At 46.0% G+C, this 144,179-nt stretch overlaps 2 protein-coding genes across 3 annotated transcripts; both read right to left on the reverse strand.

Moving 5' to 3' along the window:
• Positions 1-13,020: 13,020 nt before the first annotated feature.
• LOC148513678 (uncharacterized) lies at positions 13,021-27,305 on the reverse strand. Its single transcript, XM_088481513.1, has 3 exons — positions 27,195-27,305; positions 22,294-22,398; positions 13,021-13,715 (listed from the first exon to the last, which is right to left on the reverse strand). The coding sequence occupies exons 1-3, from the start codon at positions 27,244-27,246 to the stop codon at positions 13,513-13,515; spliced, it is 360 nt and encodes a 119-aa protein (XP_088337639.1). The 5' UTR covers positions 27,247-27,305; the 3' UTR covers positions 13,021-13,512.
• A 31,576-nt stretch (positions 27,306-58,881) lies between these two features.
• LOC148513679 (uncharacterized) lies at positions 58,882-114,597 on the reverse strand. Of its 2 annotated transcripts, XR_015880149.1 has the most exons (6): positions 114,424-114,597; positions 114,281-114,340; positions 114,134-114,176; positions 113,781-113,948; positions 62,171-62,275; positions 58,882-59,571 (listed from the first exon to the last, which is right to left on the reverse strand). XR_015880149.1 is itself a non-coding variant. In XM_088481555.1 (5 exons), exons 3-5 carry the CDS (start codon positions 114,162-114,164, stop codon positions 59,369-59,371), a joined length of 339 nt encoding a protein of 112 aa, XP_088337681.1. In that variant the 5' UTR covers positions 114,165-114,176; positions 114,281-114,340; positions 114,424-114,590; the 3' UTR covers positions 58,882-59,368. The 2 variants fall into 2 exon arrangements, 1 of the variants encoding a protein (XP_088337681.1); XM_088481555.1 differs by lacking the exon at positions 113,781-113,948 and having other exon boundaries at positions 114,424-114,590.
• Positions 114,598-144,179: the final 29,582 nt, after the last annotated feature.

Raw genomic sequence — 144,179 nt, forward strand, 5'->3', positions numbered from 1 at the left:
GTGAATTGTGTGGGCTGTAGCTGCACCTGCATCCTCAAAGCAGCAGCGACAAGCGTGCGTCTGTCTGTTAAAGGGTGGTGTAACCCTCAAAGTGCGCTCCACAAACAATAAAAAAATTCTTCTTTTTTTTTCTGTCTTTGTGAATTGTGTGGGCTGTAGCCGCACTTGCATCCTCAAAGCAGCAGCAACAAGCGTGCATCTGTCTGTTAAAGGGTGGTGTAACCCTCAAAGTGCTCCAAAAAATAAAAAACATTTTTTTTATGTGTTTGTGACTTGTGTGCGATGTAGCCGCACGTGCATCAACACAGTAGCAGCAACAAGCATGCGCCTGTGTCATAAGTCAAGGGCCGGTTTGGACATCTGGTCCGGACTGAAGGATGTGCCAACAATTTCTGACAAGTCTACTGTCACTGCATATGATACTGTCCTCAAAGCAGCAGCGACAAGCGTGCGTCTGTCTGTTAAAGGGTGGTGTAACCCTCAAAGTGCGCTCCACAAACAATAAAAAAATTCTTCTTTTTTTTGTCTTTGTGAATTGTGTGGGCTGTAGCCGCACTTGCATCCTCAAAGCAGCAGCGACAAGCGTGCGTCTGTCTGTTAAAGGGTGGTGTAACCCTCAAAGTGCGCTCCACAAACAATAAAAAATTCTTTTTTTTCTCTTTGTGAAATGTGTGGGCTGTAGCCGCACCTGCATCCTTAAAGCAGCAACGACAAGCGTGCGTCTGTCTGTTAAAGGGTGGTGTAACCCTCAAAGTGCGCTCCACAAACAATAAAAAAATTCTTCTTTTTTTTCTGTCTTTGTGAAATGTGTGGGCTGTAGCCGCACCTGCATCCTTAAAGCAGCAGCGACAAGCGTGCGTCTGTCTGTTAAAGGTGACAGCATCCAAGTAGGCATGTCAGACAGTCCGTACCTGTACTGGCAGGAAAAAGAAGCAATTTGCAGGTCCCTGTACAAACTGGCTCTATTTTACCTGAGTTGCCCCCCCTCCAGTGTGTACTCCGAAAGAGTGTTTAGTGCAGCCGGGAACCTTGTCAGCGAAAGGCGTAGGAGGTTGCTTCCACAAAATGTGGAGAAGATGATGTTCATAAAATGAATTATCAACTCTTCCAGGGAGACCAGCCTCCAGAACGTACAGAGGGACCTGTGGTTGTGGATTCCAGCGGGGACAAATTAATACTCTGTGAGGATGAGGATGTACACAACACTGAAGAGGGTGAGGAATCGGTGGATGAGGAGGATGAGGACGACATCTTGCCTCCGTAGAGCCAGTTTGTGCAGGGACAGATTAATTGCCAGCTTGTTTTGTGGGGGCCCAAACGAACCAATCATTTCAGCCACAGTCGTGTGGCAGACCCTGGCACTGAAATGTTTGGTTTGTTAAAGTGTGCATGTCCTGTTTATACAACATAAGGGTGGGTGGGAGGGCCCAAGGACAAGGACAATTCCATCTTGCACCTCTTTTTTTTCTTTGAATTATGTACTGTTTGGGGCCTAGTTTTTCAAACTGCCATCCTGTTTGCCACTGCAGTGTCACTCCTAGATGGACCACGTGTTTGTGCCGCCCACTCGTATCTCTTAGCATAGTCATCCAGCTACCTCGGTGCAACCTTTTGGATATAAAAACACTATTGTGAGGTGTGAGGTGTTCAGAATAGACTGGAAATGAGTGGAAATTAAGGTTATTGAGGTTAATAATAGCATAGGAGCAGAAAAACACACAAATTCTGTGATTTTAGCTGTTTTTATGCTTTTTTAAAAAAAAATTCCGATCCAAAACACAAAACCCAGAACCCAAAACACGGAAGGGTGGTTTTGGCAAAACCAATCCAGATCCAAAACACGAAGAAAGATCCAGATCCAAAACCAAAACACAAAACACGAAAAGTGGCCGGTGCACACCCCTAATCACAACCAACATCACTTCTTTCCCTGCTCTTACTGGAGGTTGTTCTTCAGGTGATCAGGAGGCTGGTTCTCCAGACCTCAGCCTATTGGCTTTCCATGGTTTCTTAGGCTCTCTCTCTCTTGTGTGCTGGTGATAGCTAGTGTTGAACCTATGCGCTGTACCTACATATGTTCATTGTCTCTCTCTGTTGTGACCAGGTCTGTGTCCTGGATATTAAGAACAAGAAACACAATAATATTGGTGCTCCTAAGATTTTAAAGCCTCCTACAGTCAACTCGTATCTTTCAATGAAAAGACATATCTCAAACAGTTTTTTCCTAATGATGGTTGGTCACAAATTGCACTTATTATGCAATGGCAACATAAAAATAAGAAATATGTAATGTAGAATTTCTTAACTAGACGGGTATGTTCCGCCTTCTGTATGGTTCTGAACCTCCAATGTGTGTGATTGGAGCAGAGTGGGAAGAGAAAAGAAACAAAAATCCAATCTGGTGCATAAACCTTAAACAATATATTGTGTTAAAACTTCCTACTCACATCACTCAAAAGAAACAAACAGCATATAATACAATAGCGCTGTTTTAGGGTGAGCCAGGTACCCCCACTGGATTGGTGTGTATACTGCCACATACTGTATAAAGTTCTTACTTGCTGAGTCCTGGGAAGCTCCACATTCTTCAAATCTGGATGTGGGGTATTGTCACCTGTAGAGTTCAATCACCGACGCATTTCTTCTTAGTAGTCTTCATCCAGGCTATAGCCAGAATCTCTATTTATAGTAGTAGTGACCAATTATAATCATTGGCATTTATACATACTGTAATTAAAAATACAATTTCTAATGAACAATCAATGTTTTTAAAAATACTATTCTGGGCGGTTAGGCTTGAATGTACAGTACATACACTGACTATTTAGCAGTGATGCTAAATAGCCCTTCTTGGAGCACCAAGTCCCGTGCGACTCGGTTTGCGCCGAGCATATTTTTTTTCTCAAATGTTCTCCGTCGTCCGGGTCCCGCAGTGCACTATGGGAGTGACGTCATGGGGGCTCACTACTGGGGGCAACTACAGGGGGCTCACTACTGGGGGCAACTACAAGGGGCTCACTACTGGGGGCTCACTACTGGGGGCAACTACTGGGGGCTCACTACTGGGGGTAACTACTGGGTGCAACTACAGAGGGCTCACTACAGGGGGCAACTACAGGGGGCAACTACAGGGGGCTCACTACTGGGGGCAACTACAGGGGGCTCACTACAGGGGGCAACTACAGGTGGTAACTACAGGGGGCTCACTACTGGGGGCAACTACAGGGGGCTCACTACTGGGGGCAACTACTGGGGGCAACTACAGGGGGCTCACTACAGGGGGCAACTACAGGGGGCTCACTACAGGGGGTAACTACAGGGGGCTCACTACTGGGGGCAACTACCGGGGTCTCACTACTGGAGGTACTGCATAGGGGGACCATTACTGGGGGGCACTACATAGGCGGGCACTGCATAGGGGGACCACTACTGGGGGCATTGTGTAAAAGGAACTGCATAGGGAGGGCAGCGGCAGCTGGGGCTGGCATAGGTGCTGGGGGGGGTGATACATTTTTATTTTTTTTGGGGGGCGCACCAACATTTATCTTGCCTCCGGGCACCTGGGATGAAGTTACGCCACAGCATTCAGATTCCAGAAAGCAACTACTTCTTATCAAAATCTTAATGCATAGACTTTAGATTACCAGACTTGCCAGTAACAGAAAATCCATAGGTCAGGAAGATGGTTTGCAGAAGCAGATGATAGTGGGGAAGATAGAACAAAGATTGTACAGTTTTTGAAGAAAAGTCGAAACTTTCAGGAATACATTGATACACATGGGTGAATACATTTTGAGGTAGGGCACAAACATTTTGGCCGCCATATTGGAAAAATGGTCGCCATCTTTAAAAACAATGGTGATTTATTTGAATTATAAAAAGTCTAGTTATTTGTTGAAAGCACAAAGGAAACTCTAAAGTGTCCAGCTAATAAGAACTGGAGAAGGCTATAAAACCTTGGCATTGTACTAGATTCAAGTTGCTGAACGTTTGCATGGTGAAATAGCTTTCAATGGGCCTGCTTCAGTGTTGTACGCTAATGCGAACACATTTGCGACTTTTGCCACTTAGCAATTGCTAAAATATGTTAATGCATCAGCCGGCGGAATTTGTATTGAGACGCCCACCGGTGCCCTTGCAGCTGCCCACACCTGTGTACACAAAAGCAGCATTGGACGCCGGTCCTGAAAACATCGACTCCACCAGTGAGTCTATGATCACTCAGTATGGCCGGGATAACTGAGAAGCTGTTCTCTGAGTGCGCGATCGCAGATGCTGGCTAGTACATGCCCAGGAAATGGTACCGACATGCCCGCGTTTTGGCCAGAACTCCCCGTAACCACCCACAAAATGGTCTCTTCCTATTAATCGATTCCGAGTGAATGCTCACAGAGAGCTCGCTCACTAATTATTTGCTGTGCGTGCACAATGCGGCTGTGACGCATGCCCGGACCACCGATAATCGCTCAACTGCGTGAACATGAGAATAGTGTTCAACTCTAAATCAGGCCCAATGTTCTCAGTGAAGGTCCATTACTAGACAAACTTACAGAAAACTTTCCAAAGTTTCATAAGAAGTGCCTGGCAACATGTACAGCTTATAAACTGATTTGGCTTCTTGAGGCTAGAAGCCGGCAAATATATAATGAACAAGCATGAGCAGCTGACCATTTTACTGGGTCTACTAGGTCTTCAAACTATAAAAAAAACAATGCTTCTTGTGTGAAGGTGAAAAAGGTAAACGTAATGCAGCTGCTACTAAGACTTCAAGTGACAAGATTGCATCATTTGTTACTGCTCTACAAGATCAGCAAATTATGGGCAAATGAGTGAAGATGACCTAGTTGCAATTGAAGCACAATACCATAAGGAATGTTTGACTAGGTTCCATAATAGAAAGCACTCTTTCCAAAGAGCACAAGCAAATCAATCTAACAGTGACAAAGACATGTTTGCTATTGCATTAGCTGAACTGACATCATTTGTTCAGGATACAATTATTAACAGCGAGGTGACTCCAGTTTGAAATCAGACACCAGACTGTTCAGAGGTGCTAGCCAGGGGCGTAACTAGAACTAGCTAAAGTTTTAAGGGCCCCTCCCCAAACTAATGTCCTGCATTGTGCTGTCTGTCTCCCCATCTGTATGTCCTGTGTTGTGCTGTCAGTCTCCCCATCTGTTTGTCCTGCATTGTGCTGTCAGTCTCCCCATCTGTATGTCCTGTATTGTGCTGGGGGACACTGCACGCTGCAAAGGAGACAATGTCCTCCTCAGCAACTGACCAAGGCACCTGCCAGGCCACTTCAAGAAGCCCAAGAGTGGGTCAAAAGTCTATACCAGAGTTTCCCAAACTCTAATAACCAGGTTTTAAGGATATTAAAACTTGATTCCAGATGGTTAAATCAAATTGACTAAGTCACCTGTGCTCAAGAATTGATGCCTATTGATCACTTCCTTCCACTCCTGCCTCCAACACCTCGCCCGTGCTGCTCCCTTTCTCTGGAACTCTCTACCTCTCCGACGCTCCACCTCTCTACAAATCCTCAAACAGGGTCTCAAGACTCACTACTTCAAATCCTTCCAGCTCTCATCCTAACCTGCTGCTTACATGCTTCTTCCTCACTGTCTACCCTATCTGTGTCACCCATGTCTGTATCTCCCCTTATAGAATGGAAGCTCTCACGAGCAAGTCCCTCTTCCCTTATGTGCTTTTCCTACCCTCACTCATACTATCATCTACTCAAAACTCTCCACAAGGGCACTTAACACTTGGTAGCTGACGCCCTGCTGCTTTTTTGAGTGTTATGATCGCTGCAACAATGCTTATAAACTATGTTCTTATTCTGTATTGTCTTGTACTGTAAGTCATTGTTTTACGAGTTTGCTCATTTGTTAATGTACTTTGTGAGGTGCTGCGGAACCCTTGTGGTGCCATATAAATAAAGTATAATAATAATAATAATAATCTTTAAAACCTGAACTAAAATGGAGGAGTTTGGGGAAACTATGGACTAGTGTGTATTAAATAAAAATACACCTTACCTACTGTATATGGTGAGTTCTCTGCCACGGGGAACCTCTGAAGAAATCGTCCCTACCTGAGCAGTCGGTGAATTCAGTTAGTATTCACTATTCATGTAGGAGATCCCATGGCCTGGAAGATGCCTGTTCATGTAGGAATATACCCATTGTCATTATCATATGGCAGAGGTTCAACCAGACTTGCTCCTTCTGTGTCCCATCCAGCCTCCTGCGCCTGTCTCTCCAGCCTCTTGCTCTCTATCTTTCAATCCTCTTGCCCTGTGTCTCTCCATCCTCCTGCACCATGTCTCTCCAGTCTCCTGTCCTTTGTGTCTCTCCAGCTCCCTGTCATTCAGCCTTCTGCCCTTTGTGTCTCCGCATAAGGTGAAAACTTTTTAGTCACACACCAGTTCCAAGAGGGGGGGAGGGGCGCGCCAATGCTCTTTCTGGCACAGGGCACCAAAAAGCCTAGTTACGGTTCTGCCAGCAGTGCTGGAGTCCTGGCCAGCAGCAGGCAGTAGGCGGCAATTCCCTAGTGCCCGCTGCTGGTGTCCTCTCTCCCGACTCCCTCCTTTCAGCAGCGTGCAGGCGCCCACGGCTCCCACTGGGAGGCGAACGCCGCTCTGTGCTTAATTTAAAGGGACAGGCGCTAATCAGGGGCCACATTCGGAGTCAGATCTATGGCTCCTCCCTATATATAGGAGACTCTGAGAACTGGACAGTGCCAGAGAATCTTGCTGCTCATTCCTGATCTTGGCTTGTCCGTGACCTGATTCCGTCTCCTCCCTGGTACTGCACTTGGTATTCCGGTTCTGAGCATAGCTTTGTGCCTGATCCTGATATTGTCTGATTCCTGGTACCATCTTGTCCAATTTTTTCTGACCCGGCTTGTCAACTATGTCTGTACGTTTTCATCATACACCACTGTATTCCAGATTACATCACCACCTGTTTTAGGGAACCGCGACCTGCATGTCAGACACTCCTTGAGGGGGTCCCTGGTGAATACCGCTGGCACATTAGAATCCGCTCCTCAATACTATGTTTTGCCAATCCTGAAGTACGGGCTAGCATTCACTTCCTTCCCAAGAGTTGCGACAGCGATGCTGCCACTAGAAGTCTGGACTGGAGGAGCCGGCTCCTGAAACATAGCGCTGCAGAATGTTAGGTCAGAGGAGTACACTGGAGGTGGAGCAGACACAGATGAGGAATGGAGGAGCACAGCACGAGACAAGAGGACCATCTGAGGTAAGTGAACAAGTGGATAGAAAACCGGGGGGGAGCAGGGGCAGCAGAGTGAAGCTTTGCCTAGGGTGCTTGCAAACCTAGCACTGGCCCTGGGCTGCTTGTATGGGAGTGCTGGGCTAGGGAAACCTGGGCAGGAAACACAGGTAGGAACAATCACATACACCATCAGAAAACACAATTCTGTCAACACGGGACCTTAGTAAATTTCCAAATTTTAGAAAACCACCCCCCGTGTATGATCATCAATGGGCATTTTGCAGACATTCCCCATACGGCCATATTTAAATTACTAAATTATGTGCAAAAAAGGCATTTTGTCTTTGTTTTGCAGAGGTTATGAGGATATGCAAAAATATGTCTCCTATCTCTTCCCAATTGATCCAGGCAGGTGGGAAATTTGCATGGCTTCTCCTGTTTACTGTTGGCAAGGAGTGAGATCCAGCACAGTTTCCTGTCTGCTCCTTTGCTCCTTTACTGAAGCAGCCCAGCACCCTTTACCAAAATGGCTCCCAAGGGTGTTACTGTGCATGCGCGGATGTGCCATCTTTACTGTGCTGAGCAGCTCTGGGTTTGAGTACCTACAAATTCCTGTCATTATCGCTGTATTACATGGTCCCACATTCTGCCACTTCTCTCTGCTGTTGTGTTGTTACCGCCAGTACTGTCTGTACTTCTGTGTCACTGTAAAGAAATAATGTTTTGGTCTAAACTCCATACTCACATTCCGCTGGTGCCTATCGTTGACCTCCTATGGTACCTCCCCAATTCCACTTATCAACAAGATTATCGTATCTTTATTGTATTAAAGAGGTTATATTTTATGAAGCTTTTTTTAGTAACAACAGCAGACGTGGAACAAGGTTTTTTTTAAACATTGATTCTTCATTTAAAGTGTATATTTATGTATGTAGAGTATGAGTAAATGCAAATGATTGCTGCACAAGCAGCAAAGATGCAAGAGGACACATCTGTACACACTGTATGGTGTGAATTCGAAGTCTTGTTTTATATCACACTATGGGCTCGATCCAATTACTCACACCCGATAAGTTCTGCAAAATGTACCCTATAAGCTACATTGGCTAAGTGGGGTTGAGCTGCTGGGGCCAAACTCCAGAATTCTTAGCAGCTCTGAAACCTATGGAGGCTACTGTTGCTTTGGAAATGGTGGTACTATGCTGTGGTCTCTCCTTCATACTTTTGGGGGATCCTTAATATTTGTGGATATCCCCCAAAAAACGGTGAATATAAAAAACTGTTCATTTTAAAGTCATAGCTCAGTTGGCACACAAAGTACAGTGCAACCAAGAATTGGGAAAGATATATAAAACAATAAAGAGTGATTTGCTAACTGGCTAATAATTGTTTAGTTCGGCCAACAATTATATTAAGGAAGCATGTAGGTGCCTGTCAGACATCAGTACATTTGACATATGTTTTGCATCAAATGCTTTATAAAAAAGGAGCTTTCAGTGTAGCAAATCACTGTTTATTATTTTTATAATATAGCAATGCCAGCAAATGCTATGTGGATATATACAAGGTGTGACAATAAAAACTCTATTCAGAGCTGGGATCGTCTGTGACTGAGATCACATGGTCAAATACCAGCACACAAGATCGGTGTGCTGAACCCCTGCTATATACAAGTTCTATGCTGAATGAATAGTGCTAAATGATATGCAATATAAAATAAGTGAGATAACCTAAAATAATTACCCTTAGGAGGATACTCACTATTAATCTGCAAAAATTTAAATTTATATAGGGACACAGATTATTTACAGCCTCTGTGATTTTAGCAGCATCCAGAGAACAAGATCTTATTCAGGATACGTAATGTAATTATCTGCGTAATATTGGTGACCATTTGACCACCTTGAACTATTATGCAATTGCTGGCTGAGGTAAATAGTTAGTGGGTAATCAGCAAATTATTGTTTATTAACTGTATAAAACAATAATGATTGCATATGCTGTACATGAAGATTGAAAAATCACACTGAACCCTTATAAATTTATGATAGTTGAAGCCGGTGATTGAGGCTTCATGTTTAAAGATTGATAATTATAATATAACATAAGATCTGGTATTTAAAAAATACTGTGAATAATGGGATAATGCTGTTGTATGAACCTTAAACAGAATTAGAGCTGGAAACAATAATTGATTTGACCTTTGCAGTGAGCAAGCTACTAAACCCATTTGAAATTTTAACCAGTGAAGTGAGTTCAGACACTGTCAGCCAGAGTCAGGTCATACCCTTAATTAAACTACTGAAAAAGCAGCTAGAGAATCTGAAGGAGGAGATGAAATGAAGTGATTCTGCTAACTATTTTGGATAAAGATCTTTTTGAGCTTTGCCAGGAACAGAAGGTTTGCAACATCTTGCAATTGGATCACTACACTTAGGCACCCAAAATGTACTGCTTGATCCTACTGTAGGTTTAAGTTAAATATGTTTTTTTTCCTACTGACATTTTATGAGATGCAAAGAGCTCCTTGTGAGCAAGTTGTCAGCTAAGTGGCACCTGACACAACAACATCTATTGCTTTAGTTTCTCCTGCAAATACTGCTGCCAGGAAAAACTGACCTTGTGATGGTGATGAGTCAACTCAGCACACTAAAGTGAAACATTATGACATCTGGGAAGGCTTGAAATAATGGCCCACAATTATTGACACCTGTACCATTGCTCAATCTGATACGGTAAGCATCCACAGTATGGTGGAGGATTATTTTAATGATAATGTACAAATTAGTATGTTACACAGGACCTCATTCAGAGTCGGTCGTAAGTGTCCGCTCGGTCGTACCCAGCGATGTTCGCTAAACTGCACATGCATAAGATTTGCAATGCGCATGCGCATACTAGCTGTTGCGATCGGAAATTTCTCTCTCCTTGAACACAGCCAGGTCATTAGTTTGAGTGACGGAATGAGGCGTTTGTGGGTGGTAACAGGGGAAGGTGCTTGTGAATGGAGGCGTGGTGTTTTCTGAATGAAGGCATGCCTGACTATGCTAATGGAGTTTAATGGGAGTGCATAATTAACAAAGTAGTGTCATGGCACACGTGACATGGGTGGTTTTTACACTGACTAGATCGTAGTGCTTAAGAGAGGGTATGGTCAGCCTTAAGCTCTGCAATCAGCCCGATGGGTCCCGATGGTCTCGATTAATCCTTATAACCCCGGAGATGACGTGTGTTGCGATCAAGAAGGGGGCGTGCTTTTAGTCTTACGGCCGCTTCTTACCCTCGCGCGTTCATCTAACGATCTCATCTTAGGGCCACAACTTGTGATCGCTTAATTTGCATATCCAGCCCCTTTCCCCTACGACCGAGCGGCCGCTTAAGACCGACTCTGAATGAGGTCCTCAGTCCCTTTGAATACTGAGAGGAAAAAAGGCAATTTGAAGCCACTTGTACAAACTAGCTTTGGTTTACTTAAACTTCCCACCTTCCAGTGTATACTCAGAAAATGTGTTTAGCACAGCTGGAAACCTTGTGAGTGATCGGCGCAGGAGGCTACTTTAAAAAATATAGAAAGACTGATGTTCATAAAAATAAACTACAAATTCTATGAGGAAGAACTTTGTCACCAATTACTACAAAGTACAGAGATTTCTGAAATGGTGGATTCCAGTGGGGTTTATCTACCATTGTGTGAAGATGATATTAAGAAGCGTGATGAGGGTGATGATGAGGGTAATAATGACATCTTCCAAATTTGATGATGCTTAATATCACTGTTAGCCTGCTTAAGCTCATTGGTACTGTAGCTTGGTTTGTGGAGACCCAAACAAACCAAGCACTTCAACCACAAATATGGTAGTGTTTGTCACTGAAGTGCTTGGTCTGTTAAACTGTGCATGTCCATTTTAATATACAACAAAAGGGTTGGTGAGAGGGCCCAAAGATAATTCCATTATGCACCACTCTTCATTAAGGGCTTTGCCAAGATTGGGTGTGTTTGACAAGCAGCCTATATTACTTTACTTTACTGGGGTATTCATGTTCTTTTGTATCTTTCAAGGCCAACTATCACCAATTTCTCATCCGGACATTGGGTCTGGTTCAGAGTTGAAAATAGAGTAAGAAAGTAACTGTGCATCTTAGGCAAAACCATGCTGCCCTGCAGGTGGGGCAGATGTAAAATGTGCAGAGAGATTTAGATTTGGGAGGGGTGTGTCCAAACTGAAATTTAAATTGCAGTGTAAAAATAAAGCTTTGCAGCATATGTGGGCTGCATGCAGCAGCAGCCAGAATTGACCCCCACATGCAAAAAAAATTGTATGTATTTTTTCCCCCTGCATTGCAACACGGTTTGTCCAGATACATAGTCACTTGTTCTATCTTACTCTATTCCCAGCTCTGAATCAGGCCCATATATAACCCATTTCATGCTGCTTCTCCACAGATACATAGTAGTATCATCAAATCATATAATTAATAATTATCAACTTTGAATAGGCTGTTACTCTGCCTTTAATCTCTTGTATTGTCCTGAGGCCTGTGATTTACTGTTTGGATTCAGTTTCCCCTCTAAAAATCTCATTGGGATTTTGGAAGCTTGTTTTTCAATAGTTTTTTCTAAGTCTCCAATTTGTATCATAGATTTTTTTTTATATTCTTTTAAACTTCCCCGATGTGATTGTGCCGCTGCTCTATCGCTTAGTTTAGCCAGTCAGCTCACTGCAGCCCTTAGCCAATATTGGTGTAAACAATATTGTGAGCTATGAGGTGGTCAAAATTGACTGGAAATGACTGGAAATGAATGTAATTGATGTTAATAATACTGTAGCAACAAAAACAGGTCTAAATGAAATGACTTTTACTTTTTATAATCAATTTTAAAGAAATCTAAAACACACGAGGGTGGTTATGCCAAAACATAAAAACCAAAACAAGATGTAGAACCAAAGCATGGGGGTCCACTCATATCTATATTAATTATCCCTTGGATGTACTGTATGTACGTGGGACCTCTGCTGATATCGAAGATACCTGCTGCGGTTCCACATTTTCGATTGCAACCATAGGTTTCTATGGTGGCTGCTTCAGTGCCAATTTACCAAACTCCATTTTGCAAGCTGGATGGAATTAGCCATTGGAGTTTATTTGTGAAGCATCGGGTTGTAAACCCTGGCTCTTTTGATCATATTTATATCTAATATTTAAAAGGGAAATGCTGTCATGAGCAAGACACCGCAAGTAAAAGCATTGTAATTTTAAATATCGGGATTTAACTCAAAAAGCGCAAGGTTTTACAACCTTATGCTTCATTAATAGACTTCATTGCAGCCTATAGGCTGCACTCTACAACATTTACCAGAAGAGGGATCTGTAGGATCCCTCCCGGCAATGAGTGCTTGTGCATTTGCAGTCAGACTGCAGATGCTCAATAACGCTGCCTGCTCCCGAAGAACAAGTGATCGCATAAGCAATCTCTTCACTTCTAGCCCGTCTCAGGGACATGCTCTTATTGGAGCCAAGAGAGTGTTTGTCAAGAGCCGTGGCTTACAGAGGGAACTGACCTGCACTACCAGGCCTCAGCCAAATTGTTACAATGAAGTTAATGCAAACTTTTTGGTAAACGTACCGGTTCACGAACCACTTGGAAACAATTTTGAACATCTCTATTGATTACCCTGTGTAATCCCCTTCATGCCAAATGAGGTTTAGAAGTGTCACTGTGCCATACCACATATTGATGTTCTTTAAATTCAACTCCAGAAACTATTTTCTAAAATATAATCAAATTCAAATGATTTATTCCAGAAATAAAACAAATGCATCAAATTCTGCAAAATGAATTCCAACACATAATATAGAATTATTGGTATTCCTTATTACAGGACAATATAACATTCCAAATGAACAGAGAGATTATAACCCCTAATATATATATATATATATATATATATATATATATATATATATAATAATTTTTTTATTAAGGAACTGCAGGTGAATGACCAGGGTTACTCAGGACAAATGCATTCTACTCATTAGCTGGTAAACACTAAATTATACCTGTCACAGCAGCCATTTTGTAGGCTGAACCAAGATTCATCCTATCAGTTCCCAAAGATTCCTGAGATATGAGACGCAAAGTTTAAAACATTGATAGGCCACATAATTTAATAAAATATTGCCGAGCACATAAAATGGCTGCCCTAACTAGGGGTATGTTTAAGTAGAGATATAAATGCATAAAAGAAGGATCAAATGTTTTGTCAGGTCAGAAGAGCCTGGCCACCCACAATGAAAGTAGGACAGCGATGCCCGTTACAATTGATGCGGAGGGCATGGCAGCTGAATTGCAGAGGTCAGTAGAACAGCAGGATGGAGTTTCTGTCACGGTCACTCCCAGATATGTGCTTTCAGTTGTCCCTACACAATTTGTGGCGGATGAACACGACTTCTTCTTTATCGCCAATGAGCCTGCAACAAAGACACAACATGTATCAAGTTATATTGTTTCTATTTAGATGCACATCAGTGTATTACAGGCTTTGTGTAGGCTGTGGTAAAGACTGAAAGGAAACTATTATTTTTCCACAAAAACACAGACTTCCTCTAAGGTATCCTTATACGTGGCCGATATCACTGTGTGTGTGTGATCATTTCCTGTCATGTCCGAAATTGTGGCAGCAGGTGTCCACTTTAGGCCTTTGTACACATACCACTGGCGTAACTATAGAGGGTGCAAGGGGTGCACTTGCTATGGGGCCCAGCAGCTTAGGGGGACCGCCAACCCACTGCACCGTGCAGACATTTTTACATTTATTTTTAAAATTTTCTCTGTTATCCTTTTTTAAAACTTAACGACTTCCGGGCAGCAGAGGGTGGGCTTGATATGGGTGTGTGTGTGTGTGGGGGGTCACCGGGACTATGTCGTCACTTATTGATTACTCTGCTTCCGCCAGCTGAACCACTGAAGAATTACTGACTGTTCTTGCGAGTTGATGACATCATCATCTCGCGAGTCTCTCTCATCACTGGGCTCCGGGCGGGGACTGGGAGGGATGTGCTGTAGTGCAGCAGCAGACAGGGGCAATGCTTAAGTCGTCCTCATATGTCTTCCTGAGGACGGAGCATGTTGGGCTCCAAACGTTGAAGTAAATACAATATATCATTAACAATACTGCAGTGCATATATATATATATATATATATATACATACACACACAGGGCTGGTTCTAGATATTGTGGAGCTCAGGGGTGAAAGTTCCCAGTTGTGGGCCCACCCCCCAAAATAAAGAAATAACTTTTTTAGACGCCGTTCCTCTGCACGCACCTGAAAGCGCGCACTTCCGGAGAGGGGAGGTGTCCTTGCAGAACACCCCCAATTCGTCACACTGTGGGGCATGCCCAGCACTTACGGAGGTGCTGTGCTTCCTCCAAGCTCTCCCCTCATGGCGAATAATTGCCATGTGCAGTAAAGCACCTTACACAGTATATCTTACACAGTAATGCCCCTTACAACACATTATGCCACATGCAGTAATACCCTTTATAACACATTATGCGACACACAGTAATGGCCTTTATAACACATTATGCGACACACAGTAATGGCCTTTATAACACATTATGCGACACACAGTAATGCCCTTTATAACACATTATGCCACATGCAGTAATGCCCTTTATAACACATTATGCCACATGCAGTAATGCCCTTTATAACACATTATGCAACACACAGTAATGGCCTTTATAACACATTATGCCACATGCAGTAATGCCCTTTATAACACATTATGCGACACACAGTAATATCCTTTATAACACATTATGCGACACACAGTAATGGCCTTTATAACACATTATGCGACACACAGTAATGGCCTGTGAAGGTCTGGGTTTGTTGTGGACCCGGGGTGGTGACAGGAGCAGACACAGAAGCAGATTTAAATAAAAAGGTGGAGTTTTTAATAAGTGATTTAGCAGACATGGGAATGGCAAAAGAAAAAGTCCAGGTTTAGCACTAAAGTGCACTTGATAACTGTGGTGAAACAAATGGGAGAATGTACAGATAGTGACAGGCAGGAAGTGTCCAGTATGCAGGTTTGGTGAGCTGTAACAAAGTGCAGGCAGAGGTAATGAAGTCCAGCTGGGAGTTAGAGTGTGAGGCAAGGTGCAGGGAAACGGGATTGGTATGAAATACCGCCGGCCGCCTGGCCGGCGGTTCGATTCCCATCAACTGCAGCCCGACAGGAGCTGAGTGCGACGCAGCAGAAGCCCGACAGCGCTGGAAATCCTGATCGTGGAGAGGTGAGTATTTACTAACCTAACCTAACCCCCCTAACCCTAATCCTCCTTAGGGGTGCCTAACCCTAAATTCCCCCCCAAGTGCCTAACCCTAATCCTCCCTCTAAGTGCCTAACCCTAACCACCCCCTTCCCCGCTGCCTAAACCTAAGTCCCCCGGGGGGGTGCCTAACCCTAAGTCCCCCCCGGGGGTGCCTAACCCTAACCCTCCCTCCCCCTAGCCTAACCCTAACCCTCCCGGGGGGGTGCCTAACCCTAAGTCCCCCCCGGGAGCCCTAATCCTAACCCTCCCCCCCTGCGGCTGTCCGCTGGCGGCGCCCGGCATCACTACGATCGTGATGCCGGGCGCTGGTCTCCCGGCATCGGGGAAATGCGGGCGTCTATATCTAGACGCCCGGCATTTCACCCTTGCCGGGATAAGACAGTCGGGAAGCCGGCTGCCGGTATATAGGCAGTCGGCTTCCCGATTGCCACCCAGGGAAACAGCAGGTTCAGGTACTCAGGCAGGTAAAAGGTAAATGGAGGATGCAGGGTGAGTCCAGCAGGTTTGGAGCAGGCAAGGTAACAGGCTAGTAGCGCTTCCAGGCAGACAGGTAAGGCACAGGTACTCTCTCTCAGCCGCAGCTGAGAAACACGTTACACTGGCAATGAATGAAGGCTCTGTACCTTCCTAAATACCAGGTGCCGCGCTGTGACTGGCTGGAAAGAGCACATGACCCACCAGGATTGGACAGCTTGAATCACATGACCTGAGGCAAGATGTCAAACGGAACGGAAACACCACCAGGCCTCACTAGGCCTCAGTGACAATGTGCCGCACAGAACCACGTGCAGCCAATGCCCCTCACCAAACACCAGCACCGCTGCCAGAGACCCCTCACCACAATGACCTCACAGGTAATACCCGGTGACCACCATGCCGAGAAACCCTGGCCGTGACATGGCCTTTATAACACATTATGCGACACACAGTAATGGCCTTTATAATACATTATGCGACACACAGTAATGCCCTGTATAACACATTATGCCACACACAGTAATGCCCTGTATAATACATTATCTCCAATTCAAATTCCAGTAGCCACACAGAAGTCCCTTATTCATGTTATGACACACAGTGGTGCCCCTTTTACACAATGCCCAAATTAGTGCCCCTTATACAGAAGGCCCACAGTAGTAGTGCCTCTAATACAATGCCCACAGTAGTAGTGCCTCTAATACAATGCCCACAGTAGTAGTGCCCCTTATACAATGCCCACAGCAGTGGTGCCCCTTATACAATGGCCCCGGTAGTGGTGCCCCCCATGCAGTGCCCCCATTAGTAGTGCCCGCAGTGGTAATGCCCCCATTGGTAATGCCCACAGTAGTAGTGAACCCAGCAGTAGTGCCCCCAGTGGTAATGTCCCCTATAGTAGTGCCCCCCATTGGTAATGACCAAAGTGGTAATGACCCCAGTGTTAATGCCCCCTATAGTAATCCCCCCAGTAGTAATGCCCCTTATAGTAGTGATGCCCCCAGTAGTAGTGCCCCCATTGGTAATGCTCCCTTTAGTAGTGCCCCCAGTGGTAATGCCTCCTATAGTAGTGCCCACAGTAGTAATGCCCCCTATAGTAGTGCCCCAGTAGTAATGCCCCCTATAGTAGTGCCCCCAGTAGTAATGCCCCCTATAGTAATCAACCCAGTAGTAATGCCCCCTATAGTCATGCCCCCAGTAATAATGCCCCCTATAGTCATGCCCCCTATAGTTGTGCCTCCAGTGCTAGGGCTTCTAAAAAAAATACAATTAAAATACAAACACAATACTTACCATAAGCCCCGCTCCTGCATCCGCTGTCATCCGGTCCGACCACTCCTATGTCATGGCGTCGCTCCCATAGTGCTCTCTGCAGGAGCTGAGCTCAGGAGTGAGCTCCGGCTCCTCGGATCTATGGGAGAGACGTCATGATGTCCCTCCCACAGTGCTCTCTACGGGATCCGGAAGCCGGAACTCAGAAGTGAGCTCCAGCTTTAGGCTGCTGCTGCGGGGAAGGACCCGAGTACGTGGGGTATGAGGACCGCCGTAGCTTTTTTTTTTTTCTTCAGACTCAATGGCGCCCCCTAGAGGCCAGTGCTCTGGGCGACAGCCCTGTTAGCCCACCCCTAAATAGTATATATATATATCTATCATCTCCAGCTGTGTGACCCAGCAGCTTTGAAACCTAAAAGCGAGTCATTTCATTCGATCTATCATGCTCATTGAACCTAACTAGTATTTTGATGCCCAGCAAATACATTGTTAGGTGACCTAATGTGTCTGTAACCAATATAATAAATAGCTTGTATGCAATCACTATAGTATAGGAAAACACTCCACCCAAAATGTTGTTTTCCCTTATTCTATCCGCAATTACCGGTAAAACCAGACTGTGTCCCTCTTCCAAGACCATTTTCTTGTATGTATTGCCTCCAGGGCCAGGAACAAATAGGACTAGACTCCTGGGTTGTCATGTCAGCTAAAAGGATCCAAAGTTGGTGGCTCATTCTCTGGCTTTTTTGTGGTTCAGCTCCCACACCCTGGGCCACCTGTCATTGGCACCACTTCTATAATCCCTGTAGTTACACCTGTAGTATTGAGTAGTCTCAGTAAAGAAGCCCCATTGCTGTCCAGAAGACCCATAACTATCTTGTTTTATTTCACCATATTTGGCTGAAGACCCGGATAAAGCTCATTAGGATTCTGAAAATAGTTTATAACAAAAGAGAAACCACATTTTTTTACGCACTTACACTTCATACCTTATAGATATAAAATACCTAGTAACTGTACGTGTTTATTTAGGGTGACTGACAATGGGAAAAGACGGGGCCTTTGGGCATGGCCTTGTGTTTTCCTTTTATGCAGTCTGTGAAGCAGAAGTTTTTCAGCCATCAGTTATTTTCCATTCTGCATTAATCCTGACAAAGGAGAAACACTTCCAGTGATTCCACATTGCTAATGTTGTTAAACGTGTGCAATGATCTGCGCACCCCTGAAAGGAGGGGTTACCTAGTACGGCCATTCTGGGACATTTGCCCCTACATGCCTGCTTTTGAAAAAGCATTTCAGGGCAATTGTGAAAGCAACACTAGAGAGACTAAACTAGACAAGAGTGTCATAAACTTGTCTGATAAATGAGCCCCAAAATCAGATACCTTGGGGTAAATTTACTAAAGTGAGAGTTTCTAGAAGTGAGTTTTAAAAGTGATGTTGCCCATAGCAACCAATCAGATTCTAGCTATTATTTTCTAGAAGGTGCTAGTTAAATGTTAAGTAGAATCTGATTGGTTGCTATGGGCAATATTACTTCTAAAACTCACTTCTAAAAATTCTCACTTTAGTAAATTTACCCCCTAGTGTATACACTAGTATTCTGGACCATTCGCAGGGTCGCTCGCTGTTTTGTTTGAGGTTATTTCTGTCTCTTTTTCTCTGTTTCTCTTCCCCTCTTTGCCCATCCCTCTGTCTCCGCTTCTTTCCAATTCTCTCTTTAACCCCTCTCTTTTCCCTCTCTGCCTTCCTGTTGTGCTGTCAATCATCTAGTGATGTTCTGCATGCTTTAACATACCTCCCAACATGACCCTCTCCAGGAGGGACAATGCTCTGGTCCTGGACTTCCCTGGTAAGAGACGGGGCTGCAGCGCAGTTCAAAAGTCAAATAGGGGAGTCACACCAACTGTCATTTCACACGCTGCCAAACATCACTGGCTGGGACTCACTGGCAGTTGGTGTGACTCCCCTATTTGAATTTTGGACTGTACTGCAGCCCCACCTCTGGAGCCTCCACCAATCATACATTACCTGGGAAGTCCAGGACCAGAGCATTGTGTCCCCCCTGGAGAGGGTCATGTTGGGAGGTATGCTTTAAACATCACCCCTCATATACAATATGCACTAAATCTATTATTATTTATTTTGCTTATTCACACCTCCTTTCCTACAGAACCATGCTTCTTTAAACACCTTTATACTACTTTCTTTCTCAACACCCCTTTCATATGGATACAAAATAAATGGTACAGTAGTACCATTACTACTAGTAAATAGTAGATAAAACTAGTAAAAAATAGTACAGTTAGATGTTTAAATACAACAAGGTGTACTGGGAAGGACACTGAAGGGTTTACATTGTAAGTATTGTCAATATTGGATAACTCTGTAAACTAATCCAGGAATAATAGATAACCCTGTAAACTAATCCAGGTAGTAATTGTAAATTATAGTATTATTGCTTATGCCTATAACTGAAGCGACACTGCCCCCTACTGTCTATTAATATTCATGTGCATTTTATAGTTGCACTTTGTAACTTTGAAAATGCTTATTCAGGAGTTATTCCAGAGAGCAGGGTGTAGATCACTGCAAATAACAGCAACCTTGTCCAGGACTGACTGCAGAAGATGCCTATACAATATAGATTCCAGCTCCAGAGACGGGGGCTCCTGGAATAGCAGCTTGACCATTCACCCGGCTGTTACCATCTATACGAAGCTAAGTGCAGTGTTATTATATTCTTCAAATACTTTGGTGTATTTGTTTGTGTGTTTTGATTAACTCTGTGTATCCAAAATATACCTGGTTCCACCGGGAACAACCCCCTTTCCTACAGTACCTTTACCTGTATGCTATATTAATTTTTATTCTTTATTTGATTATTTACAACACCTTTCCTAGGCCACCTTAATGCTTCACACTACCTGTCCTCCAGTAGCTATCCTGACTGTCTCCTTCAGCCCACCACTTCTCTAGCACCTATCACTACCTTTCCTCCAACTCCTACTCTAACCATCTTTTTTACACTTGCTTTCTGTGGCATATCGCACTACCTTTCCTCCAGCACCTACACCAACTGTCTCCTTTATACCCCTTCTTCTGTAGAACCTCACTACCTTTCCTCCAGCACCTAGGCTACACCAACTGTCTCCTTTATACCCCTTCATCTGTAGAACCTCACTACTTTTCCTCCAGCACCTAGGCTACACCAACTGTCTCCTTTATACCCCTTCTTCTGTAGAACCTCACTACCTTTCCTCCAGCACCTAGGCTACACCAACTATCTCCTTTATACCCCTTCTTCTGTAGAACCTCACTACCTTCCTCCAGCACCTAGGCTACACCAACTGTCTCCTTTATACCCCTTCTTCTGTAGAAATTCACTACCTTTCCTCCAGCACCTACACCAACTGTCTCCTTTATACCCCTTCTTCTGTAGAACCTCACTACCTTTCCTCCAGCACCTAGGCTACACCAACTGTCTCCTTTATACCCCTTCTTCTGTAGAACCTCACTACCTTTCCTCCAGCACCTACACCAACTGTCTCCTTTATACCCCTTCTTCTGTAGAACCTCACTACCTTTCCTCCAGCACCTAGGCTACACCAACTGTCTCCTTTATACCCCTTCTTCTGTAGAACCTCACTACCTTTCCTCCAGCACCTAGGCTACACCAACTGTCTCCTTTATACCCCTTCTTCTGTAGAACCTCACTACCTTTCCTCCAGCACCTAGGCTACACCAACTGTCTCCTTTATACCCCTTCTGCTGTAGAACCTCACTACCTTTCCTCCAGCACCTAGACTACACCAACTGTCTCCTTTATACCCCTTCCTCTGTAGAACCTCACTACCTTTCCTCCAGCACCTAGGCTACACCAACTGTCTCCTTTACACCCCTTCTTCTGTAGAACCTCACTACCTTTCCTCCAGCACCTAGGCTACACCAACTGTCTCCTTTACACCCCTTCTTCTGTAGAACCTCACTACCTTTCCTCCAGCACCTAGGCTACACCAACTGTCTCCTTTACACCCCTTCTTCTGTAGAACCTCACTACCTTTCCTCCAGCACCTGCTGTACACCAACCACACATCACACTATCTTTCCTCCAGCACCTACACTGACTGTCTCCATCACACCCCATTTCTGTAGCACCTCACACTACCCTCCAGCACCTACATCAACTGTCTCCATTACCCCCCACTTCTGTAGCACCTTACAACTACATCAACTGTCTCCATCACCGTCGGTTGCATCAAGCACCTCCGCTGAGTATATTGAATGTGTTACTTTCACAGCCGGGAGTAGTGGAACAGAATCTCTATGTTGTGTTGGTCTCATGGATCAACTGCACTGCGGCAACATCAGCAATGTTAAATTTGAAGTGGTAAACCAATGTGCATACATATCATCAGCGCCACTAGTGAGCGCCACAAAAGCATAAAAAGTTTCCAGCCAAACCTGTGAATAGGTTATGGATATAAGCTGTGTTGGAATGTGTTCATGTGCTGTAGGAAAGTACAGTAGGCCATTCCTTTTACTGGTACTGTATGTCGTCACCGGTGCTGGTAAGAGTCTTGGGGAAGGAAGGTATTTCTCACTGTGCTTGAAAAGGTTATATGCCATGTATACATTCCTTTGCCAAGCACAATGCTATTACATGAGGAGATGGTCATGACATTGGGCAGGGGAGGTGGGTGTGTGGTGCACTGCCAGGTCCCATACAGAGCTAAGAAAAAAATTGAAAGCTAATTTGGGCTGGAGCTGATACACAGCATTGCACATTATGTTGGTCATACAGGTACAAGATGCTCCGATACCATGGACTCTAAACATAGCAAGCTGTCCCTATTATTGAACACTCGGGGTATCAGCGGACTCATTGTCACTGATTCAAGATATACAACATAAGATTAGGGATTTTGTATAGTAGATGGGAGCCAGTGTTACCTACCTGAATTAATTGTCTGTGTTAGGCATACTTCCAATAATCCACAGGATGTGGTGGAGGGAAAAGAACAGGTACCATAACCACATGTGTAGCAATTCAGTGCATGACCTGTAAATAGTGATTAAAAATACAGTGTGAGAGACAGCTGAAATGAAAACACAGTATAGACATCAGCAGTGCCGATTTTCTCTCTCAGGCATTACCTTACCATGACATATTGTATATACACAGCACAGGTACAGTACACACAGCAGCTATGCCGATTCTCCCTCTCAGGCATTACCTTACCATGACATACTGTATATACACAGCACAGGTACAGTACACACAGCAGCAGTGCAGATTCTCCCTCTCAGGCATTACCTTACCATGACATACTGTATATACACAGAGCACAGGTACAGTACAGACATCAGCAGTGCAGATTCTCCCTCTCAGGCATTACCTTACCATGACATACTGTATATACACAGCACAGGTACAGTACAGACATCAGCAGTGCCGATTCTCCCTCTCAGGCATTACCTTACCATGACATATACACAGCACAGGTACAGTACAGACATCAGCAGTGCTGATTGTGCCTCTCAGGCATTACCTTACCATGACATACTGTATATACACAGCACAGGTACAGTACAGACATCAGCAATGCAGATTCTCCCTCTCAGGCATTACCTTACCGTGACATACTGTATATACACAGAACAGGTACAGTACAGACATCAACAGTGCCGATTTTCCCTCTCAGGCATTACCTTACCACAGGCTTGCCGACTTTCTGGCTGCCCCTTCTGGGAGGGAAAGCTGCCCAGGGAATGCTGGCAAGTATGTACTACACCATAAAATGAATACACAGCACAGGTATAGTCATAGTTACCTACTTTCAACAATCTCTTCCCGGGAGAAGCCCGGGTAAGAGAAGCAGCAAGGGGCCGATGGGGGCGGTGCCTAATGAGTCGCGTCATTAAGCCCCGCCCCTCACGGCAAGACTGCCGCGATTGGGTACAATTTACATAGGGGGTGGGGCCTAATGCTGTGATTCATGCAGAATCACATCCTAAGCCCCGCCCCCTTCACGGAGACCCGCGATCACTGCGGTTACTCTCCTCATTTTGCACACTTCACTAGGAAGTGGGCAGAATGCGGGAGAAATGCCTACCCTTCCGGGGGTGCGGGGGGTTACCCGAAAAATCGGGAGCCTCCCGCGAAAACCAGGAGGGTAGGCATGTATGGGTATAGTACAGACAGAAGTAGTATCAGAATGCTCCTACGCAGTGGTGTAAGTTCATGCCAGATGCCCGGAGACAGCCGCTGACACTGTAATGTAGCAGATCGCATGAAGACAGGCTATAGATAGATGAAGGCAACAGCTGATGGTCTGACATGGAGCTCTCCACTAGTGTATGGTGGCTTCTCAGGTGCCGGGAAGGGGAACCATGAATTGGGCGGCCGTGACTGTACACTCCAGGTACATACTGTAGTTACAGCCCTAAGTGGGGTTAATATGTTGTTGACAATGGAGGAGGTGCCCCTTCAGAGCTGGAGCCCGGTGGCAGCCGCCTCCATTGTCTCCCATAGTTCTGCCCCTGCTCCTACATAACACACTACTAATCCATAAAATGTATACAAAGCAGAGAACAGTACTGACTGCAGCAGTGCTTCTAACATACTACTAAACCGTGATACATATACAAGCACAGGTACAGTACAGACAGCAGCAGTGCCAGTCTCCTCCTCACACACTACTACACCATGACATGTATACACAGCGCAGGTACAGTACAGACAGCAGCAGTGCCAGTCTCCTCCTCACACAATACTACACCATGACATGTATACACAGCGCAGGTACAGTACAGACAGCAGCAGTGCCAGTCTCCTCCTCACACACTACTACACCATGACATGTATACACAGCGCAGGTACAGTACAGACAGCAGCAGTGCCAGTCTCCTCCTCACACAATACTACACCATGATATGTATACCCAGCGCAGGTACAGTACAGACAGCAGCAGTGCCAGTCTCCTCTCACACACTACTACACCATGACATGTATACACAGCATAGGTACAGTACAGACAGCAGCAGTGCCAGTCTCCTCCTCACACACTACTACACCATGACATGTATACACAGCACAGGTACAGTACAGACAGCAGCAGTGCCAGTCTCCTCCTCACACACTACTACACCATGACATGTATACACAGCACAGGTACAGTACAGACAGCAGCAGTGCCAGTCTCCCCCTCACACACTACTACACCATGACATGTATACACAGCGCAGGTACAGTACAGACAGCAGCAGTGCCAGTCTCCCCCTCACAGACTACTACACCATGACATGTATACACAGCGCAGGTACAGTACAGACAGCAGCAGTGCCAGTCTCCTCCTCACAGACTACTACACCATGACATGTATACACAGCGCAGGTACAGTACAGACAGCAGCAGTGCCAGTCTCCTCCTCACAGACTACTACACCATGACATGTATACACAGCGCAGGTACAGTACAGACAGCAGCAGTGCCAGTCTCCTCCTCACAGACTACTACACCATGACATGTATACACAGCGCAGGTACAGTACAGACAGCAGCAGTGCCAGTCTCTTCCTCACACACTACTACACCATGACATGTATACACAGCACAGGTACAGTACAGACAGCAGCAGCGCCAGTCTCCTCCTCACACACTACTACACCATGACATGTATACACAGCACAGGTACAGTACAGACAGCAGCAGCGCCAGTCTCCCCCTCACACACTACTACACCATGACATGTATACACAGCACAGGTACAGTACAGACAGCAGCAGCGCCAGTCTCCCCCTCACACACTACTACACCATGACATGTATACACAGCACAGGTACAGTACAGACAGCAGCAGCGCCAGTCTCCCCCTCACACACTACTACACCATGACATGTATACACAGCACAGGTACAGTACAGACAGCAGCAGCGCCAGTCTCCTCACACACTACTACACCATGACATGTATACACAGCACAGGTACAGTACAGACAGCAGCAGCGCCAGTCTCCTCCTCACACACTACTACACCATGACATGTATACACAGCACAGGTACAGTACACACAGCAGCAGCGCCAGTCTCCCCCTCACACACTACTACACCATGACATGTATACACAGCACAGGTACAGTACAGACAGCAGCAGCGCCAGTCTCCCCCTCACACACTACTACACCATGACATGTATACACAGCACAGGTACAGTACACACAGCAGCAGTGCCAGTCTCCCCCTCACACACTACTACACCATGACATGTATACACAGCACAGGTACAGTACACACAGCAGCAGTGCCAGTCTCCCCCTCACACACTACTACACCATGACATGTATACACAGCACAGGTACAGTACAGACAGCAGCAGTGCCAGTCTCCCCCTCACACAATACTACACCATGACATGTATACACAGCACAGGTACAGTACAGACAGCAGCAGTGCCAGTCTCTTCCTCACACACTACTACACCATGACATGTATACACAGCACAGGTACAGTACAGACAGCAGCAGTGCCAGTCTCCTCCTCACACACTACTACACCATGACATGTATACACAGCACAGGTACAGTACAGACAGCAGCAGTGCCAGTCTCCTCCTCACACACTACTACACCATGACATGTATACACAGCACAGGTACAGTACAGACAGCAGCAGTGCCAGTCTCCTCCTCACACACTACTACACCATGACATGTATACACAGCACAGGTACAGTACAGACAGCAGCAGCGCCAGTCTCCTCCTCACACACTACTACACCATGACATGTATACACAGCACAGGTACAGTACAGACAGCAGCAGCGCCAGTCTCCTCACACACTACTACACCATGACATGTATACACAGCACAGGTACAGTACAGACAGCAGCAGCGCCAGTCTCCTCACACACTACTACACCATGACATGTATACACAGCACAGGTACAGTACAGACAGCAGCAGCGCCAGTCTCCTCACACACTACTACACCATGACATGTATACACAGCACAGGTACAGTACAGACAGCAGCAGCGCCAGTCTCCTCCTCACACACTACTACACCATGACATGTATACACAGCACAGGTACAGTACAGACAGCAGCAGCGCCAGTCTCCTCCTCACAGACTACTACACCATGACATGTATACACAGCACAGGTACAGTACAGACAGCAGCAGTGCCAGTCTCTTCCTCACACACTACTACACCATGACATGTATACACAGCACAGGTACAGTACAGACAGCAGCAGTGCCAGTCTCCTCCTCACACACTACTACACCATGACATGTATACACAGCACAGGTACAGTACAATACAGACAGCAGCTGTGACAGTCTCCTCCTCACACACCGATACACCATGATGTATAGTATATTGGAGCAAAGTACTGATGTAAAAAGTAACAGTTCAATTAAGAAACACTTAAAATAAAGTAGTTGTTAGTTACAAACCTGCATGACACCCACCCATCCCTGACACCCATCCCTGACACCCATCCCTGACATCCATCCCTGACATCCATCCCTGACACCCATCCCTGACACCCATCCCTGAATACACACAAAATCACATTTTCCAAAAAGAACACGACACCCCTGAATAGAAGGTTTCTACTTTTGTAACATTATTAGAATGAAAATGCTTCAATGGAATTTAAATCAAACATTTTTTACAGTGTTTTCCACCATTCCCAAATATATTATTCATCAATTCAGGTATCTACATCTCATTGGATCTTACTAATTGTTACCCACACGCATTTTGATTTTCCTACATTTGAAGCAAAAACAATCAGATCTTTTTTTAATCGTACATGACCAACTTCACAGTCATACATTCCATGCTAACTTACCCATATGGCATGTCAGAAGGGCACAGAGGGCACCTACAATCCACTTGTTCATTCTCTGGCTGTCCCTGTATCACTATCAGACTCCTGGCTGCTGTGTTCTCTCTCCCTCTCCTGTGCTGGCTCTTATAAACTAAAGGCTGGGAAAGGAAGGACTCCGCCCAGATGGTGCTCACCCAAAGCATCATATATTTTCCATGTCTGTAATACCACATTGTATCACAGGGACTCCAATTTAACCCAGGGGTGGTAAATTGAGAGTGGAAGATAATGCTTTATATATAACAAAGTCATAAGAACAGTGATTGAATAAGAGTGCAATGGGTTAAATCTCCCCAAGTGTGGGGTTTGGTTTCTGATACATCATGTGATTAGTTGGTCCTATTGTTTTTAGAGTTGTGTTCTTTTTGTGCTTTGGATTTAAGGCTTTGTGGGTTGATGCAAAGCCTCTTTGCTCCTGTCTTCCCTCTATCCACCTTCACTCCCCATGTTTGTTGTTGTTTTTTTCGAGTTTATGTCGTTTGATGTTTTTTACGGCAGGAGAGAACGGCAGGTCGCTGCTCTGGGTGCAAATTTGGCTGAATTGTTTAGTTATTTTAGTATTTGGGTTCACTCACCTTTGTTGACTTGTTAGTTCACTAGATCACCCTGACAGGTGCATTGGTATCACCCTACTGGGTGGGAGTAGTCACGTTAGAAGGTTGAGTGGATACCTTTTGTTCGTAGCTGTGATCTTTTTGTTTGTATACACCTATGGTGGTATCTGCCGGCAATGATGTTATTAGTTGTTTAGTGCATTGTTGGATTGGGCTGATTCTGGCCGTCCTTTCTTCGCCACCATACTTTACTTCATTTACATATATTTGCATATATTTGAATATTCTACTGTGTTAAGCCTTGGAGTGAAATAAAGTGGATGGAGATAAAGTACCAACCAATCTGCTTCTAATTGTCACTTCACAGGCTGTGTTTGAAAAATTGCAGGAGCTGATTAGTTGGTACTTTATGTCCATCCACTTTATCTCTCTTCAAGGCTTAGTACATCTCCCACTAAGTCATTATTTAGATTTTTGTTTATTATGATTATGCTAATTATATGTTGATTAAACGGGACACCCCGCAGATGATTGAAGGTTTATATCAGACTTATAATATAGCTACTGTAACAGCGGGATGCAGTTAGATTACTGGAATCCCGACAATAGAAGCCCCGACCTGGGACTAAAGATAGGCGTCGAAATCCCAACGCCTATCTTTAGCCCCACACCAAAATTCCGACACCCGGCATTCCGTAAAAAGGTAAGTGGGGACAGGTTAGCATTAGCCATGGGGGGTGGGGAGGGTTAGGTTAAGGCACCCCTGGTGGGACTTATGGTTAGGTACCCCCCCCCCCCGGGAGTGTTACGGTTAGGCTGTGGGGAGGGGAGGTTAGGTTTAGGCACCCCAATGGGGACTTAGGGATAGGCACCACCCCGGGAGTTTTAGGGTTAGGCACCACCAAGGGAGGGCTAGGGGGGGGACAGGGGAGGTTAAGGTTCTTACCAGCCCCAGTCAGGATTGTAGCTGATCAGTCTTTTAGCGTCGGTATGAGAACCGCCGGCTATTCAGCCATCGATATCTCATACCGATTCCGTAACAGCAACAAGTTGCAATGTAGATGGAGTAACTGGGAAGCTTTTCTGTGCTGGAAGACTAAGAAAAGCCCTTTTATCTTTCAGCAAATGTGTGTTTTCTCCAGTCAGTGGTCAATGGTAATTACAACAGAGAGCAGCAAGTATTTGCATTACCAGTATTACGGCTGCGGAGTCTAATGCACTGGTGGTTTTTAACAGGGACCACAGTATGCAGCTCATGGACCCCTGTACTGGTGGTTACTAGTGTGAAGGAGATGGTAGCAATCACTAAGAGATGTCAGCGAGCCAGGATCTATTACACTTGAAGTCTCTACTACAGGGGTAGGAAGACAAGTCTAGAACTAACTGGAGTCAGTACACCGGGAAAGACACAGGGATTAAGCAAAGAGGAGTCATGAACAAAGTTAAGGTCAGAATGCCACGATGTCATGTACAGGTCACAGGGATTATGCAGAGGAAAGTTAGAAACAAGCCAAGTCATAGACATAGACAGTCCCAATAAACTTGAGCTACTGTAGGTTGTGAGCCCAATACTCTGGCAACCGTCTGCAGCCAGAACAGCTTTAATAAATAAGCAAACCTGACCCCTGTATGATGACAGCAATCACATAATGAATTGATCTATCCAGGGGATTGCCCTGTGCCCGCACCCATTACACAGTTGACTGGCGCCAGACATCCAAGTCAACATGAAGCATGCCAAAGCCATGTGAGGAGCTGCTGCATACAGAACATGTGCAGTACAGTAAGCACCAGGATTACACAACATTGTGTTATTATTCTGGTTATAACAATGCTTGTTAAACATCAATAGTCACTAAGGACATTAAACCTTTTTCTACCAAAGAACAACACTTCATACATGACAATGAAGGCAGAGCAACAGCTATAAGCAGGGATGAACTGGGGCTGTATATAGGTCCTGGCAGTCCGCCCTGTACTTCCGTGTAGAGGAGGGCATGGTAAATGCAAGAGGGCATGCCGCGAGTCACGGGGGGCTGGCCTCGCGGCACGCCCCTCTCTCTTTTCGGCCCAGCACAGCCGCCGCCGGCCCATACACGCCTCCACCCCTTCCGGCTCCGTGAAATCTTAATAATTTCGGAGCCGTTGGGTGGAGGGTGGGGGTCTTTTCCTTCACCACTCCTCGAGCCGGTCCTTAGGCCATCGGCCCTTCTGGCATATGCCAGAAGTGCCCGATGGCCAGTCTGGCCCTGGCTATAAGGCCCATAAGTGAGGCAGTGTACAGCAATGCAAAGTCACACTGCATAGAAGCCCCCCTCTGGCCTTAGAAGAGCCCTTTCTGAGCATGTGCAGATATCGTGAATGCATTGTGATGCTTAACTGCACATGCTCAGTAGAGGGCAAGGAGGGTGGAGTGGCATCATCAAGCCCTCCCAAATTAATTCAAAGGGTTTCTGTGATCCGACACTGATTCCCAGTGTAATCCCATTGGGAAAAGGGTTAAGGAAATAGTCCTCTCCAGTGGCGGCTCCAGAGGTGTGGCTGCAGCACAGTCCACAAGTCAAATAGGGGAGTCACACCAACTGCCAGTGACATACCTCCCAACATGACCCTCTCCAGGAGGGACACAATGCTCTGGTCCTGGACTTCCCTGGTAAGAGGTGGGGCTGCAGCACAGTCCAAAAGTCAAATAGGGGAGTCGCACCAACTGCCAGTGAGTCCCAGCCATCTATGTTTGGCAGCGTGTGAAATGACAGTTGGTGTGGCTCCCTTATTTGAATATGGAGTGCGCTGGAGCCGCCACTGGTCCTCTCTGATTGTCTGATTGTAAGAGATTTTTATAAAAATTGTCAATATTCTGATACTAGAATATAGAGAGATGATTCAGAGTCCAGAATGCAACTATTAAATCTTAATGCAGAGACTTTAGTTTATCAGACTTGCCAGTAACAGAAAATCCTCAGGTCACGGAGATGGTGTGCGGAAGCAGATGATAGTGGGGACGTTAGTACAGCAATTGAGCACTTTTGGAAGAAAAGTTTAAACTTTCAGGGATACATTGATACACATGGGTGAACACATTTTGGGGTAGGGCCCAAACATTTTGACCGCCATATTAGAAAATTGGTGCCATCTTTAAAAACATGGTGATTGATTTAAATTTTAAAAAGTCTAGTCATTTGTTCAACTTTGTTTTTTTTAACAGTGACAAAAGAAATGTTTGCTATTGCATTAGCTGAACTGACGTAATTTGTCAAGGATAGAAATATTGACAGTGAGGTGACTCTAGTTGGAAATCAGAGACCAGAATGTTCAGAGGTGCTGGCATAAGGCGAAAAGTTTCTAGTAACTCACCGGTTCCATGACACTAGAATAATGTTCTGTGTGTGATACCCCTGGAGTGTTTACTGTCCAGTTCATAATTATATATCTGCATGTTTGATTTGGGGCCAATTTATGTACTGTATGTACACTGCATTGGATGGTTGAAGAAATTCTAGTTAAAATATATACACAGTCATTAACACTGTCAGTTCATTGCTATGTGTTAACCCCCCCTCATGGAGGGAACATTGGAGCATGCTGCTCTTGGTGGACAGTTGGAACAAATGGGCGCACTGCAAGGGAAAGGTTAAAACCACCGCCGCAGAGGGGAGAAACTGCTCCACAGAAGTCAGGGGAGCGTGACAGTAGTGCGGCGTGTGTGGACGGTGGGAAGAGGACCTGCACGCGACCGCTGGTTATAAAAGGTGTAACCCGCGGGGGCCGCAGGGAGAGAGCTGCCTGAGGGAGAGCAGGGCTTACCGGAGTGCGCTGAGGATAGCCGCGACCGATGTGAGGAGACTGCCGGGACCGGAGCACACAGAAAGCTGAGAGGACACTGCTGAGAGGAAGCAGCGTCAGTGGGACCACCCAGAAACCACCCCCGCGGTTGGTGACTGACAGCTGGGGGTCTGAATGCAGGAGGGAGTGCTGCTGGACACGGGGCGGGGGGCTTCATGCTTACACTGCGAGGGGCGCCAGACACCTCGCCTGGAATACTGTCTGCCAGACACCGATTTGGACGAACGTAGAAGCCAGTGCCAGGATCCAGGATCCAGCGTGGGAATTTCTGTGAGGTATAAATAAGACCTGCACTAGCACGAGTGAGTATCTGCCTTGAAGAAGAGACCAGGAAGCGTCTCGAAACGCGTTGGCACCTACCTGTGCTATCCGGACATTGGACACCATTGATAAGAGACCCCATCACCGGTAAAGCTTAGGAGTCATTACCTATTCCTATATATATAATCACCATAATGGAGAACCACAGCCTCCTCCCCTAGAGGCATTCTGATTTTATTGAATTTGACTTGCCGTTTTTTTATGCTCTTTGCCACATTGTTTATTCACAGTGTTTGTATCCCTTATGTTTATTGATTGCATATGTATTTTATTGTGGCACCCACCCATGACATAAACCCCATTTGTATTACTTTATATACATTGTTCCTTGCATTGGTTTATTGGGACTAGCGCCTTGTTTATGACATCCCCATTTATACCTTCATGATTCATGATTCACAGGCATTTTTTTTGGTCTGCTCTGATCCCTGAAGCGCCCACACCAAGCACACCTTACCTCATCCAGGAGGGAGTGCTGTTCTTCTCCTCCAAGGTGCTGAACCTGAGTGACGGGGAACAGGTCTGTCAGCTTTGTAACAGCTGCTCCCAGCACAACTCATTTCAGGCAATACAGACTGCAGTAGTGTTAAATACTTTGCAGGGGCTAGGTAATTCTCTCTCTCTCACAGGACAAACCCAGCATATATATAGAGCCGACTATTGTTCAAGCAGTTCTTATCCTTAAAGCAATCAGTTCCAGTTAAAGTGATAGAGACAGCTCTCACACAACCTACTCCCTCAGGAAGGACAGGGATTAAAAAGGCTAATTAAGTGATACCTGAGGTAAAACTAAACCACTGAGTGAGAAAGGGACACCTCAGTTAACATAACAGAACCTCTTGCAGTTACAGAAAAAGGGACGGTCAGTCCACATAGCCTGTGACAGGAAAGGGAAATGCAGGCTCTAAATTAATAACAGCAAGGGATTGTATAACTTAAATTCATACTTGCCGACAATCAGCTCCAGCCTTCCGGGAGGGAGCTGATTGTCGGCTAATAGCGGGGGGCGGGGCCGGCCATTGGGGGCGGAGCTGCACGATCGTGTCATCGTGACTCCGCCCCCTCTTCACAATGCCGTGATTTTCGGCATTGTGAAGCAGGGGGCGGGGCCACGATGACGCGAATCGCGTCACTGGGCCCCCCGCTGCGGGTATTTCTGTTTTTTTCAGGGGGAGGTGGGGAGGGTCCGAGACTTCCAGGAGGCTTGCCTGCCTTTCCGGGGGGCCGGGAGCGGCACCCGAAAATCGGGAGGCTCCCGGCCAAATCGGGAGGGTAGGCAAGCATGCTTAAATTGCATTTAAATAATTGAGGATCTGACAAGATTCAGCGTATTAAGCAAAGAACCGTGAGACAAGGCAGGATTTTATGCCGATGCTAGGCAAAGTCAGCCACCTTCAGTGACACCCACAGAAGTATATTCATATGAGTGAGTGTCAGTCAGCATCAGGGACAGCGATGACCTACCTAAAGTAATCCACAGGCCCTGGCTTGCCACGTACAAGTGTCAGCACAAATGTTAGTGCAGCCTTCGCCACCATCATCAGGTATCAGGGTATATAGTGTCAAAACAGCCATTTATTCAAATGTGCACCAACGCAAGGGGTACTAGCCAGACTTTAAGGGAATTGAGAGTCCCTATGACAATTACTTGCATGCAGTAACACTAGGTCATTGACTGGGTTCAAAACATACTTGCCGACATTTCGGCAGGGGAATCCGGGAGGGGGCTGGCAGGTCCGTCCAGAAGGGAGGATGGGGGCGGGTCAAATAGGCGGAGCGGGGGCGTGCCGACGTGATTGCGTCATAGTGGCCCCGCCTTATAATGCCAATATTACTGGCATTATAAGGCAGGGGGCTGGGCTACGATGACGCGATTCAGCACGAATCGCGTCATCACACCCCCGCACCGCCCAATTTTGCAGCTGGCGCGGGGGTTAGCGGGGCTTTCTGGGGGACTTGCCTAGTCTTGCGGGGTGTCGGGAGCGGCACCCGATTTTTGGGAGGCTCCCGACAGTCCCGGGAGAGTAGGCAAGTATGGTTCAAAACCAATGCTGAGTTAGTGTGTTTCATGTGCAACTGATGCATTGTGAGTATTATTTGACGTGTTGCATATATATCCTAACGGAATCGGTATGATTTACCGCCTGACGTTGGAATCCCGACAGCAGGAGGCCGGCAGAGGAGGAATTCCCGATCGTCGAAGGTAAGTATATACTAACCTAATTCTAACCCCCTAACTTTCCTTTAAGGTGCCTAACCCTAACCTTCCCCCCCAGTGCCTAACCCTAATCCACCCTCTAAGTGCCTAAACCTAACCCCCCCTTCCCCGCTGCCTAACCCTAAGTCCCCCCCGGGGGTGCCTAACCCTAACCCTCCCTCCCCCTAGCCTAACCCTAACCTCCGGGGGGGTGCCTAACCCTAAGTCCCCCCCAGGAGCCCTAAACATAAACCTCCCCCCCGCAGCTGTCCGCAGCCGGGCGCCGGTCTCACGGCATCGGTAAAATGACAGGCATCTATATTTAGACGCCGCTCATTTAACCCTCGCCGGGATATGACAGTCGGGAAGCCAGCTGTAGGGATTACGTCCGCCGGCTTTCCGACTGCATACCGTCCTAACACCCTTCTTTTCAGCTTAAAGAAAGAAGTGTTCCAGGTTAATAAAACTCCTTGGGGAAAAGAGTGTAGTTACTGTAGTCTTATGTATAAATCTGTTGTAATTTAAAGTGTTGCTGTGTTCTTTTATTGTGCAAATTTGCTCCTTTGTGAGACTGTAAACTGTGAATAAATTCACTCTGTTGTTTAAACGTGAGTCAGTAAACCCGATTGCCTGAATCTTTACTGCAATTCAGCTGGGGTGTTCGAAAGGTTTAGGAAGCAGATTGACCGGGTAAGGACTCACCACTCTAGACAATACTGGGATTAGTAATTAGTGGTATATCACATGTGAAATGACGATAACATAAGGGAATTGCTTGATTTACTTGCAGGGACTCTTGTAATTCCACAGGGCAAAGAAATAGTAACCATAGAAGGAGTAACGATCCGATGCAAAGTGCCTATGTGTACACATGAAGATCTCCACACATGCTGTCATGCACAAGCAGATACAAGAATTCTACAGCATGCCAAAATGGGCAGTCAGGCTGGACATAAGTCCATCTACCTTTTTTCCATGCATTCAATGAAATTGATACAACTTCCTCAATTGCTGGTTATTGCAAGAAATCGGCTTGGGAAACATGCAAAAGTCTCTCAGAAATTTGGCTCACGTTTCTATGGAAAAACTAAAAAACTTTGTTGTTGTCTTGTATAAAACATCATATCACTGCATAGTTAATCTGTGTAGGAAATACCTCTATACTAAAAATGGATGTCCCACCAACCAAAGCAACTTCCTTTTAGCATGTTCTGAGGAGTATCTACTGTATAAAGCTGCATACTGCTGGGGACAGTGGCCCTGATTCAGAGCCACTCGCAAAAAGCGAGCGCTCGCTCTGACTCAGGGCGGCCACTTTTTTTTTTTTTAAAACCGGCCTCCTGGCCGCTCGCTAAGCTGTGGGTGACCACCACCCACAGCTTTTGTGAGTGGCCAGGTGATGGTCGCGACCATCGCGACCATCAGGCTTACGACGAGACCTTTGTGGTAGGGTTTTGCATTCCGCAAGCCCCAGTGAGCTTCCGGCTCTAATAGAGCCTGAAGCTCACTACTGATATCACTGGTGATGTCAGTAGGGCCACCCACAAATGGCAGGCATTCCTTCAGGAACGCCTCCGTTTGTCCAGCCACCCCCCCTCCCCACCTAAAAAATGGGGTGAGCTGTCGATCAACAAGTTCTCACTCGCTACAGGGCTTGTGCACGCCACACGTGAACAATGCACAACCATCGACCTGCTTGCGAGCGGGTCTGAATCAAGCCCAGTGATTGATAACGGGTTGGGTATGAAATCCCAGCTGTTGGTATGCTGCTCGTCAGGTTTCCAACAGCGGCATCCCGACAGCCAGAATCCCGACACCCATAGGACGTAACAGGGAGTAATTTTTCTAACCCCTACCCTAACCCTAACACACCCTCCCTGGTGAATAACCCTAACCTCCCCCTTGTGCCTAAACCTAACCTCACCCTCCCTGCACCCTAAACCTAACAACCCTTCTCCGGTGCCTAAACCTAACCTCCCCACCTAATGCCTAAACTTAACCTCCCCCTCCCCACAATCTAATCATAACACACCCTACCCAATGCCTAACCCTAACCCTCCCCCTAATGCATAACCCTAACCCCGCTACCTAACCCTGACCTCACTCTAACACCCCAATACTTACCTTCGGGATACCAGCGGTCGGGATACTGGTGCCAGGATCCCGACCTGCCAGGATTTCGGCACCAGTATTCAGACCATCAGAATTCCGCACGCTGAGATACCAACAACACCCCCTTGATAACACAACCTTTCTTACCTGACTCCTGACTTTGGGGTTCACCAAAAAATTAAAAATCAACCTGGGAGCCCACTTGAACCACTCTCTTTCAGGCATCCCTGGCATTCAGGGAATTGCTCTGTCCCTCCTGTAAAACATACAGCACCAGCCATTGAGAGTGTAAAAAGGCATTGCTGAAATGTACAATGATTTGTAAATGTACTGACAGTGAAAATTAAACTGAAAGATCCGAAGAAAACACCTGTGTTTATAGTGATGACGACGATCCTGATGGCACTGAATATCAGCTGTTCATTTTGTTGCATGGGGACAGCTCTTATAAAAGCTAAAATTAGAAGCCATTTGGGTTTAACTTGTTATATTTAAGCTTAAAAATTAGTACAAGGGCTTCATACATAAAGTCCACAACACAGGAAAAAGGGTGCAGTAAACAGCAAAGCAACTTTGCATCTATCCTCTAGTTCAGAGGTTTCCAAGCTCATTGCTCAAGACACCCTAACAGTCCAGGTTTTAAGGATATCCATGCTTGACCACAGGTGACTTAATAGCAGACGAAGGCCGTATAGGTGTGAGAATAAATAAGAATCCTGAGTTTTTCGCTGATTTGGTTGTCTTGACAGCCTTGTTACTAGGTAGATTAGCTGAGTTATTGGTCAGGTGATTGGTTATCTGACCAATGGAGTGAATTGTGGGTGTGTTTGAGGATTATGTATATAAGAGGTGGTTGTGCATGTGATCAGCCTCTTTGTCATTTTTGAAGCCCACCCTCTCGCCCAAAGCTTTGCTGCTGGTATTCTTTTCTGCTAACTGTTTCTTCCTGATTCAGGGAAGGCACAGCATGGCGGGAGAACACTGCATCTCAGTGGCTTTATTGTGGCGCAAGAGAGTGTTGTGAGGGCGCTGGAACTCGATGTATTATGGTGAGTTTGTCCTTCTCGTACGAGGGGACCCAATCGCTTTTGTATATAAGTGCTCAGAGTAGGCTGGCCCAGGAGGGACGCGGGACCTTTGCAACATAAGTGCATCTTTAGGGGGAGCGTTTCAGTCGTTCCCCGTGTATGTCTCCAGCTTGAAAGCTAGAACTGAGTATGCAGCGTCTCCTGGCCACCTCGTTTAGGTGAATTATTTAATTGATAAATAAAAGCTGTGACCTTTTAGCCAAGATGTATTTGTGTCCATCTCTTTATTTATTAGATAAGCTAAGTGTTAACTTTAGTAAGGATGTTTAAGGTATTAATCGGCAATAAACCAATGGATGTCCTATTAGTACCTTAGTCAATTTGATTTAACCACCTGTGCTCAGCCATGCATATCTCTAAAACCTGAACTGTTGGGAAGCCTTGAAGACCACGTTTGGGAACTTCTGCTCTAGTTAAAGAGAGATTATTAGCTTCATGAGTTGCAGTTGAGATAAGTAATTACTAAGAGGGTTATCGAACTGATAAATGGCCACTGGTGGTACAAATGCAGAATGCAGCTCCCATGTAGAACTGCATATTGGCCACTAGTGGTCAAAGTGGATAAACGGTAAATGAAAGCAGGACTGTGACAGTCAGGTGGACTTCATGGTGTGCTGCCAAGTGTCCCAGAGGAGACCTATTTGTGACATCACAGCCTACTTGTCTGGAGGGGGCTGTTGGTCACATCTATGGTTGTAGCCATCATAGTGGGTAATGAAGACTTTTCCTGCTCATTACCTCCTGATGCTGTTTGTTGTTCTGAAAGTTCAGCAGTCACTGGCTCCACATTTGCTGTCTCCCCTGCCCTCACATGGCATCCTGTACACAGTACCCGGTGAGCCCGTTTGTCACTTACTTCCTATCTACCAACTGTTTTGGAAGTCAATATGTTTTGATTTTTATCACCAGTATTTCCCTCTACATCTACATAGAAGCCGCCTATTATGGAGTAGGTCCTCCTGTGCTATTCTCCTTAAGACATTTCTCTATTCCTGATGTGTACCATTTGTGGACTGTGGTCATATCTCACTCATCATCATCATCGTACCTAATGCTACAGCTCCAGCACCTGTTTCCTGCATTAGAGGCAGGAATAGTGGGTACCTTTGATGCCCCATCAATACAAAAAACAACTTGATAAATTTATGGTGGCCACTTCAAAATGGAAAGACCAGTCAGTCTCTACATCTTGCCAAGTTTCCACCAATTAGCATTGAATTTGTGCTTATTCTAATGAGATACCAGAATTAAATCAACAGGTTTCAGTGCTCTCTAAAGCTCACTAGCAATTGTTGGTAAAAGTGGATGATCTAGAAAATTGATCATGTTGACCTCCTATGGTTCCTCATCATTAGCATATATCAACAATGGTATCGAATAATAATGGTATTAAATAGAAGGTGGATTTTTATTAAGCTTTATAGTAACATCAGCAGACGTGGAACAGTGTTTATTAAAACATTGATTTTTCATTAAAAAGTGTACATTACTGTACATATGTAGAGCATGAGTAAATTAAATGATTGGTCTCCACTACAATATATAGAGATTGTGGCTATAGTGCTCTGGCATAGTTTGTATAAAAAGTCAAAATGCGTTGGTGTATTGAACTTTGCAGGTAATCATACCTTGTAGCTTGTATCTAGATTAGGCTTGATCACTGGCTTGTGTCTAGAGTACCAGGGTCAATCTAGCTCCCACATAGGATTTAGCCGTGACCACTGTAACTTTATTTCAGGTTACACAGTCACCTAGTTCTCTCATTGGTCATTCAATCACTGGTTTAACGACCAAAAGTAGAAACTGTGAGACACGTCATGTGTTCCTCTGTTCTATCACATAGTAGGATGTATCTGTGACTCACATGCTTGATGTCTATAATATAAGTCCCAGAAATGCCGATATTAGACTTACTACACTTCAACAGATATCGTGATTAACAGTAATTTTCCACACATGGTTAACACAAATATACATTGCATTTTTCTCTAGGCAGAATACCTGATATATCAGGTTGAACATTATTAAATTTAATAATCCTGACTGCATTTAGCTAAGTATTAATCCAGAAATCACTATACTAATGTTTGTATATGTAACAGGTATCCTCTTTCCTTTACTTGCTACAATAGACCTCTCTATATTTCTTTCCCTTTAGTGCATCCACCCAAGTCTTGGATTTTCTTACTCTATACCTGGAGTGGACTTGGGAACACCCCTGGATGGTAAGTATTGGTTTTGTGTCATGTTATACCTTAATTTCAGACTGGTAACCTACCAATGACAAATATAAATATGCAGCAGCCATTATTCACTTCACTATAACATCTATGTTTATACTCAGAATTACACACAAATTAGTGACATAGTTTATTTTACTGCAACTCTCAGTTCTGCTGAAGATGAATTTGGTTAATGAACAATGCAGTAATTATAACATTTTCAGAATAACATTTGCACATTTATCAATTAAGCTGAGCATCAGATCATAATATTTCTCTATACAAATTACATACCAATAACAAGTAACCCATTTTCTTTAAAGCTTCAAAGACATTAACCCTCTCATATTCTGTTCTTAAATTCCCCTTATTAGTCAGTGTGAATGGCCAAGCTCGTTGGTGCACATGCTAGCAGATTAATATGCATTTAAGATATAAAATCCAGGTTTATAGGGAATTCCTAAAATTAGTTGCTTCTCATCCAATGGGCTTTAGTAGCGATATGAAACAGCCTGTAGAGTTATTCCAATTCCTTTGAATCTTCGGTGCATTGTTAGCAATTGTGCATGAAAAGAAATACAATAGGCAGGAGTCTATGGTGTCTGAGGCCCAGAATTAAAATGCTGAGCTGGTGCTGGATGGTAGTGTAACGAATGGTATCCAATAGCTCTTACTATAATATTCTGAGGTATTGGTGACCTGAAAGAATGTAGTAGAACTTTACTTTGCATGTAGTCTTTAATGCACTATTGGACTTACTTTAGAATTATCTCTGTCTCCTTCTTTCTCTGCCATAGGCACAGTAGCGCTGACTAGACTCCTCCTAGGGGCTGGGCCTCAGATTCTCTGGTTGGCTGACTCTCACATTTCTCCTTCTCAAACCTGAGTTATAGGCAGTACTCACTCTCCAGATCCTCCCCCTAATATCTGCGGTCACCTCAGCGTCCCTCCTTCAATCAATTCCTGGTTTCCAGCTCTTCAAGACAAGGCACAGCCTCCCCTCCTCAGGTAAGCAGCTGTCACCAAGCCCTGGGAGAAGTTCTCAAGCGCCAGCTCCAACTGTCCCTCTACAAACTGTCAGCGGCAGTCCTTGTGCCAGGGAAACTGCAATAGTCCACAGTCCTCTCAATAAATGATCCCACTGTTAAACCCCTGCATATACATTACATTACAGTACAGTACAGTACAGTGACACACTAAACATATTTATAAATTATACACCACTATAAATATACAATTTACATGCTTATAGGTGCCTATTTTAATATTGCAAGGTGTTACATATAGAGCAGGGAGGTTATCAGGATACCTCTCTCTTTTTCTGTCTGCTGAAACAATACAATGTTGCATCCAAGGTGTTACAATTTTGAGACAAAGTGGCCAATCCAATTAGCCATGAGGAGTACAAATCGGGTGCGTTTTACCATTTCCACAGTGTTCAAACGCTGGCAAAGGCACCACATCTCGCACCCCTTGCTGCCCTAAAGAGAAGTGAAATGTATGACGGTACCCCTATATGACTTACTGATATAACAAATTTGGTTGTCGGTATACACACCGCTAATGTTCGGTACACGCTAGATAATTTGCATGCAAATTAAACTGTTCTTGCAGGTGCTTCAATCTACTACATGCAGCTGCCAAATGCCAAAAATGTCCCAAAAATTTTCAGGCCACAGACAGCATCTCCAGCACATTTTTCAAAAAATTTTTCACCACCAAATTGATTGTGCAAGCAAAACATGGGACATGTTCTAAATCACCCAGCTGTAAAGCTCTCACATTTGTGGCGTTGTCAGAATTCACAAATCCAGAGGAAACTCCAAGCAGGGAAAGCAATTTTGCAATGACATCCCTGATCCCTGAGTTGACACTGATATGTGTCTTAGTGAAGCTGATACAGAATAGCCTGCCTCTGAATGAGCAGGTGTCTGTTAGATGCTGCTACTGTTGGTGCTGCTGAAGGTAACACACCATGTAATCTTTAGTTTGCCCTGTTCCACTTGTCCACAGATCTGTGCTTAAGTGGACCTTATCAAATTGGATGCAGGAGTACTTCCTGGAAATTGCAGGTGCTTCTAGCAGAGAGAAGGGAGCTAGCTGACGGTGGACTGCTTGTTGCAACTTTTTAGCATAAGTTTCTGATTTGACAACATTTTTCAATGAATGTGCTGCAAATTACGTAACAAGGAGGAGGTTCCTAGATGTCCCTAACTCTACTTACTGTAGCTTTACAAACGCTACAGATGGCAAGACAATTGTTGTCCAGATTTGGTAAAAATAAATCCACACATAAGAGGTGGATTTTTTTGTCTTATGTCCAGGCATGATAATGGCCCTCTTCTTATCATGGACAAGAACTTCTTCCACTGGTGCCTGACTTATACAAACAACATCCTCATCACTAATAATAGCATCACCATCATCCTCATTAACGTCAGTTACACAAAAATCCCCCTCATCCTTTTGCCCTTCCACTGTAGTATCCTCAATTTCTACATCACCATGTTGACTTGTGCTGCTCAGCCCTACATTTGCAGAGGGTGCACAAATGGTGGAATGAGGCTTCTCTACTTGTACTGTATCAGAAAGGTCAGGCTCACACATAGCACTCGCTGACACACACAGACTCTCCTCAGGGATTTGTGATGTTTCTGAACACAGTTTGTTCTATTGCCTTGGTTATTTTCAGCACTGATTTTTGGGGGTTTTTTTACACCTCTTCTACACTCTGAGTGAGAAGGGCTTGCATCGTCATGAGAGGTAGAAGATACCTCACTGACAGCAGTTGCAGAACTGCCACATAAATAAAGGCCAAGGCCTGAGCCTTTTCTTGCCACTACATGTGGGGAATGGCATGTTGGCAATTTTATGTTTTTTTTCTGCACTAAACTTTCCCTTTTTTAGAGGTGTTTTTTTCCTTTACCACTGTAAAATATAGTTTGTTTTTTAATGTAGATGCCCTGACTTAAACCCTCTATGCAACAGAAAAAAGGCCCAGGAGCTGAGGAGTTAAATAGACCCTTTCAGATTCAATGCAGCTGAATGAGAGAGTCAATCTCCCTACAACACAAGTAATTAAACAACAGAAACAACCACAGAATCTGGTTTTAAAAGTGAATATCACTCAGAACAGTTATGAATAAAAATGCAACATTTAATAATGAATAAGGCACATATCACAGATAAAAGTAGCAGTTATAGTGAAAAAAACGGCAACAATGTAAAATCAATCAAACATTAAATAATGAATATTCCTGGAGTCTGAACCACTGTAGTGATTAATAGCAGCAGTAAAATGTTCCTTAGTTAGGAAAAAGTTCCATATTATTCTGTAGGTACACTATAGATGGTGCACATACTTTATCAGTAATATTCCAAGTAGGCATGTACTGTGTAAATATTCCACAGGGTTAGGTTGTACCTGCAAAGTGATGTAACGTCCCATGTGATGGTAAGTGGGAGTCGGCAATAACGGTGAGGCAGAAAACCACTTCCACGGATAACTGGCCATCAGTGCTCGACCCGACTTGCGGGGAACTCACCGATGGTGATGGGAAGCCGCTCTAGAGATTCCGTATGGCTGGAGAGAACCGGAAGGTCTCAGAATGGAAGTTGATCCATGGGTGGATGAGACGTAGTTTTTTTTTTAGTAATTAAATTTGCAAAAAAACTTTTTACACGTTCTCAGTATGAGATATTGTGTGTAGAATTTTGAGGACAAAAATTAATTTATTCCAATTTGGAATAAGGCTGTAACATAACAAAATGTGGAAAAAGTAAAGCGTTGTGAATACTTTCCGGATGCACTGTATTTATGTGAACACAGTGGGGGTTAGCGCACACAGGTTGTACAAACAAAAAACTATTTTTTTTACTTTTTTTTTTAAAATGAACGCAGTGGGGTGCGACCTGCAGCACCACAAACACAATAGATGTAATAATATAACTAAATTCCTGTACTATAAAAAATAATAAACAATGATTTGCTAACTGACTGTACTGCAAATCTAGCTCAGCCAATATTATTAACACTAAGGAGCTTGAGGGGACTGGAGTGAACAGATAGGCCAGCTGTGGAGTGGATGGACTCAGGGCCTGATTCAGAGATGAATGCGACTACAAATCGCACGCAGATCGAGTGATTATTTGCCATTGCGCCTGCATGGCAGTGCACGAAGGTAGCAGTGCGTCCGCTGTGCATTCACACAGACCACGGAGGCCCATTGCAGATTGATTGACAGGAAGTGACCGTTTTGGGGTCTTGCCAGGGGGTGGTTAGCGAAAAGCAGGCGTGCCTGGCCGTTTGAACGCCGTTACGTGGGCGTGCATAAATTAGCCACTACAATGGCATACGCAGCTCTGCGTGGCAGAAGAGCTCCCTGGCCTGCGTGTGGCCAGACCTGCCGTAAGGGTAAAATGGCCGCCAATGTACTTCGATGGTACCGATGTTTACGCAGGTATGCATAGTTGTACGCAGGTGAGAAGGCAGTAGTGGGCGTCTTTATGCTCGGGTGATCTTTGCCAACATTAGCATATTTTTGCAACTGCGTTGCGTACGGAGACGCAGTTGCGGTTGTATTAGCGTCCGTCTTTGAATCAGGCCCACAGTGGACCCATAGATCAGATCAGGTTAGGTCAGGTCAGCTCAGCCACTGGAGTGGATGGACACAGTGGACAGATAGATCAGCTCAGCCACTGGAGTGGATGGACACAGCACAGCACAGCAGCCACTGGAGTGGGTGGACAGATAGATCGGGTCAGCTCAGACACTGGAGTGGATGGACCACACAGCACAACAGCATGGAGTCAGTACAGTGTGAAATCACCACTGTTTGCCTCATTTTAAAGTCCTGAATTGGTGGGCAGATCCAAGCGGTGGGTCCAGATTCCTTGGATTGTGTAAGTTCAGGTAGGCTCGGTTCTCAGACAACCGAGCCCGCTCATCTCTCCCAAACAAAGGCTGGTATTATTAAAATTGACTGGACATCTTCCTATTCCTATAACACGTTTCCCCGCCTCTAGTGTAGAAATCGGAGGCTTCCTCAGACAAGCCTTTGTTTGGGATATACCTGTGGTGGAGCTGTGGACCAGAGACCTATTGAACCTCCATTCTGGACTGCATTGTGGGGATCCTGGCAGCGGTTTAAGAGGAGAGGTACACTGTATATGATGGTCTGAAACAGCACTGATTGCACCTTATGTGGTATTTGTAAAGTCCAAAAGGAGCATGCTTGAGTGAATATACATTGGAGTGACAGTATTTGACATCTATATATTGGATTTGCTTACTAACCTTTTGGACTGAGACTACTAATATACAAAGGCAGAGTGACTGAGACTACTAATACACAAAGGCTGAGTGACTGAGACTACTAATACACAAAGGCTGAGTGACTGAGACTACTAATACACAAAGGCTGAGTGACTGAGACTACTAATACACAAAGGCTGAGTGACTGAGACTACTAATACACAAAGGCTGAGTGACTGAGACTACTAATACACAAAGGCTGAGTGACTGAGACTACTAATACACAAAGGCTGAGTGACTGAGACTACTAATACACAAAGGCTGAGTGACTGAGACTACTAATACACAAAAGCTGAGTGACTGAGACTACTAATACACAAAGGCTGAGTGACTGAGACTACTAATACACAAAGGCTGAGTGACTGAGACTACTAATACACAAAGGCTGAGTGACTGAGACTACTAATACACAAAGGCTGAGTGACTGAGACTACTAATACACAAAGGCTGAGTGACTGAGACTACTAATACACAAAGGCTGAGTGACTGAGACTACTAATACACAAAGGCTGAGTGACTGAGACTACTAATACACAAAGGCTGAGTGACTGAGACTACTAATACACAAAGGCTGAGTGACTGAGACTACTAATACACAAAGGCTGAGTGACTGAGACTACTAATACACAAAGGCTGAGTGACTGAGAGACTACTAATACACAAAGGCTGAGTGACTGAGACTACTAATACACAAAGGCTGAGTGACTGAGACTACTAATACACAAAGGCTGAGTGACTGAGACTACTAATACACAAAGGCTGAGTGACTGAGAGACTACTAATACACAAAGGCTGAGTGACTGAGACTACTAATACACAAAGGCTGAGTGACTGAGACTACTAATACACAAAGGCTGAGTGACTGAGACTACTAATACACAAAGGCTGAGTGACTGAGACTACTAATACACAAAGGCTGAGTGACTGAGACTACTAATACACAAAGGCTGAGTGACTGAGACTACTAATACACAAAGGCTGAGTGACTGAGACTACTAATACACAAAGGCTGAGTGACTGAGACTACTAATACACAAAGGCTGAGTGACTGAGACTACTAATACACAAAGGCTGAGTGACTGAGACTACTAATACACAAAGGCTGAGTGACTGAGAGACTACTAATACACAAAGGCTGAGTGACTGAGACTACTAATACACAAAGGCTGAGTGACTGAGACTACTAATACACAAAGGCTGAGTGACTGAGACTACTAATACACAAAGGCTGAGTGACTGAGACTACTAATACACAAAGGCTGAGTGACTGAGAGACTACTAATACACAAAGGCTGAGTGACTGAGACTACTAATACACAAAGGCTGAGTGACTGAGACTACTAATACACAAAGGCTGAGTGACTGAGACTACTAATACACAAAGGCTGAGTGACTGAGACTACTAATACACAAAGGCTGAGTGACTGAGACTACTAATACACAAAGGCTGAGTGACTGAGACTACTAATACACAAAGGCTGAGTGACTGAGACTACTAATACACAAAGGGTGAGTGACTGAGAGACTACTAATACACAAAGGCTGAGTGACTGAGACTACTAATACACAAAGGCTGAGTGACTGAGACTACTAATACACAAAGGCTGAGTGACTGAGAGACTACTAATACACAAAGGCTGAGTGACTGAGAGACTACTAATACACAAAGGCTGAGTGACTGAGACTACTAATACACAAAGGCTGAGTGACTGAGACTACTGATACACAAAGGCTGAGTGACTGAGACTACTAATACACAAAGGCTGAGTGACTGAGACTACTAATACACAAAGGCTGAGTGACTGAGACTACTAATACACAAAGGCTGAGTGACTGAGAGACTACTAATACACAAAGGCTGAGTGACTGAGACTACTAATACACAAAGGCTGAGTGACTGAGACTACTAATACACAAAGGCTGAGTGACTGAGACTACTAATACACAAAGGCTGAGTGACTGAGAGACTACTAATACACAAAGGCTGAGTGACTGAGACTACTAATTAGGGGTGTGCACCGGCCACTTTTCGTGTTTTGTGTTTTGGTTTTGGATCTGGATCTTTCTTCGTGTTTTGGATCTGGATTGGTTTTGCCAAAACCACCCTTCCGTGTTTTGGGTTCTGGGTTTTGTGTTTTGGATCTGTATTTTTTTGAAAAAAAGCATAAAAACAGCTAAAATCACAGAATTTGTAGGTTTTTCTGCTCCTATGCTATTATTAACCTCAATAACCTTAATTTCCACTCATTTCCAGTCTATTCTGAACACCTCACACCTCACAATAGTGTTTTTATGTCCAAAAGGTTGCACCGAGGTAGCTGGATGACTATGCTAAGCGACACGAGTGGGCGGCACAAACACGTGACCCATCTAGGAGTGACACTGCAGTGGCAGACAGGATGGCAGTTAGAAAAACTAGGCCCCAAACTGTACATAATGCAAAGAAAAAAAGAGGTGCAAGATGGAATTGTCCTTGGGCCCTCCCACCCACCCTTATGTTGTATAAACAGGACATGCACACTTTAACAAATCAATCATTTCAGCGCCAGGGTCTGCCACACAACTGTGGCTGAAATGATTGGTTCGTTTGGGCCCCCACAAAACAAGCTGGCAATTAATGTGTCCCTGCACAAACTGGCTCTACGGAGGCAAGATGTCATCCTCATCCTCCTCATCCACCGATTCCTCACCCTCTTCAGTGTGTACATCCTCATCCTCACAAAGTATTAACTCGTCCCCACTTGAATCCACCACCACAGGTCCCTCTGTACGTTCTGGAGGCTGGTCTCCCTGGAAGAGCTGATAATTCATTTTGATGAACATCATCTTCTCCACATTCTGTGGAAGCAACCTCCTACGCCTTTCGCTGACAAGGTTCCCGGCTGCACTAAACACTCTTTCGGAGTACACACTGGAGGGGGGGCAACTCAGGTAAAATAGAGCCAGTTTGTACAGGGGCCTCCAAATTGCCTCTTTTTCCTGCCAGTACAGGTATGGACTGTCTGACATGCCTACTTGGATGCTGTCACCGATGTAATCCTCCACCATTCTGTCAATGGTGACAGTATCATATGCAGTGACAGTAGACATGTCAGAAATTGTTGCCAGGTCCTTCAGTCCGGACCAGATGTCCAAACTTGGTCCTGCCTGCCCTGCATCACCGCCAGCGGGTTGCTTAGGATACCTAAGTTTTTTCCTGGCAGCCCCAGTTGCGGGAGAAAATGAAGAAGGAGCCGTTGACGTGTCACGTTCCGCTTCAGCTGACAGTGTGTTCACCAGCAGGTCTTTGCACCTCTGCAGGCTTGTGTCGGCCGGAAAGAGAGACACCACATAGGCTTTAAACCTAGGATCGAGCACGGTGGCCAAAATGTAGTGGTCTGATTTCAACAGATTTACCACCCTGGAATCCTGGCAAAGCGAATGAAGGGCTTCATCCACAAGTCCCACATGCCGAGCGGAATCGCTCCGTCTTAGCTCCTCCTTCACTTTCTCCAGCTGCTTCTGCAAAAGCCTGATGAGGGGAATGACCTGACTCAAGCTGGCAGTGTCTGAACTGACTTCACGTGTGGCAAGTTCGAAGGGCTGAAGAACCTTGCACAACACGGAAATCATTCTCCACTGCGCTTGAGTCAGGTGCATACCCCCTCCTTTGCCTATGTCATAGGTGGATGTATAGGCTTGTATGGCCTTTTGCTGCTCCTCCATCCTCTGAAGCATATAGAGGGTTGAGTTCCACCGCGTCACAACCTCTTGCTTCAAGTGATGGCGGGGCAGGTTCAAGAGTGTTTGCTGGCGCTCCAGTCTTCGGCACGCAGTCGCTGAATGGTGAAAGTGGCCAGAAATTTTTCGGGACACCCAAAGCGTCTCCTGCACGCCCCTGTCGCTTTTCAGAAAATTCTGCACCACCAAGTTTATTGTGTGAGCAAAACATGGGACGTGCTGGAATTTGCCCAGATGTAATGCCCGCACAATATTGGTGGCGTTGTCAGATATCACAAATCCCCAGGAGAGTCTAAGTGGGGTAAGCCACTGGGCGATGATTTCCCTCAGTTTCTCTAAGAGGTTGTCGGCGGTGTGCCTCTTACTGAAACCGATGATACACAGCGTAGCCTGCCTTGTAACGAGCTGGCGTTTCTGAGATGCTGCTACTGGTGACGCTGCTGCTGTTGCTGCGTAAGGTGATACATCTACCCAGTGGGCTGTCACAGTCATATAGTCCTTAGTCTGCCCTGTTCCACTTGTCCACATGTCCATGGTTAAGTGGACATTGTGTACAACGGCATTTTTCAGGACACTGAGGACACTTTTTCTGACGTTTCTGTACAGTCTCGGTATCGCCTGCCTAGTGAAGTGGAATCTAGACGGGATTTGGAACCGGGGACACACTACCTCCATCAATTGTCTAAATCCCACTGCACTAATGGCGGATACCGGACGCACGTCTAACACCAACATAGCAGTCAAGGCCTCAGTTATACGTTTTGCTTCAGGATGACTGCTGTCGTACTTCATCCTCCTCGCTAAGGACTGTTGGAGGGTCAATTGTTTAGTAAAAGTAGTGGTGTTCCTACTTCCTCTCTGGGATGATGAACGACTCCCAGCAGCAGCAGCAACAGCAGCAGCGGCAGCAGTAGGCGTAGCAATGCAGGATCCTCCAGAGGAATCCCGGATAGGAGAGTCAGTCATGCCAGTGATATGGCCTGCAGGACTACTTCCGATCCTGACTAAGGAGGAAATTGACGAGGAGGGAGTTGACGGTGTGGTTTGCAGGCGCTTGGATACAACAGGACAACGGGATTTAGGTGTCCCTGGACTGCTTACGGTCTGAGCCAAAGTTTCTGAACTTGACAGTAACTTTTTATGAACGTGCTGCAGGTGCCGTATAAGGGAGGATGTTCCTAGGTGGTTGACGTCCCTACCCCTACTTATTTCACCTTTACATATGGTACATATGGCAAGACAGTTGTTGTCCGGATTTGGATAGAAATATTGCCAGACCAAAGAGGTGGAATGTTTGGTCTTCTGCCCAGGCATGACCGTGATGGGCTTTTTCATCCCACGGACAACAACTGTCTCCCCCGGAGCCTGATTTAAACAAACCACATCACCATCAGAATCCTCCTCGCCAACTTCCTCCTCAGCGCCAGCTACACCAGTATCCTCATCCTGTTGTACTTCAACAGTGACATCTTCAATTTGCATATCAGCAAGTGGACTGTGGGTGCTCCTTTCAGCACTTGCAGGGGGCGTGCAAATGGTGGAAAGAGCCACCTCTTCCCGTCCAGTGCTGGGAAGGTCAGGCATCGCAACCACCACCACACTTGGACTCTCCTTGGGGATTTGTGATATCTTCTTAGAAAGCACAGTTCTTCGCTGTGCTTTTGCCAGCTTAACTCTTTTGATTTTTTTAGTGGGAGGAGTGCTTCCATCGTCATGTGAAGCTGAACCACTAGTCATGAACATACTAGGGATCGACCTTAGCCGTTCCTTGCCACTCCGTGTCGTAAATGGCATATTGGCAAGTTTACGTTTCTCTTCAGCTGATTTAAATGTCTTTTTCAAGGTCATTTTCCTGAACTTTGCCATTTGGGATTGTATGTGCCCTCTACTATGACATTGGGCATCGGCCTTGGCAGACGACGTTGATGGCATGTTATCGTCTATGTCATGACTAGTGGCAGCAGCTTCAGCACTAGGAGGAAGTGGTTCTTGATCTTTCTCTATTTTATTTTTATCGGAGAAAGTTTGGTCCTCCATTTATGTTATATCGATTTGATATATACGTGCGGCTAAACACAGAAAATAATTTTTTTTTTGGTTTGGACTGGAGTGTACTTTGTGGGTTACAGCACCCTTTAACGGTCAAGCCAGCCGGCCCTTTACTTATGACACAGGCGCACTCTTGGCACTACTTTGTTGATGCACGTGCGGCTACTGCGCACACAATTCACAAACACAGAAAATAATTTTTTTTTGGTTTGGACTGGAGTGTACTTTCGGGGGTTACAGCACCCTTTAACGGTCAAGCCAGCTGGCCCTTTACTTATGACACAGGCGCACGCTTGGCACTACTTTGTTGATGCACGTGCGGCTACTGCGCACACAATTCACAAACACAGAAAATAATTTTTTTTTGGTTTGGACTGGAGTGTACTTTCGGGGGTTACAGCACCCTTTAACGGTCAAGCCAGCTGGCCCTTTACTTATGACACAGGCGCACTCTTGGCACTACTTTGTTGATGCACGTGCGGCTACTGCGCACACAATTCACAAACACAGAAAATAATTTTTTTTTAGGTTTGGACTGGAGTGTACTTTCGGGGGTTACAGCACCCTTAACGGTCAAGCCAGCCGGCCCTTTACTTATGACACAGGCGCACGCTTGGCACTACTTTGTTGATGCACGTGCGGCTACTGCGCACACAATTCACAAACACAGAAAATAATTTTTTTTTGGTTTGGACTGGAGTGTACTTTCGGAGGTTACAGCACCCTTTAACGGTCAAGCCAGCCGGCCCTTTACTTATGACACAGGCGCACGCTTGGCACTACTTTGTTGATGCACGTGCGGCTACTGCGCACACAATTCACAAACACAGAAAATAATTTTTTTTTAGGTTTGGACTGGAGTGTACTTTCGGGGGTTACAGCACCCTTAACGGTCAAGCCAGCCGGCCCTTTACTTATGACACAGGCGCACGCTTGGCACTACTTTGTTGATGCACGTGCGGCTACTGCGCACACAATTCACAAACACAGAAAATAATTTTTTTTTTGGTTTGGACTGGAGTGTACTTTCGGGGGTTACAGCACCCTTAACGGTCAAGCCAGCCGGCCCTTTACTTATGACACAGGCGCACGCTTGGCACTACTTTGTTGATGCACATGCGGCTACTGCGCACACAATTCACAAACACAGAAAATAATTTTTTTTTTGGTTTGGACTGGAGTGTACTTTCGGGGGTTTCAGCACCCTTAACGGTCAAGCCAGCCGGCCCTTTACTTATGACACAGGCGCACGTTTGGCACTACTTTGTTGATGCACGTGCGGCTACTGCGCACACAATTCACAAACACAGAAAATAATTTTTTTTTTGGTTTGGACTGGAGTGTACTTTCGGGGGTTACAGCACCCTTAACGGTCAAGCCAGCCGGCCCTTTACTTATGACACAGGCGCACGTTTGGCACTACTTTGTTGATGCACGTGCGGCTACTGCGCACACAATTCACAAACACAGAAAATAATTTTTTTTTGGTTTGGACTGGAGTGTACTTTCGGAGGTTACAGCACCCTTTAACGGTCAAGCCAGCCGGCCCTTTACTTATGACACAGGCGCACGCTTGGCACTACTTTGTTGATGCACGTGCGGCTACTGCGCACACAATTCACAAACACAGAAAATAATTTTTTTTTAGGTTTGGACTGGAGTGTACTTTCGGGGGTTACAGCACCCTTAACGGTCAAGCCAGCCGGCCCTTTACTTATGACACAGGCGCACGCTTGGCACTACTTTGTTGATGCACGTGCGGCTACTGCGCACACAATTCACAAACACAGAAAATAATTTTTTTTTTGGTTTGGACTGGAGTGTACTTTCGGGGGTTACAGCACCCTTAACGGTCAAGCCAGCCGGACCTTTACTTATGACACAGGCGCACGTTTGGCACTACTTTGTTGATGCACGTGCGGCTACTGCGCACACAATTCACAAACACAGAAAATAATTTTTTTTTTGGTTTGGACTGGAGTGTACTTTCGGGGGTTACAGCACCCTTAACGGTCAAGCCAGCCGGCCCTTTACTTATGACACAGGCGCACGTTTGGCACTACTTTGTTGATGCACGTGCGGCTACTGCGCACACAATTCACAAACACAGAAAATAATTTTTTTTTTGGTTTGGACTGGAGTGTACTTTCGGGGGTTACAGCACCCTTAACGGTCAAGCCAGCCGGCCCTTTACTTATGACAGAGGCGCACGCTTGGCACTACTTTGTTGATGCACGTGCGGCTACTGCGCACACAATTCACAAACACAGAAAATAATTTTTTTTTTGGTTTGGACTGGAGTGTACTTTCGGGGGTTACAGCACCCTTAACGGTCAAGCCAGCCGGCCCTTTACTTATGACACAGGCGCACGCTTGGCACTACTTTGTTGATGCACGTGCGGCTACTGCGCACACAATTCACAAACACAGAAAATAATTTTTTTTTAGGTTTGGACTGGAGTGTACTTTCAGGGGTTACAGCACCCTTAACGGTCAAGCCAGCCGGCCCTTTACTTATGACACAGGCGCACGCTTGGCACTACTTTGTTGATGCACGTGCGGCTACTGCGCACACAATTCACAAACACAGAAAATAATTTTTTTTTGGTTTGGACTGGAGTGTACTTTCGGGGGTTACAGCACCCTTTAACGGTCAAGCCAGCTGGCCCTTTACTTATGACACAGGCGCACGCTTGGCACTACTTTGTTGATGCACGTGCGGCTACTGCGCACACAATTCACAAACACAGAAAATAATTTTTTTTTAGGTTTGGACTGGAGTGTACTTTCGGGGGTTACAGCACCCTTAACGGTCAAGCCAGCCGGCCCTTTACTTATGACACAGGCGCACGCTTGGCACTACTTTGTTGATGCACGTGCGGCTACTGCGCACACAATTCACAAACACAGAAAATAATTTTTTTTTAGGTTTGGACTGGAGTGTACTTTCGGGGGTTACAGCACCCTTAACGGTCAAGCCAGCCGGCCCTTTACTTATGACACAGGCGCACGCTTGGCACTACTTTGTTGATGCACGTGCGGCTACTGCGCACACAATTCACAAACACAGAAAATAATTTTTTTTTGGTTTGGACTGGAGTGTACTTTCGGGGGTTACAGCACCCTTTAACGGTCAAGCCAGCTGGCCCTTTACTTATGACACAGGCGCACGCTTGGCACTACTTTGTTGATGCACGTGCGGCTACTGCGCACACAATTCACAAACACAGAAAATTATTTTTTTTTAGGTTTGGACTGGAGTGTACTTTCGGGGGTTACAGCACCCTTTAACGGTCAAGCCAGCTGGCCCTTTACTTATGACACAGGCGCACGCTTGGCACTACTTTGTTGATGCACGTGCGGCTACTGCGCACACAATTCACAAACACAGAAAATAATTTTTTTTTAGGTTTGGACTGGAGTGTACTTTCGGGGGTTACAGCACCCTTAACGGTCAAGCCAGCCGGCCCTTTACTTATGACACAGGCGCACGCTTGGCACTACTTTGTTGATGCACGTGCGGCTACTGCGCACACAATTCACAAACACAGAAAATAATTTTTTTTTGGGTTTGGACTGGAGTGTACTTTCGGGGGTTACAGCACCCTTAACGGTCAAGCCAGCCGGCCCTTTACTTATGACACAGGCGCACGCTTGGCACTACTTTGTTGATGCACGTGCGGCTACTGCGCACACAATTCACAAACACAGAAAATAATTTTTTTGGGGGTTTGGACTGGAGTGTACTTTCGGGGGTTACAGCACCCTTAACGGTCAAGCCAGCCGGCCCTTTACTTATGACACAGGCGCACGTTTGGCACTACTTTGTTGATGCACGTGCGGCTACTGCGCACACAATTCACAAACACAGAAAATAATTTTTTTTTTGGTTTGGACTGGAGTGTACTTTCGGGGGTTACAGCACCCTTAACGGTCAAGCCAGCCGGCCCTTTACTTATGACACAGGCGCACGCTTGGCACTACTTTGTTGATGCACGTGCGGCTACTGCGCACACAATTCACAAACACAGAAAATATATTATTTTTTTAGCACTTGGGGGGAGCACCCCTGATGGACAGAGCACCCCCTGGACAACACTACAGCACCCCTTTAGGACTGGGACACTGCACAGGACTTTGGAGTGGACACAGCCCCTATGGAGAACTGACTGCACAACACAGTCCAGCCAGCCCCTATGGACTTTGAAGTAGTGGACACAGCCCCTATTAACAACAGCAGCACAGCACAACACAGCCAGCCCCTATGGACTTTGAAGTAGTGGACAACAGCAGCACTACACTACACTACACTACACAGCACTAACTCCCACCCTCCCTCTTCACTGTCCACAGCCGAGTGAGAAAATGGCGCCGACGCGGGTACCTTATATAGGATCCAAAACCCGCGAGACTCGGAAGGCGGGATGATGACGTTTTGCCTCGATGTCAGATCCGAGTCAGGCGGGAAAAGTCGAGCCTGACTCGGATCGGACTCGGATCGGGGGGGCTCGGGGGGGTTCGGATTTCAGAAATCCGAACCCGCTCACCCCTACTACTAATACACAAAGGCTGAGTGACTGAGACTACTAATACACAAAGGCTGAGTGACTGAGACTACTAATACACAAAGGCTGAGTGACTGAGACTACTAATACACAAAGGCTGAGTGACTGAGACTACTAATACACAAAGGCTGAGTGACTGAGACTACTAATACACAAAGGCTGAGTGACTGAGACTACTAATACACAAAGGCTGAGTGACTGAGACTACTAATACACAAAGGCTGAGTGACTGAGAGACTACTAATACACAAAGGCTGAGTGACTGAGAGACTACTAATACACAAAGGCTGAGTGACTGAGACTACTAATACACAAAGGCTGAGTGACTGAGAGACTACTAATACACAAAGGCTGAGTGACTGAGACTACTAATACACAAAGGCTGAGTGACTGAGACTACTAATACACAAAGGCTGAGTGACTGAGACTACTAATACACAAAGGCTGAGTGACTGAGACTACTAATACACAAAGGCTGAGTGACTGAGACTACTAATACACAAAGGCTGAGTGACTGAGACTACTAATACACAAAGGCTGAGTGACTGAGAGACTACTAATACACAAAGGCTGAGTGACTGAGACTACTAATACACAAAGGCTGAGTGACTGAGACTACTGATACACAAAGGCTGAGTGACTGAGAGACTACTAATACACAAAGGCTGAGTGACTGAGAGACTACTAATACACAAAGGCTGAGTGACTGAGACTACTAATACACAAAGGCTGAGTGACTGAGAGACTACTAATACACAAAGGCTGAGTGACTGAGACTACTAATACACAAAGGCTGAGTGACTGAGACTACTAATACACAAAGGCTGAGTGACTGAGACTACTAATACACAAAGGCTGAGTGACTGAGAGACTACTAATACACAAAGGCTGAGTGACTGAGACTACTAATACACAAAGGCTGAGTGACTGAGACTACTGATACACAAAGGCTGAGTGACTGAGAGACTACTAATACACAAAGGCTGAGTGACTGAGAGACTACTAATACACAAAGGCTGAGTGACTGAGACTACTAATACACAAAGGCTGAGTGACTGAGAGACTACTAATACACAAAGGCTGAGTGACTGAGACTACTAATACACAAAGGCTGAGTGACTGAGACTACTAATACACAAAGGCTGAGTGACTGAGACTACTAATACACAAAGGCTGAGTGACTGAGAGACTACTAATACACAAAGGCTGAGTGACTGAGACTACTAATACACAAAGGCTGAGTGACTGAGACTACTGATACACAAAGGCTGAGTGACTGAGAGACTACTAATACACAAAGGCTGAGTGACTGAGAGACTACTAATACACAAAGGCTGAGTGACTGAGACTACTAATACACAAAGGCTGAGTGACTGAGAGACTACTAATACAATTTGGCTGGACTGTGCTGTGTAAAAATACGGCTATATTAACAATCTTGCTTGAGCTCAAGCGGTAATATTAAGGTGGTTAATAATTATATGCGCATTTTTATGTGGTATGTTGTAATTGATTTCTATGTTTTATTAAAGCCATGTCAATAAATCGCTACTGTTGCATTTAATAATTGTGGAATAGAATATTTGAACAGAACTTCTTATTATTAAAAATGCTTCTAAAGAACAAGTGTAGCATAGTTTATGGTATATATCTGGCCTGGTTTTTGCTCCAACTCAGAGCAAGTTATCTCCTTTGATCAGCAGAGCAATTGAGTCAGTTGTAGCCTGTCCTAATCAAGGATACAACTCCTTTATATTCAGTATAGGGGCTGCTGGGGCTGTTTGCAGCTGGGGTTAAAAGCACCAAGTGTTAAAGGCACAAAGTGTGATTACATAACAGTTAATCAAACAGTTGAACAAACATTGACCAACATCTAAGGTAATTTCAGATCTAGACAAATTTTAAGGAAATCAGTTTTAAAGTAATAAACCTAATTCTGACCATGTACTACACATTTCTTTTCATCAAAACTATTCTTTATATTTTCTCTACGGATATAACATCCTTAACTCTCCCTGCATATGACCTCTCTGTGCTCATTGCAACCATATTGATTCACTCCCCTCTTAAAATTCATGAGCTTTCTTTTCATCATGCATTGACTATTACAGCCTCATTGTGTCATTATAAAAAACTTTTACACACCTCCTACAACTATATCTACTTCTCCATCCTTCTGCTTTTATTATCTGGTGACATATCACCAAATCCAGGCCCCACACAAACACACAGTGGTTTTAATATGGAATAAATACCCTGCAAACCCCATGTGTCCCCATCACCCTCCAAATCAATAAATGTGCCTTATGGAATTCACACTCTATCACAATTTATCATTATTTTACATATGAACATCTCTTTACAACAACTACTTTCACCAATTTTTACATTTACCTGAGACTGCTGGTTCACACCTTAACCATACAGTAATAAACGTGGCTTTCCACAGACACCTACAGTAACAGCCATGGCTTTCCACAGACACATACAGTAACAGCCATGGCTTTCCACAGACATCTACAGTAACAACCAGGGGCGGATTGGGATGGAAAACCAGCCCGGGAAATTTATGGAAGCAGCCCTAATGGAGGCGGGGTCTGTCGAGGGGGGCGGGATCCCTTCTCATAGGGCCCGATTCTGAGGTGGACATAGTGGCAGCCGTCCTTGCTTCTTTTGCTACAGTTTCGTCTGTGACTTTAAGCAAATATGCAAGGACTGAGAGGCCCACTTTCAGTGTCTAAAGGGTCTATTTGCTAATCCATGGAGAGAGAGAAAGATAAGTCTCAGACAATCAGCTCCTTTCAGTTTACAGGCTGTGTTTGAAAAATGGCAGTTGCTTGCTGATTGGTTGAGACTTATTTTTCTCCATTTATATCTCTAAGGATTAGTGAATAGACCCTGAAGACTTTAGACACCACCATCAGTCGCACCATTGGACTTTCAACAGCCCTATGCTAGGTGCAGATCATCCGTCTTAGTATGGCCTCCAGTGTGAGCAATTCAGTGTCTCTGTAGCAAACCCCTGTAACCGCCTAGGCGTTCCATGGGAACGCCTCCGTCTGGCCGCCACGCCCCCGGCAACACCATCGACAACACGCCCCCTTTGGTGCGAGACCCCGAGCGACGTATTTCTCGTCGCTCGCCGGGTCTCGCACATGCACACAATGGAGCTCCCTCCGTCGTGTGCATGCGCAATCGCACAACATCGACCCGCTAGCGAGCGACCTGCATATGACCTCTCTGTGCTCATTGCAACCGTATTGATGAAAGACCCAATGTTTCTGTACTTTGTTTTTGTACTTGTTAGGCGCTGCGGAACCCTTCTGGTGCCATATAAATAAAGGATAATAATAATAATAACCGCATTAGCAATTACTTCTAGCACATCTCAAGGACTGGGTCCTATCGGAGCCAAGAAAGTGTTTACCAAGAGCCAGGGCCACCAAAATAATGCACCGAATTGAATGTAAGCTTTTTGGTCAATGTACTGGTTCAAGAACCACTTGGACACAATTGTGAACATCTTTATTACCCAGTGTAAACCCCCTGATGCAAAGTGAGGCTTAGAAGTGTGACTGTGCAATAACCATAACACATATTGATGTTCTTAAAATGGAATGGACAGGGACTCAGCAATGACTCTAGGAACCATATTCTCCAACATAAATCAAATTCAAATTATTTATTCCAGAAATAAAACAAATGCTGCAAAATGTATTCCAACACATAATATAGTCGTTATTACAGGATATAATAAACCCCACCCCCATGATATTCCAATAAAATAGAGCAATTATAACCCCTAATTAGTTTATATAAATTGTTTTTAAAGGAACTGCAGGTGAATGACCAGGGGTTTCTCAAGACAATGGCATTCGACACACTTACTAGTAAACACTTAATATTATGCCCATCACTCACAGTCAAGGCAGCCATTTTGTAAGCTGAGCCAAGATTCATCCTATCAGTTCCCCAAGATCCAGGAACCTCCCTGAGAGATGAGACGCAAAGTTCCCCCAGACATTGATAGGCCACAATTTCATGAAATATTGACGAGCATACAAAATGGCCACCTCCACTAGGGGTACGCATCAAACACGTTTTAAGTAGAGCTATAAATCTGTATAAGGAGGATAGATCTTTTGTAGGGTCAGAAGCGCCTGGCCACCCAAAATGAAAGTAGGACAGCGATGCCCGTAACAACTGATGCGGAGGGCATGGCAGCTGAACTGCAGAGATCGGAATAACAGCAGGATGGAGTTTCTGTCACGGTTGCGCCCAGATATGTGGTTTGAGTTGACCCAAAACAGTTTGTGATGGCTGAACATGACTTCTTCTTTATCGGCAGTGACCCTGCAACAATAACAACACAAATCAAGTTATATTTTTATCTGTTTAACTGCACACCAGCGTATTACGTGCACAAATTGTGTAGGCTGGGTTTTTACCGCATTTCCAAATGTACTAAGCCCCGGCCGCACTATCAATCATCTAATGGTGTTCTGCAAGCGCTAAGCATGTGTCACGTGATGCTGATGAGGGGATTCAGGAGCCGCTCTGCACTGCATGTAGTAGAAAAGCCGCGGCTGCTGATCCCCCATTCGGGAACAGGTGCCCCTGGACACCAGTTCTCAGCAGGGTCACAGCGACCCCATGTGGGGACCTCAGGGCGACCAGAATGTACAACGGTATTTGGCTGCCAGTGTCAGTGGAATCATGTCCTTCGACTCAATCCTTGGGCATGCCCCTGATGCGCTCGCTGCAGATAGCCACCACCAGTGTCTCCGCCTAGGAATGCCTATAGAAATGGCACAGACCTCCTTGCAATTCTGAATTGTTTTCCCATGCAGTATCCATGGGGGCGCATGCACAGAAGTAACAGATCGGGCACTTGCTCCCAATGTTTTACTTACATCCACCTCTAATCAGGCCCTATGTTGGACATACAGGTACAAGATGCTCTGATACCATGGACTCTAAACAGGATGCAGTCAGGAAGCAGACGGTCGAAATGCTGACGCCGCTTCCCGACTGTCTAATCCCAGCAGGGGTCTAATGACAGGCGTCAAAATCCTGACGCCTGTCATTTTACCTACGCCGGGAGCCCGACATACCGAACGAAGGTAAGCCGTGCGCGAACAGCCACGGGGGGGAGGTTAGGTTAGGGGCTTCCAGGGAGGACTTAGTGTTAGGCACCCACCCCCTGGGAGGGTTAGGGTAGGGTAAGGGGGGAGGTTAGGGTTAGGCACCCCCCCGGGAGACTTGGGTTTCGGCTGCAAGGAAGGGGGGGTGTTAGGTTTAGGCACTTGGAGGGGGGGGTTAGGGTAAGGCACTCTAAAGGAGGGTTAGGGTAGTAATAGTTTAAATGCTTACCTGTCGGGATCTTCACTGCCGGTCTTCAGACATGCATCCGGTGGCATTTCATACCTATCCCCTCTAAACATAGCCGGCTGTTCCTATTCCTGGACACTCGGGGTATCAGCGGACTCTGGGCCTGATTCAGACCCGGTCGCCAAGCTGCGAATGCTCGCTATGGGCGATTATCACACATCTGTGCACGCGTATGCGCCAAAGTACGCATGCGTGAACCATTCACTGCGTCCGGGATTCGTGCGCTCATAGTACACAGACTGGACGCTGCTTTTGGTGACAGATTGCGCCGGTTATGGGTGGCGACAGGGGAAGGTGCTTGTGAACGGGGGAGTGGATGTGTGAACGTAGGTGAGTCTGAGCGTCAAAACGGAGTTTAATGGGTTTGCATAATAAGCAAAGTAGCGTCATTGTATAGGCCACTTGGTTGTATTTTAGCCTGAACTGATCACAGTGCTTGCAGTGGGGTAGGGGCTACCTCAAGTGCTGCATGCAGCTCCGATGGGTCTCGATGTTCCCAATTAATCACACACTTCCTGGAGATGACGTGTGCTAAGAGAGAAAGATGGGCGGCTTTATACTCCTTTATACTCACCAGGGCTGCCATCAGAAATTGCGGGGCCCAGTACTGACAAATTGGTAGGGCCCCCCCAGAGGTGGACGGAGCTGTGATGAAGCTACTTTGGGAGCAGGACATCAATTGTGTTGTGTACACCAGTTTAAATATTCTCAAAGTTTGGGCTGTGGGGGCAGTTGTTAGGAAAGGCTGGTTGGACTAGGGGGGAAAAAGGGCAGGGAAGGCTGGCTGGACTGGGCGAGGGGCAAGGCAGATAGGCTGGCTGGATTAGGGGGCACAGGAAAGGCTGGCTGGACTGGGGTAGGGCAGGTAAAAGGACTAGGGAGATGCAGGGAAGGCTGGCTGGACTAGGGAGACGCAGGGAAGGCTGGCTGGACTAGGGAGACGCAGGGAAGGCTGGCTGGACTAGGGAGATGCAGGGAAGGCTGGCTGGACTAGGGAGACGCAGGGAAGGCTGGCTGGACTGGGGGAGACGCAGGGAAGGCTGGCTGGACTGGGGGAGACGCAGGGAAGGCTGGCTGGACTGGGGGAGACGCAGGGAAGGCTGGCTGGACTGGGGGAGACGCAGGGAAGGCTGGCTGGACTAGGGAGACGCAGGGAAGGCTGGCTGGACTAGGGGGCAGGGCAGGGAATGCAGACTGGCTGAACTAGGGGAGGGGCAGGGAAGGCAGACTGGCTGGACTAGGGGGGCACAGGGAAGGCTGGGTGGACCAGGGGGCAGGGCAGGGAATGCAGACTGGCTGGACTAGGAGGGCTCAGGGAAGGTTGGCTGGACTGTGTCAGGGCAGGGAAAATAGGCTGGCTGTACTAGGGGGACGCAGGGAAGGCTGGCTGGACTGGGCAGGTGTAGTTAAAAGGGAAGGCAGGCTGCCTGGATGGACTGGCAGCCTGCCACGGGGGGGGGGGCAGGAAATACTGGCTGGACATGGAAAATTCATCAAGATTAAAGATATACAACATAAGATTAGGGATTTTGTATAGTAGATGGGAACCAGTGTTACCTACCTGAATTAATTGTATGTGTCAGGCATACTTCCAATAATCCACAGGATGTTGTTGAGGGAAGAATATAGGTGCCATAACCACATGTGTAGCAATTCAGAGCATGACCTGTAAATAGTGATTAAAAATACAGTGTGAGAGACAGCCGAAATGAAAACACAGTACAGACAGCAGCAGTGCCGATTCTCCCTCTCAGACATTACCTTACCATGACATACTGTATATACACAGAGCACAGGTACAGTACAGACATCAGCAGTGCCGATTCTCCCTCTCAGGCATTACCTTACCATGACATACTGTATATACACAGCACAGGTACAGTACAGACATCAGCAGTGCCGATTCTCCCTCTCAGGCATTACCTTACCATGACATACTGTATATACACAGCACAGGTACAGTACAGACATCAGTAGTGCCGATTCTCCCTCTCAGGCATTACCTTACCATGACATATACACAGCACAGGTACAGTACAGACATCAGTAGTGCAGATTCTCCCTCTCAGGCATTACCTTACCATGACATACTGTATATACACAGCACAGGTACAGTACAGACATCAGTAGTGCCGATTCTCCCTCTCAGGCATTACCTTACCATGACATATACACAGCACAGGTACAGTACAGACATCAGCAGTGCTGATTGTGCCTCTCAGGCATTACCTTACCATGACATACTGTATATACACAGCACAGGTACAGTACAGACATCAGCAGTGCCGATTCTCCCTCTCAGGCATTACCTTACCATGACGTACTGTATATACACAGCACAGGTACAGTACAGACATCAGCAGTGCCGATTCTCCCTCAGGCATTTCCTTACCATGACATACTGTATATACACAGCACAGGTACAGTACAGACATCAGCAGTGCCGATTCTCCCTCTCAGGCATTACCTTACCATGACGTACTGTATATACACAGCACAGGTACAGTACAGACATCAGCAGTGCCGATTCTCCCTCAGGCATTTCCTTACCATGACATACTGTATATACACAGCACAGGTACAGTACAGACAACAGCAGTGCTGATTCTCCCCTCACACACTACTACACCATGAAATCTATACACAGCACAGGTACAGTACAGAGAGCCAGGGCTGTAGGGAGCCTAGCTGGGCCCAGGTAATGGCAAGAGGGCATGGACTAATGCAAGATGGCTTGGTTATACCCCATGCCAAAAAAATAAAAAGGAAAGGGTGGGTGGTAGCCAGGGGCTGGCTGGCAACTTTTAGCCTGGGGGGCAAATGCATGCAGGTGGCCCTGGCAGAGGAGTAGCGTGTAGCCAGGGTGCCCGAAGAACGTGCGTGCTACGGCGCCCCCCCAAGTGTTCCAGGGAGAAGGCGGATCCATATGGGATTAATGTCAGACTCTCATTGGCTGCTGATCAAAACAAACACACAGCTGCCGGAACCGGCGGCTGTGTGTTAGTCAGTGTAACGCTGACCGAACACGCGCGGTGCAGCCTGTGTCACAGAGACACAGACTGCCCGCGGCCCGGGGGGCATATGGCACCCTGCCCCCTGGCCCAGCTCTCCACTGGGGGTAACACAATCAGTCCAATCACACTCCCTGCTCCTATTTGGCCCAGAGTACAGTACCATCCCCCGTCGGCACCCCTGCAGACAGCAGCAGTGCCAGAGATCACACTGATCCCACACCCCCCCCAGATTTGCCCCTGGCTCACAGCATCCATCCACAGTGCTGCAAATAATATACTTCTTTTAAATAAGGGGGCATGGCCACGCCCCAAGCAGTTAGGCCACCCCCCCAGAAGTACCAGGCTTGCATGTATACACAGCACAGAAATTAATACAACCCTCCGATACCGTCCCCACTTGCAGGCTACACAGAAAATAATATATATATTTTTATACAGCTCTACAGATACTGGCCCCACTTGCAGGCTCCCAAATACTGGGCCTGATTCAGAGCCGGATGCTCTGACAGAGCGCTCGCTCTGAATCAGGGCCGGCCCTCTGGTTTTTTAGAGCAGCCTCCTGGCCGCTCACATAGCTGTGGGTGACCACCGTACTACAAGGGTCTCATCACAAGCCCGATGGTCACGATGGTCTTGACCATCGCGACCATCTGCCTGGCCGCTCGCTATAGCTGTGGGTGGTCACCCACAGCTATGCGAGCGGCCAGGAGGCTGCTCTAAAAAACAAGAAGGCCGGCCCTGATTCAGAGCGAGCGCTCTGTCAGAGCGTCCGGCTCTGAATCAGGGCCAGAGACAGTGGGTGAGATACCGCCAGTCGTGCAGGGTGCAGGGTGTGAGGACTCCTAGGTGCCCCCAGCATGTATTATCAGAAAGATGGCGCTGGCTCATATATTAGCAAAGACTGGCACTGTGCCAGAGTGCTTGCCATCTTATGCGCATTTACTATCTTGCGCCAGGAGAAGGTAGGTTGGGGGGCACCATATGGTGTGGGAGGCTGCGACACAAAGGCCCCCCAGGTGTTAATGGACCTCTGAATTACACTAAACAATGAATAAGGATACAAAGAAAAATTATTTTTACAAACTACCCAGCCTCTGCTGAATTCTTTGTGCTGTGGTTTACTCAGTGATTAGAGTCAGTGAAATGCTTTGTCCTGTAGGCACACATATCTGAGATTGTTCAATAAGCTGTTTGTAGATTTGCAATTCCATTCACAGGAAAGCTACCTTTACAGAGCAAGACACTTACCATTGGAGTTATTCAGAAAGGTACTCCCAGTGGTGAAGATGGGGGAGCAGGTGGAACAGTGTCGGACTTGGGCCCTCTGGGGGAATGCAATGGCTCACGCTGAGTTGGCCAATCTCCAGAGGAGGTGTGGCCAGCCACCACAGAGGCTTGACCAACCATGAGAGGATGGCGGTTTGTCAGGACTGCCAAGTTTGAATGGCCAGAGGGCAAATAGTGGTGTCGTTTCCATAGAAATTAACCAAGTCCCCATGTTCATCCAATGGTCCTGCTTAGCCAGGTAACTAACACTCTAATTGAGTAACAATGTATAATTCAATGGAATATCCTGGAACCCAACCCCTAGAGGATTGGATGGGGCCCCTAGAGCCCACTGGGTATTTCCCCTGTACCCCTGTGGACCAGTCTGACCCTAATGGGTAGGCACATGCCCCGAGAGGCGGATGGGGCAGGGACAACAGCAGTGTACAGATGGTCGCGTCGCCTTGTGTGATATCCTATTAAAATAAGATCATTCTACAAAAGGGCATAGAGGCCAATGCTATTTTGAATAAAGTTTATTTAAATAAAAAACAAAAACAGTTGTTTGAGGAGTGACAGTCGGAGCCGTTGTGAGGGGAGAGCTGATGATGCCATGGAGCAGAGATGAGCAGCTGACAGAGACTAAGGGCCATATTCAATTAGCTGCGAAAACGGCAGTTTTTTTCGGCATTGGCGAAAACTGACATTTTTCTCCAAAAAACGGTGATATTTTCGCCAAAAACTAGAGATACGTTTTCTCCATCCCAGAACAGGCGAAAAAAAAAATGCAAAATCCCTATTTTTGGCTAAAAATTTGGGGATTTCTTTCAGAACCCTTTGGACACCGCCCTAATAATAAATGATCCAAAAAATTTTTTTTGTAAATTTGCGCACTTTGGGAAAAACATGACCGAGCAATTTTTGGTTCTAAAAAAACACCATTGAAAATGGTTTTAATGTATTGGGTCTGATTTTTCGCGGGCGGAATTGATGTGTGAAGTGTTTTAAACATTGCACGCGATCGCAGCAGGCGTGTTTTTTAACGGTTTTTAAAAATGCGTTTTTACGATACGAAAATATACTTGCACCCATTTTAATGTACCCTCAATTTACGTGGAACAGTCATTTCCTGGGCAAAAAATAGCTTTGTATAATTTTCAACGTTTTTAATTTTTTTCCCCAAAATTGCACGGTCGTTTTTCGCCAAAGAGCGCAACTTACGCATTTTTGGGGATAATTTATTGTTAGGAGGGTTGGAGTCCAAAGGTTTCGGAAAGAAATCCCCACATTTTTAGCAAAAAATAGGGATTTTGCATTTTTTTTTCGCCTGGGATGGAGAAAACTCCTGTTTTTGGAGAAAATATTGCCTTTTTTTGCCAAAAACTGCAGTTTTCACCAATGGCGAAAAAAAGTCTGTTTTCGCCGCTAATTGAATACGGCCCTAAGCAGAAGGGAGAGACACAGCAGTGGGAGAGCAACATAAGTAACATAGAGCCAAATAAAGAACCGTTTAGTGTCAAACCGTGATCCTGCTGACACCCTCAGCTAAGAGAGCGCGCAGCATGTGTCAGAGACAAGACTTTATACCTTTGCCTAATTCACCTTCATCTGAGGGGACACTGGCTCAGCAACGTTCATTGGACTGGGTGAGATAAATCCTTTAAATATATATTTAGAAATCTGCTCCCACTGCACAGGACTTTGGCCCTCATTCAGAGCCGTTCGCTATTTGCGGTCGTTCGTTCAAAAACAAGGGGTGGCTATTCAAATGATCCGTTCGCAAATTGCAGTCTGTTCACACCTCTAAGTCTGAACGAGCGAGCAAAACATACGCTCGTTTATTTGTTAAAAACACCCCCTTGCCGCTCGCACCATACGTCATGTCCGCTATTTATTAGATTAATCGAGTACATCGACCAGCGTATGAACTGCTCGCTATTCTTGTGGTTGGTGTTTGCTACCACAAATTTGCGAGCAGTTCTGGCTATAAAATAACCCAGTGACGTGGTCAATGACGCTGCTGTATTAATTATGCACACCCATAATACGCCCGTTTTGACCTTTAAGCACGCCTGCGTTCGGATCTCCACTCCCCATTTTCAAGCACCTTCCCCTGTTACCACCCACATACGCCTCATTCTGTCACTCAAAATAGCAGGCACTCGCTATATAGCGTACAAACGATTTTTGCCCGCACTGACTGGTTCGCGCATGCGTACTAAAAACCGTACGCATGCGCAGATGTGCAAACATCGCTCGGAACGAGCGTACTGCCGCTAACTAGCGGCTCTGAATGAGGGCCTTTATCCTATAGATGCTATACCTATACAGCGGATCCACAGGAAGCAGTTCTAGTTTGTTTGATACAACCATCTTTAATACATGTGCTACAATATTTTGCTCCTTGCTAAAAGGAGTTTTACATCCTGAATCCCACAGCTTAGCAAGATAATTGGGCCCCAACGTGCACATAAAGACCCCCTGTAGTATCCTTGGCCACACCAAAGTTATCTTGGACTTTAGTAATGTCTATGCATAGATTGATTATATTGGTTTGTTGTAGTAATGTAGCATTAAGCTAAAATGTTGTTATATAATTTTCCATATGTGTGATGACCTTAATATGTATAAAGTGTATGTTATGTCATTAGATTGTGTAAGTTTAAATTAGCTGAATCCATTCTCTCTCCTCTTCACCATAACCAATTCCTAGTCCTAGTTATGGAATAAACTGCTTTATTCTTTTATGCAAAGCCCTGTCTACCCTTCTTTGTGTCTGCCTGGGGAATCCTTGCCTCTCTGCCGGGATAGGGTATAGGGAAAAGCTGTTGTCAAAGAAAGAATACCCTACCAAGGTAACTCTGACCTGTACCTACACCATATTATTTGCACCCTGATCACACCAGGGTATTACATTTGTATAAAAAAAAAACGCAGGAGGCACACGCACGCTGCACACTGCTCTGCTAAGGGGACACGCTGCGCTATACTCTGCTGATGGTAACTAAGTATAGCGGCACTGTGACAGCACGCAGCGCTATACTCTGCTGATTGTGGCTATGTATAGCGGCACTGTGACAGCACGCTGCGCTATACTCTGCTGATGGTGGCTATGTATAACGGCACTGTGACAGCACGCTGCACTATACTCTGCTGATGGTGGCTGTGTATAGGGGCACTGTGACAACACGCTGCGCTATACTCTAATGATGGTGGCTATGTATAGGGGCACTGTGACAGCACGCTGCACTATGCTCTGCTGATGGTGGCTATGTATAGGGGCACTGTGACAGCACGCTGCACTATACTCTGCTGATGGTGGCTATGTATAGGGGCACAGTGACAGCACGCTGCACTATACTCTGCTGATGGTGGCTATGTATTGGGGCACTGTGACAGCACGCTGCGCTATACTCTGCTGATGGTGGCTATGTATAGGGGCACTGTGACAGCACGCTGCGCTATACTCTGCTGATGGTGGCTATGTATTGGGGCACTGTGACAGCACGCTGCGCTATACTCTGCTGATGGTGGCTATGTATAGGGGCACTGTGACAGCACGCTGCGCTATACTCTGCTGATGGTGGCTATGTATTGGGGCACTGTGACAGCACGCTGCACTATACTCTGCTGATGGTGGCTATGTATAGGGGCACTGTGACAGCACGCTGCGCTATACTCTGCTGATGGTGGCTATGTATAGGGGCACTGTGACAGCACACTGCACTATACTCTGCTGATGGTGGCTATGTGTAGGGGCACTGACAGCACGCTGCACTATACTCTGCTGATGGTGGCTATGTATAGCGGCACTGTGACAGCACGCTGCGCTATACTCTGCTGATGGTGGCTATGTATAGGGGCACTGACAGCACGTTGCACTATACTCTGCTGATGTTTGCTATGTAAAGGGGCATTAGGACAGCACGCTGTGCTATACTCTGCTGATGGCTATGTATAGGGGCACTGTGACAGCACGCTGCACTATACTCTGCTGATGGTGGCTATGTATAGGGGCACTGTGACAGCACGCTGCGCTATACTCTGCTGATGGTGGCTATGTATAGGGGCACTGTGACAGCACGCTGCACTATACTCTGCTGATGGTGGCTATGTATAGGGGCACTGTGACAGCACGCTGCACTATACTCTGCTGAAGGTGGCTATGTATTGGGGCACTGTGACAGCACGCTGCGCTATACTCTGCTGATGGTGGCTATGTATAGGGGCACTGTGACAGCACGCTGCGCTATACTCTGCTGATGGTGGCTATGTATTGGGGCACTGTGACAGCACGCTGCGCTATACTCTGCTGATGGTGGCTGTGTATAGCGGCACTGTGACAGCATGCTGCGCTATACTCTGCTGATGGTGGCTGTGTATAGGGGCACTGTGACAGCACGCTGCGCTATACTCTGCTGATGGTGGCTATGTATAGGGGCACTGTGACAGCACGCTGCACTATACTCTGCTGATGGTGGCTATGTATAGGGGCACTGTGACAGAACGCTGCACTATACTCTGCTGATGGTGGCTATGTATTGGGGCACTGTGACAGCACGCTGCGCTATACTCTGCTGATGGTGGCTATGTATTGGGGCACTGTGACAGCACGCTGCGCTATTCTCTGCTGATGGTGGCTATGTATAGGAGCACTGTGACAGCACGCTGCGCTATACTCTGCTGATGGTGGCTATGTATTGGGGCACTGTGACAGCATGCTGTGCTATACTCTGCTGATGGTGGCTATGTATTGGGGCACTGTGACAGCACGCTGCACTATACTCTGCTGATGGTGGCTATGTATAAGGGCACTGTGACAGCATGCTGCGCTATACTCTGCTAATGGTGGCTATGTATTGGGGCACTGTGACAGCACGCTGCACTATACTCTGCTGATGGTGGCTATGTATAGGGGCACTGTGACAGCACGCTGCGCTATACTCTGCTGATGGTGGCTATGTATAGGGGCACTGTGACAGCACACTGCACTATACTCTGCTGATGGTGGCTATGTGTAGGGGTACTGACAGCACGCTGCACTATACTCTGCTGATGGTGGCTATGTATAGTGGCACTGTGACAGCACGCTGCGCTATACTCTGCTGATGGTGGCTATGTATAGGGGCACTGACAGCACGTTGCACTATACTCTGCTGATGTTTGCTATGTATAGGGGCATTGTGACAGCACGCTGAGCTATACTCTGCTGATGGCTATGTATAGGGGCACTGTGACAGCACGCTGCACTATACACTGCTGATGGTGGCTATGTATAGGGGCACTGTGACAGCACGCTGCGCTATACTCTGCTGATGGTGGCTATGTATAGGGGCACTGTGACAGCACGCTGCACTATACTCTGCTAATGGTGGCTATGTATAGGGGCACTGTGACAGCACGCTGTGCTATACTCTGCTGATGGTGGCTATGTATAGGGGCACTGTGACAGCACACTGCACTATACTCTGCTGATGGTGGCTATGTATAGGGGCACTGTGACAGCACGCTGCGCTATACTCTGCTGATGGTGGCTATGTATTGGGGCACTGTGACAGCACGCTGCGCTATTCTCTGCTGATGGTGGCTATGTATAGGGGCACTGTGACAGCACGCTACGCTATTCTCTGCTGATGGTGGCTATGTATAGGGGCACTGTGACAGCACGCTGCACTATACTCTGCTGATGGTGGCTATGTGTAGGGGCACTGACAGCACGCTGCACTATACTCTGCTGATGGTGGCTATGTATAGGGGCACTGTGACAGCACACTGCACTATACTCTGCTGATGGTGGCTATGTGTAGGGGCACTGACAGCACGCTGCACTATACTCTGCTGATGGTGGCTATGTATAGGGGCACTGTGACAGCACGCTGCGCTATACTCTGCTGATGGTGGCTATGTATTGGGGCACTGTGACAGCACGCTGCGCTATACTCTGCTGATGGTGGCTATGTATAGGAGCCCTGTGACAGCACGCTGCACTATACTCTGCTGATGGTGGCTATGTATAGGGGCATTGTGACAGCACGCTGCGCTATACTCTGCTAATGGTGGCTATGTATAGGAGCACTGTGACAGCACGCTGCACTATACTCTGCTGATGGTGGCTATGTATAGGGGCACTGTGACAGCACGCTGCGCTATACTCTGCTGATGGTGGCTATGTATTGGGGCACTGTGACAGCACGCTGCGCTATACTCTGCTGATGGTGGCTATGTATTGGGGCACTGTGACAGCACGCTGCGCTATTCTCTGCTGATGGTGGCTATGTATAGGGGCACTGTGACAGCACGCTACGCTATTCTCTGCTGATGGTGGCTATGTATAGGGGCACTGTGACAGCACGCTGCACTATACTCTGCTGATGGTGGCTATGTATTGGGGCACTGTGACAGCACACTGCACTATACTCTGCTGATGGTGGCTATGTGTAGGGGCACTGACAGCACGCTGCACTATACTCTGCTGATGGTGGCTATGTATAGCGGCACTGTGACAGCACGCTGCACTATACTCTGCTGATGGTGGCTATGTATAGGGGCACTGACAGCACGCTGCGCTATACTCTGCTGATGTTTGCTATGTATAGGGGCATTGTGACAGCACGCTGTGCTATACTCTTCTGATGGTGGCTATGTATAGGGGCTCTGTGACAGCACGCTGTGCTATACTCTGCTGATGGCTATGTATAGGGGCACTGTGACAGCACGCTGCACTATGCTACACTATACTCTGCTAATGGTGGCTATGTATAGGGGCACTGTGACAGCACGCTGCACTATACTCTGCTGATGGTGGCTATGTATTGGGGCACTGTGACAGCACGCTGCGCTATACTCTGCTGATGGTGGCTATGTATAGCGGCACTGTGACAGCACGCTGCGCTATACTCTGCTGATGGTGGCTATGTATAGGGGCACTGTGACAGCACGCTGCGCTATACTCTGCTGATGGTGGCTATGTATAGGGGCACTGTGACAGCACGCTGCACTATACACTGCTGATGGTGGCTATGTATAGGGGAACTGTGACAGCACGCTGCGCTATACTCTGCTGATGGTGGCTATGTATAGGGGCACTGTGACAGCACGCTGCGCTATACCCTGCTGATGGTGGCTATGTATTGGGGCACTGTGACAGCACGCTGCGCTATACCCTGCTGATGGTGGCTATGTATTGGGGCACTGTGACAGCATGCTGCGCTATACTCTGCTGATGGTGGCTATGTATTGGGGCACTGTGACAGCACGCTGCACTATACTCTGCTGATGGTGGCTATGTATAGGGGCACTGTGACAGCACACTGCACTATACTCTGCTGATAGTGGCTACGTGTAGGGGCACTGACAGCACGCTGCGCTATACTCTGCTGTTGGTGGCTATGTATAGGGGCACTGTGACAGCACGCTGCGCTATACTCTGCTGATGATGGCTATGTATTGGTGCACTGTGACAGCACGCTGCGCTATACTCTGCTGATGGTGGCTATGTATTGGGGCACTGTGACAGCACGCTGCGCTATACTCTGCTGATGGTGGCTATGTATAGGGGCACTGTGACAGCACGCTGCACTATACTCTGCTGATGGTGGCTATGTATAGGGGCACTGTGACAGCACGCTGCGCTATACTCTGCTGATGGTGGCTATGTGTAGGGGCACTGACAGCACGCTGCACTATACTCTGCTGATGGTGGCTATGTATAGCGGCACTGTGACAGCACGCTGCGCTATACTCTGCTGATGGTGGCTATGTATAGGGGCACTGACAGCACGCTGCGCTATACTCTGCTAATGTTTGCTATGTATAGGGGCATTGTGACAGCACGCTGTGCTATACTCTGCTGATGGTGGCTATGTATAGGGGCACTGTGACAGCACGCTGTGCTATACTCTGCTGATGGCTATGTATAGGGGCACTGTGACAGCACGCTGCACTATACTCTGCTGATGGTGGCTATGTATAGGGGCACTGTGACAGCAAGCTGTACTATACTCTGCTGATGGTGGCTATGTATTGGGGCACTGTGACAGCACGCTGCGCTATACTTTGCTGATGGTGGCTATGTATAGGGGCACTGTGACAGCACGCTGCGCTATACTCTGCTGATGGTGGCTATGTATAGGGGCACTGACAGCACGCTGTGCTATACTCTGCAGATGTTTGCTATGTATAGGGGCATTGTGACAGCACGCTGTGCTATACCCTGCTGATGGCTATGTATAGGGGCACTGTGACAGCACGCTGCACTATACTCTGCTGATGGTGGCTATGTATAGGGCCACTGTGACAGCACGCTGCGCTATACTCTGCTGATGGTGGCTATGTATAGGGGCACTGTGACAGCACGCTGCGCTATACTCTGCTGATGGTGGCTATGTATTGGGGCACTGTGACAGCATGCTGCGCTATACTCTGCTGATGGTGGCTATGTATTGGGGCACGTGACAGCATGCTGCGCTATACTCTGCTAATGGTGGCTGTCTATAGGGGCACTGTGACAGCACGCTGCACTATACTCTGCTGATGGTGGCTATGTATAGGTGCACTGTGACAGCACGCTGCGCTATACTCTGCAGATGGTGGCTATGTATAGGGGCACTGTGACAGCACGCTGCGCTATACTCTGCTGATGGTGGCTATGTATAGGGGCACTGTGACAGCACGCTGCACTATACTCTGCTGATGGTGGCTATGTATAGGGGCACTGTGACAGCACGCTGCGCTATACTCTGCTGATGGTGGCTATGTATAGGGGCACTGACAGCACGCTGCGCTATACTCTGCTGATGGTGGCTATGTATAGGGGCACTGTGACACCACGCTGCACTATACTCTGCTGATGGTGGCTATGTATAGGTGCACTGTGACAGCTCGCTGTGCTATACTCTGCTGATGGTGGCTGTGTATAGGGGCACTGTGACAGCACGCTGCACTATACTCTGCTGATGGTGGCTATGTATAGGGGCACTGTGACAGCACTCTGCACTATACTCTGCTGATGGTGGCTGTGTATAGGGGCACTGTGACAGCACGCTGCACTATACTCTGCTGATGGTGGCTATGTATAGGGGCACTGTGACAGCACACTGCACTATACTCTGCTGACGGTGGCTATGTGTAGGGGCACTGACAGCACGCTGCACTATACTCTGCTGATGGTGGCTGTGTATAGGGGCACTGTGACAGCACGCTGCACTATACTCTGCTGATGGTGGCTATGTATAGGGGCACTGTGACAGCATTCTGCGCTATACTCTGCTGATGGTGGCTATGTATTGGGGCACTGTGACAGCATGCTGCGCTATACTCTGCTAATGGTGGCTATGTATAGGGGCACTGTGACAGCATGCTGCACTATACTCTGCTGATGGTGGCTATGTATAGGTGCACTGTGACAGCACGCTGCGCTATACTCTGCTGATGGTGGCTATGTATAGGGGCACTGTGACAGCACACTGCACTATACTCTGCTGATGGTGGCTATGTGTAGGGGCACTGACAGCACGCTGCACTATACTCTGCTGATGGTGGCTATGTATAACGGCACTGTGACTGCACGCTGCGCTATACTCTGCTGATGGTGGCTATGTATAGGGGCACTGACAGCACGCTGCGCTATACTCTGCTGATGTTTGCTATGTATTGGGGCATTGTGACAGCACGCTGCGCTATACTCTGCTGATGGCTATGTATAGGGGCACTGTGACAGCACGCTGCACTATACTCTGCTGATGGTGGCTATGTATAGGGGCACTGTGACAGCACGCTGCGCTATACTCTGCTGATGGTGGCTATGTATAGGGGCACTGTGACAGCACGCTGCGCTATACTCTGCTGATGGTGGCTATGTATAGGGGCACTGTGACTGCACGCTGCGCTATACTCTGCTGATGGTGGCTATGTATAGGGGCACTGTGACAGCACGCTGCGCTATACTCTGCTGATGGTGGCTATGTATAGGGGCACTGTGACAGCACGCTGCGCTATACTCTGCTGATGGTGGCTGTGTATAGGGGCACTGTGACAGCACGCTGCACTATACTCTGCTGATGGTGGCTATGTATAGGTGCACTGTGACAGCACGCTGCACTATACTCTGCTGATGGTGGCTATGTATAGGGGCACTGTGACAGCACGCTGCGCTATACTCTGCTGATGGTGGCTATGTATAGGGGCACTGTGACAGCACGCTGCACTATACTCTGCTGATGGTGGCTATGTATTGGGGCACTGTGACAGCACGCTGCACTATACTCTGCTGATGGTGGCTATGTATTGGGGCACTGTGACAGCGCGCTGCGCTATACTCTGCTGATGGTGGCTATGTATTGGGGCACTGAGTGCTGCTGCACTTTTGTCTGAAGATGGTGGCTATGTATAGGGGGCACTGACCGCACACTGATGTACGCTGCACTATGCTATGCTGATTAAAGTGGTTGTGTCCAAAGATGCCAGACTTACAAGTGGCTGTGTGTACAAAAAAAAAAAACCCTTCAAGAAATTATTATTTTTTTTTTTTGTGGTGCTGTACCCCACGTGTATACATTACATTTGAAACTAATCTAGTTTCAGACGCACCCAAAGGTGTAGGGGTTTAGGGGACTCAAACACAACCTCAGTTTTAAATAAGACCACTTGATTTCCTGTTCAATAATGTTGCAGTGGTGGACTGAAGGCACTGCATTGCTCCACAGCCCATATACCCCCATGCAGTCATGGGGTGCAGGGGCTCAAATACACTGTATAGTACAGTAGGTCTTAGACGCACCAACAGTGTATTGTGATTGAGGGGCTCAAACAGGGGCTTTCAATGAGATGACTTATCCAAACCCTAAAGAAAAATAATCCTCTTGTTTCGAATATTTTTGTGTCAATCATATTTGTGTCGACCTTTTGACCAAACCTTATCCCTAAAAATAATACTAATACCACTAATAAAATAATAATAATAATGTGTCGATCATTTTTGTCAACTTTTCACCAAACCGTAACCCTAAAAAAACAAATCAAAACAGCATGCGTCAACAATTTTAGTGTTGACCTTTATTTTGTGTCGACCATTCTTGTGAGTTAACCTTTTGACCAAACCTGAAACTGTAAAAAAATATATACAATATACTGTATAAAAAACAATGCCATGTCAACCATTTGACCAAACCCTAACTGTAAACAAACAAAAAAAAAATTAGAATATATATATATATATATATATATATATATATTTCAATTTAGTTGACCTTTTCACTAAACCTTAACCCTAAAAATAAGAATACTGTAACAAAATTCATTGTGTCGACCATTTTTGTGTTGACCTTTTCACCATTTCGGCCATTTGTACCCGTTGACCCGTACTGTAGAAGTGAAAGGATATCCCAGACAACCGGCCAAATCACGTTCGGGACACTTTAGCTGTGTATTTGCATGTCACATGTTCGCACAAACAATCTTTAATAATATTGCAGAAGCTTGTTGAACGGGATGCAAATCTGGCATTACTCCCCCGCTAGAAAGAGCTTGGTGCTGGTTATGGATAATACAGGGGACCGTCTCAGCTGGGACCAGTGCTGGTTGTGCTAAATACAGGGGACCCCTATGTTGTCTGTCACCTGTATTTTCACAACCAGGACAGGCTTTGTGTGTGTAACCTGGCTGTTTCGGTTCAGTTATACAGGTTGAGTCTCCCATATACAAATACGGAATATTTTTAGCATGACTGAGATAGTGCAACCTTTGATTTTTGATGGTTCAATGTACACAAACTTTGTTTAAGGCACAAAATTAAAAATAAAGTATAAAATGACATATAGGCTGTGTGTAGAAGGTGTATATGACATATAATGAATTTCATGTATCTACACAAACTGTGTTTGAGCTAGGGATGTGCAGGCTCGGATAGGTTCGAGTTTGCACGTGGAGTTCGGATTTTTCCCTCCAAAAAAACGGAACTCAGAACGAGGCAAAACGTCATCTTACATGGACGAACATCATCATTCCTGGACAAAAGACCAGGAATGATGATGTTCGTCCATGTAAGATGACGTTTTGCCTCGTTCTGAGTTCCGTTTTTTTGGAGGGAAAAATCCGAACTCCACGTGCAAACTCGAACCTATCCGAGCCTGCACATCCCTAGTTTGAGCCACAAAATTATTGAAAGTATTGTATAAAATGACCTGCAGGCTGTGTGTATAAGGTGTATATGAATCAAAAATGCATTCTGTGATTAGTTTTGGGCCCTATTCCTAAGACATTTCAATATGGTGTGCAATTATTCCAAAATACGGAATATTCTGATATCCAAAATACCCCTGGTCCCAAGCATTTTGGATATGGGAGACTCAAACTGTAATTACTGTCTCCCTATCTATTAGATTCTACCAGCAGAAAAACATTTTGCTGGGTTTTTCTGCAGAAGCCTGGGAAGTCTATTTGAAATGAACCATATACTCACAGGGGATTGCAATAACAAGGATAACCCACAAAAAAAACCAACCCTTTTTTCAGTTAAAAATGACAAATTATTTTAAACATTGTGGCTGTTCTTCATCTTTAAAAGAGGAACTAGAAGAACAAGTCCAGTCTTCCAGTTCCCTGTACATGTGTGAACCAGCAAAGACACTAGGACTGGCTGTTAAAACAGTAATGGAGCATACACACGGTCAGATTTGTCAGACTTGTCAGATTTGTCAGATGAACGACTGAACGATTTGAACGATTTTACCAAAGTTTTGAACGATTTGAACGATTGAACGATTTTTGACTGCATTAAAATTAATGGAATCGTCCAAGTCTGACTGCAAACCCATCAGATGTCAGATATCGTTATCTGACAAACGGGAACACGCATCGTTGATCATCCATCGTTCAGGCATGTCAGATATGAACGATTTTCCTTCAGATATGAACGACTGAACGATTTTTAAATCGTTATCGTTCATATCTGAAGGAAAAATCTGACCGTGTGTATGCACCATAAGTCACCTCCTACCAAACACCCAACACCCCCCCTCAGCTTGTATTGCTGGGGAGAAAAAAATGCAATTTGTAAATTCTGGTGTTAGAGTATCTTTGTTATTGCAAAATGTGTCCATGTATGAACTATTGCAGAGGTTCCCAAACTCCACCATTACATTCCAGTTTTAAAGGCTATCCATGCTTGAGCACAGGTGACAATTAGTACCTCAATAAATTTTATATAACCTTTTGGACTCAAGCATGGATAGACTTAAAACCTGGACTGTAATGGCAACGTTTGGGAACCTCTGAACTGTTGCATCACACTATACCAGTGGTTCTCAAAATACTGTAGTTGAAGTTACTTGTGCATGATTAAAGAAATCCAGAAAACATGATCCATTAGGGGTACTTGAGGACTGGAGTTGAGCATTACTGCACTATAATAACATTGCTCAACTGTTATCAAAATTGTTAGAATAAAACACATAAGTACTTCCCAATTTTTCTACATTCCCAAAACTATAATTGATCAATTCAAATATCTACATCCCACAGATTTTTTTATTTGATATATAAATGCATTAAAGTAATCAGATTTTAAGATTTTTTTTCTTTAGTGCATGTGACTAGCTTTATCGTCCTATAATCACTTACCAACTTGAAAAGTCAGAATGGCCAAAAGGGAAATTGCAATCTTGTTCATTCTCAGTGTGTCCTGGAATCAGGGCCTGATTCAGACCCACTCGCGAGCGCTATGCTCTCGCAAGCGGGTCGATGGTGGTCCAGTGCGCATGCACACGACGGAGCCGGTTCCGTCGTGCAAATGCGCGAGACCCGAATAGCGACGGGCAACCCGTCGCTCCGGGTCTCGTACCAAAGGGGGCGTGCTGTCGATGTTGAGTGACAGCACGCCCCCTTTGGTGGGCGGGCCGGGGGCGTGGCTGCTCAGACAGAGGCGTTCCCATGGAAACGCCTATCATCTGGAGCCGGCCCCACTGACTGAGTGCTTTCGGCTCTGTTAGAGCCGAAAGCATTCTGGGGCTTGCGGCAATGAGACCCTACCACAAGGGTCTTGTTGCAAGCCCGATGGTCACGATGGTCTTGACCATCGCGACCATCTTCCTGGCCGCTCGCTATAGCTGTGGGTGGTCACCCACAGCTATGCGAGTGGCCAGGAGGCCGCTCTAAAAAAACAGAGGGCCGGCCCTGATTCAGAGCGAGCGCTCTGTCAGAGCGTCCGGCTCTGGATCAGGCCCTCAGTCTCTTATCTGCTGTACTCTCCCTACTATGTACTTTCTCTGTTATGCTGAGGTCATGTCCCTCTCAGACCAAAAAAGGCCCCACCCAGTTGGTATCTAGGGGAAGCAAACTCAGGGTTTTTAAGCCTAAAATTTAGCATTGTATTTGCACTGACTGACTCTATATATATTATTTTGGTTTAACACAGAAGCAACAAAAAAATAAAGTTTTGCTCAGTGGCCACTTTATTAGGTACACCTGCTTGTTCATTTAAAAAAATCCAAACATAGAATCATGTAGCAGCAACTCAATGCATACAAATATGCAGACATGGTCAAGAGGTTCAGCTGTTGTTCAGACATAACACCAGAATGTGGGAAGAAATGTGATCTAAGCAAAGTTGTGATCTAAGCATAGGTGTGCGCAGGTGCGGGCACGGGGGTGCCGGGGTGCCACTTCTGCACTTTCCCCTCTGCTGGGTCATGGACTACCCTGTCGTGGTGCTGGAGGGTGAGGTTGGGGCTTTTGGCAGTCTGGAGGCATTGGGATCAGCCTAGGCATGAAGGGGTTGAAGGGGCAGTGATGTGATGGGGGGGAACTTAAATCCAACCCTGACAGTTATGGTTAGGATGCAGTTAGCATTAGGGTTAGGCTGCGGTTAGCATTATGGTTTAGCTGCATGTACAGTTACGGGTACGATTTGGCATACCTTCAAAATATAGGTAAAACTGCATTGTCAACACACCAACCTTTGACATTCACAATGTGCATCATTCTCTGTACACTTTAGAGATTGTTTGTGTGAGAATCCCAAGAGATCAACATAAACTGAGATACTGAAACTGCCCTTTCTGGCTCCAACAATCCTTCCATGGGCAAATTCAATTAGATCCATAGGTGTCCGCAGAAACCGACACAGGGGCTGCCGCTTCGGCACCTCCCCCTCTGCCGGGTCATGGACAACCCTGTCCAGGGCCATAACTAGGGTGGTGCGACCTGTGCCATGGCCCAGGGCACCGCAGGGCAGGGGACACTTGGGCCTGTCCATTTTCCTGTTTATTATAATTCTCACTTATAGCTTCCTCTTATTTTATCCCCAGCATCTCCTGGCCTCCCCTATCTCTTCCCTGGTCCTTCCCCATGAGGCCAATGACCTTTTTTGGGTTGCTTCTTATGTCCCTATTTAAAAAATAGCGGGGCGGGGACGCCAATGTTCTCTCTTGCATAGGGCTCCAAAAAGTCTAGTTACGGCTCTGACCCCATCACTCCTCTTTCTGGGACATACACTTCTCACCTGTACTCACCTGGCCGTCCAGGTGAGTAGGTTATGTCCCGTTGGGAGGTGTGGACAGGGTTGTCCATGACCCGGCGGAGGGGGAGGTGCCGAAGCGGTAGCCCCTGTGTCGGTTTCTGCGGACGCCTATGGATCTAAGTGAATTTGCCCATGGAAGGATTGTTGGAGCCAGAAAGGGCAGTTTCAGTATCTCAGCTTATACTGATCTCCTGGGATTCTCACACAAACAATCTCTAAAGTGTACAGAGAATGATGCACATTGTGAATGTCAAAGGTTGGTGTGTTGACAATGCAGTTTTACCTATATTTTGAAGGTACGCCAAATCCTACCCGTAACTGTACATGCAGCCAAACCATAACTCTAACCGCAGCCTGACCCTAATGCTAACTGCATCCTAACCATAACTGTCAGGGTTGGATTTAAATTTCCCCCCATCACATCACTGCCCCTTCAACCCCTTCATGCCTGGGCTTATCCCAATGCCTCCAGACTGCCAAAAGCCCCAACCTCACCCTCCACCACCACCACCTCCAGCACCACGATTTACTGCCCATGCCCCTCCCCCCGCCAGTTGCTAAATAATATAAATTGTAATGACACAAAAAAGAAAAAAAAAGAATCACCTGGTCTCTTCAGGCCAGCAGCCTAGCAGGGCTCTCATGCAGGGGAGACTGGTGTGCTGCCCCAGCAAATGGTGCCTGGTGAGAACTCCACCACTGCTAACCAGAGCCTAACCCTAATTCTAACCCTAAAATTGTCCATCGACATCATGTCAGTGTCAATATTACAAATGTCAACATGTTAAAAAGCAGACATTCGGTCCATGCAGTCATTGTGAGTGTCGGCATTCAGGCAGTGTCGACGTTCAAAATGATGACTTATTGACTGCATACTGATTTGCATCATGAATGTGCAGCAGATATTTTTGCAGCAACTGTGTTATGCTATTCTATTATTAATGGTTTTTTTTTTTTAGGAGACTTACCTTTGGGCGTCGGTATGCTGACCGCTGGCATCCCGATCGCCGGGATCTTGTACACAACCCATTCTGCATGCATCTGCGATCTGAGTGCAGTGTCTGTAGATGCTGCCTCGGCTCACCATCGCGGCCATCTCGCCAGCTCCTGGCCACTTGTGAGGCAAGGAAATCTGCGTCCTATGATGCAGACCCTGGCCTCAACACTCCCATGAAAGCAGGCCGTCGCCACCCCGTCCCCAACCAATAATGGCCGCAGCCTGCCAATCAGGCTGCGGATCAGGGGTCACTCAGTGATCGCAGGATCTGTCATGCACATGCGCAGAAATGGTCCTGCGCATGCGCAAACACCCCACTACAGATATGTATGTAAACTAGGGATGTGCGCCGGACCATTTTTGCCAGATTTGGATTTGGTTCTAATTCGTCGTCCGGCTTTGGATTTGGATTTGCCAAACTGCGGTGACTGGATTTGGATTTTTTTTACAAAGATTTACAAAAAAAGCTAAAATCACATAAATTGATCCTTTTTTTCTTCTTAGAGTATCATTAACCTCAATAACATTAATTTCCTGTCATTTATAGTCAATTTAGACCACCTCACAGCTTATAGTATTGTTTTCAACATTATTGGCCAAAGGTTGCAGTGAGCTGACTGGTTACTAAGCGACAAAGTAGCGGCGCAGCGGCAGAGACACCACAGTATAAAGCACATCTATGACACATTGCCACAAAGCAGTGGCAGAAATGAAAGGTAGCGCACCCTCCCAGTGGGGTACGGCCAGCAGAGTCACAGTACTTGCTTACACAGTGGGCTATGGCCCAAGGAGTCACAGTGCACAAACTTATTCACATTACACTGCACATAGGGGGTCATTCAGACCCGCTCGCGAGCAAAGTTTGCCTGCTAGCGGGTCGATGTTGTGAGACTGCGCATGCACATGCGCGAGACCCGGCGAGTGACGAGAAATACGTCGCTCGGGGTCTCGCACCAAAGGGGGCGTGCTGTCGATGGTGACTGACACCACGCCCCCTTTGGTGGGCGTGCCGGCCAGACGGAGGCGTTCCCATGGGAACACCTACCGTCTGAGTCTGGCCCCACTGACATCAGTAATGATGTCAGTTCGAGTGACTTTGGCTCTGATAGAGCCAAAATCACTCCTGGGCTTGCGGCAGCGAGACCCTACCGCAGGGTCTCGTCGCAAGCCCGATGGTCGCGATGGTCTTTGACCATCACAACCATCATCATGGACGCTCGCTATAACTGTGGGTGGTCACCCACAGCTATACGAGCGTCCAGGAGGACGCTCCATTTTCATGGAGGAGGGCCCTGATTCAGAGCGAGCGCTCTGGTAAGAGCGTCCGGCTCTGAATCAGGACCATAGTGTCCCTGATTCATATTACACCATAAAGTAGAGTCTCTTATTTATGTTACGACACACAGTAGTGCCCCTTTTACACAATGCCCACAGTAGTGTCCCTTTTACACAATGCCCACAGTAGTGCCCCTTTTACACAATGCCCACAGTAGTGTCCCTTTTACACAATGCCCACAGTAGTGTCCCTTTTACACAATGCCCACAGTAGTGACCCTTTTTCACAATGCCCACAGTAGTGACCCTTATACACAAAGCCCACACTAGTAATGCCCCTAATACAATGCCCACAGTAGTAGTGCCACTTATGCAATGCCCCCAACAGTGGTGTCCCTTACACAATGGCCCCAGTAGTGGTGCCCCCTATGCAGTCCCCTTAGTAGTAGGGCCCCCTATGCAGTGCCCCCAGTAGTATGCCCCCCCAGTAGTATCCCCCCAGTAGCAGGCCCCCAGTAGTAGTGCCCCCATTAACAGGCCCCCAGTAGTAGTGCCCCCAGTAGTATGCCCCCCAGTAGTATGCCCCCCAGTAGCTGTGCCCCAGTAGTAGTACTCCCATTAACATGCCCCCAGTAATAATGCCCCCATTAACATGCCCCAGTAGTGGTGTCCCCCATTAGCAGGCTCACAGTAGTAGTATGTTCCCCCTTAGCAGGCCCCCCATAGTAATATGCCCCCCCGTAGCAGGCCCCCAGTAGTAGTATGCCCCCCTTAGCAGGCCCCCAGTAGTAGTATGCCCCCCCTTAGCAGGCCCCCAATAGTAGTATGCCCCCCCTTAGCAGGCCCCCAGTAGTAGTAGTGCCCCCCCTTAGCAGGCCCCCAGTAGTAGTATGCCCCCACTAGCAGGACCCCAGTAGTAGTATGCCTCCCATTAGCAGGCCCTCACTAGCAGGGCCCCAGTAGTAGTATGCCCCCCATTAGCAGGCCCCCAGTAGTAGTAGTGTCCCCCCTTAGCAGGCCCCCAGTAGTAGTATTGCCCCCTTTAGCAGGCCCCCAGTAGTAGTATGCCCCCCATTAGCAGGCCCCCAGTAGTAGTAGTGTCCCCCCTTAGCAGGCCCCCAGTAGTAGTAGTAGTGCCCCCATTAACAGGCCCCCAGTAGTAGTATGCCCCCCATTAGCAGGCCCCAGTAGTAGTAGTGCCCCCCCCTTAGCAGGCCCCCAGTAGTAGTAGTGCCCCCATTAGCAGGCCCCCAGTAGTAGTATGCCCCCCCTTAGCAGGTCCCCAGTAGTAGTATACCCCCCACTAGCCTGACCCCAGTAGTAGTATGCCCCCCCATTACCAGGCCCCCATTAGCAGGCCCCCAGTAGTAGTATGCCCCCCTGTAATGCCCCCTTAAACACACATATATTAGAAAAAAAAAAAAACTTATCTGAATCCCCGCTCCTGCCGCCGTCCACTCTGCTTTGCTGTATAACGTGCGGAGGGAGCCGGAAGACAGATCTCATAAAGTGAGCTCCAACCAGCTCCCTCCGTGCAGCAGCCAATGAGAGTCGGTGTGACTCTCATTGGCTGCTATAGCAAACACACAGCTGCCGCTGGTGGCTGTGTGTTTGATCTGTGTAGGGCAGACCGCTATCACAGCGTTCTGCTCTACACTAGAGGAGCCCTGACGTCGGATTCTCTCGTGAGAATCCGACATCAGGAGGCTGCGGCTCGGCCTCGAACGGGGATCCGTGTCAGGCAGGGAACACCCGAACAGCGTTCAGGTGGACTCGGATCCCCAATGTTCGCAGCGGTTCGGATTCCACAGAATCCGAACCGCTCATTTCTAATGTAAACTCATCGGGTTTATGAACATACTGTATCTAAATCAGACCCACAGTTCTCAAGTAACATAAATTCAAGTATCACTACTCTCTGTGTTAAATAGGATCCACATGATTTGAAAGATTGAAACTATTGCTGGAGTCAGCCGGTTAAGGATATCGCCGGCAAGGTGTATTCTTATATAGGAAGAACCCATCCATCTGGTGGAAACGCTTTTGCTGGATATTGGGCTGTTCTCCCTATGACAAATCATTTGCCTGATTGTTTCTTCAGAATATACAGACTGTTGTGATCTTTCATTTTCCCATGATCTCACTGTGGACATAGGTGCAAGAGCTTTAAAATTACAGCTGGTCAATCAGGCTGTAGGGAAATACCATTGGGTTGAAACTTCTCCAAATAATGTTCCATTGTACAGCACACCATGGAGACAACTAACAGCTACTGGAACTAGAGCGGTGCTACTGTATAGGGGGTGCATGAGAGCAGCAGCTATGGGGCTGGAGGTGCGAGTTGGCTCAGCAATGTCACGCCACACCCCCGCTGTAAAGTGGTCTGTGTGCAAATCACTACAGGACTCTGGAGAACTGCAGAAGTGTGACATTACTCACTGCATCATACCATACTTGCCTACCCTTTCATAGTCCTCCCCGGGAGAAGCCTGGGGAGGACAAGCAGATGGTCTGTGATGGGGGTGGGGTCTGACAGGTCACATCATTAAGCCCCACCCCCTTCGCAGCAAATTGCCACGATTGGCCTAAATTTAAATAGGGGTGGGGCTAAATGACGTGATTCATGGAGAATCGTGCCATTAAGCCCCGCCCCCTGCTTGGGGACCCACGATCGCCACGGAAATTCTCCCCATTCTGCCCACTTCACTAGGAAGTGAGCAGAATGCGGGAGAAATGCCTACCCTTCTGGGGTCCTCCCACGAAAACCGGGAGGGTAGGCATTTATGCATCACACTGAATAATGGCTGCAGATGCACTTCCTGTATAACAAAGGCAGAACTTATTGCCCCTTCGCACTAGGGACCTGGAAGTGACTTGAGTGAGGGCAGAAGTGCAGTTCCATGGCCATGAAAGCCACCTAAAGAAGAAACTTGTCCCCTCGCAGGTTCGCTTCGCTCGCCACAAGATTATATTCCCCCTCTATGCCCTCTTGGATGGTAGGGAATGACATCGGACAGTAGCTGATGACGTCAGGATCCTCTCCATGTATGGAATCTAGACACTACCGTATAACAAAGTGTAACAACGTATTGCCCTCCACATTAATGCAACACAGCGTACAGATATGTCCTTCCACATGGCATCTGTTCACTAGTGTAGGGAGAGCCTGGGGGGCTGCCCAGCATCTCAGAGAGTGCTGGGCACGCCCCCTATAGTGACATAAACGGGGGTTCCAGTGAGGCTCCGCCCCATTTTCTGGATGCTCCTCTCTTTTCCGGGAAGCCACTCCCCCCTTTTGGGTGCATGCGCCTACGGTGTGCAAAGGGTCCCTCTTCCTGGCCTTCAAAAGTTGGGAGGTATTAGAACGTGGTGTGGAAAACAGACACTGTAACATAACATTTTGTATACAGATACAGCTGCAGTCGCACATAGGGCCTGATTCAGACCCGCTCGCTTTTTTTTTTTCCTCCAGCCCGCTTGTGCGACCATCGGACTTGTGACGAGACCCTGTGGTAGGGTCTCGGCTCTCGCAAGCCCGAGTGGACTTCCTGCTCTAATAGAACAGGAAGTCCACTACTGACATCACTAGTGATGTCAGTAGGGCCGCGCACAAACAGCAGGCGTTCCTTTGGGAACACCTGCGTTTGCTCAACTACCCCCCCCTACGCGCCTACAAAACGGGGCGAGCTGTCACTCACCATCGACAGCAGCCCCGTCTCGTAGTGAGCCCCGGAGTGACTGAACTTCAGTCTCTCGCTAGGGCTCGTTCATGCGCATGCCAGAGGCGGCGCATGAGCAGGGGGCAAACATCGACCCGCTTGCGAGCGCTGTGCGCTTGCGAGCAGGTCTGAATCAGGCCCATAGAACATACACATGCCGCATATCATTTCAATCAGCAACATCTGTTAGATGCAACAAAAGAACAAACACAAACTGAAATGGAATCAGTATGTATTACCGCCGTGCCTAACCCTAACCTCCCCCCCTAGTGCCTAACCCTAACCCCCCCTAAGTGCCTAAACCTAACCCCCCCATCTCCACGGCCTAAACCTAAGTCTCCTGGGAGGGTGCCTAACCCTAACCTCCCCCCGGGGGTACTTAACCCTTACGCCCCTTCCCCTAGCCTAACCCTAACCCTCCCAGGGGAGTGCCTAACCCTAAGTCGCCCCCAGGAGCCCCTAACCTGACCCTCGCCCCCCGCGGCAGTCCGCGCCCGCCGCCCGGTTTACCTTCATTCGGTATGCCGGGCGTCGGCCTCCCAGAGTAGGGATAATGATAGGTGTCGGGATTTAGACGCCTATCATTAGACCCCTGCCGGGATTAGACAGTAGGGAAGCCGGCGGTCGGCATTTCGACGTTGGCTTCCTGACTGTATCCCACTGAAACATGGGAGAATAAGCTACATAGGGCCTGATTCATCACAGATCGCAACTGCGATTACACACGCAATCGGCCGTTTGTTGCGTCCGGCATTGTGCAAACTAGTCGCTGCGATTGCAGAGTAATGACAGGAAGTGCCATTTGTAAGTGGTGATGGGGGATGGTTGGTGAAACGCTGCTGTGCCAGTGAGTTTGAACGCTGTTGCAGGGGCGTGCATACATTTTCCACTGCGATGCCATATGCAACTTGAGTACACAGGCCCTGATTCAGAGCCGGACGCCCTGACAGAGCGTTCGCTCTGAATCAGGGCCGTCCTTCTGAATTTCTAGAGCGGCCTCCTGGCTGCTCGCATAGCTGTGGGTAACCACCCACAGCTATAGCGAGCGGCCAGGAAGATGGTCGCGATGGTCAAGACCATCGCGACCATCGGGCTTGCAACGAGACCCTTGTGGTAGGGTCTCATTGCCGCAATTGCTATCATTGCTATCAGAGCCAAAAGCACTCCCACTGACATCACTTGTGATGTCAGTGGGGCCGGCCCCAGATGGTAGGCGTTCCCATGGGAACGCCTCCATCTGGCCAGCCACGCCCCCGGCACGCCCACCAAAGGGGGCGTGCTGTCACTCAACATCGACAGCACACCCCCTTTGTAGCGAGACCCATAGCGACGGCTTGCCTGTCGCTTTTCGGGTCTCGTGCATGCGCACGACGGAGCCGGGTCCGTCGTGCGCATGCGCACTGGACCAACATCGACCCGCTTGCGAGCGCTCAGCGCTCGCAAGCGGGTCTGAATCAGGCCCACAGTGCGTGCGATGAAGTTAGCAATTTCTCAGTAAGGTCTGATGTAGTGCAAGTGTGTGCATGAGGCTCCGATTGTACTAGATGTTACCGATTGTTTCGCAGTCTAAACTAGGGATGTGCAGGCTCGGTTCTACTCGGTTCCGTTCGTTTCTTTTTACCGAATCTTATTGGCTATCCAAAACTCGTGACAGCTGAAACCCAATAAGATCCGGTAAAAAGAACCGAACGGAACCGAGTAGAACCGAGCCTGCACATCCCTAGTCTAAACACATTAAGCAGTTAATTACTGCAGTTCCTGGCACTGAAATGTGGTTACACTAAACACCTGCTGCAAGTAATGAGGGTCTAGTTAGGAGTGGACCCCAAAGATGCACTACTAAACAGATTAAGTAATAGGAAAATTACTGCGCTAGATGTTCAGTTGTTCTTAATATATATTGTGTATATGATATTGCTCTCTATTAGGTAGACAAAAGGCTTGTTTGAATGTCACAAATAAAATATTTAATTTTTAAAACATTAGCACAAAACATGTAAACATTTATTTTAAACATACTGTACAACATTAGTGGTGTTTAATAAGCACCCAAGTACGCCTAATGCTACCTCTTGGTATATGTATAAGAATCACAAAAAGCTTCAGAGATAAAAAAAATTATATAAATTCCTTTGGAGTACTATAGTCCAAAAAGCAAATGCTTTTCTGTAACACTTTGGTTCATACTCTGGTTAATACACAATGGGGGTCATTCAGAGTCAGTCGCGAGCGCTGAGCGCACGCAACCGACTCGATGTTGCCCCACTGGGCATGCGCACGATGGAGCTGGCTCCGTCGCTAGGGGTCTAACAGCAGACGGGGCGAGCTGTCGATGGTGAGTGACAGCTCGCCCCGTTTGGGAGGTGGGCCGGGGGCGTGCCTGCCCAAACCGTGGCTTTCCCGCCGGAACGCTTGCCGTTTGGGGGCGGCACCACTGACATCATTGCTGATGTCAGTGGGGAGCTGCCTGCTCGATGCTCCCTGCGGCTTACGAGTGCCCAGACCCAACCTTAGGGTCTGGTCGTAAGCCCCGATGGTCGCGATGGTCTTGACCATCGCAACCATCACCCATGTCGGCGGCTAGAGCTGTGGGTGTTAACCCACAGCTTAGAGATCGACAAGGAGGTGGTCGTTCAGGATGCAACTAACGACCGCCTCTGAATGAGATCCTATATATATTAAGAACGACTGAACATCTAGCGGAGTAATTTTCCTATTAATGAATCTGTTTCGCAGTCTTGCTAAACAATACGGATGTGCATAAGGTAAGGTGGGCGATCACAATGGATTAGCATATCATCACAGGCAGACTGCGTGCATAATCGCAGTTGCGATCTGTAATGAATCTTGCTCGTAGTCCTGGAATTTTGGATTAGGCCAGTGTCTGAATGAGTTCACTATTGGGCAAAGGCATGGGACTGTTCTGTACCCCAATAGGTGTTTCTACAGGGGACTCATTGTCCATTGATGGGTGTTTTGATATCCTCAGTCGGTGTCAGGTGAGGTGCAGGTGTTGGCTCACACACCCCTAGGAGGTGGCGTCTGTTGTGCTCATACAAGGCACCACCAGATTGTGCCTGTTGGAAGATCCCTGCACAGTCCTGTCAAACCTGACAGGGGTCTGGATTAGGGATGTGCAGGCTCGGATACGGTGAGTCTGCCGAGGAGTCAGCGGTCTTAAGTGATGGGATGTTTTATCCTGAGTGGATATGAGCTGCAACCTGGAGTTCTGCAAAGCATCGTGCACACTATGGGGCTGATTCAGCATGGAGCGCAACTGCTAAAGTGTACGCAGACGGACGATTGTTGCGTGCATACTGCAAATGCGTATGCATCTCAGTATGCGTGCGCAAAGGCATCACTGCGATTGTACTATGATAACGCACACCTCGGAGAGCCATCGCAGAATGACTGACAGGCAGTGAGCATTTGGGGGTGGTGAAGGGGTGGGGAGGTTCGTCAAAACGCAGGCATGCTTAGCTGTTTGAACGCCGTTTCATGGGCATGCATGAATTAGCCACTGTGACGGCATACGCAGCTTGTGTAAGGTCAGACCTGCTGTAATTCTGCTTGAGGGTACTCGATGTATACGTAGGACTGCAAGTTATTACGGATATGAGATGGCGGTAGTGGCGTCTATATGCTGGCTGATCGACAGCATTGCGATAGCATTCAAAGCATGCATTAGCATATTTTTGTGTGCGTAATCGCAGCTGCAATCACAACAGCGATCTGTATTGTTATCAACTTGTGGTCTAAGGGCCTGATTCAGCACTGACCGCAAATCTGCGGACTCATGCACCCTGCTGATGTTTACATTCTGTGCATGATTACGCACTGCAGTCAGGCCCGGCGACAGGGGGGGACTAAAGGGACACCAGTACCAGGCCTCGGGCATCAGGGGGGTCCCGAAGATACAGGGACAAAAACACGGGGCCACAGGACCTATTACTACCTTTTAAACTGCAGTACTGCTGTTTAGTGTAGTAGACAGGAATCTATTTTCCACATAAATGGAATTTAAAGAGGTCACAGCCAGAATTTATTGATCTAATTGGAACTGAAATCTGAGAATAGGTGGCAGAAAGAAAGCAGTGCTCCGAGGCCACAGTCTCCTGGATACAATAACTAAATAATAGGGGCAGATCGTCGACCAGCGCAGACCGACCTAAGGCAGTACCATCCCTCCTTAATTGGCACAACCTTGGACCCTCTTTGCACGGAGACCAGGCACCCCCTTAGGCGATGACCAACTTGCCACTTTCAAAGAAAAGATGCTACCCAGGCACTCCTGCGCCATAATAGGCCGCCCGAGAGCACTGCTTCCCTCCAGGCTGCACCCCTACCTGCTGGAAGGAAAAACATGAAATGCACAATCCAACGAAAATAAAAAAGTATACAAACCAGCTTAGTGGGGCGGGTGAGTGGGGTTGAAATAAACTGGAAAGAGGAAGATAGATTTAGATATATATAGCCTGGTCAGAGGAGCTAACAAGTGACTACTGCCTAACCGAACCCCCTTAGCCCTTAACCCTTAAGTTGCTTAATAAAAATCCCATAAAAAACAGGGTGCTTATCTATCCTCAAACTCAATTGAGTATTCGGATGCTTTTCACTGTGTTGTTGGGACAGTGGGCCTGATTCAGACCCGCTCGTGAGCGCTCGCAAGTGGGTCTATGGTGGGGTACTACGCATGCGCAATCCCCGGAGCGAGAGAGAAATTCTCTTGCTCCGGGACTCACTACAAAAGTGGCGGCTGTCGATGTTGATCGACAGCTCGCCCCATTTTGTAGGCGGGGTGGCTACACAAACGGAGGCGTTCCCGAAGGAACGCCTGCCGTTTGTGGGAAGCACCACTGACATCACCAGTGATGTCAGTGGAGAGCTTCCTGCTCTGTTAGAACTCTCTGGGGCTTGCGACGGACGAGACCCTACCACAAGGGTCTCGCCGCATGCCCCGATAGTCGTGATGATCGCGACCATCACCTGGCCGCTCGCAAAAGCTGTGGGTGGTCACCCACAGCTTAGCGAGCTTCCAGGAGGCCGCAACAAAAAAAACCCCCAAAACGCCCTGATTCAGAGCAAGCGTCCGGCGCTGAATCAGGCCCTGTGTCAGTGAATTACTGTAGCAGCTTTATGAGTTTATTGAGCAGATCCACTTAATTAATCTTAAACTTACAGTGACACAAAACATGAATATCTATATTTTGTTTTGATGTGCTTAAATGCGAAAATGTTGCTAATTTTACTAAAGCCCTCCTAGATGACTGCTAGGAGAGCACAGGCTGGTAGGCACCTATGAGAGGCTGGTAGGCAACAAGTGATGTTAGACTGATAAGGACCCTGCACACCAGAATTTGCTAAACCAATTGTTCTTTGATAAATAAAAATTTTAGGGGCACAGAGGGCCTGATTCAGACCCGGTTGCAAGCGCTGAGCGCTCACAACCAGGTCGATGGTGGCCACAGCGCATGCGTACGACGGAGCCGGCTCCATCGTGCGCATGGGCGAGACCCAGCTAGCGACGGGCACTCCGTCGCTCCGGGTCTCACTCCAAAAGCGGCGAGCTGTCGATGTTGAGTGACAGCTCACCCCCTTTGGTGGGCGGGCCGGGGGGGTGGCTGCCAAAATGGAGGCGTTCCCATGAGAACGCCTGCCGTTTGGGGGTGGCCCCACTGACATCACAAGTGCAATGAACGACACCCCACCACAAGGGTCTCGTCGCAAGCCCGATGGTCGCGATGGTCTTGACCATCGCGACCATCATCATGGCCGCTCGCTATAGCTGTGGGTGGTCACCCACAGCTATGCGAGCGGCCGAGAAGCCGCTCCAAAAATAAAAAAGCCCGGCCCTGATTCAGAGCGAACGCTCTGTCAGAGCGACCGGGTCTGAATCAGGCCCAGAGTTTCCTTCTTTAACATTTTGTATATATTTTGTATAGAGATGTGCGCCGACCCCTGTGTTTTGGCTTTGGTTCTAATTAGTCATCGGCTTTTTGGATCTGTATTTTTTTTTTAAATTGGTAAAAACAGCTAAAATCACATAACTTGGGCCTGTTTTTGTATTATTACAGTATTATTAACTTCAAACAGATTAATTTCCAGTCATTCCCAGTCAGTCTTGACTACCTCAAAGCTCACAATATTGTTTTCACTACTTTTCACCAATACAGGCCAAAGGCTGCAGCGAGCTGGCAGGCTAAAGTAAGCAACAGAGCAGCGGCACAAACGCACGGCAGTTTAAAAGAATATAGGACGACTATGAAACATTGCCACACAGCAGTGGCAGACAGGATGGCAGTTTAATAGACTATAAACATGTCAGTCAGCAATGCCGCAAACAGCGCATTATGCAAAGAGAAGAGGTGCAAGATGGAATTGTCCTTGGAATTATGTTGTATATTAAACGGGACATGCACAGCTTACCAAAACAATCGCTTCAGTGATAGGGACTGCCACTTGTGGCTGAAGTGATTGGTTTGTTTGGGCCCCCACAAAACTAGGTACCATTGGGCAGCTGACATTTCTGGCAATAATCTCCACATACAAACTGGCTCTACAGAGGCAAGATGTCATTGCCATTATCAATCTCACCCTCATCACTGCAGGGCCGAAACTAGGATATTCGTCACCCGGTGCAAGGCAGCAATTTTGCGCCCCCCTCCCTTCCTGTACCTGGATTTTGTCCTTGCTCCTCCATAAGGCAGTGCACTAAGACATCTCTGGTATAGTGACTTACATTATTCCACACACCATAATTCCCATTACACATTAAGCCGCACACTGTAATGCCTATTACCAAAGTGCTACTTACATATTTGCCCGACACCATTTTATATCCCACAGTAAAGCTTCTAATTACTTTAAAATTACCTGCTCATTTCCAGGGAGTTTATGCTCATTGCCAGGGGTTACATGCTCATTACCATGGGGTTTCATGCTCGTTGCCATGGGGGTTTCATGCTCATTGCCATAGGGGATTCATGCTCATTGTCAGGGGATTTATGCTCGTTGCCAGGGGTGCCATGCTCGTTGCCAAGGGTTACATGCTCGTTGCCAGGGGGTTACATGCTCATTGCCATGGGGTTACATGCTCGTTGCCATAAGGATTTATGCTCGTTGCCAGGGGTTTTCATGCTCGTTGCCAAGGGATTTATGCTCGTTATGAGGGGTGCCAAGCTCGTTGCCAGGGGTTTCATGCTCATTTCTAGTGGGGTTTATGCTCGTTTCCAGGGGGGTTTATGCTCGTTGCCAGGGGATTTCACGGGAGAAGATGCATCTTTCAGCATCTTCTCCCGGCAGTGCCAGCGTTCCCGGCACTTCCGGGAACGCTGTATGCATTGCGCTCTGCTAACAGACACTAGAGGTCCAGTAGGACCTCTAGCATCTGTCTCTTCCTTGGCGGCGCCCATTTTTGGATGGCCGTTTTCAGCAGAGTCCATGCGGACGGCTGCCAAGGAGGAGACAGACACTAGAGATCCAGTAAGGACCTCTAGCATTTGTCTCCTCTTTGGCGGCGGCCATTTTCAGATGGCCGCCGGATGGCTGTCCGTTTTTTTCACCTCCCCCGGCAATCCCCACCCGGTGCAAGTGTACCTCTAGCCCCCCCCTAGTTGTGGCCCTGATCATTGTGTACATCATCTTCACACTCTATTTATTTGTCCTCGCTGGAATCCACCATTACAGGTGCCTCTGTAATTTTTGGATGCAATTGGCGGTAAAGGTCTACCTTGGGGAATTTGTAGTTCATTTTGATGAACATAATCTTTTCCATATTTTGAGAAAGTAGCATCCTACATCGATTGCTGACAAGGTTCCCGGCTGTGCTGAAAACTCTTTCTAAGTACACACTGGAGGGTGGGCAGCTTAAGTAAAGCAAAGCCAGTTTGTTCAAGGGCCTCCAAATTGCCTTTTGTTCCTGCCAGTAGTCAAAGGGACTGTCTGACATGCCTATTTGGATGCTATCATTAAAATAATCCTTAACCAATCTTTGCATATTGACCCCATCAGATTGAGTTGCGGTAGAGGTGTCACTAATTCTATGCAATTCTTTTAGATCCATCCAGATGTCAACATGTTGTGGTCACTCATCTGCATCACAAGTGGGTCTCTTAGGAAAGCAAAGATTTTTCCTGTCAGCTGCAGTTTCCAGAGAAAGTGAAGGAGGAGACATCGCTGTGTCAGGTGCCACTTAAACTGACAACTTGCTTGCCAAGGATTGTTATTTATTTCTTTTTTTTCAAAAATATTTTTATTATTTTCAAGAAATAATAATGGACAATACAGAATACAAAAACATTGAGATGCGTATTACATTGAATCAAGAAGTCTGGATTACAGAGTATAGTAATTCCCTGCTAAGTATCGCAAAATGCAGTAGACATAATGTTAGCAGGGAGGCAAACAAAAAACATTATACACAACCCAACAATATCAAGAAAAGAAATAATAAAAAATTATAATAAAAATATAATATAAAATAATAAGTAAATCAAATAAAAACTTAATGAGACCAGAGTGCACTGAAAAGAAGATTCTAACCAGATATAAGTGTTTATATTTTCCCTAATGATATCCAGTGGGCTTCAATCCATAATAAATAAGTGACTCTCAGCTAAGTCAGATTGCGAGTCAGGAACAAGAGGTTGTTTCAAATACTTTCAATATATTGGTTTGTAGAGGAGTCGAGTGATTCCACAAAAGGGCCCCATTTTTTATAAAACGAAGCAACACTGTCTTCAAGAGCCGGAAACATGGCTTGCCTATCAAAATAAAGAGTTTTAAACATTAATGATTTAACTGTGCCCAAAAAAGGAGGAGCAGAAGATGTCCAATTACACAAGATAACTTTTTTGGCAATTGTAACGATAATAGTCAATAAAGGTAAAATTGACTTTTCCTGCAACCCCAATTGCCATTTAGAAAAATCAGCACAAAGTAAAACAGTAGGATCCATTAAGAAATGGCAGTGGAAAATAGAATTGATATAATTAATTACTTTACCCCAAAACTTTTGAATCTTGGGGCATTGTCAAAAGTTATGATAACAAGTCGCATTAGGGAGCTTACATTTCAAACAATCACCCGACTCCTCTGAAAACATATATTGTCTACGGGCTTGAAAAATGTAAACACGGTGAATGGTTTGTATATGTACTGCCTGTAACCAGGAGCAACGTAGATATCTCAACACAGAATCATAGTGGAGCAAGAAACAATCAGAAGATTCAATAGAGGGAATATCACGTTTCTATGACGCCACAGTTTGTCTCCATATCCGAGAAGGCGTCCGTCTCAGCAATTGTGAACGCAGGAATTTTGTTTTGTATGGATGTAATACAATAAATGCTAACAATGAATGAATAAAGTCCGGGGATTCCATCTTCTGTAATTGTTTTAATACTGATCTAGCATAATGGGTAACTTGCAAATACATAAAAAACTGTCATTGTGGGATTTATTAACTGTAATGCAATGTAGTGAAAAAAAGCACAACACCCCCCGGGTCAAACACATCTCTGATTTTAGAAATACCCCTATCTCTCCAGTGCAGAAAAAAAGGGTTCTCAAGACCAGGAGGAAACAGTGGATTACCCCAAAAGGAGATAAATTTGAAAGCTGTACAAGGCCTAGACAATGTAGAACAAATAGATTTAAATGCCAGATAGGTGTCATAGAATAGAATATTGTTAAAAATATGACTGGGTATGAGTCTCTTGGGCTTATGAAGCAAAGCTACTACAGAATAAGGGGCAAATAATGCTGATTCAGAAGGAACATGGGTGTAAACTTCACTAGATAATAGCCAGTCAATGATATATCTAAAAAAAGTAGCCTTAGAGAACATATTAATGTTAGGTAAACCCAGGCCAACCCTTTTCCCTGGGCAGCTGTAATTTAGAGGCAGCTATTCTTGGACGCTTACCCTTCCACAGAAATTCCACAAAAATTTTGGTGCAAAATTTTATATGTAAGAGTGAGAGGGAGATGGGAAGCATTTGGATGGGATAAGAAAGTTTGGGGAAAACCACACTTTTAATCAGAGCCAGGCGGCCTAGCAGGGACAAAGCTAAAAGCTTCCAGGCCTCCAGCAATTTAGTCATCTGAGTTAATACCGGGGTGATGTTCAGGTTATAAAGAGAGGACAACACTAAGGGAATGGTTATACCAAGGTATTTAAAACTAGAAGTGGTAATACGAAAATGACCATAAGCTGGGTCTTTCAGATCCTCACTAGTGATACAACCCAAAGGAAACAATTCAGACTTATGCAAGTTAATCTTATATCCCGCAAAAGAACCGAAATTGGACAGCAATGTTAAAATGGCAGGTATAGAATTTGTCGGGTTTGAGGCAAACACCAACATATCGTCCGCAAAGAGCGAGAGTTTTAGCTCCGTCTGCCCAATAAAGATACCAGTAAATTCAGCCAATGAACGGAGGGCTACAGCCAATGGCTCTAGTGCCACAGCAAATAACAGAGGGGACATGGGGCAAACCTGAAATGGAGAAGATAAATAACCATTGCTGGAAACCTGGGTGGATGGGGGAGTATATAACGCCCGAAGGAGGGAAACAAAATCAGGGGGAAAACCAAATTTGAGCAGGGTCGTGTAGAGGTTATCCCAAGTGACCAGGTCGAAAGCCTTCTCAGCATCCATGGAAATAATGACCTGTGGAGGAGGAGCAGAAGAAAAGGCCGACACCTGAATCACCGAGATCACCTTTCTTATATTAACTGTGGAATGTCTACCCCAAATAAACCCAGTCTGATCTGGAGCAATAATAGAAGGTAGTATTTGTAACACCCCATCTACCACTAAATGGTCACCAAATTACTAACACCCATATATTCTACTGTAGCCACCCTTAACCTCTCTTTAAGTGGTGTACCTTTACTCTATCAGTGCCTCCACCCAAGTATCAGTATTTGTCTATGTGTGTTTTGCATAATACTCACTGTTAGCAAGGCGCAGCTGCCGCTGCTGACTTATCCATCAGGAGCCTCGCTCTCTCAGCTTCCCATCATGCCCTCTGATGACTGATGCTGGGCTATCCTATAGGGAACTGCCTCTGACTGTTCTTCCTCCTATACTGCAGACATGCCCCCTCACAGCCTTTTTCCTAGCACCAGCCAGCAACCAGGCAGCTTCACCTTCATTCCGGCTCTCCCTGCGCTGCTCAGCCTCAGAGGGTTGCTGGCCATGCCCCCTCTCCTTGTACACGGACTGACAGCAGTATGGTGAGCGCTGCTCTGCCGCTCCGGCCACTGCCTCTCAGGTAGGGAGAGTTTCCCTGCCCACTGGTCTCCTCCTGTGGCAGCTCCCACTCTGGCTCTGCCTCCCTGTGCCCGGCAGCTCATTGCCGCTCACTGGCTGCCTGGGTCACAGGAGGGCATTCACTGGAGGGAGGGATCAGCAGACTAACTCCCACTCTGCTGGCAGCTCCTTTTATATGTCTCTCTGTCCCTGCATAGGCAAACGCAGGGGGGGTTTCCGTCTGCCTGGAAACCCCCCTCCCCAGCCCACACCATGACCACAATAGAAATAGTAATCTAATAGAATTTTACTGCATTTTCTTCACAGTATCATAAATGAAATAATTAGCACCACCTGTGGATCTTTTAACATGTATCAGTCAGTAATAAATAACCTGTGCACCAACTAGGAGATCTGGGAAACATTCACTGTTAGGGATGTGCTGCTATAGAGCCCAATATGTACATATATGTCCAGGGCAGTGCTAGGTTCTTCTGCTGCTCCCTCAGACTCCCGGACTTGCTCTAATACTCTGGAATGGTGCCTACATCTAAAATAAATACGTTCATCTCAGACAGGATGGCCCTACTGCCGCATATAATGGGTTACTGTGATTGCTGGTCCTCTATATGCTGGAATTATGACACACAAGATACTTTGTATGACGCATATTAAAGCTGGTTAAGTGCTAATTCTACCCTCTTCATGGACAGGCCACACTCGCTCTAAAATCAGGCATTTGAAACCCCCCTCTAGAAATCCTGCGTTTGCCACTGCCCTGCCCCTCTTTTCCTGACAGGAACCCAACCACTCCCAGCCATATCACTCTGCCCCCTTCTTCTCCAGTGCATGTGCATCCCATACACTGTGCACATCCTCACCACAGGGAAAAAAAAAGTACCACATAAATTTATATGTAAATACAATAAATATATATATATATATATATATATATATATATATACATATCATGAACTACAATACTCCATTATAAATACATGACACCCACATACATTTTACCTCAAGATCTATGACTGCATTACATATATATTTACCTCATATATGTATTTATTAATATAGTATGTTATTTAACCCTTAACCAGGGTTACATATTAATTTTAGTCGGTTTGAAATAATCTTCATAAATAATTTGTAGTCCACATCTAAAACTGAGATAGGGCGGTATGAGGCAGGCAAATCAGGGTCACGACTTGGTTTTGGAAGCACCTTAATCACAGCTGAATTAAAGTTGAGGGATATTATAATCAGATAGAATACGATTAAAAAAAGACGTTAATGGGGGACAAATATCATTACTAAGTATTTTGAAAAAGTTCCCAGAAAATCCATCTGGACCTGGAGCCTTCGAGGGTTTTAATTTCTTGATAGCAGCAACCACCTCTTCAGGCGTTATGGGCGCCAGCAGAGAAGTTGCAACATCCGAGGATATGGAGGGAAAAGCAATAGAATCCCAAAAAGCTGTCATATGACTCAAATCTATAGAAGGGGTAGAATACAGGTCTGCATAAAACATTTTTAATAAATTAGCAATGTCTTGACCCTTATGTACACGACAATCATCAGGGGAGCGAAGTACTGAAATAGAAGAGGGAGCCGTAATACTGCATACCTCCCAACTTTTGAAAATGGGAAGGAGGGACAGGGCGCACTGAAGGCGTCCGCGTCCGAAAAAGGGGTGTGGCTTCCGGAAAGGGGGCGGAGCCAAATGAAACCGGGGCGGAGCCTTGCAGCTTCCCCCCATTTTGTCACTATAGGGGGCGTGCCCAGCACTCTCCGAGATGCTGGGCAGCCCCCCAGGCTCTCCCTATGCTAGTGAACAGATGCCGTGCGATGCGCACGGCATCTGTTCACCTTCTGCACACCCGCTGCTCTGCTAGGCAGAGCAGTGGGTGTGCTCTCCCCAACTTCCCCCCCACCGCGGGACACTGTGGAAGAGGGACAGTTGGGAGGTATGATACTGCATAATAGATTAGACAAGAGCCTACATGCCTTATTTCCATGTTTGTAAAATTGACGCTGATCTAAGACACCTTCAAAATGAGCTTTGGCTTTCTGGTATTTCTCACGAGTAGTAGGGGAAGGATGAGATTTAAACTCCTGAAAGGAGTACGTGAGATCTGATTGAGCCTGTACATATAGCTGGGCACATTGTCTCCTATGTTTGGAGACATATGCAATGATATCACCTCTTAGGACAGATTTAGCTGTCTGCCAGAACAAGGAGGGAGAGGACCTATGTACCTCATTATTCTGGAGATACTCACGCCATCGGGCTTCCAGCATCTTCCTAAATTTTTCTGAGTTCGCCAAATAAGATGGGAATCGCCAGGGCCTATATGAACCGCTATCAATCTTTGGAACTAAAGAAATCCAAATTAAGGCATGATCGGATAAGCTAATGGTTTCAATGCTAGACCCCTCAACTTCAGAAAGCAACTTTTCTAACATTAAGGCCCGTATTCAATTTGGAGAGAAAAGCCGTTTTCGCGTGTTTTTGGCATAAACTTTTCGCCAATGACGTAATTTTCACCTGTTTTCATTTTACTCTGTATTCAATTTGGAAGACTTTTCGCCTAGGTGGAAAGTCAATGCAATGTAATAGGCGGAAAAGTTTCGCCTATGAATAGCAGGCGGAAAAAAGTGCAGAATTGGGGTTTTGGGGTGCAACGTTTCAGGAACCCCCGTGCAGCCTTCAGACAGTCCCCCAAAGGCAAACTGTGTAAAAATAAAAAAATAAAAGACTTTTTAATTTGGGGGCGAAAAAAAAAATGTTGGGGGACAAAGTTAAAAACTAGCAAACTTGACTCTGGGGGGGTCCCCAAGTATGGCCCAGGTGTTTTTTTCATTGCAGGGGCTTGCGGCAGGTGGATTTTTCATGATATTTTAAAACTTAACTTTAGCAACTTTTAAATATGCTGACCCCCATTTTCAAGTACCCCAAATTTGCTGGGATAAGTTATTTTCTGCAAAAAAACCTCCTGAATACTATTCTGCACCACTTATAGAAAAACGCTGTTTAGCAGCTATTGAGCCCGTTTAAAAACACCGAATACCTTCAGCAAGCCAAATCGGGGGTAACCATAGCTAACCCCCATGTCAGAGCATCTTTTGGGGGGTAGAAAAGATAGAAAAAACAATAGCGATCCACACCACCCTGGGCAGCTCAAGACAAGACAGTAACCTTCACAAATTACTTTAAAGCTAATAAACAAAAAAAGAAATCTCAAGTGCTCCAAGTGGCGGGGACTGTACAAATATTCAGTAGATAATGGATACCACTGCTGATGGTACAATGGTAATGGATCCGATGGGTGGAACGCATCACGAGGTGATAGCATTTCCGTTGTGAATCGGAAGTCACATGATGCGCTCCACGGGGTGGAACGCACCACGAGGAAGCGCTTCACTAATAGACATTCGCGAACGGAGCTGTCCAACTTGCAGGAACTTTTGAAGTAAGTAGAAAGTTCCAAAAAGGCTTATTTTAAAGGTCAAATTGAATTATTGAATCTACTATGTATACACCCATGATTGGAAGGAGGGGCATATGGGACCCTATTTAAGTTCTGGTTAGTTCACTCTTTGTACTACACACCTTGATAAAGACCTGTTTGAGGGGTTGAAACGCGTTGGTGTTATTCTGATCAAAGTGACTGCTGACTGACAGTACCTGCATTGGGAAAGGTAGTGCTCTATAGGGGGAGCAAAATACCCCTATATGTTCTGCATTGTGCCTTTCTTAAAAGGTCTCTTACGGTACGCGGCCATTTGTTTTAAATTGCACAATTATAAATAAATGTAAATGGTTTTATGCTATGTTGGCATCCCTTCTTTTATTTTTCATATATTGGGACTGTGAACCTATATGAGAGGAAGGAGAACCACAGTGAGAAGTCATCTCTTTGGGAAGTGTACTAACCAGATATCTTGGAGAAAAACTACATTTGGATTACTACTATTTATATGGATTGAGTACATATTGTCTACTATCCATATATATTGAACATTCTTCAGACTGTAAAATTTTAAGTCATGACATTTTATTTAAACGGATCCATTACCATTGTACCATCAGCAGTGGTATCCATTATCTACTGAATATTTGTACAGTCCCAGCCACTTGGAGCGCTTGAGATTTCTTTTTTTGTTTATCATCTTTTGGGGGGTGTCAGGCTGATTTCCCCAAATCTGACAGTACTTTCCGCCTGTTCAAATTTCACTGGGTCCAGTTTTCGCCTACTTTTCCGCCTGAAAAACAGGCGAAGTAGGCAAAAAGTCCAAGAGGTGAAAAAGTATCGTCGCTCAGCTCAAATTGAATACGGGCCTAAAATGTAATTGATACGTGATAAAGTGGCATGAGCTGTGGACAAGCATGTAAACTCTCTATCAGTCGGATGAAAAGTTCTCCAGACATCTACGAATTGAAGTTCTGAATTCAATTGTGGGATACCAACAGGAGGTGGGCGTTTAGGGCGAGTAGGGGGGGATTGCCGATCCATAAAAGCAGAAGCCAAAATATTAAAGTCCCCTCCCACAATCAAAGAGGGGTCTATAAAGGGGCTAAGCTTGGCCAATATCAATTGAAAAAAAACTTTGGAGTACGCATTAGGGGCATATAAATTACAGAAGGTAAACCTATCACCTGAAATAGTGACATCAGAGATAACATATCTTCCCAAGAGGTCCACCAGAGAAGAATGTAATTGGGGTGTTAATTGTTTTCTGACCAACGTTACTACTCCACATTTTTTGGAAGAATAATTAGTATAAGACAGAATGGAATATCCCATAATATTTAACTTTAAAACTTCAGCCTCCAGTAAGTGTGTTTCCTGTAGCATTACAACATCAATCCCCAGCTTCTGTATATAGGTGAAAATCTTTTTTCTTTTTATAGGAGAATTAATCCCACCTATGTTCCATGAGCATATTTTTAAAGGAGCCATGTTAAGTAAGGACTAATAATATAGAACACATACACATTATATATAATCAATACATGGAGAATACCAGCACAGATCAGACTCAATATACATGAAATCAGTTGAAAATGGACATCTTGAATAAACATCATATCAAATAAGAAAAATGAAACAATCCAGTGCACTCTAGAATCAAAAGAAAAACAACAAAGAAATAAAATAAAAACAATGGAAAAAAAACAAAGATGAAAAGAACCAGTTTTGGCAACTAGTAATATTAGGGCGAGGACAAAAGTCTCCCGCCGGCCTGCAGACCAAGAAATAAACTTCCAAGCATTCATAGCAACAGATAACTGAGGTGAGTGCACAACCAGTATAATACCACACCCAAAGTACAACGGAGAAAGGGGCTCCAAGGAGCCACAGCATGCAATGACCATCCCATATATCTAAACAGTATAACAGGGCACTCAGCATAAAAAGAATATACCGATGTGAGATGGGATGGGTAAGATAATTATAATAACCGAACCTGTGCCACCATCAAAAAGATAGCAGAAACATACTTGCAGTTAAGAAACAATGCAAAATAAAACAGCATGTATAATGCAACAGCATATTGTAAAGATATACAATACCAGCTCCTGGAGCAGGAGAGCATTATGCTTCCAAGAAATTTGAAGTGAAAAATAGCATAAACATATATCACATACAGGGGCCTATTCATTAAATGCAAAAATTCAATGGAGATAATTAGCTTTAGAACTCACATGGAGTTCTAGCTAATTATAGGTGGAATTCATCATTCCACCTCTCCATAAGTATCTATTCCGAAAAGCTGTAATTTTTGCGATGACAGCTTTTCGGGAAATAGATACTTTTCCCTGCCTACACTACCTTATCGCATCTGGAAACAGTGCTGCGCATGCGCTGTTACATCTGTAAAACCAGCGCATGCGCAGCACTGCCTACAGATGCGTTAAGTTTCGGTCCGGCTGTGTGAGCCCGTCAAAGGGCTAAAAGTGTGAATGATGCTGCGGCTATGGAGGAGCTGGCTCAGCCTGCAGCCATCTCCATTGGGGGCGGAGCCGGAAGTCCGCTAAGGATTGTTTAACAGTAAACAACTACTACTAGTAGTCTTCTTGGTCCCCTTCTTAGATGAAGATCCAACCCCAGCAGCAGCAACCACGAAGCTAAAAGACTGTGACCCGATCATGCCCTCCAGACCTGGAACCCCAATGCTGACTGTCAGCCCAAGACAAGAGCACACAGTATAGGATAACCAAAAATATTCAACCTAGATTATGCAGTAACCCACTATTGCCCCAGAATGTAGTGATACTCAGAACACTGTCCAGATGATGCCCGCACAACGCAGAGTGGAATCCACACAGGTGATAAGATGTGTGGCAACAGCAGATGGTATGCACCGCAGGTACACTGGCAGAACTGGAGCTGGAAGCAGTCTGTGTGCAGCGTGGGAGCCACAGCGCTGATAGATGGTACACAGCAGTGATGATAAACAGTCCCAGTGATTATCTGTATGCGGCATGGAAGCCACAGCGCTGAGAGGCAAACAGTGATGGTACAAGTGAGTAATGTTTGAGTTTCAGCAAGGAAAGTATCCACAGGAGAAAGCTCTAAAAACACAGGAGACACTGAGCCTGGAACGATCCTCAGGAAGGAGCACAGTTGTACAGGCAATGAGTCTTTCCTAGGCCTGGAAATATATAGGGAGTGGTAACAGGTAATTGTTCAGGGTGACCAGGTGAGCATCCATGTGAGCAGTAATCACTGGGATAGTCTGTTGGAGGTTTTAGACAGCAATGAATGAATGTTTAACACTGTTTGGGTGGCTAAGACCATGATTTGTGACAACCAACAGCCTCAACATCAACACCCTCATTAGCGTCAGCTGCACAAATATCCCCCTCATCCTGTTGCCCTTTCACGGTAGCATCCTCAATTTCTATGTCAGCATTTTGACTTGTGCTGCTCATCCCCACATTTGCAGAAGGTGCACAAATGGACGAACAAGGCTTCTCTACTTGTACAGTATCAGAAAGGTCAGGCTCACACATAGCACTTGCTGACACACATAGGGGGGAATTCACTTCAATTGAATAGCGCCAGGAGGGAGCTCCCGGAGATATTAAATTCAGTGAGCTGTTATGTCGGAGAATGCTGGTTCTTGCGACTCAAGAAGGGTGCTAAGGCGTGAGAATTGGCATTCTCTGACTAAAGTGCAGGGCGCACGGCTGTTAGCGCCGTGCTAAGCAGTAAAACAGCTGCGCGCCTGGCACTTTTGTTGGATTTCTCCTCGCATTCCCACAGGGTGCGAGAGGAAATCCTTTGCCTGCCCAAACAGCACAGTGTATTGAATAGCTTCGGGAGCTCCCTCCCATCGCTATTCAACATCGCACTGAATTGAATTCCCCCCATAGACTCTCCTCAGGGATTTGTGATGTTCCTGAACACACAGTTTGTTCTAATGCCTTAGTGGTTATTTTCAGCACTGATTTTTCATTTATTGACACCTCTTCTATACTCTGAGTGAGAAGGGCTTGCATTGTCATAAGAGGCAGAAGAAGATGCCTCACTGACAGCAGTTGCAGAACCACCACTCATAAATAAAGACCATGGTCTGAGCCTTTCCTTGCCTTTGCATGTAGTGAATGTAATATTGACAATGTTATGTTTTTTCTGCACTAAACTTTCCCTTTATTAGAGGTACCCCTGTAAAATATATATCTTTTTTTATTTTAGATACCCTAACTTAAACCCTCTATGCCCTTGGGCATCGTCTTTAGTAGATGACGTTGAAGAAATAGTATAATCATGACTGGTTGTAGCAGCTGCTCCACTAGTATTTATTTGCTTTTCTTACTCTTCTCCCGACTGAACAATGTACACACAAAATATATATTTTTTTTAAACTGCTTGCGTAAATGACAACTGACACTGTGGAGTCACGCCATCTATATTTATGTGAACGCAGTGGGGATGGCACACACAGGTTATACAAACTAAAAACTTTTTTTTAAACTTTTTTTAATTTTTATTTTATTGACATTTTGTTAGTGAGGGTACAGAAAGAAAAAAGGAAGGGGAGGGGAAATTGGGGAAAAGTAAAAAACACACTTAAAACAATGTACATAATACAAATCTAACAAACAATATACTGATCTAGACTTATCAATAAATACAAATAAAAACAAATAATAGCTTGACATAACCTCCAAAGCCAAACTTTAACTAGAAGTGGAAGGTTCATTCAGACTATTGTAAAGGGTCCGACAAAGATGGTTTGGCCAGAAAAACAGCACTCTCTCCAGCAGTTACTTATTCTTTGACTTTTTTTAAACTGAATGCAGTGGAATGCGGCCTGTGGAGTCACAGTGCAGCCCCGGTGTGACAAACACAATAGCTGTAATAAATGACTAAATTCCTGTACTACAAAAATAATAAACAATGATTTGCTAATTGCCTGTACTGTAAATCTAGCTCAGGAAATATTATTAACACTAAGGAGCCTGAGGGAACTGGATTGGACAGATAGGTCAGCTCAGCCACTGGAGTGGATGTACACAGCACAGCAGCCACTGGAGTGGATGGACACAGTGGACAGATCGGTCAGGTCAGCTCAGCCACTGGAGTTGATGGAAACAGTGGACAGATAGTTGAGGTCAGCTCAGCTCAGCCACTGTGGTGAATGGACACATCGCAGCACAGCAACCACTGGAGTGGATGGACACAGTGGACAGATCGGTCAGGTCAGCCACTGGAGTTGATGGACACAGCACAGCAGCCATTGGAGTGGATGGACACAGTGGAAAGATAGGTCAGGTCAGCTCAGCCACTGGAGTGGATGAAAAAACAGCACAACAGCACAGCAGCATGGAGCCAGCACAGTGTGAAATGGCGCCCGAATCACCACTGTAGGGACTTACTATATATAGAATCCAAAACCCACGAGAATCCGACACTGAGATGATGACGTTTGCCTCATTTTAAAGTCCGGAATTGGCGGGGAGATCAAAGTGGTGGGTCCAGATTTCTTGGTTTGTGTAAATTCGGGTAGGCTCGGTTCTCAGACAGCCGAGCCGGCTCATCTCTAATTTACACATCAGTATACTCCATAACAGGCTGTACCCAACATTGGCTGGAATAGTTGGAATATAAGCGGGATTTGCCTCTACTCTACACATAGTAAAAAAAAAATGATTCTATTGAGTATTAATAGCACAGTTCCTTTATCCTGCTGTTTATATAATATGCCACAAAATAACTGCTACTTATCCATTAATTACAGATACTGCTCAGTTATTCAGTTATTGAATTGTATCCAGTGATTTAAGCAGCTTAGAGATGTGTTCTTATAGATCTAATGGTATAGTGACCCATTTATCACAATTCGCATATATAATACGGTTGTGATCTGACAAACTTGTCTGTTCTCGCAATGCGATAGATATAAATATCGCAAGAATGTATTAAGAGTGGGGTAATGAAAGGTGGCGTGGCCTCATGCCAGTAATGCCACACCTCCTGGTTTGTGCCATTTTCTCGCTGTCATGCCCCCATTCTCATCATGCTGAGGGCAGCCCCCAGCCTCTCCCGGTACAGTGGAATATGTGCGCAGTGTAGCACTGCAGCTGTGACAGTGCACACCAGCACCTGTGTGTTTGTCTCTGTTACCTTGCAGCCGGGCAGATGGTTAGTGGCTCACCCTGGCTCCCCACCTGGCCAGTCTGACCCTGGACATTGCCCTGCTGGGAGTGATGGTACCATCGTATTGGAGAGCTGAGCACCATTGAGTGGGCTTGTGATGTATGTGAGATTGTTGAGTTGGGTGGGTACAAAGTTTTGTGGCAACCTCCTATCCATGTTTCCATCTAAGAGACATTACAGTGGGGCAGCTGAAGAGGCAGCAGCAGCAGCGGAGCCCATGCCCCTGGTAGTTTGTCCAACGTGTTGGGGTTGGCAACGTTCATCCTACAGTGACAGTGATCTCCCCCGTGTTGTCTGATCACTATGTTACGCTGTTCAGTGTATCCTGTGCTGTCTCTTCCCACTCTCATTATCAGTGTTTCCCATCTCCAGTCCTCGGGGACCCATAACAGTGCATATTTTCCAGATCTCCTCTGTGCCACAAGTGAAATAATTGTGCGCTAACTAGAAGACCTGGAAAACATGCCCTGTACCTGTCTCGTCACCTTCTCTCAGGGGCCCCAAAGGACATCTGAGAAGGGCCATTACCCTGTTCATTGCTTTCCATATAATGAAAAAAGAGGCAGAAATGAGCTCTCTGGAAATTATATATTTACTAAACTACCTTTTTTTTGTTTTAAAAGTAAAAGTGTGCTTACTAAGCTGCAGGTCAAGTGTGACCGAACCGGCTCTGCGTCCGCGGCTCAATCAGGCCCCTGATCACAAACTCACCCTATAGACGATATCTATCCTATTTATCCAGGGTGGAGATAACAGAAGAAAATGCATGAACAAAATACAATAGTATTTGAATATAGCATTGTTTAATCATCAACATTTTTAAATAATTATTTATAGAAAAAAAATTCTTACCTATATTTTAACAATTTTTCTTCTTTAATTAATGTAACGAAAATCAATTCTGGGCCATCAGTAAAATGGCGCATTTGCTAGCCTCTATCCGGGCCTCCCGTACGTGCGAACGCTGAGAGTGGGACAGTGAGGCAGTGACCGCTCCAGGTCAGTATTGCTGAGGTCACCATGGTGAGATTTTACAGATATTTTGCAGCAACAACAGATTTATTAGCAGAGTAATAAGTGGCAACATCAAATCATTGTTAGACTTTCATTGTAACAGTTCACTCCTTGCTGTACTCAGGGCTGTAGCTAGGGTAGTGCGGCCGGTGCCTTCGCACAGGGCACCACAGGTCAGGGGGCGCTGTTTGGGCCTGTCAAATTTCTGTTTATTATCATTCTTGCTTGTAGCTTCCTCTTATTTCATCCCCAGCATCTCCTGGCCTCTCCTATCTCTTCCCTGGCCCTTCCCCATGAAGCCATGGCCCTTTTTTGGGTGCATTTTGTCCCTTTGAAAAATTAGGGGGGCGCCAATGCTCTTCCTGGCACAGGACACCAAAAAGTCTAGTTATGGCCCTGGCTGTACTAGATACAAAGTTACATGACTGATGTATGATGATGTCTCATTATGTGTTATATAATGTTATTATCTACACTGACTTATGTTACTCCCCCTCTCTGTACCCCCCATGTAACTGTCAAATGTACATATAGAAAGTGCCCGTATACTCCTTGCTGTACTAGATATATAGTTACATGACTGATGTATGATGATGTGTCATTATGTGTTATATAATGTTACTATCTACACTGACATGTTACACCCCCCTCTCTGTATCCCCCATGTAACTGGGAAATGTACATATAGAAAGTGCCCGTATACTCCTTGCTGTACTAGATATATAGTTACATGACTGATGGATGATGATGTGTCATTATGTGTTTTATAATGTTACTATCTACACTGACTTATGTTACACCCCCTCTCTGTACCCCCATGCAACTGGGAAATGTATATATAGAAAGTGCCCGTATACTCCTTGCTGTACTAGATATATAGTTACATGACTGATGGATGATGATGTGTCATTATGTGTTTTATAATGTTACTATCTACACTGACTTATGTTACACCCCCTCTCTGTATCCCCATGTAACTGGGAAATGTATATATAGAAAGTGCCCCCACACTCCTTGCTGTACTAGATACATAGTTACATGACTGACGGATGAAGATGTCTCATTATGTGTTATATAATGTTACTATCTACACTGACATGTTACACCCCCTCTCTGTACCCCCCCATGCAACTGGGAAATGTACATATAGAAAGTGCCCCCACACTCCTTGCTGTACTAGATATATAGTTACATGACTGACGGATGATGATGTGTCATTATGTGTTATATAATGTTACTATCTACACTGACTTATGTTACACCCCCTCTCTGTACCCCCCATGCAACTGGGAAATGTATATATAGAAAGTGCCCGTATACTCCTTGCTGTACTAGATACATAGTTACATGACTGACGGATGATGATGTGTCATTATGCACCACAGTGTACGAGTTTGCATTGCCATTGCACAGCGATCACTCATGCAGATACAAAGCCATCGTAGACAGAGGGACGGGATGTCAGCGTTTCGGGGTGGTGACGGGGGAGTGGTTGGAGAAACTCAGGCTTGCCTGTCCTTTTGAATGCCGTTGCATTGGCGTGCATAAATTAGCCACTGCGACGGCATAAGCAGTTTAAGTGCTCACTGCGAGCGACCATGTTAGCAATTCCTGAATAAGATCAGACCTGCTGTAATTGTGCATGATGGGCCGATGTTACTTGATGTTTCCGATGTATACGCAGGATTGCAAGGTATTACGGATGTGCGAAAGCGGTATTGAGCGTCTATACTGGCTTTGGGCATCTCTATAATAGCTTTGCGATTGCAGTCATTAGCATATTTTCGCAGTAGCGATCCTTAGTGGATCAGGCGCATTTTGGATTAGGCCTGGAAAGTCTCCCAGGCCTGGTGACAAAGAAAGGGGCCAGTGGTGTGGCCAGTGTCTGAATGGGTTCTCTATTGGGCAAGGGCATGGGACTGTTCTGTACCCCAATAGGTGTTTCTACAGGGGACTCATTGTCCATTGATGGGTGTTTTGATATCCTCAGTTGGTGTCAGGTGAGGTGCAGGTGTTGGCTCACACACCCCTAGGAGGTGGCGCCTGTTGTGCTCATACGAGGCACCACAAGATTGTGCCTGTTGGAAGATCCCTGCACAGTCCTGACTCTGTCAAACCTGACAGGGGTCTGGATACGGAGAGTCTGTCCAGGAGGGAGCGGTCTTAAGCAATGGGATGTTTTATCATGAGCAACCTGGAGATTCAGCATGGATCGCAACTGCTAAAGCGTAAGCAGACGGCCGGGTAATTCTGCGTGAGGGGCCGATGTTACTCAATGTTACTGATGTAACGCAGGACTGGTATTACGGATGTGAGATAGCAGTAGTGGGCGGCAGTGGGCTTCTCTCTGCTGGCTGTGCGACGGCATTGCAACAGCATTCATTAGCATATTTTCGCAGCTGGTATGTGTGTGTAATCGCAGCTGCGATCGCAATAGCCATCCGTAGTGAATCAAGCCCATTGTTCTCAACTTGTGGTCTAAGTTTGAACTTGGTGGTGGTAATGATGGTGCGGGTGTATCTGGACAGAAGGCATTGAGCAGGAGAGGGACCATCACTCAAAGTATTTATCAAATTGAGGAGCGCCATAAATGGAATGGGATTGAAATGCCGACGGCTGTCCGACAGGATCAAGATCCCGACAGAGGCAGGTAAGTACCCTAACCTCCTCTGTCCCCCCCTAACCCTAACCCTCCCTTAGTGGTGTCTAACCCTAACCTCCCCCCCTAGTGCCTAACCCTAACCTACCCCTGGGAGTTCCTAACCCTAACCCCCCCCCTTACCGCTCCCTAAACCTAACCCTCCCAGGGGGGTGTCTAACCCTAACCTCTCCCTGGGGGTGCCTAACCCTAACCTCCACCCCCCCAAACCTAACCCCAACTCCGCTAGACTCCCTAATTCTAACCCACCCCCCCCTTGCGGCTAATGCTAAGGGCTCCCTGAACTTACCTTTGTTTGGGATGTTGTCCTCGGCATTCCGGTGTCGGGATTATGATAGGCGTCAGTATTTCGACGCCTATCATAACTCCCTAGCCGGCATTCTGCTGTCGGGATTGTCTGACATGTTTATGGGGGACTACATCCCCCATAAACATGTCAGCACCATTGCATTATTCTAACAAGTGCTTCGCAGAACGTATTGCCCTTTCTGCTAGTGCGTTGGACTGTGGTCTGCGAGGACTGCTGGTGACATGTGAGATGTTCCATTCACTGGCAAAAATCTGTGAAGATTATCTCCAGTACAGTATTTTAAACAGATTATAATCTGGGGAGTCGGCTGTTCCAATCTTGCAGAGAGGGTTGATGTATACTACACTTTATTATATTCAATAAAATTCAAATATTAAAATGCGCAGTACAAATACGGTAATGAATGGCGAGAGGAAATACTAGTTCAATGGCTCTCCAGATTATATGGCCTCTGCCAATCAATGATATAGCAGTTTACCCATTATCAAGTGCTACAAATATGCACTCATGCAAAAATATTGTAATATAAAAACATTGGAAGCTGAGTGGATACAATGTAACATGGCTCTTAGGGGACCTGCCTATCACAACATGACTCGCAAACCATTTTCTTGATTTTTTCTATGTGCGCATAGTACAACAGGCGGCTGGCAACCCATGGGGGAGGGTTGTGCACTTGGACGCTGCTGCATGATATCACCAATCATGCAGAGTAAACCCGCACCCGGCATTAAAGCATCCAGCCTGGTTACATAGCAGAGTCATCACCTCACTGCCGACTGCACACACAGGTGTGTGTGTGTGGGATTGTGTACTGATGTATTGCGGTGGGGGTTGAATAATGATATCAATGCTGATCAAGGTGTCACCAGCACCTGCTACGGTCCGGTTCTGCCCTCCAGTTGACTGTATATGGCCATAGCTACCCCCCCCCTCACCCAGAGCTGCAGCATCAAATTCAGTACAAGTTGGATGACAAAGACTTTGATACCATGGCTGTGTGCCACATTGGCCCTCACAGGGAAAAAAACACACACATTGGTCCCCACAGGGAGAAAAAAACACACACATTGGTCCCCACAGGGAGAAAAAACACACACATTGGTCCCCACAGGGAGAAAAAAAACCACACACATTGGTCCCCACAGGGAGAAAAAATACACACACATTGGTCCCCACAGGGAGAACAAAAACGCACACATTGGTCCCCACAGGAAGAAAAAATACACACATTGGTCTCCACAGGGAGAAAAAATACACACATTGGTCCCACAGGAAAAAAAATTTAAATACATTGATTCAATAATTGCCCCCACAGGTAAAAAAAAAAAAAATACATTGATTAATTTCCCCCACAGCCAGAAAAAAAAAAATACAATCATTGATTCATTTCCATTCCCCCCCATGTCAGCTCTCTCCAGAAAACTGAGTAACTTCACCTTCTCGGCTGTCACAGACAGCTGCAAAGCTAATTGCAGGAGACCAACATCCAGACCAGTTGATCCAGAAACTCCAGACCGGTGAGTGCCTCACTCCAGAAAGTACTCACCAGACCAGTGGGTTGGAACTTGGACCCAGCCCCTCCCTCAACAGAGCCCTTAGCACCTCACCACTGTCCTCAGCCCCTCAACATTGTCCTCAATATCTTAATACCATCCTCAGACCCTCATTAACTCAGCTCATTAACAGCATCCTTACTCCCAAATTAATGTCCTTAGCCCCACATCACCGTCCTCAGCCACTTATCACTTCAGCTCTCATCATCATCTTCAACGCTCATCACCTCAGCCCCATCCTTAGCCCCATATCACCTCAGCCCTCAGCTCTACCCTCAGTGACCTCAACCATTATAACTGTCATCAGCCCATCAGTGACTTCAAACCTCATCACCATCCTCAGACCCTCATTACCGTCCTCAGCCTCTCATCACCTCATCACCATCCTCAGCCCCTCAGTGACCTCAGCCTTCATCACCATCCTCAGCGCCTCAGTGACCTCAGCCTTCATCACCATCCTCAGACCCTCATTACCGTCCTCAGCCTCTCATCACCTCATCACCATCCTCAGACCCTCATCACCTCAGCCCCATCCTTAGCCCCATATCACCTCAGCCCTCAGCTCTACCCTCAGTGACCTAAACCATTTTAACTGTCCATTATAACTGTCCTCAGCTCATCAGTGACCTCAAACCTCATCACCATCCTCAGCGCCTCAGTGTATAATTGCCATATATGCAAATTATATGCAATTATTTTTTTTGATACACATCATGATTTTTAATGATGTCATGTTTGTACTATCTGCCTGCTTATTTGACATATATGATTAAATGAATGGTGATTAGCATATAGTAAGTAATATAAACGGAAAATACATATATATATATATATATATATATATATATATATATATATATATATATATATATATATATATATAGCTATATTTCCTGCATGGAAGGATGCACTCACTGTTTTTTTTTTACATTTTTTAAAGTTTATCCATCTTTAGACATCACAGTGAAGCACAGAAAATCTTGTTTTCATGGTCGACGTTTCGGTACAATCATGTACCTTTCTTAAGACCTCAATTCGACAAGATCATAAATGACAGACACTGGAGACCGAAAATAACAATATCTGTGAAACATGAAAAGAAACATACAAAATAATCTGTCTATCAGGTTCCCAAACGTCAAATATTCTCAACCATGCCATTAATCACCAATGTGCGAACAAAATATATACATGAATATATCTATTCATGTGTGCACCCTCAACATGCAGCCTGACACCATATGTAAACCTGTAAAAAGACTGCATACCTGTCCTCCGTTGAAACCAAGGCATAAACATATCGGGGATAATCTGAATATTAAATACATATAATATGTTACTAAAACTCACAACTATAGAAACTGCCGCTCATGTGGACCCAATCTCGGTAGTGATAACAAGATACACTTAATTACCTCTATAGAAACTCACGGGGTATGGCCAGACTTAAGAAATCCATAGAAGGACATCATAACCTGTAGAGTAATAACCACGATAGTATCAGTAGCACAATGTGAAACGGGACTTATAGCCACGTTTATTATAAACACAGGCTTACCTGCAGTCGTGTCTAAAGTCAAAGCAGAATATCAATGCGTCCCTGGCGTGTCGAGCCTCCAATCCACCCCCGCTATGCTGGTAACATAGCGCTCAGTCACGGCTAAAGAGCCGCCAGACCAGAAGTGTGCGATCTTAAGATCCGCTTCCGCGTGTCGCAGGGACACGCAAGCCAAACAGAGGTATCTAGGCAACGCGCATTAGTAGTCAACAGGGACAAGCAGACCCAGGGTATCCCGGCAACATACTCACGTGATATGACAAGGCACAAAATCAGGAATATGTGCAAACAGGGTGTCTAAGCCTGCTCAATCAGGCAACAGTCTGCATATTGATAGACGTTATAGGACCCTGATAGGACTAATATCAGGGTATCTATTGATAAAAAATTATATGAAGAAATTTGACAAATCACTTAACAGTCATATTTCGTGTTTCATATATACAATACACTACTTTGAAAAATATATTACTAGATACCAATAATGTATTAAATATAGAAATCCCCTATGGCCAAATGTGTCAGAAAACGACCTATTTATACATATAATAAAAAATTAAAGAAATGAAAAGAAACAAAATACCCACTAGACTCTCAAATCTTTACTAAAGAAATAATCAAACTGATCAAATAATCAAAAATTGTATTATAGGAACTGACTCTATAATCATATTGATAGGATATAATTATTCCTATATGGACTCACAAGAACACACTCCACGGGTTGTGTTCATTTAAACCTCTTGGTGTGACCGTATCAAGTTTATGGATCCAAAAGCTCTCACGTCTTTTTAGACTTAAGAGCCTGTCGCAGCCTGTTTTTGGAGTTATCCAATCGATTAATTTACATCTTAGAGCTGCCGCCTGGTGAGATTTTTCTAAAAAATGTCTGGCTACCGGTTTATCACTTTTACCAGTATGCAGGGCTGCCCTAATAGAGGCTCGGTGGTTTGCCATCCTGTCCCTAAAGCGACGTGTCGTGAGGCCAACATAATATAGGCCACAAGGGCAAATAAGGATATAGATTAGATGATCTAATGCACAATGTAACCTATACTTAATGGCAATCTTGCTACCTGAGTGAGGGTATCACTTTGTATGATAGGCCGATCATACAAAGTGATAAAACGTTACCTTTTCAACATATGGCACCCCCTATGATGGCATACTGAAGCGGTCCCAATTTAAAACAAATGTTAATGAGGCCCACTTTATATCCAAATAAGAAGAGTGAAATATCGGATTTGTTTCTATCAAGACCAGGAAGTTATTCATGTGGAAGTTGCATAACCTGCACCTCCATGATAGTGGGTCCTTCTTTCCCTCACCCTCACTCAGGCAGCAAGATTGCCATTAAGTATAGGTTACATTGTGCATTAGATCATCTAATCTATATCCTTATTTGCCCTTGTGGCCTATATTATGTTGGCCTCACGACACGTTGCTTTAGGGACATGATGGCAAACCACCGAGCCTCTATTAGGACAGCCCTGCATACTGGTAAAAGTGATAAACCGGTAGCCAGACATTTTTTAGAAAAATCTCACCAGGCGGCAGCTCTAAGATGTAAATTAATCGATTGGATTCCTCCAAAAACAGGCTGCGACAGGCTCTTAAGTCTAAAAAGACGTGAGAGCTTTTGGATCCATAAACTTGATACGGTCACACCAAGAGGTTTAAATGAACACAACCCGTGGAGTGTGTTCTTGTGAGTCCATATAGGAATAATTATATCCTATCAATATGATTATAGAGTCAGTTCCTATAATACAATTTTTGATTATTTGATCAGTTTGATTATTTCTTTAGTAAAGATTTGAGAGTCTAGTGGGTATTTTGTTTCTTTTCATTTCTTTAATTTTTTATTATATGTATAAATAGGTCGTTTTTTGACACATTTGGCCATAGGGGATTTCTATATTTAATACATTATTGGTATCTAGTAATATATTTTTCAAAGTAGTGTATTGTATATATAATATGAAACACGAAATATGACTGTTAAGTGATTTGTCAAATTTCTTCATATAATTTTTTATCAATAGATACCCTGATATTAGTCCTATCAGGGTCCTATAACGTCTATCAATATGCAGACTGTTGCCTGATTGAGCAGGCTTAGACACCCTGTTTTCACATATTCCTGATTTTGTGCCTTGTCATATCACGTGAGTATGTTGCCGGGATACCCTGGGTCTGCTTGTCACTGTTGACTACTAATGCGCGTTGCCTAGATACCTCCGTTTGGCTTGCGTGTCCCTGTGACACACGAAAGCGGATCTTAAGATCGCATACTTCCGGTCTGGCGGCTTTTTAGCCGCCACTGAGCGCTATGTTACCAGCATAGCGGGGGTGGATTGGAGGCTCGACACGCCAGGGACGCATTGATATTCTGCTTTGACTTTAGACACGACTGCAGGTAAGCCTGTGTTTATAATAAACGTGGCTATAAGTCCCGTTTCACATTGTGCTACTGATACTATCGTGGTTATTACTCTACAGGTTATGTTGTCCTTCTATGGATTTCTTAAGTCTGGCCATACCCCGTGAGTTTCTATAGAGGTAATTAAGTGTATCTTGTTATCACTACCGAGATTGGGTCCACATGAGCGGCAGTTTCTATAGTTGTGAGTTTTAGTAACATATTATATGTATTTAATATTCAGATTATCCCCGATATGTTTATGCCTTGGTTTCAACGGAGGACAGGTATGCAGTCTTTTTACAGGTTTACATATGGTGTCAGGCTGCATGTTGAGGGTGCACACATGAATAGATATATTCATGTATATATTTTGTTCGCACATTGGTGATTAATGGCATGGTTGAGAATATTTGACGTTTGGGAACCTGATAGACAGATTATTTTGTATGTTTCTTCTCATGTTTCACAGATATCGTTATTTTCGGTCTCCAGTGTCTGTCATTTATGATCTTGTCGAATTGAGGTCTTGAGAAAGGTACATGATTGTACTGAAACGTCGACCATGAAAACAAGATTTTCTTCGCTTCACTGTCTAAAGATGAATAAACTTACATTTAAAAAAAAAAAAACAGTGAGTGCATCCTTCCGTACAGGAAATTTAGCTCTATTTTGGGACCTTGTCGTCCTTGGAAGCACCCTGAAGATGACAAGCTTAAGTTGAGAGTGCAGGACTTTTGGCGATATATATATACATATATATATATATATATATATATATATATATATATATATATAATCTCCCTAATCCTAATGGTGTATGATATAGGGTTGAACTCAATTAGCCCCATTAATTTAACAAAAGTGAAAAAGGATAGTAGCCTTGGGCTCTAACACCTGAGGCTATTTAATTCTAGCCCCATCTTCACCCGAGACCCCTTTAACACCAGTTAAATTAACTCGGTACCGGCATCTGAAAACAGGCTTTTTATTGGGGATTCCTTTTCTGCCCTCCTCAGGCCGAAAAAAAATCCCTGTTTAGTGGAGCCTGCATGATGCCTTCAGGGCTAATTGAATAGTCCTGGGGAATCAACTAGCATGCGGTAAATTACAGCGTCTAATTGAAATCCACCCATAACGTAGTATATGAGAAGGCTATGTTTCACAGATAAATCAGCTTAGTAGGCTTCTTTGGATGAAGGAGAGGAGGCTGGTGTCTAGAAGTGCAGAGATGGAGTCGGGTACACTGCTAGTAGCACACATAGCAGTGAGCTCCCGGCAACATAAAGATTAAAGATTGCAATGGTGGCTGGTTGTGCTCCTCAGGGCATCTTGTGCTCGGTGTGGCCCAAACTTGGTGTCCTCAGTTAGCACTGTGAGTTGAGGTACAAAAAGAGATCAACATTACCCAGATATCCTTGCAATAAAATGTAGAATACACTAGTAATTATTTTAAATACAATCAAAACCAATAGTGTAGATTGATGCAGCCTGGAATGCATCCCTACCTAGTGGCACAGTTGATGATGATTTTGTTTGTAGCTCATTAAGGACCTGATTCTGATTCCCTGTATGTATTTACTGGCGATCACCCACCTGCAACTTTATGCAAATGCCACTACAAAGTCCTTCCCTTGCGTGCGTCAGACTGTGCTAGGACTGAGAGGCGACAGCTGTACAATGCATGCTCCATACAAGTTTTCAGGGATTTTCACGCCTGCAAAGTGGCAAAAAGATACTCAACTACATAAACATATGCACATGCCTCAGAATCGGGCCCTAAACCACACAAGCATAATGAAAGTGCTAATCATTCTTTTGGGGCCCAACAATTTCAACTTTTGCAATGGCAGATTTATCCTAACTAGAGATGTACACTGACCCCTCTTGTTTTTGTTTTGGATCTGGATTAATCTCCAGGTTTTGGTTTTCCAAAACCACCCTCAAGTGTTTTGGTTGGTATCTGGGTTTTATTTTTTTTAAATTGATAAAACGTTTTTTAAAACAGCTAAAATGATGTAATATTCCCAAAACCCTAAATTCGCATTTAAAATCCGGAAATTCCGAACCAGAACTGGGTAGACCAGAACTGCGACTCGGAACTGTCCAGATTAACGAGATTTGGATGGATTCGGATTTCTAGAGAATTGTAACCGCACATCTCTAGTCCTAACCTGAAGTGTACTCTGTGTATGTAGAAGATCAGAGTACTGATTGAAACGAGTTGGAAAAGAGAGAGGGGGATCGGCAGACTGACCAGACCAGGAGAAGACGGTGTCATCTACAGTATCTGAAGCTGGGGCTCCCGTGTGGACATTAGAACATCTACTTGGTTTCTACATGCACCATTTTTTACCTGATTTTGGCAGGAAGCCACCCTCATCAATATTTTTGGGATGTATCAGCTTTGAACGTCTGATTTTAGTCATACATGAATTAAGTTACTCCATTTTGCCCTATTAAAAATGTTTTAATTCTTATTTTCCTTACTGATGTTACAATATTACTCATTTATTGAAGTTTATTTTTTACCGTATGAAAGATACACATTGTCATTGTGCTAGTATAACATTGAATTTGTAATATGACATTGGTTACGTAACTTACGAATTGTTTGCACTAGATTTTTTGTGTTTATGTCTTTACATGTTTGACCACTGGACTATACATCTTTTATTATTGCAAACATTTTTGCGAATAACTTCTGTCTAAAGAGATCAAGATTTCACAGTATTAAATAAGTGCTACTATCTATTTTAAAGCGCAGAGGGTCGTCGTCCAGTTATATTGTCTGTGTGTGTAACCTGGCTGTTTAGGGTCAGTTATACAGGTTGAGTCTCCCATATCCAAATATTCCGAAATACAGAATTTTTTTGGCATGACTTTGATTTTTGATGGTTCAATGTACACAAACTTTGTCTAAGGCACAAATTATTACAAATAATGTATAAAATGACCTACAGGCTGTGTGTATAAGGTGTATATGAAACATAAATGAATTTAAGTTCTGTACAAAAACTTTGTTCTAGCCACAAAATTATTAAAATATTGTATAAAATGACCTGCAGGCTGTGTGTATACGGTGTATATAACACATAAATGCATTCTGTGTGTATATTTGGGTTCTATTACCAAGGTATTTCATTATAGCATGCAAATTATTCCAAAATATGGATTATTCCATTATCCAAAATACCCCTGGTCCCAAGCATTTTGGATATGGGAGACCCAACCTGTAGTGGGGAGCAGATTATGTATGTCACTGACAAAATATTTTGTACATCACACTGCATGCTGGGGGAACGGTGATGATGTCTGTCAATGATTCGGATAACAACCTTGCCCTATCCATAATTCATACCTGTCTACCACACCCAGACAAGGTGATTCTTCTTAGCCTGTGACGGTGTTAGACGCCCGCACTGTGTGACATTTACACATTCCTCTTTTCTGAAAAATAGCAATGGGCTGTTTCACGAGCATTTCTTGCAGCTATACATTCCTTCTCTGATGTTCTACTTCCACCTCCACTACAATAAAGATATTATCACTATAATACACCTTTTCCACCTAAATTCCGGGTCTGACCCAGAGTTGGAACAAAGTTGCTATCCGGATCAGACCCAGAATTTTGCCGGCGCTGACTCGGGATATTCCCGAGTCGGCGCCGCACACACCGGAGTCGGGTCTGCATAGACCCGGCTTTTCCGGAGTGAAAGTGGTCGCTTAGAGATGACGTCATCTCCAAGCGCTACTGAAGTCGGACCAATCGGCCGGCTAGCAGTGCACTCCAGGTCATCGTGACCTGGAGTGCGCTGTTCTCACAGCAGTGTTTCACGGGCTACGCCCGTGTTGAACCCTGCTAGTTACCTGGGTTGGATTGCCGGGTCACTCGACCCGGCGATCCAACCCTCTCCCCTTTTACACCAGGGAGCTGCCCGGGTTAACCCTTAAAAAAGAAAAAAAGGGAAGGAATCCTGGCGCCTAAAATCTGGACTTTTAGACAGCAATGTTATTTTCAGAAAATCAGATAATCTGAAGCAGAAGCTTGCTCTAAGTTTCTTTAGAAGAAAAAGGGAGAATAGTGAGAAGAACATCAATACATGGATTCCAGAGAGACCAGTAGGGTTCCATCAATGCGGGAAAACAGAGTGTTTCACTTGCAAATGTTCACATAGGAAGACTGTTGAGTTTATTTCTTTTGTGACCAAGGAAGTTTTTTACATTAGGAGCTTTTTGAATTGTAGAACAGATTATGTGATTTATGTGATGGATTGTGGGTGCGGCTCTCAATATGTGGGCCGTACCACCAGACCATTACATGTAAGATTTTTGGAACATAAGAGGAATGTGCTTATGAACTCCAAAATAAATTTCCTGTATAGACACATGACAGATTGTCAAAAGGGAAATGTGACTAATATTAAGATAAAAGCAATAGAACAGGTGAAAATTACAAAAAGGGGTGGGGATAGGCAGGGCCGTTTCTAGGGACAGGCGACCCGTGCAATCGCACGGGGCGCGCCGCCTCCGACCTCTGCAGCAGAAACAGAATATTAACTGCAGGGCGCCCGCTGAGATTCAGTTACCAGCGAGCGCCCGGCAGAGCAGAGCAGCTGGAGAGACGGAGGCTCCGGCTTCCGGCTCCCGGCTCCCCCAGTGTGCACTATGGGAGGACGTCATGACGTCTTTCCCATAGTGCAGAGGAGCAGCCGAGCGGAGCGGACGCCGGAGCGGGGCTGAAGGTAAGTGTTACTGGGGACATTACTCTGGGGCACTTCTGCGGGGGGAGACACCACTACTGGGGGCACCCAGGCACTACTACTGGGGACATTACTCGGGGGGCACTTCTACTGGGGGCATTGCTTAGGAGGTACCACTACTGGGGGCATTACTCAGGGCCCAGGGGCACTACTACTGGGGGCACTACTACTTGGGGCTTTACTACTTTGGGCACTAGTACAAAGGGAGCATTACTATTGGGGGGACTAATACAGGGGCATTAATACTGGGGACACTATTACAGGGGGCATTACTATTTCGGGCAATACAACTGGGGACACTACTACTGGGGCACTACAGCAGGGACCATTACTATTGGGGGCATTACTGATGGGGGCATGACTACAGGGGGCACTACTAATGGTGGCATGGCATAGGGGGCACCACTCCTGGGGGCACTACTACTGGGTGCACTGTATAAAGGGCATCACTACTGTGGGCCTGCATAAGGGGCATAAATACAGGGGACACTGCATATGGGGACAACTACAGGGGGCACTGCATAATGGGCACTTTTGCCTGAGAGCCAGTGGGAGGGGAGCCTAAGACCTGTCGGGCTGGAATGGTAAGGGAGGGGGCTGGAATGAAGTGTGTATTATGTGAATCTTGTTTTTTCAATGTGTTTTATGTGGTTCTGGATTTAATAATGTATTTGAGGTGGATGTGGTTTTAAAACGTAGTTTATGTGCCTCTGGCTTTTCCAATATATTTTATGTGGAAGTGGTTTGTTGCAGTGTATTTTATGTGGATCTGGCTTTTATTTTCAATGTGCTGGGCTCGCTCTAAAAACGACTAAAAACGAGTGTGATGCAAGGTCATACTTCTGCAAATGTCACACCAAAGGCATACACACAGAAATGCGGCGTGGGCTTGTGACAGCTAGGCCACACCCCATTTTTTGAGTCATGCTGTCTGTCTTTTGTTTAACTACACATATATTTTTCAACACTTTGCCCCTGACTGGTTAGCCAACCCAGTACTCAGTAGTCACAGTGGCTGTCATTCTGTGGTCTTTCGAGATCACACTCCCTTACTGTGATACCACACCCCCTTACGATGAGGCCACGCCCACTCCACAATATTACTGCTTCGAGGGGGTGGGGGCGGGGGCGGGGCGCATTTTGACTGCTCGCACTGGGAGCCTCAAACCCTAGAAACTGCCCTGGGGATAGGTTATGCAGAAGAGAGGCCTTCTGGATCTATAGTTTAAAAACACTATGGGCCTTATTCAGACCCGCTCGCGAGTGCTGAGCGCTCGCAAGCGGGTCGATGGTGCCCTAGGAGGGAGCTCCATCGTGCGCATGCGCGAGACCCACATAGCAACAGCCAAGCTGTCGCTATGGGTCTGGCACCAAAGGGGGCATGCTGTCGATGGTGATTGACAGCATGTCCCCTTTAGTGGGCGTGCTGGGGGAGTGGCTGCCCAGGCGGAGGCGTTCCCATGGGAACGAATACCGTCTGGGTCCGGCCCCACTGACATCACTAGTGATGTCAGTGGGAGTGCTTTTGGCTCTGATAGAACCAAAAGCACTCCTGGGCTTGCGGCAGCGAGACCCTACCGCAGGGTCTCGTCGCAAGCCCGATGGTCGCGATGGTCTTGACCATCGCGACGATCTTTTTGGACGCTCGCATAAGCTGTGGGTGGTCACCAACAGCTATGCGAGCGGCCAGGCGGCCGCTACAGTTTTAGGTAGGAGGGCCCTGATTCAGAGCTAGCGCTCTGGTCAGAGCGTCCGGCTCTGAATCAGGCCCCATGTCCAGGAGGTCTAAACGAGTCAATTGAACTTAATAATGGCTAGGGGGATTGTAATAAGTATTAATTTCTGCACTGGATATGCTCTTAGATTATAATAAATTAAATTTGGATAGACAAAACCAATGTTTAGAGAATATAAAATGTATCTAGAGAATAGAAGGAAAGTTTTCTAGGTGGTTTATGCATTATGTAAATTTATATTAACTAATCAGTAATTTTTAGTTAGATTATGTATGTATTATATTGTTCTTTAATATTGTGATGGATATATGTGTGGTATGTGACACTATAGCTGACAAATGGGCATATTAACCAATTGACATAACTTGTAAAAGGTTGTTAAAAAATATAAATGAAATGGCCCTTATAATGGGTTAAAGTATATAAATAAGGGAGATATAAATGGCCGTCAAAATGTATAAAAAACAAGTTAAATACATGGGAGGTATATAATTTGTTAAACTCCATTAGATATGGAGTGCAAATGGCCGCTGGAACGCAAAGGAAACTTTCTGGAACACATGATCAAAATAAGTAGTCATCTAAAATGGCCGCTGAAACGCATAAAACTGGAAGTAGCGGTAATATGACCCGTGACTGATAGGAAGAAACACAGCAGGATTGAATCTTACAATTTGCAAACGATTAAGGAGGTATAAAAGCCCCACCTATAATATGGGGAGTATTCTGTCTGAGGAAGCCACTGAGACTCAGAGAGGCGGGGAAACGCGTTACATCTTATCCACCGACGTGTATGCTCCTCGTTACCTGTTGCATGCTGCAAGGACTATTCAGCTTTAAAGCATGCCGAGGCTGGGAAGGAGTACTACAAAATCCCTTTGCTAAGTTCCCAGTGAGTATTATCACATGGATGTGTGCTGCTAAAAAAGCCACTAAGAGGATTGAACTCTGATATCTGTACCACAGTGTGTTAACCATCTAAGCGCTGGATTATATGCCTTTACTTAATCTGTTGACCATTTAAGTAACTGGACTATTGAGATTTGTACCTCAGTGTGATAACCATCCCAGTGCTGGATATGTGTTATAAAAACTACTAAGAGGAGTGAATTCTGAGATTTGCACCACAGTGTGTTAACCATCTAAGCGCTGGAGCGTATGTCTTTATTTAATATGCTGATCATTTCAATAACTGAACTATTGAGACTTGCACCTCAGTGTGCTAACCATCCAAGTGCTGGATTGTGTGTTTATCTCTAAAATTACTAAAAGGACTGAGATATTATCTATTATGCTGACCATTGGAATTGGAAATTTACATTTGCGTTCTATATTTTCCAAAAAAACGGATCATAGGGAAAACAAAGGATCACTCAGAATGGCGTACAGTATCACTGTCAAGTTTAGAAAACAAAATGCTTTTTTGGAACTTAATGAATGACATAATTTCCACATCCCCATATTATAGTATGGGGACTGTGGATATTAATAGCGATACAATTATAACCAGGAGATATCAGTGATATCTCCTGCATTACAAGAATGATGAATTACCCTGGCACTTAATTTCTAAAAAAATCTTAATTTTCACCTACTTTTGTAGAAATAAAGTGATGATGAATAGACCCCTAAATGTCTCTTTGGGTTCAGATATGTAGCAGGATTCTAAAATCCAGTCCAAGTGGGCATCTTCATAAAATGTATTTTAGTGAAAGGCATAATAAGGACACATCATCCTTTAGACTATTAGCACAAGCAGGACCCTCCACCCTCTGTTGATATGAGTGTACTTAACCAGGTGCCAAGTTTATTTGTAGTGTATTAGTTACTGGTACAGCCGTACTCACTGTTATACATTGGTTGATCTGAATGGTACGGAACTTGAGCGGTGCATACAAAGCACCAGCTGGTGATATATATAGTTAACGGAGCTTGTATACGCAGGACGAGCTGTATATATATACTTGGCAGTATGCAGGATATTATGGCCGGACCTCTGGAGCTAAGTGGAAAACAGCCATGTTCCACTGTGGCGCTCTTCACAGTGACAAGATGGTGCAGAAGACCAAACAGCGGCCATCTTGGTTGGGTGAAATACTTTACTTCAGAGGCAAAATGTTTTTTTACTAACCTAAACCAGGCAATAACTGCTGACAGATGCTGCTTAGTCTACATGGGTGATATTGTATAACTCTTTAACTGCTTGTTATCCTTGGGGCACTATATTTTCTGTATTTTATGATCTTGATATCTATTTGAATCAATCACCTGTGGGGAATCCTACAGATCATTGTCTGCATATTTCACAGACTTTAGTTTAAAAAGCTGGGATTGTTCTGGCAAGCAAATGTCAAAGCATCCTCTAGGGCTTCCAGACAGGCCTGGGTGTGGTGAGCTCGGCTGTCCAGTGAGTACTTGTGAATCATTATCTAGTGCCATAATCTGTTTTAAACATGTGGAACCAAAAGCATTTCATCAGCATTCCTTCATGTCTGAGAGAATCTCACGGTCTGTTATTATAGATGTAAGAAGTTCCCTCTCTGATTTTTTCTCCTTTACAAATGTACATGTAACTGACTTTAAATGCTGGTGTTCCGTCCACTTCATTGGCCAACCAATTACAAGTGTTCTCAATGGTAGCCAATGAATGACAGTCACAGGGACTAACCCCACTGGCTGGAGAAGGGGTTACATTTATGGGGATTTTTCAAACCTGTTTTTATTTTCCGTTTTCATTAAATTGGATCAATGAGGAAGAAAGGGGAATGGAAGATTATATTTTTTTTAATGTAGATTATGAGCTGCTGGGAAGTGAGAGGTTGGGATGTCTGAAATCTTTTGTTCAAGTAAAAAAATGTCTTTAAAATTTTTGGTACAGTTTGAGTCTCCCACATTCAAATTTTCCGAAATACGGAATAATTTTGGCATGACTGAGATAATGAAACCTTTGATTTTTGATGGTTCAATGTACATAAACTTTGTCTAAGGCACAAATTATTAAAAATATTGTATAAAATTACCTTCATGCTGTGTGTATAGGGTGTATATGAAACATAAATTAATTTCATTTCTGTACACAAACTTTGTTTGAGCCACAAAATTATTGAATATATTGTATGAAATGACCTGCAGGCTGTGTGTATAAGGTGTATATAACACATAAATGCATTCTGTCTGTATATTTGGGTCCTATTCCCAAGATATTTCATTATGATATGCAAATATTCCAAAATACAGAATATTCTGTTATCCAAAATACCCCTGGTCCCAAGCATTTTGGATATGGGAGACTCAACCTGTACAGTTTATTGAGCAGAATTCTTAGAGATCCCTGTACATTCAAACTGGAATCACTCCGATGGCAACGTTCCTCCAAGGGTACCAATCTCATTCATTATCCTGTCCTAAAGGCTCGGGATGCACCAGAATCATGTCTACACCCCATGTACTGCCTCAAGGTGGTTGAGATCCATTGATTCCAATGCTGCAAATTCTGTGCCTTCTCCACTGCTCTCTCCTTTCTCTCCTTTGTGCAAGCCATACTGTTTTGTTCCTCTGAGCAAAGTACCCAGCCTCAAGCCACCCACTGTCATCTCTCCAAGTGGAAATTACTGATAACTTTCAAGTCCACTCTTTAGATGTATACTGTACAGGTACCTATAGTCACATTAACAGTGAAATCTGGAGCAGCTCTATACACAATGGTGTCTTCAAAATCACCAACTAATCAGCCAAGACTTTGCTGCGGTATTTTACTAAATTTGCAGAAAAGAACCCTCTGCAATCACACGTTTCCATTTCAGACCCTGATCTATAGATGTTCTGTCTGCTGATATAATACATCCATAGAAACCGCCATTGCTAGTAGCAATCCATTACATTGGTAACAGTAAGAAAGAATACAATATGAGGCTCACAGCATGTGTTTACAAAGTTAATGTATACTGCAGGCTTAGAGACTAGTGGGTAGAAGCTTGGGGCAGGAGAATTACAGAATTACATGGGCAGCACAGACGGTGTAATGGTTAGCATGACTGCCTCACAGCACAGAGGTCGTGGGTGCAATTCCCACCATGGCCCTATCTGTGTGGAGTTTGTGTATTCTCCCTGTGCTTGCGTGGGTTTCCTCCGGGTACTCCCGTTTTCTCCCACACTCCAAAAATATACTGGTAGGTTAACTGGCTCCCAACAAAAATTAACCCTAGTGTGTATGTGTATGTGCATGTGATACGGAACATAGATTGTAAGCTCCACTAGGGCAGGGACTGCTGTGAATGGCCAACTATTCTAAAGCGCTGCGGAATATGTGTGCGCTATATAAAGGAACTGGTAATAATAATAATAATAACAATAATTACAGGGGTGGCAGGCTGATGCATGTTCTCTCATGATGCAAATACAGGTCCCATGGGCACCCTAGTTAATGTTGAAAGAGGAGTGCACTATTGCGCAGGCTACATCTTCCTGTCCCTCCGAGAAGACTTTATTTCCTGTACCAAGATGGCCACTGTAGTTAGTACTGGGCATACGCAGCACCATCTTGTCACTATGTGGAGTGACAAAGTAGGAGTTCACGAGAGACCCAGCTATTACCTGCATAAAAGGCTGTTCCAGCCTCCGACACCTCTACCCACAAGTGTCAGACACTGACCAGCTTGGGAGCTTTATAAAACCCCACTCTGCTCAAGCTCCTTCTGCTACCGTAACAGCATGCATGTAACAGTGAGTACGGCTGCACCTGCTATCTATTAATAAACCAACACCACTGGTTAAGTAACTGGGCTGTTTATAGTTTGAGTCATCCCCTGGTGTGTTCTTAACTAATCTGCAATAACAACACCTACACACACACACATAATTTTTAAACGTTAAATCTAGTTTCCAGTGAAACGTGGCATTCGGGAGCCCTATCTTTGAAATGTAAGTAATAGTGGATTATTCAGTATTATTCATAAAAGCCTATGAGCAATCCTTTGTCTCATGAACTTCTCTGAAATAGTAAACCAAACACGGTGTCTTATGCCAGATTATTGTGATCCCACAGTTTACACTACTTTGTGCCTGTCAATTCTTGCTTTAAATTGTTAGTGCAGAGCATAAGAATCATTCATATATACTTATAAGCAAGGGCCCGAAAAAACAAATATAGTGCATGGGTAGTGCTCAGAATTAGGTATTTTTGTTGTTGCAGGTATTTGCATTGAGCAGGCCAATCACATTTGGGTTATCTTATCAACAACTTTTATCGTCCTGTAGATGTGGTGATAAATCAATGGAGGTTGCTTGCAGAGTATGCAAGATGTGTGGTGCAAAATGCTTCTGAATCTTTGCTGGTGGCCATGGACCTCTGACCTAATGTACTGGTGCTCACAGGCCTCAGGCCTGACTTTACTCAGCATAAGTTCACCACTTACCCCATCCCACATTCTTTTGTCCCCATGGCCTAATGCCCAACATTACTTTGCTAAGAAGATAGTGATGGCCCAAGGCCTCCTTCTATTGCTGTGAATGGGTGCGTCATGGAGCGTCATATAGCTATTTTGCTTTTCACTGCCGCAACGCTGCTATCCACGACATCCTCAACTTGACTGGCGGCGATCAGTGTGCTCTGCTTCCTTGGGCCGCGGCATCTTCTTACTTGTTGGCGGTGCTCGTGGCGGTCAACTTAAATGGCCGTTGCGAGATCATGGGAGTGCTGACTTGGCGAGCCACGATTGGCTCACTACCTTTGCAAAACTTGCTGGATTGGCAGTGAATTCTGATTGGCTCACCACCAGTCCTACCCACTGGGCTGACAAATTCTATATCAGTGGGTGTTGCCTCAGATTAAGTTTGTGGCTTATCCCTCCCACAAAGGCATACTCTTAAGTGTAAATAAGTCTGCAAAGACGCACAAACATCTGAAGAGAGGCGCAGAGGTGTAAAATGTAAAATCCAACTTCCTACATGATGTTAGTATTACCCCTTTCTTTGACAGACATTTAATCTATGTCTTAAATGCATCATGACACTTAGGGGACATTAGGGTGCAATTGGAAAAAATTACGCGGACCCTGCAACCAACTTTAGATTACTGCGGGTATGTACGCGCCTGATACCCGGGGTATACAATTAAAAAAAATAATTGGCGGCGGGATTTTTCGCAGGACAAATCCTGTGGGAAGGGAATTTTTTTTTCCACTCAGCCTGCAGCCTGCGGACGGATGCGGAGGACGTGCGCTAGGAGCGGGTGCAGTGTAGTTTTCTCCCATTATCAGAGAACTACGCATCTCTGAGAGCGGATTGACCTTACCTGATGCTCAGTATGATATTCATCATCATAATCATCATCATCAAAGCAAACTTGCACCAGACCTATCCTTGATGCAAAAGATACAACATGCCCTCAGTGAATGCTGCCTATGTACAGCCCGGTCGTGCCCTTCAGTGGCGAGTTTAGATGAAAAGCGCACGACTCTGCATCGCCATAGTTGCGTAGGCTGGATTCTTGAACAGCATCAGCACAAGCCTGCAGAAGGTGTCTTGGAACCACTGCTGGATGTTTAATGTGATAAGCAAAGAATCAGCTGTCTCTGGAAACCATAAGCCCGAAGCCCTTACCTTACCCCCCCTCCCTCCCCCTCCCCTTTATCCCACCAGTGAATCTGGCAGCAACAGAAAGAGACAACAGAAGTGTCTCCCGGGCAGCAGCCACCTGCAATGAGGATAAGGTGACCCCCTTTGAACCTCTTGCATAACTGGAAGCTGTCTTCAGTGTATCAAGATAAGAACGTTTAGTGTTATAATGCAATACAATTTCATGGGGCCTGATGACAGTTCGTTTAATCCTTTTCCATACAAAGAGTCATAGAAACTCATGATATTGTTGTTTTGCATTTGAGGCAATTCACGGAATTTAAGCCTTATTGCAGTGTTTTTTGTCTCCTAGGGCATAATAGCCTGGGGCGCCTGGTAACTTGCTGTGATACAAAGACACCACAAAGCACAATAATAATAGTTTTGCCAGAGTAAACAGCAGACCCAGCAACATATACAGGTTGGGAGATGTTGCTAGGTGTCAGTCCTATCTCCCTAGAACAAAGCATATTAGTTTGGTCATAGATGCCTGCCAACTTGAAACTTGTACATCAGGCAGGCCCCCACTTAACAGCTGCTGGACAAGAAAGACTGATGGCCAGATGAGCATGTGAAGGCTGGCCTTTTTGCTCCGCCTCCCGGTGCTCTGCTCATCTGGCATGCTTAGACTGGGGCATGCCGCGAGGCCACAGGCCTGTGACTTCCAACACACACCCGTGAGATGTGACCACACCTACATTTGCGTGCATGGGTTGCCAGGGCCAAATGAAAGCCCCAGTCCATCCCTGGTCTCCAGAAATATTTTCCAACAAAAATCTGAGCTGAGAAGCACTGAGCAGTGTGGGAATCATTTCTTGTCTAAAGGCATACCTGGGTGTATCATCTATGCTGGAGCGCCCTTGGAAATATAATATATATATATATATATATATAAGAAAATGAGGTGGATATGGTGTATACAGGTTAAAATTGAGACAATTAAAACCAGCAGGATGGAACATTAGGCAGGATGTACTAAAAGGAAAATGGCGTAAAAACCCCGTTTTCTGGGTTTTACCGCATTTTCCATATATGTATCTCCAGCTGACCGCCGGCTCTCCAATGCGGAGGGTAATGCCAGCTTTTGCTGGCATTACCCTATAGAAGCCTATGGGCTTCTACTGCATAGCGCTGATCCCTCTCAGCATGACCTGCAGCCGCCGCGTCACTCTGCACATGCGCAGATGGACTCGCGGGTCATAAACCCTGGAAGTCCACGGCACAGAGCACATCACAAAGGAAAGCTCTTATCGGAAGAGCTGTCCTTTGTGCTACTGATCGCATATGTTAGTGTATATGCGATCAGTAGGGATGCGAAGCATGGCAGGATGTACTTTGCAAGGTTAGTACATCCCGCCCAATGAATGAACTGACAGTGGTGGACATATTTGGAATTAATTTTAGCTCACTGTTCACCTCTGAAAGTAGTGACTGAGCTTAGGAAGTCAGAACAGTAACTGTTCAAATACACTGGGGCTCGAAACAGGGACTCTCCCACCGAACGCAAGATGGGGAGCCCTGCCTGCATTTCAGTGTGACTGGCACAAGGACTATGGACAGGATGCATGCCGCATCAAATTCAGTATACAATGCATCCCGCCACTGTTCCCATGCATGCCAGAGTTTATTACACCATTATGAAAGAAGGAGACCGCAAAGGACAACTCTCTCGGTAAGAGCTGTCGTTTGCGAATGAGGGACCGCCGGGTCTATGACACATGCCGCAAGGGGTGCTGGGAGGGATCCGATTGGCTCCCTCTCAGATCACTATCCGAATGTAAGCCAATAGGCTTCTATAGGGTAACGCCATATGAAGATGCTTGGTGCATATGAGAAATGCTGTCAAACCCTCGAATATGGTCTTTTTAGGGGATTGACCGCATTTTCTACATTGCTGCATCCTGCCCTGTGAAAGGTGAGGGCCTGCTTCCTGACCATTATGAGGTGCTGAAGTAATGGCCTGAGGGAGCGGATGTGCACAGTGCAGCTTGTATTATTCCTGGTTGTCATCAGTGGCCAGTGAGATTAATAGAAGTGCTGCATGCAAGAAGGTCCGGACCCCTTCCAGGGGGTGACACCAAAATGCCGGCTCCTCTGCAGTGACAGGGAGCCGGGTGCTGCTTCATGCAGCAGTGCTGGCACAGTCTCAAGGGTCAGCTCAGCATTTCCAGAAATGCTGGGCATGCCCCAGGAGAGATAAAAATAGGGGTTTCCAGCAAGCCACACCCCCGGAGTGAAATAGAAACAGCCTTCAGCAAGACCACGCCCTTTCCCACAAGACCACTCCCCCTTTTCAGGCGTGCTCTCTTCTGACGTGCTCGGTGGGTTTATTTACTGCACCAGGTGTCACTTGCCTCGGTGCCGCCACTGGCTGTGTGTCAGGACCGGAGTAGCAGACCTCCCTGGCAGTGAGACCATGTGATTTCTGGCACTTGCAGCAGGTGCTGGGCAGACGAGGGTGGACCCTTTTACCCCAGAGGCAGACTTCCTACAGTGGGCAGGAACGGAAGGGGAAGGTCCTTCTGAAAGCTGTAAGGAGGGAGGAGAGTCATCACTGACAGACTCTCACATTAGGAAACCCGGGACAAGTGACCAGAGAGGACTGTAATATCACCCTGTGCACAGCCCTACAACCCATCACTACATTTCCAGCTATCTGCTCAAGTAAATTTAGGCTTACCATACTGTCCTATTAACCCGGGACACTCATGAATTACCCTGGTTCTTTGGCTGTTTGGAACCAGGTGAAATCCAGGCTTGAAGTCAGCCAGCCACAGAACCTGTGTAATTCTTGAGTGTCCCGCTTTAAAGGGATCGTATGGTAAGCGTATATGTATATTTATATTTTTTAGGGTGTTTTTTACTATAGTGTTCCAGCATATTCAGCATAAGCTGTACATTTGTATAGAATGAACAATAGCAGTCAGGAACTTTCTTCTATAGGAGTGGTTCTCAAACTCGGTCCCCACACAGGTCACTTTTTCCAGGTCATTTAGCAGGTGCACCAGTGTATTCTTTACTCACTGACACATTTTAAAAGATCCACAGGTGAAGCTAATTATTTCACTTTCGATTCTGTGAGGAGACCTGGAAAACATGCACTGTTTGGGGTCCTGAGGACCGAGTTTGAGAACCTGTGTTCTAGGGAACTCATTAATACTTCTTTTCCACCAAAATCCTGGGTCTGACCTGGGTTTTCAGACATGGTTCCAACCCAAGTCAGACACTGTTTACACAGCACCATCAATCTGGGCTATTCTCAGGTCAGCCCCGTTCACACTGAACCTGGGTCTGCCCTGCCAAACTTGTGAGGTCATATAAAGTGGGAGGTGACTGCTCCATAACCACCAATCAGCTCATTTTAGGCATGACCCAGGTCAGATAACCCGGTTTGCGCCATTTACACTGCATCATTACCCGGGTCCATCCTGGGTCCGACCCTAGTAGCAACCAGGGTTGGATTGCCGGGTCACTTGACCCAGGTTATTTTTCAGGAACTCTTTTACACTGAGCTGCGACCCGGGTAGACCCAGCAAAAACCCAGGTTTTTGCTCTGGTGTAAAAGGGGTATTATTCACATCAGAAGACAGGTATCATAACCATTTTCGGTCACCTTAGGGGCAGGATGCAATCGGGAAACTGGCTGCCTTAATACGGGCAGCCGGCTTCCCGACTGCTGTATCCCGGCGTGGGTTAAATGACAGGCGTCTATATCTAGACGCCTGTCATTTCCCCGACGCCGGGAGACAGGCGCCCGGCCTCCTGATCGAAGGGATGCCGGGTGCTGCGAGCGGACAGCCGCGCGGGGGGAGGGTTAGGTTTAGGGCACCCTGGGGGGAATTAGGGTTAGGCACACCCTCGGGAGGGTTAGGGTAGGGGGAGGGAGGGTTAGAGTTAGGCACCCCCGGGGGGACTTAGGTTTAGGCAGCGAGCAAAGGGGGGGGGTTAGGGTTAGGCACTTAGAGGGGAGATTAGGGTTAGGCACTTGGGGGGGTAGGTTAGGGTTAGGCACCCCTAAGGAGGGTTAGGGGGTTAGGTTAGGACGATCGGGATTTCCAGCGCTGTAGGGCTTCCGCTGCTGGGAACTCTGCATCTGTCGGCCTGCCGCTGCTGGGAATCGAACCATGCGGCCGGCGGTATTTCATACCGATTCCTTAGGGGCTACTTCAGGCAGTCTGTTGAACTATTAGCAATTGTGGGCCTAATTCAGACCCGCTCGCGAACGCTGAGCGCTCGCAAGCGGGTCGATGTTGGCCAAGTGCGCATGCGCACGACAGAGGCGGCTCCATCGTGCGCATGTGTGAGACCCGAATAAGGACGGCCAAGCCGTCGCTATGGGTCTCGCACCAAAGGGGGCGTGCTGTCGATGTTGAGTGACAGCACGCCCTCTTTGGTGGGCATGCCGGGGGCGTTGCTGCCCAGACGGAGGCGTTCCCATGGGAACGCCTACCGTCTGGGGCCGGCCCCACTGACATCACAAGTGATGTCAGTGGGAGTTCTCTTGGCTCTGATAGAGCCAAAAGCACTCCAGGGTTTGCGGGAACGAGACCCTACCGCAAGGGTCTCGTCGCAAGCCCGATGGTCGCGATGGTCTTGACCATCGCGACCATCTTTTTGGCCGCTCGCTATAGCTGTGGGTGGTCACCCACAGCTATGCGAGCGGCCAGGAGGCCGCTCTGAAAAATAAGAGGGATGGCCCTGATTCAGGGCGAGTGCTCTGTCAGAGCGTCCGGCTCTGAATCAGGGCCTGTTTTCTTCCCATGCTCAACAAAGACTTCACAGTATAAATTCCTCTTCAGTTAAATATCTCTATCTGAGGTACTGAAAGTTGACGGACGGCAGGACCTGTTCTACATATGTATGTGCAGAACGGGTCCTGTGTGATGGCACGCAGCCCCTTCTATTTTCTGCCTGATTGTCAGGCAGAGGCAGTGACGTGCAGTAAGGTAAATGGCTGGGGAGGCACTGGCTAGTATCAGTGCCAGATTTACATATATATAAATGAACCCGAAGGTTCATGTGGGCATTATACAAAGGTGCAGCAATATATAGTGCTGGATATTTGGTGAGCTTCAATCAGAGATGAGCGGAAAAGGAAGACAGGGGAGGCAGTGCCTCACCTGCCAAACACTTTTTACTCCAGAGTTTTGACTATAGAAATGATTAGAATAATACAAAGAAGATATTTATAATATTTTCTTTACATTGTTTTAATAATTTTCATAGTAAAAACTCTGGAGTATACCTAAGTATGACAGGAAAGGCTCTGCTAACCTGCCTGCACATCACTGGGCAGAGACATTTAAAGAGCGGTGCAGGGGCAGGGATGGCTGGCGTTCCCAGAAATAGGGGCGCCCCCCGATTTCAAGGAGTGGCAAGGCCAGGGGCTGCGACCGATGGTTGCGATGGTTATTCCAGCCTGTGACGTTGGTCGCAGTGCTGGGATCACAAATGCAGCAGGGGGTGTCATACATATAGTAACCTGGTCGATATCAACCAGGTTGGCCTGCATGCAGGGGTGATGGATGATATCGTTATCGTCCATACGTGCCCGTTCACTCTAGGTCCGGCAGCAGGCAGGGCACCAGACCTAGAGCTATGAAAAATGACAGTTGGGAGCTGATTGGCTGGCACCTTATCACTTTTCACTCTGTCTCCTAACACTGCTTAAATAGTAAATAGACCCCTAGGAGATGCTGTGTCACAGGACTGTAGTATGCACCTGACGCGTTTCATTCAAGCTATGAGCACAACAGACCTGCTGGTTGAAATTAAATTTTAAAAGAGTTATAAAAAATAAACCGTTATTTATAAACACACAGTGTCCTAACCTTCTGCTTCAGTGTTCTCCCCAGGCTGTTTTTTGCGGGTGCACCACCCGGCAAGAAACAGCCTACCACCCGGCACTGTGGAAGCCTGCAAGTGGGGACAGTATCTGGGAGCTGTATAAAAAGGACCAGATCCTACAAACTTTGCAGCTTTTTCATAATCAGATGACTGGGCCTCTAATAAAATAAGAGGAGAATATATAAAATGTTATTTCAAGTTTAAATCATTATAAGGTCAGGGTTTAAAACATTTTATTATGGCGAAGGCCCCCACCCGGCTACTTCTCGATGCCACCCGGCTGGAAAAATTTTCTGGGGAGAACACTGTGCTTTCTTAAAAAAGCAACAGGGGACATTTATCTGAGATAAAAACTAGGACTGTATCACAGAGTGACTCATATTTGGAATTCTCTCTAGAAACATACTGTAATAGAAAACATTCTGACACCTATTTGATTAGGAGCGAAGGGGACCAGTCTTTAACATGCTTGCCGCTTTAAAAATACGGGCATACTTGCATGTATTCCTGCAGCAGCTCCAGCTCACAGTCTAACACATTAAGCCCATGATCTAGGTCTACTTTATATATGGAATAACAAGCATTGGTGTACAGTATATTAGCCACATCATCGTAATGAATTACATCAGAGAGATGCAACATCATATATACACAATAGAGGGTGACTGCATGATAACAGAGCACACAGTGACCACAGCTACAGTATTGTTATATTATTGAAACATACTGTACACCTTACCAGTGACGTGCGGTGAGGTGAATGGCTGGGGAGGCACTGGCTAGTATCAGAGCCAGAGTTACACATACATATATGAACCTGAGGGTTCATGTGGGCATTATATAAAGGTGCAGCAGTATATAGTGTCGGGAATTTGGTGTGGGAGAGCAGCGTGCATTGCAGGCAGGAGAGGAACCAGATCAAGGAGTAGATCTGGAAGGATTGCCTTGAAGAGGCCACGTAAGTAGGAAGGAAGAGCAGCAGTGTCGATAGATTCAGGAATATCCTTTATCCTAATGTTGTCTGGTGGACACTATTTTCCATGTCTTCCTGCTTTTCCGCCTCCTAGAGCATATCGGCATGGAGGGCCGACAAGGGCCGACAAGTTAACCTCAGCCAGAGAGGGACAAATATCATCCTTCATCCTGCTTCAGAGTGTCAGTCCTGGTGCTGAGCTCAGATAGGCCAAAGTGGAATTTTTTAATTGCTTGATGCAGTTTAGCCTGGAAGGTTGTCTTAATGTCAAGGACAGAAGCCACAAGCTTGCGGGCCCCCTTGGAAACGTCCTCAGAGTCAAAACCAGGAGAACCTCTAGGATCCAATGGCAGCTGAGTGGAAGATGCAGGCAAATTGTCACATTTCTTAATAAAACTGGAAGAGAACAGTGCATTTGTTTATTGAGGACATGGTTGGAGGAGAACCCTGCAGAGGCTGATGAAGAGGGGGCTAGGCACCAGACAGCAGTACCGTGACAAGGCTATGGAGTGCCCTGTGCCAGCCGTGCCACTAAGCGCATGACATCATGATGTCACGCAGAGGGGGTGGGGCTTCCAGCACCAGAAAGTGCAGTGGCAAGTGCAGGATTTTGAAAGGGGGGGGTTCCAAATACTTGGTCACCGAACCAATGACAAAACATCTAGCCACAAATATATAAATATATATATATAAATATATATATATATATATATATATATATATTCACATAGAAACAGCTTACACAGGATTTAGTACCACTACAGTAAAATATACCACTCAGCCTATGACGGGGTACACGCACACAGACAGACACACACAAGACACCTCTATCACTGAAAAACATGAATGCAGCAGGCAAATAAATACAGCCAGCATGATTTATTAAAGACCCCCTTCCCCCCAGTAGTGCCCCTTATACAGTGCCCCCAGTAGTAGTGCCCTTGTACAGTACCCCCAGTAGGGCCCCTTATGCAGTGCCCCCAGTAGTGCCCCTTAAGCAGTGCCCCCAGTATGGCCCCTTATGCAGTGCCCCCAGTAGGGCCCCTTATGCAGTGCCCCCAGTAGGGCCCCTTATGCAGTGCCCCTTAAGCAGTGCCCCCAGTAGTACCCCTTAAGCAGCGCCCCATATACAGTGCTCCCCTATGTAGTGTCCTTAGTAGTGCCCCTTATTCAGTGCACTCAGTAGTGCTCCATATACAGGGCCCCCTTTATACAGTGCTCCAGTAGTGGTACCCCCTATGCAGTACTCCCAGAAGTGCACCTTATAGAGTGTCCCCAGTAGTCATCCCCCCTATGCAGTGCTCCCAGTAGTGCCCCCCTTTATACAGTGCTCCCAGTAGTGGTCCCCCCTATGCAGTGCCGCTTATACAGTGCCCCCAGTAGTGGTGTGCCCTATGCAGTGCCCCCAGTAGTGCCCCTTATACAGTACCCTCAGTAGTGGCCCCCCTATGCAGTGCCCCCAGTAGTGCCCCTTATACAGTGGCCCCAGTCGTGGTCTCCCTATGCAGTGCCCCCAGTAGTGCTCCTTATACAGTGGTCCCCTTGGAGGTACCCGCAGAGGGGTGACACCAAGGTGCCGACTCCTCAGTTACAGGAACCGGCTGCTACACTGTAGCATTACCTGCATCACTCTGCTCCTGACACAGAGAGGAAGCTGACACAGCAGAAAGTGTGGTCCCCGGGGGCAGTCCACAGTTCCGGGACCCCCCGGGGTGATAACAATGGTGGTTTGGTCCACTGTCCCTAACATGTCTAACTCCACTGTTTACATTAATTGTTTTGCAGAACAGGGCAACCTCAAGGCTTAGTTAAAATTTCCTATAAACTCTCTTGCAAGGTACTATTTACCTCATAAGGCAACAACATGTAATTTGAAGAATAAATAACACAACTTACAGTACACTATTATAACACTTATTACAAACTTCAACACAACTTGATTTCTTTTATTTACAGTATACTGCAGTATAAAACCCTGGCTGCAAAAGAAGTCACTCAAAGGCATAAGTCTAGGTTAACTTCGTTGGTGCACAGGTTTCTCTACTGATTATTGCAGTTGTGATGCTCTGAGGTTTGTGCAGATGCACCACTAGAACCAGGCTCAGGTGTGGTTGTTTTGCTTTCTTGAGGCGGAACTCCCCTCTTCGAGGTAGGACACACCGTGACAGAGAGGCAAGCCTAAGGTTCGCCTATGGACAGACACACGACCGGATGCGTTGTTCTTCAAAAACAGATTATTTTTATTTTTGCAGTAATTAGAATTATAACAGACACTTCGGATTATATCTGCAACAAATACTTAGCAAAACAACTGATCCAAGAAATTAATAAAGGAACATACAATGTTGTCTACAATGTAACTAAGTAGAGAAACTACACGAATCTTAGAGTTATAAAGATACAGTGTAGCAAATGTCAACGTTAGTATACAATGAAAGAGGAAATGATCCCCAGGTGTAACAAACCTCCTTCCCAATGTCTTGTGACCCCAGCTGACAACTAAAAAGTTATGCAAAAAGAGCAGAGAAATTTATAACAAGCGGTTGTTGGAGAGGATACGAGCTGCAGACTCACGAATCAAAAGCACAGCACAGCGAAGTGTCCCAAATTCAGGTAGACGTGCACTTTTCCACAGGCATAGCTGCAGAGTGAGACAGGCCTTTTGCATACAACAGCATGAGAAAGTCTATGTGACTTTGCTACTGGAGAACACGTCACAGGTAAGCATGCACTCTATTACAGGTATAGCTGCCAGGCACGCCCCCAGGAGTGACGAAAAGGGGACACATCATAAAGACACGCCCCCTTTTCTTAGGTCATGCCCCCTTTTCGGGTGCTCATAAGTGCCCTAGCTCTAGGTCTGGCGCCCTGCTTGCTGCCGAACCTAGAGTGAACACTGAGGGGTCTATTTACTAAGCAGTGTTAGGAGACAGAGTGAAAAGTGATAAGAAAGTAATAAGGTGCCAGCCAATCAGCTCCCAACTGTCATTTTTCAAACACAGCCTGTGAGATGATAGTTGGGAGCTGATTGGCTGGCACCTTATAACTTTTCACACTGTCTCCTAACACTGCTTAGTAAATAGACCCCAAAGAGTGAGACAGGTCTTTTTGCATACAATAGCGTGAGAAAGTCTATGCGGCTTGGCTATTGAAGATAACGTCACAGGTAAACATGCTCCTTATTACAGGTGTAGCTGCACTGTGAGACAGGCCTTTTGCATACAACAATCCAAAAAAGAACTATACCTAAGGTCTGTCAGAGAGCTGCTGGAAAAAGGGGATGTCAGCCACTTAAAAACACATATACAAGAAACAAAGAAATCCAGCGCTACTAATGTGTATAAAAAAGATGACCAATGGGCAGTTGAAATCATAAATCTCATACAAATTTAATACAATATTACACTAAGAATACATTTAAAGTGCATGAATAATGAAATAAAACAAAATAATGAAAACTGATGCTAAAAAGACACATATTAATATAAGTGAACCATATCTGATTGTTCCTTAATGAATCCTCCTTCCAAATAATACACAGTCACATACTGGCTGGTGAAAGAAATGTAGACTTAAGTATCCCTTAGGGGTGGGTATTACCGGAATCGGATAAAGGGTTTTTCCACAGTCCTTGGCAACATTCAGTGTCTGATGCAGATGATAACAGGGCTGTAATAATCCACCGGAAGGTAAGTAATCTGCCAAAGTCAACAGGGGCTCATGAAGTCCGAAATTGTACGTAGCTAGTAAGTGGATAGGAGTATTTCTGTAAATCTGTAAGCTCAACGCGTTTCACTGGTTCAAAATCTCATCCAGCTTCCTCAGGAGCATCTTTGTTTCTTTTGCATACAACAGCATGAGACAGTCTATGTGGGTTTGAAGCAACAGCAGAGCAAGACACAGTTAAATATGTAAATTCAGTTGAAAAAAAAATATTCACTACCAAGGGAGTTTTGCCAGCTGAGGTCAGGCAGGGGTGGGGAACCCTTTGTGCAATCAAATACATCTGTGTTCTTAGTGAAACATCAATAGGACATTAGCAAGAAATACATTCCCTTTTAAGAAGAATATCACAGGTGAACAGATTTAGCATAAGATAAAACCAGCAGTCCTACTGCTACTGAAAAGTACAACATACGAAGCCTTTAGCAAAGTGAGTAATTAAATAAAACACCCGCAGATGAACTTACATTATATTCAAGAGAAAAAGCAATTTAAATGTTACTCAGCAAAGGTAAATATGAAATCTTTAGCGAAGTGAATGCTTAAACAAAACACCAGCAGAGGAATTTACATTATATTAGAGCAGACCAGCAATTTAAATGTTACTCAACAAAGGTAAATATGAAATCTTTAGTGAAGTGAATGCCTTAAACAAAACACCAGCAGAGGAATTTACATTATATTAGAGCAGACCAGCAATTTAAATGTTACTCAACAAAGGTAAATATGAAATCTTTAGCGAAGTGAATGCCTTAAACAAAACACCAGCAGAGGAATTTACATTACATTAGAGCAAACCAGCAATTTTAAATATTGATCAGCAATTTAAACAGTTGCACCAGACATGAGCTAGTACAATACAGCATTGCACATTACCTCCCAGAGAACCAGGCAGAATCTCTATCTTTCCTTTGCCCCTAGGACAGCTCATAGTAACCACTTGGTTAATAAAGGGACTGGACCCCTGACTAAAGCCCCCATACATCAGCAATCAGAAAAACACAATTGAACAATTTGAAGATTTATTGCCCGATTTTAATATTTCCCAATCTAGCAATCTGCGCCCATACATTACAGATTTTTTTCAGTGATTTGCAGATCGTTTGCAGCAAACACAGATTGCCAATCTTGAAAGGCTCCATCATTCTACTAGTAACGGTCTGCAAATCTGCTGGTCATCTCCATACACTAGTAATCTACAGCCCCAATCCATCTGTGACATCCAACATGTTGGACAATCTGATTTACCAATTCCAATCACTTTTTGGTTGAAATCTGCGATCAATGAAGCTCATACATAACAGATTTTTTTATACAATCATCTGCAAATTGCAGAATTGCCACAATCGATTGCTGATGTATCCCCCATACTAGGAGTCTCTTCCCACAGCTGCTCGGAGGAAGCTCTAATTTACTGCTATATAAACCAGGAAAGGGGAGGACAAAGGAGGAACAGGCTACAGGCACCAGTTACTGGGGCTCTTCCGCCCAATACGATTCCTGGGATACTGGAACTTCACTGCCCAGGATTTAGAGCACCGCACCAGGCTGCGCTTTGTCTCCTTGCTCCTCAACCTCTTTAGTCAGGTGCAGCAAAGAGAATTTGTAGTTCCAGGGTCTTTTGTCCTTCACATCTAGGCACCAGGGATAGGAGCATCGGGCCAGCTGCCCTCTTCACTGCCCTGCTTCGGTCCACTAACTCCAGCACAGCAAGAGAAGTCTTCTGCACCAGCCGGCAGCTTCCCTTCCTTGAGCGATGGTTCCTTCCTCCAACGTTCTGGTAACAGTAAGGCAGCCTCGGTGGGGTCCTTCTCTCTGCTGTGGCTGTGTCTTCAGTGGTGTCCTTAAGGGACTTTGCAGGGGTCTCTTCAGCAGGGGTTGTCTTCTGCATTGCCCGCGCTGGCCCGATGTCCTCTCTGTTCCCCCATGGGGTTTTCTTCTCTTCTGGAAACTTCCTAAGCGGCAGCGGCAAGGGGCTCTCTGCACAGAAGGCTCCCTCCTTCCGGTCCCGGCAGTTCACTACTCCACGGGGATCTTCAGATCCACGGGCACCTCTTCAGACAACCTGTTGCTTGAGGGGTCTTCTTCCTGTAAGTCCTGGTGGCTTCCTTCAGGGTAGAGCTTATTTCCCCTTCTTGCTAGGGACATGGAAGTGATGTGAATGAGGGCGGAAATCCAGTTCATGCCCATGAAGGCCAGCTAAACAAGCAAGTTGTCCCCACTTAAACAAGAACGTTGACCCCTCGCAGGTTTGCTGCGCTCACCACGGTTTGGGCTCGGTGGCTCGCTGCACTCGACACATGGTTATATTCCCCCTCTATGCCCACTTGGATGGTAGGGAATGACGCTGGACACTGGCTGATGACGTCAGGGTCCTCTCGTGAAGGGGATTTAGACACTACCCTTCCTTCACTCTCGGCAGCAGGATATAGTCTCTCTTCTCAGGGGGCTCTTTAGGGTCCAGCACTCTACTGTCAGTGCCAGTGGCAGCAGATCACTCCTGCGAGGGATCCCCAGCAGTCCAGCAGGTGAGTGGCTGCGGCCTATATGACCTGGCTCCCAGTGCAAAGCAGGAGGAATAACACAGGTCATCTCCCCTCCAGCAGTTGTGTATCTAGCGGGGTGCTTAGATCCTATGGCACTCTGCTCCACTCCATTCCGGTGGCACTTTCCTAGGGGGTGGCAGGTCCAGTATCTCCCCATCTTCATCCAGCAAATATTCTCCCCCGCCACCCCACAGGGTGCAGCTTCTTAAATTCCAGTTCCCTCTTCACCCCACCTACAGGGTCCGGTTCGGCTTTCCTGAGTGGACCCAGTGCTATCCTTCGACAGGGCCCTCTACCCCACAACTGACAGGGTCAATCATCTCAGGGGAATTTTCCCGGGCCTCCTGTGTTGCTGACCTGCCAGAAAAGTTTTCCTCCTGGCTGCGCAGGCTCAGAGCTGACAAGAAACAGAAGGGGCAATTCAAATGTTCTGCCAGCTGCTTTTTTTGTTTAAGACGCCCGACAAAGCAAATTCAATTGTTGCTCTGTCAGGGCGCGATAGCCGCCGGCGCCGGCATTTCTGCATGCACTCAGGAGGGCGCGAGCAGAAATGTGTCTGAAACACCCTGGTTAGGGCGCGCTAACTGCAGATAGCGCACCCTAACCAGAAATTAAGACGGGTTTAGCAGTTTTACATGGCTAAACCTCGTCTCATAGTCGGCGAAGAGGGTGATAATTAATGAGTGCCCAGAACAATTGAATATCAACCTTGCAACATCTGGGCACCAAGCCAATAAGTTGCAATATGTTTTATACCCCTTTCAAACATAAGCAAAAACCAACTTGCTGGGGCACGGTAAGTCAACTTTGGTTTTGGTTATGTCTGAAAGGGTCTGACCCAGGTTGACAGTCCCAGGTCCATGACCCTGCAATCAACCAGGGTTATTCCCGGGACCTGCAACCCATGCCAGTGTCCCAAATAGATTTAATTTACAATGACATCTAATCCCACCAGGCTCTACCTACTTCTCCCCTTCCTCCAGCCAATCTTCTGATCCTTGATGACCTCCTCATTGCCAAATCAAAAGACCATGTTTCTCTGTTCTTACACTGCTTGACCTCAAAATGGCATTTGAAACCACTGCCCACTCCCTCCTTTTTCAATTCCTCCATTCCATCGGGCTCCTTCAG

The sequence above is a fragment of the Taudactylus pleione genome, unplaced genomic scaffold (assembly GCF_031769625.1).
Source record: "Taudactylus pleione unplaced genomic scaffold, aTauple2 ptg000274l, whole genome shotgun sequence".
In the NCBI taxonomy this organism is placed as follows: Eukaryota; Metazoa; Chordata; class Amphibia; order Anura; family Myobatrachidae; genus Taudactylus; species Taudactylus pleione.

Excerpts from the sequence above, each read along its gene's own strand:
- LOC148513678 (XM_088481513.1), bottom strand. The coding sequence starts at position 27,246 with ATGAACAAGTGGATTGTAGGTGCCCTCTGTGCCCTTCTGACATGCCAT. Across the intron at positions 22,399-27,194 it reads CCTTCTGACATGCCATATGG|GTCATGCACTGAATTGCTAC; the intron begins GTAAGTTAGCAT and ends CACTATTTACAG. Across the intron at positions 13,716-22,293 it reads AACACAGACAATTAATTCAG|GCTCATTGGCGATAAAGAAG; the intron begins GTAGGTAACACT and ends TCTTTGTTGCAG.
- LOC148513679 (XM_088481555.1), bottom strand. The coding sequence starts at position 114,164 with ATGTTTATGCCTTGGTTTCAACGGAGGACAG. Across the intron at positions 62,276-114,133 it reads TTGGTTTCAACGGAGGACAG|GTCATGCTCTGAATTGCTAC; the intron begins GTATGCAGTCTT and ends CACTATTTACAG. Across the intron at positions 59,572-62,170 it reads GACACATACAATTAATTCAG|GGTCACTGCCGATAAAGAAG; the intron begins GTAGGTAACACT and ends TTATTGTTGCAG.